The sequence below is a fragment of the Astatotilapia calliptera genome, chromosome 18 (assembly GCF_900246225.1).
Source record: "Astatotilapia calliptera chromosome 18, fAstCal1.2, whole genome shotgun sequence".
NCBI classification, from domain to species: domain Eukaryota; kingdom Metazoa; phylum Chordata; class Actinopteri; order Cichliformes; family Cichlidae; genus Astatotilapia; species Astatotilapia calliptera.
Window position 1 is genome coordinate 35,345,098 of NC_039319.1, and position 130,296 is coordinate 35,475,393.

Here is a 130,296-nt window from a genome sequence, read left to right on the forward strand (position 1 = left end):
TGGAAGCTGCTAACATGTAATAATGTAAAATGTGATGTAACCATGGAGACCATAACTCAGTCATGTTAGCTAGCACTGACTGAGGTGATCGAGCACAGCCTCCACACACAGCACAGGATAAAGACATTTTTTGAATATAGTTTTGAGGTTATGGTGAACAGAAAGTAAATGGATATATATTTGCTTTCTTTGACAGTTTCAGCCTACAAATGTGCACTGTCTAAACATTAAAACAGTCGAAGAATAAAGTTTTGTCTCAGAAATAAGCAGAGCTGTTCATGTTTGCCATTATAGTTTTATTTGTTGAGAGAATTATGAATTTCACACTGTGTATCTAATGACAGAGAGTTTGAATAGTCTATTTCATTCCTTTGCCCTCTGAGAGCAGGAGAAACACTGACAATTATAGTTTAGCAAACTTCAGTTAAATCATGAAACAGTAGATACAGGTAGTGTCAGGGTCCTGGGACTGGGCGACCTAGGATCCCTGGGCAGTCATGGACCTGTGTATTATTATGTGTTTTTGGTGTCGTTTCCCCTTCTCTGTGCGTGTACATATGTGTGTTTCTCTGTGCTGTGTTAGTCTGTGTCCCACTCATATGTTTAGGCGAGGTATGGGTGTGTATGTCTGGAGGATGGAGCTCGGCCACCTGCAGGCCTGAGGGGTGTGGCCCTGCGGAGGGACTGGCCACACCCGAAGCAACACACCTGCCGCTGATCAGGGCTCGTCGGGGGAGCTACTTAGGAGAGTCTTGGAGCTCCCACCGACGCGGGATCATTGCATGAGACTCCACGTTAGTCACCCTGTCTAGGTTTTGTCTTAAAGTGTATGCCTGCCATTCCTAAGTGTCCTGACAGCTGCCGCTATTGTTTCCCACAGGTGGAGCGTGGAAGGCTTGGGAGAGCAGCGAGCACCGGGGGTTGCTGACACGGGAGCAGAGGGCACGAGGGAGACACGACACGGGAGTCTGGGGAATACACTGGGGTTTATTGTTACTTTCCATCACTGTAAATAAACGCACTGTTTATACACAGAGTACCGCGCCTGGGTCCTCCTTTTCCCCACATCCCCACGGTCTGCCAGCCAGACCGTGACAGGTAGAAACTGGGTCAGATTTTTGCTTAGTCAAAAGCAGATACATTCTGAGTTCAGTCTGTCAAATTAAAAAAGAAACTACAGCATGCTGCATGTACTGTTTGCATACACGGTCTCATAAATAGGCATCGATGTCTCGAATGTAGACATGTACCGCAGTAAGCATTAAAAGATCACAAATGAAACAGCAACATTCATGTAAAACTAATTTATATGACAATGATCAGACACTGAAAACAACATGTTTTAAAACAGTATTGTGGGGTGTAGGTGGGCATCAAAGTAGAAAACAGAACAGGACAATGTTCAATAACAAACACTTGCATGCACGGATATAACACATCTCCAAACAAAAATAAATATTTCAGTTTTTGATCAGTGTATTGATTGTTGTATGACCACATGCAGTGTGTTACCATGATTGGCACACTGTGGATTGAGACTATGAACGTCACTTCTTTGAAGGATTCTCCTTCTTCTTGGCATCAGCATGGAAGCAGAAACAGCAAAGAGTTGCTTTCATCCACCAAAAGGAAAAAGCAGAATATCTGAGTTGAAACCAGTCACATCATGTCACTTTGCTGTTAGGGTTAGTGAGTTTCTCCAAGGTGTTTAACTGGCAGTGAATGTGAGCAGGGCTTCTAGCTTGGAAGCACATCAGTGGCTTACCCCCTAGTGATGGGTCGTTCGCGAACGAAATGGCTCTTAGAGCCGACTCTTTGACGTGAACGACGCGAGCCGGCTCGTGACGTGGTTTGTTTGTTTTTTCTCTCACCCTCTCTCTCTCTCTCTCGCACTTTTTTCCCCGCTTCACTCTGCACGCGAGCCTTGTGCTTTACGCTGGGCAGAGGGGGGAGGGGCGGTAGTTACACTGAGTAGCACAGGAACAGAGCCAGAGAGAGAGAAAGAGAGGCAGGGACAACAACGTCACATTAGAAAGGTATAGTGATCATCCACAACTATTTTCGGTTGCAGATAATAAAGGATTCAGAAAGTTTATTCATGCAGGTCCATATGACAGAGAATATGCATGTTCTTTTTGTTTTCATATTATAATTTATATTTAATTGTGTTGTGGTTTGCAGTGTTTTGTGTTCTTTCACTTTAAATTTGTAAAAGGAAAAAGCTGAAAATTTAAATAGTTAAAAGTTGAAATGTGAATAGTTGATTTTTGTATTATATGATTTATTTATTACATTTTATGTGGAGTGAATAAATAAAAGTATATTTACGGTGGCCCCTAGAGACAAAGCACATACAAACTTCAAATCACGTACAAACTCCAAAACACGTAAAAACACGTACGAACTCCGAAGCACGTAAAAACTCAGAAGCATATAAAAGCTCAAAACACGTATAAAACACAACAGAAGTGCTCCAGGATGCTGGGCGCAGTGTTGAGCTTTTGTTACCTCGTGGCTACACAAGCCAACAAGTACCAACGACCAGATTTGGTGTGTGGTAGTAACAGGTAAATGAACTTTTTTTTAAATTATTTGAATTTATATGAGTGCCTGTGTATAAATACACAAACAACACACATATGCTTTCAATTGTGTAATTTAAGTGATCTAGTAGCTCTGCTTTGGAAGTTCAGTTAATGCTAGAAATGTGTTTTGGAGTTTGTACGTGTTTTGTCTCTAGGGGCCACCGCATATATTTATATATAAACATATATAAATAAAACCACTTGTTTTTACGTTAGTAATTCCTTTTGTGCATAATTTTATATTATTGTTAATAATAAATTAATTAAAGCAACAAAACAACCTGAAGAGCCGGTTCGGAGCCGAAAGAACCGGCTCTTTTTAGTGAGCCGAACCGAAAGAGCCAGATCTCTAAAAAGAGCTGGAAATCCCATCACTATTACCCCCACTGGTTATCTTTGGTTGCAGTTAACTTGGGAGGTAGGTGTGGTCTCCCATGACAATATGAAAAACAATTATCTAGGGTACATTTCATAATGCATGCATATATCAATTCAATCTGGCTTGAAGTCTGCTATATTTTAAATTCAGTCTCGTAGAAACTTGGGATCTGTATTGCAAACATGTTACAGTTAACCTGTCGCTGGTTAGTGCAAATGGCTCATTGGGACATAGAAACCTAATATCTATGTCAAAGAATATCCAACCTGTAAAAGCTGTTTACAGTCAGAATCTTTTCCACCTGTATGCCATAAAAATAATACAAAAACCAATAGTTACATATGTTAATGAATTTTGTATTTATAAGGATGTCTTACTAAAATAGCACCTCTCTCAGCATGTTTATATTGTTTTCCTTTCAGAAATGTAGCATAAAGCAGACTTATAAACATTTATTATCAAGTAGCAGCTAAATGTTGTAAAATGTAAGCATGATGCTAAAGTGTAAAAATAAATGTTTCACCAGGTATATTTACTTTAATTCAAAAAATATTTGTTTGTTCATCTTTACGTGCATGTATGTGACAAGCATTTTCTCTGCTAGTCATTCTTTTAAGAAAATATCGCATGGCAGTAATTTCCTTGTTTTGTTTTTAACATACAATTTTCCAGCATTAAATTTTATAAAACGGTTATAAAAGTATTATGACATTATTACATTCACTTGGGTTCTATTTACATTTTATGACACAGTTGAATGCAATACACCAAAATAATGTTTAGTGTAATGTAAAGATGGCACGATACCACTTTTTTATGTCCAATACCGATATCATAAATTTGGATATCGGCCGATACCGATATGAATCCGATATAGTGTGTTTTTTAATTAAGACTGTTTTTTTAATATCTTGCTGCATTTTGTATAAGTTCAACTTTAAAAAAAACAAACAAACACTAAAGCTATTCTGTTATACCTGTATGCAAAAAATACACTGCAGCCAAAATATTTCATAGTTCAGCAACACTGATCAATCTAATAAACTTAACCCTTTAAGACCTACCATAGAACCAAGTCCGTCAGAGCTTATATTATATTTTTACATGCTGTGTGCCACGGAGGAGCAGGGAGGACTCGGCGCAGACTGAAATCTCAGAAAAACAGGTTTATTTACACACTCCAGGTGCACTATATACAGGTGAAGGAGAGGGGGGCCAGGGTTCCCAGGGGTGCGGAGAGGGGTCGGGAAAAGCGTCCAGAGTCACCAAACCAAGCATGAGAAATCTGCAGAGAACAAGAGTTAGCACGGAACTTTCACGGACAGAGCTCAAAACTGGCTGAGGCTAAAGTAGCACTGACGAGCGTTACTCAATAGTCCAGCGGCGAGGTGCTCTCAGTCACTGCCTTAAGTAGCGGGAGCAAACAAGGTGAGGAGCAACAGGTGATTGCCTACAGGTGGTGGAGGCCGGGAGCTCCCAATGAGCTCCGCCCAGGCAGCGAGCAGAGAGAGAGGAGAGAGAGAAAAGACAAAACATAACATGTAGCCACACAGGGCCAGCCGAGTAGGCACGGGGACCATGACACTGTGGTGCCATTTCTGGGAGCATTTCAAGTTGATATACATCAATACAACCATTATAGCCCAAATTTTAATAATATGTATGCATTAAGTGCATAGTAATTACATAAATTGCAAAAAAGTGCAATAAACTACAAAAAAATTGAAAATCTTTTTTGTTTTTTTAACATATATTTCTAGTTAGAGAAATTTAAGAGGCTTATCCCTCAAAACTGTAAATACAAAACAGTTGCACAAAATAGTTTCCACAGGAAATTTATTTTGAGTGTCTTCATAGTTTTAGTTTTGAAATACACCAACTTTTATTCACTGCAGGAAAAACGAAAATAAACATTATAATACAAATTAGTGATGGTAAATTTGATTCTTTTTACTGAATCGATTTTTAATGAGTCACTCACCAAAGTGAATCTGTTTTTTTGAGTCATTTGATTCACTGAGTCAGTGGACCAGAGAGTGCAAAAAATGTACATTTTCACTCGAACTTAATTTGTTTCTCTTTTCATGTAAATCCTACTGCTAAGGTGAATGATTCTAAAAGAAAAACAACTATTTTATAGAGCAAAAAAGAGCAAAAACATTTCTAAAATTAAGCAATTTCCTATCAAAATTGCTTAATAAACATTTATTTTGTTTATTTTTATTTTATTAGTATTTTCCTTAAATGTGTTAAATACACTCAACAAAAATATAAACGCAACACCTTTGTTACTGCTCCCATTCCCCATGGGATGGACGTAGAGACCTAAAATTCATTCCAGATACACAATATAACCATCCCTCCCAAACAGTGGTCACAAATCAGTCCAAATGTGTGGTAGTGGGCACATCTGCTATATTGAGATAATCCATCCCACCTCACAGGTGTGCCACATCAGGATGCTGATCTGACTTCATGAGTAGTGCACAGGTGTACCTCAGACTGCCCACAACAAAAGGCCACCCTGGAATGTGCAGTTTTTTGCGCTATTGGGGGTCTGGGGACCCAGAACCGGTCAGTATCTGGTGTGACCACCATTTGCCTCATGCAGTGCAACACATCGTCGCACGGAGTCTATCAGATTGTCAATTGTGGCCTGTGGAATGTTGGTCCACTCCACTTCAATGGCTGTGCGAGGTTGTTGGATATTCGTGGGAACTGGTACACGCTGTCGTATACGCCGGTCAAGCACATCCCGAACATGCTCAATGGGTGACATTTCCGGTGAGTATGCTGGCCATGCAAGAACTGGGACATTCTCAGCTGCCATCTGCCCTGAACAATGTGAACCATGATTCATCCGTGAAGCGCACACCTCTCCAACGTGCCAGACGCCATCGAATGTGAGCATTTGCCCACACAAGTCTGTTACGGCGACGAGCTGGAGTCAGGTCAAGACCCCGATGAGGACGACGGGCATGCAGTTGAGCGTCCCTGAGACGGTTTCTGACAGTTTGTGCAGAAATTGTTTGGTTGTGCAAACCAATTGTTCCAGCAGCTGTCTGGGTGGCTGGTCTCAGACGATCTTGGAGGTGAACCTGCTGGATGTGGAGGTCCTGGGCTGGTGTGGTTACACGAGGTCTGCGGTTGTGAGGCCGGTTGGATGTGCTGCCATATTCTCTGAAACGCCTGTGGAGACGGCTTATGGTTGAGAAATGAACATTCAATGCACGGGCGACAGATCTGGTTGACATTCCTGCTGTCAGCATGCCAATTGCACGCTCCCTCATTGCTTGTGGCATCTGTGGCATTTTGCTGTGAGACAAAACTGCACATTCCAGGGTGGCCTTTTGTTGTGGGCAGTCTGAGGTACACCTGTGCACTACTCATGATGTCAGATCAGCATCCTGATGTGGCACACCTGTGAGGTGGGATGGATTATCTCAATATAGCAGATGTGCCCATTACCACACATTTGGACTGATTTGTGACCACTGTTTGGGAGGGATGGTTATATTGTGTATCTGGAATGAATTTTAGGTCTCTACGTCCATCCCATGGGGAATGGGAGCAAAAACAAAAGTGTTGCGTTTATATTTTTGTTGAGTGTATATATTTTCTCATCTAAATGTCCACTGAGCTGTGAGCCAGGGGGCGGTAATGCGCCTTAACATTGGCTGCCAACCAAGAAGAAGAAGCTGTGAGCCAGGAGGGAGGGGGTGAGTGAGTGAGAGAGTAAGTGAGTGAGTGAGTGAGTGAGTGATTAGTTTGCTCTATGATTCAGCACAGGAGGGAGGGGGTGAGTAGCTCAAATGTGCTGTTAGCATGTTAGCAGAGGGATGCTACTGTGAACCGAGGAGCTATTGTCTTGATGTGAGCTTCTACTCAGGGTTTTTTCTTCCAGTTCAGAGCAGAATTTTTTTTGTTAAGATACTGGATGTTGTGTTTTTCTCCACAATTTTAATTATAAGCTAGATACATTGCTGCTAACAGCAACAGGGATGAGTCAGTGAGTCAGTTGGGTTTGTGAATCATGATTCATGAGTCAGTAAAGTGATTCTCGAGTATTGAATGATTCGTTCATGATTTGCGCATCACTAATGCAAATTTGCAAAAAAGCAGCATATGCATCAAAATAAACTATATCCAGCAATGCAATATGAGTCCTAAGCATCCCAGAAACGACACAGAAAGTCATAAAGTCAAAGATAACTTATAAAAACACCAGTATAGGCTCATGAAGCCCTGATGGTAAAAAACTACATTTTCGCGAAAATGTCACTTCCGGTTTCGGGCAGGTAATGGTGGACATGCGAAAGTTCGCGCTGACGTGTATTCCTGATGGCATAAGATGTAAGTACAACTCCTCCGGTTTCATATGCAAAAAAAATTATCGCGCTAGCTTACGTGGTTGCAGTGCTACTGGGATTTAAAAATAGTTATGCAAAACAGAGCGTGCCGCTCCGACCGGCTTTAAAGGGTTAAACCTACTCCATCCTCCCTATTCTGGTATTTTAAAGAGTAAGTGTTAGGGAAAATATTCTAAAACACTTCTTCAGTAAAGACTCAGAGAAGAGAAACACACAGAACTTCTTGCTAGCAAGGGCAGCCTCCAGACTGAGACTCGCACTAAGAAACTGCCCCAATCTTTATTTATACTTCAGTAGGTGTGTGTGTGTGTGTGTGTGTGTGTGTGTGTGTGTGTGTGTGTGTGTGTGTGTGTGTGTGTGTGTGTGTCCTGCTGATCAAAGGGTCATGAGAGCACAAAAGGTACATCCTTGGTCAGGAAAGGGGGTAGTCTCCCCCACCCTATAACATGGTGAGGAAGTCCAGCAGTTCATCTATATGTAAAGAAGCACTTAAACTAAAACAGACATAGCTACGTTAATCCTGCCGTAAAACAATAAAACAAGGTATGAGCTCTCATGCTCCCAGACGTGGGGGTGCATTCCTGGGATGCACCCCAAGCCTGCAGCCTGTTAGAGATCACACACAATTAATTATATGCCTCTAAGTATACATGGTTGAATATTTTCTAATACAAATAACTACATGCAGTATTCTACCATATGCAAACTTCTATCACTAAAAGATTATACTGACTACTAAATACAATTTTCCATTGACAGTAAGCAACCTAATTAATAGGGTTGCAAGCTCCCAGCAAAAAAAAATAAATAAATAGGGAACCACCCTCCACCTCATGATGCTTAATCGACGTAATCAACTTTAATTTGATGCAGTGTGAAAAAAAATGCAAAGAAATCCATTATTTTTCAAGAATAATTAAATATAGTCAACATCTTTCTTCAACAGAACTGCAGACTGCACAGATGGTACCTTCCCAAAGGAAAAAGTTCTATAGCTTACTAGGGTATATTAGACTTTATCTTCTTCTTCTTCTTCCTAGCAGTTAATATCCCGCGACGCAGGGTCCGCTATCTTGCATGCCTTCCTCCACTTCTTCCTATCAAGGGCGTCTTCTGGTGTAACATTCACAGCCTTCATATCATCCTTGATTCGGTCCATCCAGAGTTTTTTTGGTCTTCCTTGTGGCCTGTTTCCATCCAGATCTAATTGCTGGGGTGTCTTTGCGATGGAATTTTTATCGCTACGGACAACATGGCCGTACCATCGGAGTCTCGCCTCTCGCATCTTGTCTGTGATCGGTGTCACTCCCCATTGTTTCCTGACATCTTCGTTCCTCGCTCGGTCAAGTCGTGTGAGACCCAGAGGCCACCTCAGCATCTTCACCTCCATGGTGTGAAGAGCTTGTTCGTGTTTGGTCGTCGCTGGCCAGCACTCTGACCCGTAGAGTGCCACTGGGCGCACAATTGAATGGTAAATGGTAAATGGCCTGCATTTGTATAGCGCTTTTCTAGTCCATAGGACCCCAAAGCGCTTTACACTACATTCAGTCATCCACCCATTCACACACACATTCACACACTGGCGATAGCAAGCTACATTGTAGCCACAGCTGCCCTGGGGCGCACTGACAGAGGCAAGGCTGCCGGACACAGGCGCCACCGGGCCCTCTGACCACCACCAGTAGGCAAACACGGGGTTAGTATCTTGCCCAAGGATATTTGGCATGCAGCCAGGATGCAGCCTGGGATCGAACCACCGACCTTCTGATTAGTGGCTGACCTGCTCTGCCACCTGAGCTACAGCCACCCATTGACTTATAGACTTTTGCCTTAAGATAGATTGGCATTCTCTTGTCACATAAGACTCCACTCACCTGATGCCACTTCCTCCACAATGTGTTGACACGGAGTCTGGCGTCTGGTAGAGTTTTGCAGTCCGAGGTGACAAGGGACCCGAGGTACTTGAATTGGGCAACTTTAGTCAGCGGCTCGCCGTCGATAGTGATGGTACTGTTGATCTGGGGGCCGCATTCAAGGTACTCAGTCTTCTTGATGTTCAGGTGCATGCCGTTTTCGAAGAGCCGGTCTTTCCATGCTTGTAGGCACACATCATCTGCATACAGGAGGAGCAGCAGGAGAGGGGGAGAGAGAGAGGCAGTCGTCCATATATCGGTTGTTAAACTTAACGCTGGAATGCTTTACAAACATTCAGAGATGAACTTTGTAACAGTTGCTATCGTAATGCAGTGTATCACCACATGGCGGCGCCTCCTGTCTCACGACTGGTGTCACCCCCTTTTTTGTTCTTCTTCGCACTCCTCCTGTAATGGATGCTCCCGTGTGTACGCGGACTAGTGTGCTCTTCAGTAATGTGGGGTAGAGGTAGCACTTATTTTTGATATTGTAAATAAATGAGTACTTTTTGGAAAGTCAGAAGCTGTTGCTCATTCGCTATCCACCTGCACACCTCCGCGGCTGGCTTCATCTCCACCGCACGTTACAACTTACACATTTGCTTTACTTCTCTCTGGGATCACTTTCTGGTAGATGAAATGCCAGTTTGGTAGCGAGCCTCCAAATGCTCAACCAGACAACAGGTCTCATGCCACAGCCGCTCTATCACGTGATGCATACTGCTCCGCCGCGCTACGGTCATGAGCCGAGTTACGCCATGTCGCAAGTTTTGTGAGGTGCTTTTTTGATATTTAATGGATCGGATTACATTTTTTTATTTCTCTCCGATATCTGATCCAGTAATTTAGGTCAATATCAGACCGATACTTAATATCAGATCGGTACATCTCTAGTGTAATGGACTTTCACTTGTGCACCTATTCTGTGAAGTACACTTGTGCCGTCTGGACAGACAGCACGATTATTGAATACATTATTGCATGCATTAACTGCTGTTATGTAAAGCAGTGACAATGGATTGAAACAGAAAAAAGCAAAAAAGAAATTGCAAGCATAAAAGGAAAAACACTGTAAATGTAAAAATTCAGTGTCAGTGTTTGCTTTTTCAGTTCACGTTTTTTTTTTTATCTTTCAATTACATTTTGTTTTCAGTATCAAAACCAGATGCTGTTCTGGCTTCATGTTACCCACCCAGGATACCAAGGTTGCCTGAAAATTCCTCTATCGGCAGGCTCTAATAAAAAACCTTGCAACACTCCATTCCTGATCAAAACTTAAATCAGTGTTCATGTGTTTAATGGGACAGTTTACAATGAAATTGTTCAGCCAGTTTTGGGGTGCTGCTGCAAGAAATGCTAAACCCGCTTCTTATTCTAGCTGTTAGCACATGCATGTGGGCCACCCAGCTGTCAAAAATAAGATTCGCACTGGCCCTTTAATGACTGGACCGCTCCATTCATTCCACAGGGGAGAACTCACCAACAAAGAACTAGATATGCCAACGTCTAACATAAATACAAAGAGTCACGGGGGGAAAGTGAAGGACACCACGTAGAAAATCGAGATAAAAGACTGTCTATGCTAAGAGTGGATTTAAAATTAAGTAAAGAAGCAGACAGTCCAAGGCTGCTTTCCCGTTCAGCCGCATCTATCTACTTTATTGCAGGGGCTGAGCCCCCGTCAAGGTAGCCGCAGTAGTGGATCACTAAGCGGAAAACAAGGGTTTTTCCTTTCAAAATAAAAGTAAAAGTAGGCCCAGCTACAGTACATCAAAGGTATCTGTATATTAATTCATTCACTCATCACTCAATTATATTATGCTACAATATTTATTACGACTAGTCTTTTTGATTTTTTTATGCTTTTACATTCATTGTAGTTCATTTTAACTGTTGTTTTTACGATTGGATGCATCTTATGATGCATCTTATGATTGGACTTTATAAAATGCCAGTACGCCAACATAAACAAGTTATCAGAGGTTCACTAAAATCTGTTAGGGTATAATGAATATCTTCTTTGTCCTTTATAAATAGTCAACTATATAAACGTTAACGAGAGTCAAAGTCGACCATAATGCTTGAAGTTGTGACCGGAAGCGGCCTTCGTGCTGCCGCGCAGCCTCACAGCGGTGCTGCTGACTGGAAACAGGATGCTGTCAGGCCGAAGAGACGCTCTGACCTAACGGAGAGAAACCGCAGCATCATCCTTTGTTTTCTGGAGCTGGATATCCAGGTAAGGACAACTAACTAGCTTAGTTGTGATGTTAACCTGTCTGCATTTCATAGCTGCAATGGCTGAAACGGCACTGACACTTCTGATGAAACGCAGGACCTGTCTTTTTTTCTTCATTAGCAGTCTTGTCGTAACTAAGGCTATTGTTCGGGATAATGCGATCCAGTCAGGCGCTGAGGACAAATCATATAACGTAGCACTTATCCGTTGTTCTGACGAAGCCCTATGAGAGGTGCTGATGTGATTTCGTGTGAGGTTAGGGGTGGTGGTGCAGCGCTAGCTTCCAGCGCAGGAGCACACAGGCATTCCGAGGTGTAACATCCATGGCTGTGCTGCTGTGACGGGGGGGGTCGCATTGCATTGCATTGCACTGCACCACCCCCACCACCAGCAGCAGCAGTAGCAACGCGGGGACGCGCGCGCATGCAGGTGTAGTTGGTGTTGTAAACAGCTCGTGACACATGGTGTCACAGATAGGGACACCTCTGAATGCTTTGGGGACGTTTGTCTTCCTCCTCCATGTCACAGTGGCTGTAGATATATCTGCAGTATATGATGCTCATGCTAGCTTTGAGGGAGGAAAATATTGTCTTTTGGTGTGCGCACACTCACTTCTCTCTCTCTCTCTCTCCCCCCCCCCCCCCCCCCTCTCTCTCTCTCTCTCACACACACACACACACACACACCTTTTCACTTACTTGTAGGCTGTTGATTATGCCTGACCATTTTGTGCTTGTTCCACCCTTTAACCATAAGAAACACTGTCCACTTTCATGCTGTCTTTAGCAGTAGGTGGTTCTTTGGCTAGCTGCAGTTACACGGGAAATTCCACCTGTTAGCTGTAATGTCGTGAAGGACTCTCTAAATGACAACAGTGTGGAGCAGAGTCCGTTTGAATCACCAGACCAAAAAGCCGGACCAGTGTAATCAATGTAACCCAGGGATCATACTGACAGTAGATGGCCCTAAACTTTAAGCACTTGTTCTTAAATTCAGCCAAACAGCCAGTGTTACATCTATGTCAGTGTTTGGGAGCATGGTGTAAATGAGCCTTTATACATTTAGTGCTTCGTGTCCACTTTACTGAAAGGAAACGGGGAGAAAAGGCTGCTGTGGCAACAAGTCGCTGTCAGTATCAGTCCAGTTCAACGGGGTAGAAAAGTGCTATATAAGAACCAGTCCATTGACCAGTTTTAGTGTTGAATCCAAATTTACAATGTGTGCTTCATCATCAGTAAGTATGGAGGAGGTCAGGAAAGTGAGTGGCAAACACGTTGGAGGTTCTGCCATGGTTTAGGGTTGTATTTAACCCAGTAGTGTTAAAATTCATGGAATTACGAAAACTGCAAAGTACCATCAGATTTTAGCTACCGTCTGAAAACTGATTTGTTACAGCTTCATTTTTCAGCCTGTGACCCCAATGATCCCAAACACGCTGCCACTGTGGTAAAAGCATTCATGGATTTAAAAACAAAATCAAACACAAGAAACTCAGTGGAACATCAGTCATGGTGTTATTAGTAGTAATACCAAGTGTTAGCTTTCAAGCTTGTTAACATTGTACAAACTCTGTTATGCAGCGTATATAGAACAGAATAATCCTTTAATTGTCCCACAAGGGGAAATTTGGTTGTAACAGCAACAGAAGAAAAGCACTTATACAAACAGAAACACACAATTTTTACAGAACAAATATTTACATCATGGAATCGATTCAGTAAATCACTGTTACACATTTACCTAGTGAAATATAAAGAAATGAGGAAGGGCTGAAGAGGTTTGAACAGAAATGAAATCACTACTGTTACAATATATACTCTAGAACAGCGGTCCCCAACCCCCGGGCCTCGGACCGGTACCGGTCCGTGAGTCGTTTGGTACCGGGCCGCGAGAGTTGAGGCTCAGGTGTGAAATGTCTGGTTTTCAGGGTTTTTATCGGTTTTCAGCGTTATTTTGTTATCGTTTTTATCGTTAACTCGGTTTTCCTGGGTCTTTTCACCTGTGTTATGAATAAATTTTCTGTTTTTTGGTACCGGTACTAGTTTTATTTTTTTGTATTTATCCGCGACACATTAAAGGCCGGTCCATGAAAAAAAAGTCGGTCCGTAGCGCAAAAAAGGTTGGAGACCGCTGGTCTAGTACATGTGCTCAGCTTAAAAATCACAGCCAACAGTACAACAGTGCTTTTTACATTATGGGTAAGTTTACATTCATTAAGCTTGTCACAGAGCAGCAGCTCACCGTCTGCTCTCTGGGCATCATTCCTGCATCTTATAGTCATTTAGGGCAGCAAATAAGTCTTGATCACATAGAGTTTTGTGTGAAACTGTACACAGAATACAGTTTAGTATATAAGATACAGACCAAAAACAATGTCTCTGTATTTTCAGACTGAATAGTACAGTTCATAGTGCAGTGTTTCCCACACAGACATTACTGGGCAGGAACCCCAGGTATGCTTTATGATTTCATTTTTTCATCCTTCTGAGAAAACGGCACCATCAGTTTCCTTATAGGCCAAATTTTTAAGCCCCGTCACTGCTGGACAGGCTCTCATCTTGCAGTCAGATGGACTCTGCTGCCATGGACTGATTCTGGCAGCAGTAGTCAGTGCTTGTACTTGGAAGGTCACTGTCCACAAGCTGCAGGTGGGAGACTGGTTCATGCATTGCTAAGCTGTAGTTCAGTGAGGCTAAAGAAAGTTGCTGCTAACTCCAGGTCAGGATGTTGAAGATTGAGTTTTTGTCATTCAGATTAGACAAAGTTTAATCTGTGAAAATCTCAGGCTCTTTAATCTCCAGCACTTTTCTGCTCTTAGTAACCAAAGTGTGAAAACTGCAGGGGTCAGCAATAACCAGCACGAGTGCGCATCACAGAACTGTTCGTGTTTTGAAGGTTCAAAGTATCTTTACATGAAATGTGAAACACTTTACTTCCAAAATGTCTGAATGTGAAGGACACGTGTCTCACCTTTGTAAATGATGCTGTTCCTGTAAGGACTGCCAGCTCTTCAGTCGTGTACGTTATTAACACCAGAGGAAATTACAGTGGTGTGAAAACGTGTTTGCAAGCTTCCTGAATTCCTGTTTTTTGTATGTTTGTCACACTTCAGTGTTTCAGAGTATCAAGCAAATGTAAACGTTAGACAAAGACAATATAAGTTCCATGTTTTCGCCATTTGTGGATAAATGGCTCGTACTGTGTTTGGCTGAAGTTACACAGCTTTAGCCTTTTCAGACTCAGACCTGAGGGTTGTTTCTCATTTGTTCCTGAATTTTCTTGGATCACCTTATTCTTGATCGAGAACAGGTGTGGCAGTAATCAGCAGCAGCAATGGCCTTTATACATCTAGTGTTTCATGTCCACTTTAAGAAGCCACACTTCCACTGAGTCCATTTCTGATCAGGCTTGAGTGAACACTGTGGTGCAGCTGAAGTACATCTTCATGTCATCTGTTGCTGGGTATTTTAGTCAGGACCACTATAACCAATAGAAAAGGCAGACGTTTTCCATCTGCACCTTCCCAACTTTCCATGTGTATGTACATAGAAAACCAGTTAAAGGGAGAGCAACTATCCTAAAACAGCTATAAGAGACAAGCAGCTTCATACACAGAAGGCTTAAGGTAGCAGTGAAACCACTGGACAACTATTCCAGGAAAACCTTCTGCCCTTCCGTGTGAACGGGAAACCTTGAGGGAGGCCAAGCAGCAGAAAACATGGCCACAGGGAAGCCACTAACTCCTCTGTTTATCCCCAACCAGGAGGTCTGAGTCAGAAGTGAACAATGTTGAATTTGACCAGCGGTTATTGAATCAAATTCTTGCTTTCTTACAGAGTCTAGTTTTTCTTCTCAATGAGCTAAAGTCTGCCTAAAAAAGCAAAAACATGTGTGAAGTGTGTTTGCGTGAAGGCGATGCTTTTTCCGCTTTAAAAGTCAACATCAACATGACTGAAGCTGTTTTTTACAGTGCTGTCATTAACAGTCCTGCACCAGTATTAAGTTAGTTTTCTCACTGTGTGCTCAGCAGTTAACAAGTAGTGTAACTTCCACTCTTCATTCAGATCACTGCTACATTGAGCCAGCATCAAAGAAGCAAGAAGAAAGATGGAAGAGCCCTTTATAAAACCTGACCTTTGCTTTGGTAACACTGCAGAGCTCTCACCTTGCGCTCCCTCTTCATCCTGTGCACACTTAAGTGATGCAATAACCTTTTAAATTTGTCTGGGCAGTCAGTTGCACAGTCTTTGCTTTGTTGTAGAAACAAGCCTAGAGTTTAGTGCTTCCAGCTTCGACTGAGATGTAGATTGAGGAAGTTTTACCTGAGAGCCACAGGTGTCCTTGCTCATAGTGCACAGCTTCTGTCTGTAGCCTTTATGAATTCTGCTGTGAATGATTTAGTCAGGCTGTTTCTCTGCTCTAGCTGGAGCTTTAGATTGCAGTTACCAGGAACAGCTGACAGGGATTTAATCAAATGCATGAGATGATGGGTTCCCAGGTATCTGTGAAGTTACAGACGTCATGTATTAGCAGTTATTGAAAAGTGTTTTCTTTTTTCCAAAGACAGTGCTGCTGCTTCTTCTTCTTTAGAATCAGTTCAGACAATCAGGCTAAACCTACTGCAGCAATGACTTGACCCCTTTAGAAGGAGCACATTCAAATGATGGAGGTAAATGAAGCAAACTGCAGCGACCGCAGTGAAGGCAGGGCTTACTCAGGATGTGACACTACCCAACACTGGAGCGTGCATTGCTGTGCTAAGGGACATTTCCAATAAAGTTTACTGTACAACCAGCTCTGCTGTCAGTGGTGACATACAGAGAGCTGTGCAGAGTAACTGTGAAACAGCACCGACTCTGAATTTGTACTCACCCATGTAAATGATCACCAGTGTCCAGTATTTTTACATTTGGGGCGGTCGTTGTGTCCTTGGGCGAGAGACTTCACCCGTTGCCTACTGGTGGTGGTCAGAGGGCCCGGTGGTGCCAGTGTCCGGCAGCCTCGCCTCTGTCAGTGTGCCCCAGGGTGGCTGTGGCTACGATGTAGCTGCCATCACCAGTGTGTGAATGGGTGGATGACTGGTTGTGTAAAGCGCTTTGGGGTCCTTAGGGACTAGTTTTTACCATTTCCAGTGACTCTCAGATTAAACAATAAAAAGCAGAGTGTGCTACTTTGAGCCTCTCCTCTGTTACAGCTCGGCGTCTGTCTGCATTGTGTGTGTTCTGCAGTTTGAACTGAACATTATTAAGGTGTCTGACAGTGAATGAAGAGCTAATCATGGTCTCTTCCTTTTCTTTGCACTGACACATTTTTGGCAGCGCAGTTGTTAGTAGTAGAGCAGGGCGATATGACCCAAAATATTTATCACGATATAGATTTGAAAATTTGCGATAACGATATAACTGACGATATAATTGACACTAGAAAAAATACTTTACAACTCCTCAACTTTATTAGTGCAAAAAAACCCATCAATGTATTTTCTCTTAAACAAGCAGCTGTTTTTTTTATGTGCATTACAGTTATATAAACTTTAACAATGCAAATGTAAATTCTTTGCTGACAGTTTAACCAAAAGGCATTTCCAGTGGAAATTGGCCAACATATCCTCAGCATAACCATGTATAATATCCTCAAAACTGAAAAAGAGGTTATACACACGCAATACGGTAATATTATGTTGAAGCCTACGATAGCCGTAATGCTCCGACAAGCCATCAAGTGGTGCGGGTTCGTAGCTTAGCAAAGTCGTACTAAACATTTGACAGATTTTCGAGCGCCACATAAAATCGTTTCGAGGTCGGTAAACAAAACCAGGATTAATATATAAGGCACACGGGATTATAAGGGGCTCTGCCGATTTTCAGAAAAATCAAAGGATTGGAAAATATGGCACACTTAAAATCAAACAACACGGTAATAACGACGGCCCGCTAGCATGCTCTACCAAAAATAGTGCTTTGTTGTGTATCTGACGGACGAAAGCCAAACCAGTTCCACACCACTGAAGTTGCAGCATTTTTACAAACCAGTTCTGGTTCATCCGTTTCATTTAACGATCCGCTTTCGCCCTTGTCATTCTCCGTCACCGCCGTGCCTTTTCCGCCATGTGCGTATGAAAACAAAGGCACTGCGCATGCGCGTTTTACCCATATTCTATCGCGATATTTTATTTTAAAATAAAACAATGTTGTTTTTGTGCATAACAAAAAGCTCACAATTGTGCAGTCAAAATGTAAACTAAAAGACGCTGAGCATAATATGAAAGACAGATTTCACAGCTGCTCTGTTCCCAACTTCTACTGTGTGACTGACAGCCTGGAGTTTGAAATCCTCTTTGTAACCACGTCTCTGAACAGTTGCCATTTGTGTCAATAATTAATTAAATGTGTCAAAAATATTTATTTAATTAATTATTTCCCATTTGTATTTAATTATTGCCACATTTAATTAATTATTTAATGGTGTATTTAATTAATTCATTATGGCAGTCCTGGCGTTCCATAGTAAAGCAGCAACACTGATCCTTTTATTAAAGATGAAAGAATTTAGACAGTTTTTAACTCTCAGTAAACCCACAGTGTTCGTTTGACTTTGGACCCAGAATCTCGTCTGTAAGTCTGACGTCACTGACTTACAGACCGGATAAGATAAAGAAGACATTTAAGCATCTGCACGTTTATTTTCTAGAAATGAAAGCAAGACGAACATAGCAGTGTAAAGGCAGTATCCAATGAAACTGAAGTTTATATTCAGCATTTGTACAGAGGAAAAATAAGGCTTTTTTGCATGTTTTTAGGCCACCAGCTTTTTAGCAGGACAAGCACAGAGATGAGTCCACTGTCAGAGGCCATAAGAAGATCATTTGTAACCTTCACTAAAGCTGTTTCTGTGCTGTGATGAGCTCTGAAACCTGACTGAAACTCTTCAAATAAACCTCTGCAGATGATCTGTTAGCTGTTTGACAACTACTCTTTCAAGGATGTTTGATATAAAGGAAGGTTGGAGATTGGCCTATAATTAGCTAAGACTGCTGGGTCTAGAGATGCTTTTTGAGTAAAGGTTTAACTACAGCCAGCTTGAAGGCCTGTGGTACATAGCCGATTAATTTTTAAAACACCTGATGGCTTAGCATTTAGCGTCACAGTGAGACATTTATATATAACCTAACTGTAATCCTGACACTAAAACCACATTTTGAGCCTCAAACATGCCTTCAAACTTGTGGGGACGGCATTTCGTCCCCATTACTGACTGTTAGTCCCGACAAGTATAGTAGCATGTAGGGCTGCCACAAACGATTATTTTGATAGTCGACTAGTCACCGATTATTTTTGCGATTAGTCGACTAATCAGATCATCATCCATTAGACGTAAAACTACAGATGATAGTTTATTAAATTTTAATGAAATTTGCAGATTGTTTCGGTGAAGTTTAATAAACTCCTTGCTATCTAAAATATAACAGGACACTGGAGTATATTCTGGAGCATCTCACACTTCTGATAATCAGCTGTCTGCTTGACGTTTATTCAGCTGTGTAAAAACTATAACTTTAATCTCAGACAAACTGATTTACTCAGGAACAAATAAAATACTAAAAAAAAGCCAAACAATAACATTTTAAGTTATCTAAGTGACTCATATATATTTAACCTGAGTAGTGAAAGACGGCGGTGGGTTTGAAAACGATTTGCGGGGAGTCCAGTGTTCTCACGGCGCTAGTGACCTAGCCCCCGGCTCGCTAACGAGCTAGTGGGTAACAGATGTCTCCGAAAACGTCGGAGCGCTTTTGAAAATATGCGGTGTCCTGATAAACTGAGCAGATATTTGAGGTTTACACAGCTACATTCTCGCCTGAAAATATGTTAAACGTTTATTTTGTGACCCAGAAAGAATAATAAGAGTAATATTAGAACTAACCAGCTGCCGCCATTGTTGGCAGCCCTAGTAGCATGTCAATTTTCTGTCCTCACAAAGATGTCTAAATATGTGTACACACACACACACACACACACACACACACACACACACACACACACACACACACACACACACACACACAGGACCCAGTCTCTGTAACTATTTTATTACTTTTTTATGACAAACAAATGACAAAGTAACATAATCAGTTGCTTGTCCATTCGCGATGTGGAGTCTTAACTGTTGATCTGATCTGCAGCTTCTGTCAACTTGGCAAAGTGGTTGATTAATGACTTTATGCATGCTGCAGGTTTAGATGAAGTATGTCTGTGAAGGTTCTCAGTCATCCAGGTCATTGTAGTCTAAGGAGCTTGGAAAGAAAAGCGTCTGGACTTCTTTGAGTTGCTTGAAGACGTTTCACCTCTCATCCGAGAAGCTTCTTCAGTTCTAGGGTCACATGTTGGAGAGTCCCAGATTTAAGCCGTGTAGGAGCAACCCACTGAGAGGGACAATGGACCCCCTAATGATCCTCTACCTAATCACATGAGCCAAGGTGTGAAAATGGGTGTAGGTCGTCACAATGGGTTAACGCCCACTCACATCCTGGGCCATCTGACCTCAGAAAATCACATGGTGGGGTGGGGCTAGGTTTCACAATGAGCTCACCCGAAACCTTGGCTGATTGTGCCCTACACCCATATTTGGTTGTAAAGGTGTTGTCGTTGTGCTGTTGTCCACCTCAGTGTGTAAACAAAACAAAAAAACAACGATTGGGAATAATACTTTCTGAAGGGATTTGGATAACAGAATTTAAAACACAGCGATTGTAGACTTTCATTTCTTTCTTTTTATGATTTTCTTTTATTGTTTATGATGTTTTTTTATATCTTTATTTTAATGGTTTCACCTTGTCCTTTAGTCACAGTGTAATAATATTAGAGACAGCGTTTTACTTTGCAGTTATTTTTGTGTGTATCCATGGAAATAAATCCTCCATGAGCCATCTGTCACATGCTCTCCATGTTGCAGAGACTATGTATGTGCATGAGGCGCACTACCTGTCAAATGTGTGAGCTGATTTTACCTAGGAAGTAGGATCCACACACAGCCTCACTCTCTCTTTGTCTCACACACACACTTGCAGTTGAAGAATACATTAACTCAGCTTCCTTCTTGTACTTGCTGGACTCTTTCAGGTAATTTAAGATTAGAATCTGATGGGTCACATCAGGGCGTCTGGGTGAAAATGAATCCAGGGATGTGTGAGCATCAGGCAGATGAAGTGGGGGAGGGGCTTTTACATGTCTACTCCAATCAGATTAGAGATGTTAAATCTTTCTGCTTTGCCATCCTTGGAAAACATGGCAAGCACTGTCATCAGTCTGTGCTTCAGTTCAGACTGCAATTCATGAATGGATGCTGCAAGTATTCCCTGGTTCAGGGCAACAACAAGTACCACTCCTAGGGATGGGAATCGAGAACTGGTTCTCTACAAGAACGAGTAGTTCAATTTAAGGTTGGGCGACTGGACGAATATATTGAAGATAGGCTGAGCCTTCCGCTGATCGTTTTTACAAGAGTGATTTATTTATTTGCCCATGAGTAAGTTTGCTAAAAATGTTGGTTGAAGCTAAGAGAAGCAGTCAACCGTAAAAATAATAGCGCTGTTTTAACAGCATCCTCTTCCAGCTGCGAACAAATGCAGCAATTCATTTACTCGGGTGGGGCGATCGTGGCTCAAGAGTTGGGAGGTCGCCTTGTAATTGGAAGGTTGCCGGTTCGAGCCCCGGCTTTGACAGTTTCGGTTGTTGTGTCCTTGGGCAAGACACTTCACCCGTTGCCTACTGGTGGCTGTGGCTACAATGTAGCTGCCATCACCAGTGTGTGAATGTGTGTGTGAATGGGTGGATGACTGGATATGTAAAGCGCTTTGGGGTCCTTAGGGACTAGTAAAGCACTATACAAATACAGGCCATTTACCATTTACTCAGACTCATAACAGAAAGAAAGAAAGGAGTTCAGAAAACATATTATTACAAAAAAACCCAAAACACAATGGTGGGGAGGGAAACAAAGAAGAAATGGCTTCTTTTTTCCACTATAACTGTGTTTACAGGCCGTTCCAGTGTTTATGTGTTTTACACACTCGACCAAACAACAAATACAAAATTAAACACAAAGTAAGTTAAAAATGTCTCTGCCAGCGAACATAAAAAGAATCTCTGACGTAAAGTTAAGTCTTTTGTGCGATTTGGTGCATCTCAAATAAATAAATGAGTAATCCAAAAAGTATCTATGTTAATACTGAAACAAGCAAGATAAGAAGGTGAAATATTCCCTCCAAACAAAACGTACAAATTTGAAACGCGCAAATCAGTCCATACATGATTACATTGCTCTGCCCATCAAAAAGTCTGCATGAATATATCGCCTATCATCGGTTATTGGACTGTCAGTTGGAAACTTTTTACATATCGCCCAAGAACCCAAAGTGAAAGCTGAATGAATGTTAACCCCAACCCAGCAACCAGACACCGAAACTGGGTCTACATATACATGTATATATGTGCGTGTGTGTGTGTGTATACCAGCCAAGGTGTACTCTCAGTGGCAGAGGAACAATATGAAATCGGCACCACCAAGGCAGGAGACGGCGCAATATTGGAAGAGCATATGGGAGAAGGACGCAACTCATAATGGCAATGCTCAGTGGCTAGTGGATCTAAGAGCAGACCACAGCAACCTCCCTGAACAGGGTCCAGTAACCATGCTGGTTGACGAGAGACACCCAGAATGGCTAACCAAAGGCCGGATGGTCCTGATCCTCAAGGACCCCCCAGAAGGGACCGGTCCCCTCCAACTACCGACCAATAACCTGCCTCAGCACCACGTGGAAGCTCCTGTCAGGCATCATAGCTGCTAAGATGAACAGGCACATGGGTCAATACATGAGTACGGCACAGAAAGGGATGGGCAAGAATACCAAAGGCGCAAAACACCAGCTACTGATAGACCAAGCAGTCAGCCTAGACTGCAAGACTAGGCTGACCAGCCTGTGCACTGCCTGGATTGATTGCAAGAAGGCCTATGACTCAATGCCCCACACCTGGATCCTGGAATGCCTAGAACTATATAAGATCAACAGGACCCTAAGAGCCTTCATCAGGAACTTAATGGGGATGTGGCGGACAACACTAGAGGCCAACTTCAAGCCCATAGCACCAGTCATTATCACGTGCAGGATCTACCAAGGAGATGCTCTGTCCCCACTGCTGTTCTGCATAGGCCTGAACCCCCTCAGTGAGATCATTGACAAGACTGGCTACGGATACCGACTACGGAACGGAGCAGTTGTCAGACACCTCCTGTACATGGATGACATCAAGCTGTATGCCAAGAGTGAACGAGACATCGATTCACTGATCCACACCATCAGTATATACAGCAATGAGATCGGAATGTCTTTCGGACTGGAGAAGTGTAGTCGGATGATAATAAAGAGATGGAAGGTAGTCAGAACTGAGGGGATCGAACTACCAGAAGGTAACATTGCAGACATAGAGGACAGTTACAAGTACCTGGGGATCCCACAGGCAAATGGGAACGATGAAGAGGCCGCTAGAAAGGCTGCAACCACCAAGTACCTGCAGAGGGTCAGGCAAGTCCTGAGGAGTCAGCTGAACGGTAAGAACAAGAAGTCCTGAGGTCAAAATGGGAGACGCCCCCAAGGGTGATGGAGAATGTCCGAGCTAAGGTCCTGTGGGACTTCCAGTTACAGATGGACAAAATGGTGGTGGCTAACCAACCGGATATAGTGGTGGTAGACAAACAGAAGAAGACAGCCGTAGTGATCGATGTAGCGGTTCCCAATGACAGCAACATCAGGAAGAAGGAACACGAGAAATAAAGGGCTCAGAGAAGAACTCGAAAAAATGTGGACAGAGGTGTAACAGCGATCCCAGTGGTAATCGGAGTACTCGGTGCGGTGACTCCCAAACTAGTCGAGTGGCTCCAGCAGATTCCAGGAACAACAATCGGAGATCTCTGTCCAGAAGAGCGCAGTCCTGGGAACAGCTAAGATACTGCGCAGGACCCTCAAGCTCCCAGGCCTCTGGTAGAGGACCAGAGCTTGAAGAGTAGACCGCCCGCATAGGCAAGTGGGGAATTTTTAATTTTTTTAAAATATTCTCATTCAGCAGTCAGCGTACAAGTTATTGAACCTTGCATTGGCCTCTATGCTTATATAGTGACCATTGCAGGGAGAATTCCTCGGCATAGTGGAGGTGGAGCATCCCCACACTGACTCCTGAAATCTGACATGCATGTGTTCATCACGGTGTGTTAGTGCCATTCATTTGGTGAGTTAATAACATTACATAACAGCTTTTTTCAGCAGTGTCTGCAGTACTGTGAGGGAACTGAGGCTGGAGAGTTCATCTGTGTTCTCAGTTAGAGGCCTGTCACAGTATCTGTATAGGACCCACAGCATCTTAGCACATGTGTGCAGGAGATTTGAAATGTACTGTTTACCCTTTATCTACCTCATACCTTTATCTAATAAACTTAAACTAGTGCTAACACTGGTGAATATTGTGAGGATTGTTTTGTTCCAGCTAATGTCTAAATTGCAGAGGAAGATATGCAGATTATTACTATTTATCTTTTTTAGAGGAATCTTGTTTGCTTGTCTTATGTTTAGTTTGCAGTAGGGCTGCATTTTTACTCGTAAAGTGGACTGGTACTTATTGCAGATTAAGGGATTTTTTTGTGTCCAAATTACAGTCCCTAGGGTTTCTCTGTGTCCGTTTCAATGTATATGTGTAGCAGCTGGATTGAGGCCATCAAAACCACAAGTTTTTCACAAGGCTGTCAGTTTATTTGTGGCACAAACCCTGCCTGGATTAACACGTGCTGCTTTGACTTGGCTCTCAGCACTCTAATGTCTCTGATCCCAGTCAGTCTGTATGTACAGAATAGAATAGAAATAGAAATATCCTTGAATTTCCCCAGTGAGGGACGATAAAGTGTTCCAGTAGAAGAGTGACCAGCATGGAGCAAAAATAAGGAATAAGAGACTGTATGGTCTCTTAAGTGAAATTTAAAACATAAGAAAGAAAAATACTTTACTGTTATTAAAAATAGCATACTTGGATTCAAAGAAATGTGCAACGGAGTAGGGTAATTGTTTTTAAAAAGAATGTACAAAATGTGCTGTATATTTGTGCTTAAAAATCCGAGACTTTTTACAGACAATGGAAAAACGAGGGGGCATCCTAGGACAGAGCTGGCCTTCTTGATTAGCTTATCCAGCCACTTCCTCTCAGCTGTAGATATGCTGCTGTTCCAACACACAACACCACAGAAGATGGCTGACGCTACCACAGAGTCAGAAAAGGTCTTCAGCAGCATCCCTTACACTCCAAAAGATCTCAGTCTCCTCAGTAGGTAGTCTGCTCTGACCCTTTCTGTAAAGTGTGCATATATGTTTGGAAGTGTGGCAAAACACGTTCTTGTGAACGTTGTGGCGACTGTGGGTGAATAGTGCAACACAATAGTGACATAACCTGCAAGATACAGTGATAAAACTTTACAGGTGTGTAGAACAAGTTTAAAGAAGAAAGAAGTGCTACAAAATGAGATTACGGGATTAGAAACTTATGTTGAACATAACCTGCTCCCACTCAAGTTATATTCAGACATTTGGTTTAATGTGCCATCTTTTCAGTTGATTCTTTTGTTTCACGTCCAGTATACACTCACCAGCCTGTTTAACTGCTCATTAACACACATATCTAATCAGCCAATCACATGGCAGCAATGTAAATTTGTAGACATGGTCAAACATGGTCATGATGCTGAAGTTCAAACTGAGCGTCATAATGAGGAAGAAATGAGATTTTAAAAAATATCCAAGTTTTTAAAAAAAGGCAGCATAAAAAGTACACACTGTGGGTGCTGTGGGTACTTTAAGTGTTTTTAACACTCAGTTTCACTTTATCTCTTTGTTTGTTAAAACCTCACTGTTCTCTACAGCTGCTGATGGACCAGCAGCAGCACAAGCAACAGTGTCCCATAGATCGGTTGAACCACATTTGGACACTGCCTACAAATGGCAACAGATACCCTCTTCTCATAGATGGGCTGTCCATGGCCCCCTATAGTCTGCCAGCGGAGAACCATGCTGAGCTCTGAACTCTTATGAATGCATCAGGACCAACTCAGGGTTCAGTGTCTTGCCCAAGAATACTTTAGCATGCAGACTGGAACAGCCAGAGATTGAACCAGCAACCTTCTGAATAATAGATGCTATAGTCTGCTACTCTTCAGTCTCCTCCTAGAAATATCCTGAAAGAAAGAACAAAGAAGAAGGAATCTTTTTATAGCAGTTTCCAAGTTGTTTACTGAGCCACTTAATCTCTGAACAGTAATTTCCGTTGACACGAGTCCAATAAGTTGAGGTGGTGAAGAAAAAGCTGTTCTGTAGAAGTGCTGTGATTAAAGCAGTAGGGTAAGTCTGCTTGTAAGATGTGATCTGTGTCTTTGGTAAACCCATTAGCTCCAGCACACAGCTTATCTTGTCTCCCTTATCTGACCCAGGGCTTCTTCAGCCTTCTATTGCCACTCTTTTTGCTTACTTTCTGCAGGTTTCTTCATGAACCTTGTTAAATTTGCCTGAAAATTGTAGTTTGCTCAAAGAGATGATGCCAGTTTTTGCCTGACTCGGGCAACAATGTGTACAGTAATCGTGTGCTTCATAATTCGCCAAGTCATCAAATGTGTGGAATTTAGCAGACTTATGGTAAGTCTGCAAATTAAATGTTGCAGAATATTAGTCTTACTATACAGTTAGTTCCACAATTTGTTGGTCAGCAACACAGTTTTTGTCACGTTGCCTCTGTCCACCACCACAGTGGATTTTAAAGTGCAGACTTACAGCTTTAATTTGAGATGTTCAACAAAAGATTTGGCTTAACTGTTTATAAATTGCAGCCATTTTTTTCACGGTCCCCCATATTTGGAGCATCAATGGGACTTGGACAGTTGAGTGGCAAGCATGTCCAGTGCCCTTTGTTATTATCTGAAGTTAAAGAGATATTGGTGCAAATGAGCAAAGCACTCATTGGTCTGAAACAAAAACTGTGTGTGTGAGAGAGAGAGAGCAAAAAATCTGTTAGATTTTACAAAAGAATGGATGAACTGTTCAGCTACAACACAAGGCCTGAAAGAGCACTGCAGAAACTGAGGTGTACAATCACAGATTCATTTCCTTGGTTAAGACAACCAACTTCACAATATCTAACCATGATAAGAAGCCTCTCGAGAAGGCAGGAATGAATGGAAATACAAAGTTTAGGTGAAACAAGCTGAAAACGTCTGGTGTGTAGACTTCATAGGAATCATGTAAAACCTTCACAGTTCTGAGAGGTGAAAAACAGTCTTTGGACAAATTAATCCAAGATGAACTTGTACTAATGTTGGAAAGACAAAAGCACAGAGAAGGAGAGGAACGGTCCATGATCCAAATATCTGTCAAACATAGTGGAGGTAATGTTGTAGTGTTGCCAGTGGAACTCAGCATAGTGTTGATTCATGATGTGAATGCTGATAGAAGCAGAAGCATGAATTGTGATTTGTACAGGGTTTTACTCTTTGCTCGGGTTCAGACTGATGCTTTCCAGGGCTTCTCAGAACAGATGGATACTGACCCCAAATATGCTACAAAAGCAACCCAACAGAGCAGCTTCAGCTACTGAGGACAAAACTAAAGACGAGGACCCGCAAATGGGCAGCAACTGAAGATGGCTGCAGTAAAAGTGTGACAGAACATCGCAAGGAAAGCAGCATTTGGTGATGTCCATGGGTTCAAGACTTCAGGCAGTCAATTTTCACCTAAGTATGGAAAACAATCCTTATATTTGAAATGGTCCTAGTTTGTCCACATAGTTGTCAGCAGTGTTGGTCAAGTTACTTGAAAAAAGTAATCAGTAACTAATTACTGATTACTTCTCCAAAAAAGTAATCCCGTTACTTTACTGATTACTTATTTTCTAAAGTAATTGATTACTTAGTTACTTAGTTACTTTTTAAAAACACGATTTACAACCTGAATAGGTGATAAAGCTTTATGCATCAAGCAAAAATTTAATTATCTGCAACATTCTCTGACTGGAAGAAATTAGTTTAACATTTAAACCTATTTTCTGCACATTCCAGCACATAAAATAAAATATTTTTTGTGTTTACACTCAGTCTTTCAAATAGATGCAAGTAAAACACAGCAGAAAATAAATAAAATCAAAGACTCAGCGCTCCTGTTGCTCTATTTTCACCTGTAAAGCAGGAGTGGGGCAGGCGGAGGTTTACCCTGGTGCAGGTGTGCCGCGGTCAGTGGAAGAATCCGCGAGTTTCTCTGTGAGTTTCCCATTACGTCGTTGTGCACTCGGAGCTTGTTTGGGGGGGGGTTCGGTGTAAAAAGAAGTTTTCTTCCCACGCACAGCGGACACTAAAGTTTTGGTCACTTTTTATGGAGTCAAACTCAAAGTAAGGTCAGTACTTCCACGCTTTAAACGCTGCACGCTCATACTCTCTCCCGCACTCGATATATGATCCATTGTTGATCTGCACACAGCTGTTGTCACTAACGTCACACTCGCTTACGTCACTGTCATGAGACATTCTCACAAAAAAATCACGGTTTTAGTAACGCAGTAACGCAGCGTTCCTACGGGAAAGTAACGGTAATCTAATTACCGTTTTTGCAATAGTAATCCCTTACTTTACTCGTTACTTGAAAAAAGTAATCAGATTACACATCTCTGGTTGTCAGCCTCTAACAAGTGGAGAAAATCACTGAAAGACCTAAAAGATGAACCTAACATTTTTGTAAAACCCCTTGAATTAGGCTGCTCGTATTGTTTATTTGATTTCCGATCCATTGTGGTGGCGTTCAGAGGCGAAACTACAACAGCTGGATTTGTGCTGCCTGACCTCAACCCTTCCAGTGCCCCTAGTTTGGGCCCTTGTTGTGGGAATGAGTATCTAAATAGTCTGAAGTTTCAGTATGACGTTTAAACAATTTTTGTACTGTGGTCACATTTCCAGAAGAAATAAATTATTCCGATTTGTTTTTCGTGTAGTGTAGCCTATACATTCTCCTTCCAGCCTCTCTCTCTATTATTAAAAGACGATGTTGCTGCACGTTGCCTCGACAGAGATCTTAGTTATATGAAAATGTAAGAATGCTAACACACACATACTCACGCTCTGCTTGGAAGAGCCGTAATAGGATTAGAGAGAACTGGAAGTGCAACTGGAACAGAGACAGAGAAACGGGGAGGTGACAGAGTGGGTCATCCACAGTGGAGCATATAGTGAGACATGTTATGTTTAGGCTCCAGTCTGGGCAAAGTTGGGTTTCTGGTTAATGTAAACACAAACAGAATCCAATGATTTGCAAATCTCATAAATCTTTATTTTGTTTTATCAAATCTTCGCTGAGAAAATATATAATTGTAAACAGGATGTTTGGAATTTAGCAGCAACACGTGCCAAAAAAGTTGGGATGGGGCAGCAAAATGTTATTTTGTATTAGTAGAGCTCCAAAACTGTGGAACAATTTCAGTGGAATGCAAATAGTGTGAATATCTCATCCTCCAAAGTCATACGTTCAGGAGAAATCTCTGTGCATGAGGGGCAAGGCTGAAAATCAGCATTAGATCCCGAATGGTCTTCAAGTCCTCAGGCAGTATTGCATTAAACACAGATGTGATTCTGTGATTAAATCAGTACATGGGCTCAGGAACAGACAGAAATCACTGTCTGTGAACACAGAAGCCATCATCTCTGGACCAAAGCCGGACCGCCAGACCAAAATGGATCGAAACATGGACACTACGTCCTCTAGACTAAAGAGGAGAAGGACCATCCAGCTTGCCATCAGCACTCACTTCAAGAACACCTGTATCTTTGGTGGTGTGGGGGTGCGTTAGTGCCTCTGGAGTTGGCAGTTTTAGAGCAGCATATACTCCCACCCAGATAGATGTGTTTCAGAAAGCACCTTGCTGAGCTGGCCTGTCTGCAGTGCAGGCCTTTAACCACCTGAGAACATTTGGAGCATCATAAAGTGAAAAATATGACAAAGACACAGGACTGCTGAGCAGCTATAATCCTCTATCAGACACGAATGGGACAACATTCCTCTGTCCCAAAAGTCCAGCAGCTGCTCTCCTCGGTTCCCACAAGTTTGTGGAGTGATGTTAAAGAAGAGGAGATGCTACAGAGTGGGAAGCATGACCCTGCCCCAACTGTCTGAGATGTGCTGCTGCCATCAAATTCAAATATTACATATTTTTCTTGAAATTATTTGTTTTCTCAGTTTAAACGTTTGATATGTTTCCTATGTTGAATAGATTGAAAGATTTGTAAATCAGATTTACAGCAAACAGCACTCAAACCTTTTTGGAATTGGAGTTGGCTTACCTCTGTTTTCTCTCCTTTCTGTTGTGTGTCCTGGTCCACTTTCCCCCATCAGCTCACATCACTGTGTGCTTTGCTAATTTGAGCCTCTTTTCCTTTTCCTCCCACACACTCAGCAGGCACTGAGGTGGACAGGCTGCCACAGAGCAGGAGCCCACAGCATTCTTCTTCACATGTGACAGACCCCGATCCTCTTTCAAATTCTATGTTCTCAACATACAGTTAAATCTTCAGGAGCGTTTCCACCAGATGACCTCTGTGTGGGGGTGGGCTCTAAGGCCCCCCTACTGGACAAGAGGGAGCTGCTAAATATAAGGCTGGGGGTGGGGGGTGGGCAAGCAGCTGACTCAAAACACAACTTGGATTTGAGAATTTTAACAGATTTGTTGGTAGTTTGCTAACTAATTTTACAGTACTCTGTTTTCCTTTTGGTCAGCTTCAGTAACTTAGATGAGGAAAAACATCTTTGGGGAAAACAGACTCTGTGGCATGTTGTGGAGAATTTAAAGTCCAAGAGCTGATGAATTAATCATGATATAAATTGTTAAGACGTTCACATCATTCACAGCATCATTACTGCTGCTGTTGTGTTATAAGTCTTTAAAAAAAAACAAAAAAATGGGGTTGGTGTGGGCTTAATATTGTTATAAGTTTTATTCACTTTATATTGTAAGGCAAAAACTCCATAATAAAGAGAAAACCCCAACCAGATGACCCCCTATGAGCAAGCACTTGACGACTGTGGGAAGGAAAAACTCCCTTTTAACAGGAAGAAACCTCCAGCAAAACCAAGGGAGGGACAATTATCTGCCGTGAGCAGTTAGGGGTAAGGGGAGGGGGACGGGACAAAGCTGTTGAAGAGAGCCAGATATTAATAATAACCAATGATTAAATGCAGAGCGGTGTATAAACACAAAGAAACAGCATCATGGGAAGCCCCCAGCAGGCTTAGACCTGTTGAAGTTCATGGTCAGCTAATGCAGCCCTAACTATAAGCTTATTTCTCTGTGTATATCTATCGCTTTGAAGCAGCCTTGGTATCTTTGGGTGGATAGTATGCGTATCAAAAGTTCAGCGGTTTAATCCCCTGTTCCTCCAGCCTGTGTATCAACATGTCTTTGAGTAAGAACCTAAACCCCAAACCGCCCCTCATGCATTGCATGCAATGCAGCATGCTTATATATCAATATGCTGCACAAACAACCTGCCAGAAAACCTGCTACTGCAGTCCACTGCAGAGTTAACAATGTTTTTGACAAACGTTTTTGAGTGTTGCTGACTTTAACGGTGTAGGTGTTCTGTTGTTTTTTCTCCTTCTGAATGTACAGAAGCACTACTGCTGTGTAGTTTTAGTATAGCTAGCAGGTTATTTGGTGGGACTCCAGCTCCCACTGAGTGACCATCTGGACCTCTGAGCTGGTGCATGTACGCCACATACCACTCACACACTCACCACTGTGAGTCACTGATGTAGAACCAATCAGCACAGGCCCAGATGATGTCAGCTAGTAAATGAGGTAGGCTGGGACCAGGAAGAACTAAACTAAGATGACAGCTGGAAGTCAATACTTACAGTAAGTGTAAACTGTAACGTTTTTACACAAACACAATACCTGTGTGTCACCTCCTTTAGCCATGTTTAATTTGTTGTAATTAGGGCTGCCACAAATGATTGTTTTGATAGTCGACTAGTCACCGATTATTTTTGCGATTAGTCGACTAATCAGATCATCATCCATTGGACGTAAAACTACAGCTTATTGCACCAGCAGCATCTGCTCGTATATAACTATCATTATCTTACAGCTTGAAGTGTTTAAGGTATGTGCTAACTAAAAATAAAGACAAGATGATAGTTTATTAAATTTTAAAGAAATTTGCAGATTGTTTGAGTGAAGTTTAATAAACTCAGCCGTCTGCTCCTTGCTGTCTAAAATATAACAGGACACCGGAGTATATTCTCGAGCATCTCACACTCTAATGAGCCTTGAACCCCGGCTAGCTATCGAGCTGGTGGGTAACAGACGTCTCTGAAAACGTCGGAGCGCTTTTGAAAATATGTGGTGTCTTGATAAACTGAGCAGATATTTATTTGAAGTTTACACAGCTACATTCTCGCCTGAAAATATGTTAAACGTCGGCGAAGTTATGTGACATTAGTGACGTTTGTACTAACTTACAGCCTTTACTTTAAAATATACGCCGTTCAATAGCTGAGCTTAATCTTACAGAGAATGATCAAAGCTCATGTAGAAACAAACAAACAAATGAACAAAAGATTGTCTCCTTCATTTCTGTCAAACAAAGCTGTATGACACGTTTCCAGCTGTTAGTATCATGGTTGCTAGGCAACTTGGGCAGCGCAACGGAGGCTAGACCGTCCCATTTTACGAGCCTTAGCGGTCTTCGAGTACGCGGCCCTTGAGGATCGTTGAGGCTGCGTACTTTAAGGCTGCAGACCCTGAATTGGGATACAGCCCTAGTTTGGCACGATACCGGACACAGCTTCTTCTTCTTCGGAGTTTAACGGCAGCTGGCATAATAATAATAATAATAATGGATACTTTATTGATCCCCATGGGGAAATTACTTGTTTTTCTCTGCATTTGACCCATTCACTCAGTGAAGCAGTGGGCAGCCCACTAAGCAGGCGCCCGGGGAGCAGTGTGTAGGGACGGTACCTTGCTCAGGGGTACCTCAGGGTAGCCGTTAAGTGGATTCGAACCGCCGACCTTCCGATCACGGGGCGACCACTTTACCTACTGAGCTATCCCTGCCCCTGCATCCTTGTACATGCAGTGCTGCCATCTTCTGTTTCAGTCCGTTATTACTCTCTTAAATCCTACTACTTATTCCTGCATCTTTTGGGATCTTACAAAGCTTCAAATGACGTGTCGACTATTAAATTAGTCGTCGACGATTTTGATAGTTGACGTAATCGTGGCAGCCCTAGTTGTAATTAACAATACAAATATGAAGTCATACTGTAAGGACTGTTTGGCCTAGTATGACCTCATTGTGAGCTGTGGGTAGACTATCACAGCCATTAGTATGACGCACTGCACGAACTCCTTTCACGTACTTGCATGGAGGCAGTGATGCGTTCCAGTCGAAGCTGAGTCGGGCTGAGGAAAAGCTGCAGTACTCCTTTGCAGCTTTGCAGTTTTTCTTCACACTGAAGAGCCTCACAGAGATGTGATGATGTGAAGAAGCGACATTTTTTCAGTGTGTTGTCAGTCAGGCGTCAGTGTTGACCTGAACTGATATCCAACATTCAGCCAGTGGCTTCTCTACAAGTCTCTGCTTCACAGCTATGTCTCCACTTTGAATTAATTTTAATATTCCTGTCAACTTTGTCACTGTAAAACTCTGCATGTGTCTACCAGGTTGTGCTTTTCCACTGAGAGGAGCCTGAGAGTGTCCATGTGGACTGGAGAGACAAATATGTCTTAATCCAGGAGAAAACATTTAAAATTGCTGATACAAAATGGCCAGCAGAGACAGACTCAAATGGAAAAGCGTGATGAATCTGGTCTCACTCAGACTGTGGATGGTGGGCACCTACTGTGCATATTTTGTGGGTATTTGTTGCAGTGTGGAGCTTTAACGCCATCTGCAGAGCAGAAGGATCATCTCTACTGCGCTGTCTGTGTCCACACAGAAAGCCTTGAACTACAGCTTCAGGTCACCCATAGTTTGGCCTCAGAGTTCAACATACAGTCACAGTAAAATGCAAGAAAACAGAAATGTAAAAATACATGTCGGCTTGTGTTTTTAGGTATAGACGGTGAGTAAAATGGTTTCCCTGGGTTTTTTCCCATGTTGTAGTTGTGTGTCTTATTCTGAAAGAAATATTTACGCACTACCATAGCAACCAGAGAGCATTAATAGACCCCGTGCACGAGAAAATGCTAACTTCCTGTTTTAAGACCGGATGTAGGGTTGCACATTTCTGGTAGCTTTATTTTGCAGTCAATTGCTACTGCGAAGGTGGACTCAAAAATCATGTCCAAAATACGAAAACGGAAAGATTACGTTAAGTTAAAAAGAGCAGAGGGTGGAACACTCACCATTGCTGTCATAAAAAAAATCAAATGATATATTTTGATGTTTGAAGAGCGTAGAGCGATTGTTTGTTTACATCAGTGATGGTAAATTCGATTATTTTTACTGAATCGAGTTTGGATGAGTCACTCACCAAAGTGAATCGGGTTCTTGGAGTCATTTGAGTCACTGAGTCAGTTGACCAGAGAGTGACAAAAATTTACATTTTCACGCAAACTTAATTTGTTTCTCCTTTCATGTAAATCCTACTGCTAAGATGAGTGATTGAAACAGAAAAACAACTATTTTTATTTTTTGTACGGTGCGTACTAGGAAGTACGAGTGCAGAAGTGAGAGGCTTTTAAATGGGACGGTCTAGCCTTCGTCGCGCTGCTCAGGTTGCCTAGCAACCATGGATCTAACCGCGAGAAACGTTTCATACAGCTTTGTGTGACAGAAATGGAGAAAAACTTTTTTTTTTGTTCATTTTTTCATGACATCACTTTGATTAGTTGAGTATCTGAGGCTGAGACCACGGGACTGTAAACATGATTGTTGGGCTTCATGTCTGTGCTGAACAGTCATTTAAGATTAGTTAGTAAATAACAATTAGTTAATGTTGCTCATGAGACTAAAGTCATCTCACTTTGGAAATGTAAATATAATATGGCCAATATCGAAGTTATTATCATATTAATCATTATTAGTTATTACAGCAGTGAACTTGAACTCTGTCAAACTCTGAGCTTCAGTAAAGATTCAAGTTGCAGTTATTTATATTTCCTATCACCTTAAATCTTCACTCAAAGACACTCAAGTATCTTTGACAGTGTATATAGATGTATTATATATAATATTCTTCGTTTAATTTGTTGGCATTACTAAATTTGGCTCAATGCTTACATATATGTGTGAAATGAAAATGTACGAGCTGTGAAAACTGTTTCTAATAGAATGAAGAGTAGACTGATATATGAAATATTCCTTTATTGGGTGAGAAAATCAGACCATGTCATAACTGCTGTAAGTCACACAGAATAGATATCAGAGCCTTAAACAGGCTGACGTCTGCTAAATGGGTCAAACTGGGCAGAAAGTCTACAAACACATAACATCCTTATAGAATATGATGTAACACTATAGATCAACTTACCTCAGAATATATAAAGCATATAAACAATTACAGCAATATGATGCAACAAACACAGCAGCTACTGATCCAAAATCCTCAAAGCTTCATAGAACTGAAACAAACATTTATTTTAGCTCCATTCTGCTGCTGATACAGACTTTAGGTTTCTGAACATTAAACTTGTTGCTGCCTTTCATAGTGTGTAACTTGAAGGCCCTGAGTACTCTGAGTACTTTCTCCCACACTGAAAACACTGGGATGATAAAATGATTTGAACATTACCTAATAAGACTGATTCAGCACAGACAGTTATGTTAAACTTTTCTAGCAGTCCTTCACAAACAGGGAACAGAAAGGGGTCGGCAACCTTTCTGGTGATGAGTGCATCTAAAATTTCCTCAGAGGTCAGTGTGCCATATGACTGTATTAGCAATAAATTTAATAATACTCTAAATTAACAGTTACTCACTATATAGAAAAACTTTATAGAATTATATTTGTTCACAGATGTTGGCAGCTATCAGCGAATAGTTATCAGCTATTTTGAAACAAAAAAAGACTTTTTATCCACAACAGCAAATGAACTGAACAACAGAAAATGCAAATGCTATTTACGGTCTCCTCACAACAATGATAAGAAAAATAAACTGGGCCAATATGGCATGTTTGTTAATACAGAGACACACATGTTAATGTGACCTCTGGTCTCCCACTCAGACACACAGGTCTCCGAGTGTCCAGCATTCACACGGCTACCTGAGGACTCGTGTGAGAGAAAATCTGCTCACACAGACATGTAGAGCCAAACACTGTCAATAAGGCCTCTGCAATGTTCTGAAGACAGTTAAACTTGTCAGGTAGTGACGTCCAGCAGGTGAACATGCAGCTCCATGAACACACGCACAGCTGTGGATTCCAGCTGCGTCCGTAGTTCTACAAACTTTGACCCCACAGAGTCGAGCTTTTCAGTTCAATCAGCTGCATTTCGATGTCCTCTGTGTCCAACCAGTTAATGCGAGACAAATCCAGCTGCTCATTAAAGCTTTTTGATTTGATTAGAAAAGAAAACATTGGTCCAAACACCTGAAAGCCCCGAAAACCCATTGTGAATTCTGTCTCGAGTCTACGGATGTATCCGTGTATTTCTGCGGTGCTGATGCTGCGCTGAGCAGACAGCTCCTGAAGCATTTGAAGTGTCGGAATGAAGAAATTTCAACATTGCCTGAAAAAAAACTGCCAGCTAGCAACGTCCCTCTCACCGGTAGGCGAAGTGATTTTTAGCCAATTATAAGATGAATCTGGTAGTTGGGGTTGCTAAGATACCGTCATTAAGAAGCGGCACAACTAATGTGTCTATGCGAGCTGATTTGCGATGTGCACCGCTGGCCCGGCCATTAATTTTTTTAATGCATCTTCTCGGATTAACTCACTGCGTGTCGTGTCCAGGGCTGGACTGGGACAAAAAATCGGCCCGGGCATTTTGACGAGAGACCAGCCCCCCAGGTATTAAAGCCATAAAGCCTTTGAATGAAAACAAACGCTGTTGTGACAGTGATGTACAGTCTTGTTGGTTTCTATACATTTTACGTCAGATAAAAACTTTGGTTGTAAGCTTCAGATCATTAATTAATAAAAGCGAGACATTTTAAATGAGAATAACAAAGTGTTTCTTTGTGCCCCCCTCTCCCTGTTAATGCCCTACCTGCCCCCCTGGCAGAACTAGACCCGCCCCTGCACAGTTACCAGCTGTCAGCTGCTTAGAAAAGGATCCTGGTGTTATTTGTCTCTCAGAAACAGTTCATAACTTCCCTTCAACTCATCCATGTCACCTAAAAGGTAAACCTGTTTCTCCATCACAGCTCTGATGGTTCAGTAAGGACATCTCCTGGTTTCATCTTCATGTTTCCCTCTCACTACATATCCAAACCATATCATGACCAGCAGCTTTACAGCTGTGGCTCCAGCAAACATCAGCTGATACTAGAAAGTAATATTAAATAAATTCTAACAACAGCTGATCAAGCTTAAACGTGCTGCTGTTGTTTAGCGCGACATCCACTGGTTTCCTGTTTCTGGCGCAAAGTGGGCGATAAATAAACAAGAGAGAAAAGCCGATCAGCTGATCATTGATCAGTTTCATGATCGAAGTAGCAACAGGAGAGAGAGGGAGAGAGAATGAGAGAAGAAGAGGCAGCTGTGCAGCGTAAACACAGAGTAACTCCAGCTTTGTGTCTTTTTCCATTCTAGCTGAAGTCCGGGACAAACTGTTCTTTTTCAGCTCAACATGAAACGCGTAATATTTTCTCTGAATACGAGACGATAACGTCTTTTTACAGAACATTTGGCAACTCTACTAACTAACCTTATGAATAAAATAAAGTTCACCATCAGTAACATCATAGCACCCACCCAGCTGTATAGAAACTCCGTCATGCTAGCTAGCACGCAGCACGAGTTATTGTAACTGACTGTGAAAAGTCAGCACAACGAAAATAAACTCCACCTAAACTTGGTTTATATCTGACCCAGATAGACTGCAGGTCATAACTTCTTACCTGAAGTTCAGTTCACCTGACACTCGGACCTGCAGCTGCCTCGGGGCTCTCCTCCTCCTGCCTCCCCTTTCTCTCATCCACCTGCTGCCTCTGTGGAAGCTCCGCCATAGCCACCACCAAACAACTGAGTTATTTTTACACATCTGCCAGCATCTGGCCAATCCACCACCTTTCATTGTTTATACCGTTACAAAAAATCATCGGCCTATAAAAACCGTCAGCTCGTTCAAACACACTTTAAAGTCCGTTTGGCTCGACACCACCGAACAGAGGCAGCAATATAACATAGCTAACATTAACAGTGCAGTGGATCCTGCTTGTGCAAACTGAGCAGCATCACTGACTTTCAGCTTGTTGTGTTTGTGGATATATGACTGACTTTAATTATCCACAAAATCATCACAATCTCTGTAAGATTAAGGTCGACTATTGAACGGGGTATATTTAAAAGTAAAGGCTTTAAAACCAAGTCAGTACTAACATCACTAATGTCACATAACTTTGCCGACATGTGGCCAACAGTAATGCTTTAATGTTCTTCTTTATTAAACATTCGCACATAAATAAGTGACATAATATTCAGTACTTACTTTTTAAAGTTTACTCTTTGGCCGCCCCGTTTCCGCCGGTTTTTTTGGCAAAATTATCCACACCCACCGCTGCGCTATGCATTCTGGGATATGTTGGGCCACGAAGGATAGACCGACCCATCCTTAAAATTCAGGGAAATGAAGGACGCATTTGAGGCTGCATTTCGAGCAGCCTTTGAATTGGGACAGCCTTCGTCGCGTCGCTGTGACGTAATCGGCCTTAAAATGCGGCCTTTAAGGCTGCAGACCCTGAATTGGGATACAGCCATAGACTATAGGCAGAGAGGAGGATGTTACTCTCAGTGTTGTTGCCGCATTTCAGGAGTACGCTGCTAATAAAGTTACACAGTTGCACAGTGACTTCGCTTTAATTACTTCATTTACAAAATACCACAGTTTTTGTCTTGGTCGTATCATTTTACTTTGTTGTATTTATCTGCGACACCTTAAAGGCCGGTCCGTGAAAATATTGTCTGACATTAAACCGGTCCGTGGCCCAAAAAATGGTTAGGGACCGCTGAACTACAGTGTGTGAGAGCTGAGGAGAGTGGTTGATAGCAAATGTCTGAAATGTTTGAAGAAAGAAAACCACTTCAAAAGGGCCTTAAATTCTCATATTTCATCCTGATTAGAAGCAAAGATAAATAAGCTTTTGTTAATTTATTCAACTACTGAAAGTCATTCCAGCAGCACGCATTATGTGTACAGTTCAGTTATCATCACATCAATCAGCTGAAGCATCAGTAGCACTGAAAGGTCAAGGAGAAAAGGCCGTACCTGCATCTGGTTCAAATGGAGGCAGCTTGTTCTAGCTGTGGTGGTCAAACTCCTTTTAGATCACAGTTTTCTGTTTCTGGGACATTTGGCTGACCTGGCTGCGATGGATGGATGGATATGTGTAACATATCAGTAGTCCAAATCCTGGGACAAACAACAGGACTGGTTCCATTAAGCACTGGCCTCCCACTCTTACTGTCTGTTTTTATAATGTTTTATAATAATGACACCGCTATAATAGTAATAATAATAATAATAATGACTTTCTGTGATACTAACATGCATCAAGGAATCCTTTTCTCTGATATTTATCTCTCTGGATTGTTTTGCAACATGTGCTTAAATGGCTTCATTTCTAGATCTTGGAATATAGCGAGCTTCTCGATTTGCTTATATTGCTCGCTGCTTATGTTTGGAGTAAAAGCAGCACCAGTGATGTAAGATGCTCTATTTTGATGTCAGTAATGTCACTCATCATGATCAAATCTTTTATTTTCTAATGTGTTTTCTTTTCTTTAGGCACTGTGACACCGACTGATAATCTGGAGCAACTGGCAGAGAAGGAGGAGGAGTCCAGCTCTGACAGCCAATAGCGAAAGCTTAAAGCGTCCAGGGAGGCCGACTGCTCTAAACAAGTAAAAAAACTTAGTTTATGTAATGACATTTTTTTTAAAGATATTATTAGTTTAAAAAAAAACCTGAGACATGCAGCTTGAAGATCCAACAGCTTACCAAAATTATTTTATGAATAAACAAAACCCAAGAGAGCAGAATTCCTGGTCTGTGTTGTATTAGTGTAGAAATTGTAATTCATTAAGTTGCAATATCATCATATCATATAAAATGCTATTTTGGAATTTGAATAGCAGCTCCCCAGGCTGTAGTATCACTGATGTTATAACCAAATGGCCGCGTGCAGATGAGGGTAAAATTATTTTCCCTCCTATAAAAATAAAATGAAAAGTGCATTTTTAAACATACTAGTTATTTTTTTCAGAAAGCACAAATTATCTTTATTTTATTGAGCCAAGGCACAAAGCTTGCAAAATTCAATTCAATTCAATTCAATTTTATTTATATAGCGCCAAATCACAACAAAAGTCGCCTCAAGTTCAAACTGAGGGTTAGCTCCAAATTTCTACAGAGTAACTGTAGAAAGACTCTAATGGATGAGTTTGTCAAGTCGGCCATCGTAGTCTCAAAGAAGGAAAGCACCAAAACCCTGGACAAGAATGGACTGCCTCCACTTTTGCAGAGACACAGTGCACACTGTGAGTGAAACATGGTGTTTGGAGTAATATGCTGCGGGGAAGCTTCAGTGAGTCTGGAACTGGGAATCTCATCTAGGTGGAAGTGATCATAAAGAAACAAGGATATGTACATATGCAAGAAACATCTCCTAGGATGCGCTGGTGTGCATCATCATTGATATTGTGTTGTTGTGTAAAGCACTTTGAGTGCTCAGAGTAGAGAGCACTATATAAGCACTAGTACATTTACCATTTATGAACAGTCCCGTTGCCTGGGGTCATGGGGCGTTTTGGGTCTTAGCTGACTCACCCAAGTGACCCGGTTGGGGTTGATCAGGCCTCGACTTATGTCCCAGGAGCAGTCCACTGATCAGCCCCCTTAATCTAAAGCCACCTTGTCTGTGTGGCTTGAATGGGCTTCTCCTTGGCGATTCCTTTAATGCCCAACCGTGTGTCTGCCTGCATTCAGTTTGGTAATCCTAAACTGGAGTGTACCCACCTTGACCATGCTCCTTGCTGCTCACTCTTTCACATCCATGTAGGCTCTTAGGTGGGGCTGCCTATCTTGAGACTTGGACAGGGGTCTTCTGCACACAACCTCAGCTGACGCAGCTATAGAGATGGTACAACCTGTTATTTTTCCTTCTCTAGGCAATGCCATTCTGATTTTTCTGACTCGCATCCTGAAATTGTTATAGTAATCCAGGATTAGGTCTTTAATCTTCTTGGGAACAGGGTTGTGGTGAAGTGCAAGTTCAATCAGTTTGTGCGGTATCGATCCGTAGGCATTAGCCAGATCCAACCACAGCACGACTAGATCACCTGTGTTCTCTGGGGTTCTCTGATCAGCTGTGTAACTACCTCAATGTGTTCCAAGCTGCCAGAGGTGCCTGATATTCCAAGTGTCACATGTCTAGCTGTTGAGTTTGAAGATGAGTTGAAGATTTTGGAGGCTGTCCTCCATTATTCAGTGTACTTTGTGTGATGTACCACTGTCAGCAAAACAGCCCCAGAGCATCATGCTGCCACCACCATGCTTGACATCTGGAACAGTGTTCTTAGGATTGAAGGCTTTTGGCTTGCTCATGTGGGCAGCTGAAAATGTCAGTCAAACTTGAAGGTGTCAATCTTAGAGCAGGGCCTTCTTTCTTGGTTGGTACCCTCTCAGTGTATAGTGTAGAGAGAGCGCAGAGGTTCAGAAACAATCATATAAAAAGAAAATGTTGCATCTGAATGTTGACGTGAGATAGCTGATGGGTGTCAGCTTGCTTTATTCCTCACTACCTGTCTGTTGGTAAAAATACAGCTTGGAGGTCATGTAAATCAATATTTCTGCTCATCCAGGTTATTGTGAACCAAAAGCTAATTTCTGAAAGAGACGCTGAAGTATGATGAATACTGGTGGGAATGTGGAGTGTACTGCCTCTGCTCACCATGCTGCTAACTCAGGAAATAGAAAGAGCTAGAGGCTATGTGAGCATGTGTGTGTTTGCTTGTGTTCCTTGGCTCTATGCCTAGAAGTAACAGAGAGAGAGAGAAATGAGAAAAAAGAGAGGAGGTGGAGTTGAGTCATCACACACGGTTTCTTGATGCCGACTCAGTGAGAAGACCCTTCATTTCCCAACCTGCTGGTGTGAACCATGCTAACACTGAGATCCCAACATGGTCAAAGTGCTACAGGCGTCTGTTTTACTTTTGCCTAAATGTAGGAGACAAGAACAAATAAATAAAGAAGACCCAGGCTGTGCCCATACAGTTTTAGATTACTAAAAAGTAGAGCTGGGCGATATGAGATTTTTTCATATCACGATATGTTTTTTTCATTTCAGGCGATAACGATATCTATCACGATATAAGCCAAATAACTATATTTGTAAGATTTAAATGTGCCGTTGCTCACAAGTAAAATGTGAAATAATCAGCAGCTTGTTTTTAAATATTTATTTCCCATAATAAGTTCAACAGGGTAGATGTACTTAAGGAACATGAGACTTTTTCAGATAAATAAAGGCAAATATTGCAAACTACACAAAAGGCAGCCGCTAAAGCGTTTAAGTTTCAAAATAGAACAAATGAAACAGACTAAATTGTCAATTCCACTTAGAAACAAAGTATTAATTCTAAAAATAAATCTTAGTTTGTTTTACAGAAGAACAGACAAAACTGACTAACTTTTGTCAATATCAAATAAACTGAGAACTAAAAGGAAATTCTCAATCTCTCCTTGTTGTATAGCTTAGCTTTTCAAACAGTTTTAACAGTTACTTTAGTCTGACAAAAGCCGAATGACGAATTAGCACTTCCAGTCAGAGACTGAGGCTACGTCCACACGTACACGGGTATTTTTGAAAACGGAGATTTTCCGTTTTCGTTTTAAAAAATAATCCTGTCCGCACATAAAGGGAGAAATGAAGGAAAACGCTGCTATGAACATGCCAAAGCAGCAGGTGGCGCTAGATTCCTAACCGTGCAGAAATGTTGGCCAATCAGAAGTCTAGAAGCCTCGGTGGGAAAAAGTAAACAAAGCTGCGGCATAGAAGCAGAACCGAGTCGTATGTGTGGACAGACAGTAACTGTGTGTATATGTAAGCATTTAAACACTGCAGAGAGTAGAATTAACAGTAACAGTATTGTAGAAATTCATTTCACCGAAACAATAACGTGGCGCAGTGTGACGCATGCACCAGTTTATTGTATTTCCAGACTTGCTTTCGGCACAATTTACAGTGCACGCTACTCTGTTTTTGTCAGACTTGAAATAGCCGAAATACCTTCAAACTACGGAACTTCTATGGCTCTTCCGTTCGACAATCTCTCCGGCATTGGAACCATCATCTGTTTTCTCTTCGGTCACGCTCGGTTGATTTTTCTAGTCGGCACACTCATTTCCTCCATTATGCGCTGGCTCCATTACCCGCTGGCTGCTTCCCAAACAAACACACGTGCGGCTTGGCACTTGTGCTGTACGTAACAAGTGACGCGACGTGACACTGCGGCTGTGATTGGTTCGGCTCTGCGCTACTTTATTTGGATTGGCTGACCTTTTTTTTTTTTTTATTTTTTTTTAAAAGAGGACAAGAGCGGCGAGGTCTATCGCGATAGCTTAATTTCTCTATCGAGTAAAAGTTATATCGCGATACATATCGTTATCGTTCTATCGCCCAGCTCTACTAAAAAGCCAATAAATCTTCCAAAGTGAATTCCAGTTGACTTCCTGATTGAGTGGCTGTAGCTCAAGAGGTAGAGCAGCTCATGTACTAATCAGAAGGCTGTTTTTTCAGTCTGGCTGCTCCAGTTTGCATGCCCAAATATATTTTTGCAAAATACTATCCCCAAGTTCTGATGCATCCATCATCATGAGGCATGTTGTATAAAACTTGTGAGTGCTCAGGAAGAGTAGAAAAGCACTATATAAGAACCAGTTCATTTCCATTTACCATCAGTCCTGTCCCCCTGTAAACTCCCCATCGGGCTCTAAAACAACAAAATAACCAACACATTTTTATCTGTTATATGACTGGTTCTCTGAGAAATGTTTAAAGCGGGGACTGTTATCATTTTAGCACAGCTTTAGTATTTGACCATGTTGTTATGTTTTTGTTGCAGAGGGGTTTTTTTTTTTAATTTTTATTTCACCTTTATTTATACAGATTGTAGAGGCTAAGCCTACGCTTGAAGCCACTGAGGTGGTCGTTAACGGGGGTGACGCGATGTCACTGGTATGCATGAATTAAGTTCACAGTCCAATAAATCCAGCAGTATGTATCTTGTCCTTTTTGGTCTTTATTCCGTATCGACTTAGCATAACAGCGCAACGGTCACAAACTGTTTGCCTTCTTAATGACACACCTGACGCCGATTACGTGCGTCTACCTTAAATACCTTTACATTACATAATCAAAACAGAAAAAGGTGACCTCTAGTGACCACATAAGGTATTAACCCAAGAATGGCTCCTACACCCCGGCCCCTAATTGATATGGCTATCAGACATGGCAATTCTAATCACAAAGAAAATAAGGAGCCACTAATACAGTCTACTTTAGACCTATACATTCACATAAATAAACATAAATAACACACTTTTAGATTACAGTCTCATGTAACAAGCAAAGTTTAGTTACAGGTCTTTCCAGAATATTAGTCTTTGTTTTTAAACGTGCAGATCGCACAAGTCCTTTTTGTCACGAATGGCTTCCAGAACTCTTCCAAGTGGCCAGGAACCACGTGGTGCAGAAGAATCCATTATAATGACTATATCTCCAGGTTTTAGATTCTTCTTCTTTTGGTTCCATTTTTGTCTCTCCTGTAACAAAGGCAGGTATTCGCGTATCCATCGTTTCCAAAAAAGATCTGAGATGTACTGAGCCTGTTTCCATCTTCTCTTCAGATACATATCCTGAGGGTCAAATAGTCCGGGTGGTAAAGATGGTTTTCCTTTCATCAGGAGGATGTGATTTGGTGTAAGTGGCTCTAGGTCTTTTGGATCATCAGAAAGCTTTGTGATGGGTCTGTCATTTAAAATTGCTTCAATTTCACATAGAACCATATTTAATCCATCGTCGTCCAACTGTTGTTGCTGAAGAACGGATCTCAGAATCTTTCTGATCATACGAATTATCCGTTCCCAAATTCCACCATGATGTGACGCTCCAGGCAGATTAAAACTCCATCTTATTCCAATGTGTCGCAAAGCATCCGCTATTTGGGTACGTTTCAGCAATTCAAGAGCCTCCCTTAACTCTCTGTCTGCTCCGACAAAGTTGGTTCCATTTTCCGATTGGATGTGAGCAACTTGACCTCTTCGACTCACAAAACGGCGCAAAGCATTAATGCAGGCATCTGTGCTTAGAGAGCTAGCCACTTCCAAGTGCACTGCTCGGCTGGCTAAACAGGTGAAAATGACTCCATAGCGTTTAGCTGTACCTCGTCCTCTTTTCACTTCAATAGGTCCGAAGTAATCAACTCCGACGTTGGTGAATGGTGGGTTATCTGGCAAAATTCTTTCCTTGGGTAAATCTGCCATCTTTTTCTCCAAGGCTTTTCCATGATATTTTCTGCAAAAATTACATTCTGCGATAACCTTCCTTACAGCTGAGTTGGCCTTTGTGATCCAGTATTTTCTCCTTAGTGTGGATAAGGTGTGGTTACGACCGCTATGACCAAGCTGTTGATGAATGTGCTTTAGGATGAGACTTGCTACATGTTGATCCTTTGCAAGAACAAAGGGATGCTTTATTTCTTCTGATAAGGAGCCCTTTGTCAGTCGTCCCCCAACTCTTAAGAGGCCTTCATCGTCAAGATAAGGATCTAATCTATAAATTGAGCTGTGTCTGCTCACAGAACCTTTCCCACTTGACAACGTAGCAATCTCCTCTCCAAATCTTTGTTGCTGGCAAAATCTAATAATGGCAAGCTCAGCTTGTCACTAAGACACGTGACCTGTTTTAAATATCCGTACAACGCTACAATATAACCAAATAACTGGGAAAATAATGAAAAATAAAATAAAAAACAGTAGCAATAACACTTTTTTTTTTTTAAATTATGAATTTATTTTATTTTCAGTTGCTACAAACGGGACAGACATGACTGGGGGATAGGACAGGGAGAAAGAATGAAAGAAAGAGAGGGAGAGAAAGAAAACCAGAGGGGAGAAGAGACGGTGAGAAGGGGGGGAAGAAAGAAAAAAAAGAAAAACAAACAAAACACCTGGATCACCTGTATGGAGAAAAAAAACAGAAGAGAAAGCAAACAACAAAGAGCAACATAATAAAAAAAAAAAACAGCACCATCACAATAAACTAGCTAGCAGTAGATATCAGTAGATATTAAATAATAAACGATATTGTGCAGCACACAAGATAGACAGCGCACAATGTGCTTTGAGGCAGCAGCCAAGAAAGCTGTAGTCCGCGTCTGTGAATACCCGTGCGTACACCTGTGTGCATACCTGTGTGGATCAGCATGCTTGAATTCCAAAGGTTTCTCCATGTAACAATCTGCTAGGGTGTGGGGGGGCCACAGCCCCGTCCTCCAGGGCATGAAGCAGGTATGGAGGAGATCCAGGCCCCAGATATCCAGAGGCCCCAGAGTACAAGGACCCGAGGAGGACCACCAAAGGGGGGGGGGGGCGTGCCACGATCCTGGGAAGAGCTGAGTAGAGCCCCAAACGAGAGGTCACCCCGCAGCTACGGAGCAGAGGCCAGAGGGGGTTGCAGTGGCGTGCCCGCGGGCTCTGCCGGCAGCCAGCTGTGCCAGAGAGGACCGGGCTATAACACATTAAGAGCAGGAACAGCCATCCGATGATGCTTTCTCCATTGCCCTTAGAATTTAAAACCTTCAGTTCAATATGCTGCACCGTTTCAAATCCTGTTGTAATTTTACTGTTCAATCGAATTAGTTTGAACTTTTTTGAACTTAAAAAATCTGCAAACTCGTTGCCTTAAAAAGAATTTTTTACATTTATTTGATGGACAATTTAAACCTTACAATGAAAGAAAGATTTAATTATTCTGAAATTAGTCTGAAGGTTAGACTTTCCATAACTTTGTATTGGAAGGTACATTACTGATATAATCAATATAAAATGTATTTATTGTTCAGTCACAAGTGCAGTCTCTAGGTCAAACAACACATTTGTTTTGCATTCAGTCACAGAAGCTGGTATGTTGTAATATTTTAGAGATGTTTGTTTCCAGTCCAGGCATGACTGCCTGAACGACTGTCATGGATTTGGGTGATCCAAATGTATGTGCAGAAGAACTTCCCTTAGGTACAGTGGGAGTGGATGTGGGTTGGAGATGCAATGACCTTGAACCTGCAGGTGACCATCCTCACTGACCACACCATCTGTGACGGAGGACTCGTCTCTCCTGGTGTTCTGCAAGCAAACGATCATATTCTTTTGAACACCAACTTATTTGCTTTCTTAAAACATGTTTTTCTGCATTTGCTATTGTACAGACCCCAATTTAGACAATCTCAGGCTCCCTCCCCACCAGAGAGGTGGAATTCAATGTCCCACTTGTCAGTCTGGATAGCCCTGACCACCACCTGACGCACATTCATGTCACAAAAGCATAATTTTAAAAAGGGCAATGCAAACGTGTCGACTAACTTTTCATTGTGATGATCTCCAGAATCATTTGGGAACAAAACAAATTTTACTGTTACTTTACTGTAATTTTATACAGTTAATTAATAATTAATAATTTGGACAAAGAGACATTTGTTTCCAAATGGAGGACTTTGAAAAAGAAAAGGACATAGAATCCCTCTCCTCATAGATAAGGTCATTAATAACCGGGCCCATCTAATCTTAAAGACTTCATAGTACCGTGTCACCCTTATAGAGCACTTCTATAAGGGTCAGGGTTAGGGGGGGTCTGACCAAAGTTGAGATTATAGAAGGCTATTTGGAATAGCATGGAGAGCAGCTCTGCTGCTTACCTTTCAAATATAGAACACATTTAATATTGATCTAATCTGGTTTGATAGCATTGCTTAAATGATACTGTGCACAATATGTATTCATACTGATCACTGTTAGAACTACATGACTACATTTGGGGCTACATCCTCACAATAAAGGGCTATGACTACGGAGGTGAGCAAAGGTGCCAGGGCCTGCTGATTGGTGCTTGCAGCTTAATTCAAATTGAAAGAAAAAAAAAAAAGAAAATCAGGGTTTGTTTGTTTTGTTTTTTTACTTCAGTTTTAAATAAGAGAACCACATTAACTACAATAATTACTTCCTCCAAACCATCAACGTGTCTTTTAGACCCCATTCCTACAAAACTGCTCAAAGAAGTCCTGCCATTAAGTAATGCTTCGATCTTAAATATGATCAACCTATCTCTAATAATCAGTTATGTACCACAGGCCTTCAAGCTGGCTGTAGTTAAACCTTTACTCAAAAAGCATCTCTAGACCCAGCAGTCTTAGCTAATTATAGGCCAATCTCCAACCTTCCTTCCATATCAAACATCCTTGAAAGAGTAGTTGTCAAACAGCTAACAGATCATCTGCAGAGGTTTATTTGAAGAGTTTCAGTCAGGTTTCAGAGCTCAGCACAGCACAGAAACAGCTTTAGTGAAGGTTACAAATGATCTTCTTATGGCCTCTGACAGTGGACTCATCTCTGTGCTTCCCTTAGGCAGCATCATCAGAAGACATAGCATACATTTACACTGCTATGCAGATGACACCCAGCTCTATCTGTCCATGAAGCCAGATAACACACACCAATGAGTTAAACTGCAGGAATGTCTTAAAGACATAAAGACCTGGATGGCCGCTAACTTTCTGCTTCTTAATTCAGATAAAACTGAGGTTATTGTACTCGGCCCTGAAAATCTTAGAAATATGGTATCTAACCAGATTCTTACTCTGGATGGCATTACCTTGGCCTCCAGTAACGCTGTGAGGAACCTTGGAGTCATTTTTGACCAGGACATGTCCTTCAATGCACATATTAAACAAATATGTAAGACTGCGTTCTTCCATTTGTGCAACATCTCTAAAGTTAGAAATATCCTGTCTCAGAGTGACGCTGAAAAACTAGTTCATGCATTTATTACTTCCAGGCTGGACGACTGTAATTCATTATTATCAGGATGTCCTAAAAACTCCCTGAAAAGCCTTCAGCTAATCCAAAGTGCTGCAGCAAGAGTCCTGACAGGGACTAGAAAGAGAGAGCATATTTCTCCTGTTTTGGCTTCCCTTCATTGGCTTCCTGTTAAATCCAGGATTGAATTCAAAATCCTGCTCCTCACATACAAAGTCTTAAATAATCAGGCCCCATCTTATCTTAATGACCTTGTAGTACCATATCACCCCATTAGAGCACTTCGCTCTCGCTCTGCAGGCCTACTTGTTGTTCCTAGAGTATTTAAAAGTACCAATTGTTAAGTTTAGAAACTGCTGTAGATGGCACCTGTTTGATAGGATTCCACATCGTCTTCATCAGCATACTACAGTTAACTGGTAGCTGTGGTTTCACCTGAGTGTCATAGGGCGTGTCCAAATTCATGGGCTGCATCCTCCTGAGGCATTTGTAGGCCGATTACATCACAGCGATGCGACGGAAAGCTGTCCAAATTCGTAGACTCCTCTGAACACAGCCGACAAATGTGTCCTCTTTTTCTCCGAATTTGAAGGATGGGTCGAGTGTGTCCTTCGTGGCCCACCTTATCCTAGAATTCATAGCACAGCTCAGCCAATTCCAGTTTTCAACAATGGCGGACGCTACTAAGTTTTTAATATTACTCTTATTACTCTTTCTGGGTCACAAAATAAACTTTTATAAATAAACATTTTCAGGCGAGAATGTAGCTGTTGGTTGTCAGTTTATCAAGATATCACATATTTTCAAAAGTGCTCCGACGTTTTCGGAGACGTCTGCTACCCACCAGCTCGATAGATAGCTGGAAGCTCGAGGGTCACTGGAGCCGCCGAGAACAGCAAACTCCCGGCACATCATTTTCAGATCACCGCGGTCTTTCGCTACTCAGGTTAAACGTAATATATAATTCACTTAGATAATCTAAAAATGTTAATGTTTGGCTTTTTTCAGTGTTTTATTTGTTCGTGAGTAAATCGGTTTGGCTGAGATTAAAGTTATTAGATTCGATTAGATAAAATAAAACTTTATTAATCCCCCGGGTGGTTTTTACACAGCTGAATAAACATCAAACAGAAAACTGATTAAACAGAAGTGTGAGATGGTCGAGAATTTACACCAGTGTCCTGTTATATTTTAGATATCAAGGAGCAGACGCTGAGACAGCGGTGACGCTAATCAGAAGGCTAGACCGTCCAATTTCACAGCCGTTTACTTCCGGCCAACCCGACCTTCTGAGGACCCAGCCCACGTAGACCGCGAAGGCCGGGTCCTCAGGAGGATGCAGCCCATGAATTTGGACACGACTATAGAAGTGTCTGCAGATTCTGGAATAAGTCTTTATTCTCTATTTTAAATTATTTGTTTCTTTTACTTTTTCCAATAACTTAAAGGTATTTCCATCAGCCACGCTGCCTGTTGCTGTTATGCCTCTGTCGGTCCACTTGTAAAAGTCTGGTCAGTCTCTCCTGGTGTGTGAAGGCCACAGCAGCAGATGGCACTCTCCCTCCAGTTCATATCTCTTTACTATCTCTGTCCATACTGCCAGTGTTTCTGTTACAAGTATGTTATCCTCTTCCTGGGGTCTGATATATTTCTCTCATATTCTGGCCTGAGGTGGAACTCTGGAAGTGGAAGTCTGAAGAGCATCAACACACTATTTATCTCATTTGGGTGGACTACAAACTGTCATGCGCCGTGGTGTGCGGGCACGAAAGGATCCAGGCGCAGACTCCGAGCTAACAAAAAGACACTTTAATAAAACAACGAAAGGCGACCCGGGGAAAGTAGAGAGCAAAACAGAAACTAAAAATCCGGGGAAACAATGACACGAGGAAGCCGGGATCGGGACGGCGGGGGGCTGCAATAGAAAGGGGAGATGATTACTAGGGAGCCAGGAAGCGGGGAGAACATATCAGGACTGAGTTAGAGTAGGGGCTTACGATAGAACGGAACCGTGGGAGCTCGGGAGGGAAGTGTGGCAGTCCGTGGGGGCAGGAAGTCCGTGGAATGGCGAGTGGGCCAGGTGAGCACCGCGAGATCCAGTTGAGCCGGAGGACAGGCAGGTAGCAGACGCCGAGTAGAAACCTGGACAGAAGTAGGCAGGTTAAACAAAGTTCCAAGCAGAAGAGAATGCACACTTTTCGTGGAAGTCTGGTTACCACTGTGGGGATGACTACGAACTGGCGTGGAGCATCCGTCAGCGCCGGATTAAGTGGATCTCCGTGTAACCACCGGGATGGAGAGCAGGTGTGCTGGTGATGGCCCAGCCCGGGGGTGTGGCTACCCGAGCATCACGCATTCCACAGACACAGGACCACGGACCATGACACAAACGTTATCTTAAATTCGGTAAAGAGAGTCCTCCGTGCTCCTTCTCTAACTGCAAAGTTTTGAATTAAACCCTTGGCCTCCTGCCTGCCTGATATTTATATAATATATAATATGCGCAGCCGCTGCAGCCGCGTGTGTAAGTTGAAAGTGCGAACATGTGGCTGGGTGTCTCGTGCCCCAATCCTGGGTTTCGGCATCACTGTAAACGATGTATGACAGACCCGACCACATGTTCACACTTTTCAGTACACTTCTTATTGCGGCTGTCGACACACACATGGCTGCAGCTTTTCAGCGGCTGCAGCTTTTCAGCGGCTGCAGCAGATGCACATATTATTAAATAGTATATTAAATTTCTTTGTTGCGCCATAAAAGTGATTCTGATGTTCAACATTAGTTCTGCATGACTTTTCTGCGAGGTTCACAAGTGTGTGGTGGGGTGCGCCACACACTTGTGAACCACTGCTCTAATGTCACTGTTTTGCCTGATTTCTTGGGCCAAGGGTTCAGTGAACAAGACAAACAACGAGGGGCTTAAACAGCAAGTGTAGCGGCTCTATAGAGTGTCAATCTGTCTGGAAGGGTGCCATTGGTTCAATGTAAAGGGCTTGTATATTCCTACTAAAACCCATCCTCTCTATAACAGAGAACAGTAGTCTCACAGTAGTCTTTGTTTCTGCCTTCTTTTGGGATTACTGGGATGACAGCGTCCCTGAGGGCTGGATAGTAGCCTTAAGTGTCCAGTTAAAGGAAAAGCTCCGTCACTCCCGGGGCTTTTGTTTGCCTTCAGTTTGCTAACGTTGTCTAATTCCTTCATAGATGTTAATGCTTCGCTCAGGTTTGTGTCTGTTGTTGGAAGGTCCAATTTGAACAAGTAGTTTTGGATTTCAGTCACATTTGAATCAGTAGGTGTGGAGCACAGCATCTCATAGGCACTTTTAAAGATTGTTTGAATCATCTCTGGGTCGAATTCATTAGTAGATAGGTCTCTAATTTTAGGTATTGAGTGTTTAGTTCTTTGTGTTCTAAGGCGCCTCGCTAGAATTTGTGTTGCTTTTGATCCCAATTCATAAAATGTTTGTTTAGCATTTTCTTTCCCCGTTCTTCACATGTGTTTTTTGTCCAGGGTGTGTTTTATTATTCTTATTTCTTTTGATAATTCCTCACTCCGGTCAGTTTGGTGTTGCCTAGTTCCTAGTTCCCTTTTTTTAAATTGTCATATTCAACTCAAGAAATCAGTTTACCTCTTGTAATGGAAATTCCTTTATTTAATATATTGATCACTTTGGTAATAGTAATATCACTTTCTCACTTACAGTGGCTTGCAAAAGTATTGGGCCCCCTTGAACTTTCCCACATTTTGTCACATTACAGCCACAAACATGAATCAATGTTATTGGAATTCCAGGTTAAAGACCAACACAAAGTGGTGCACACGTGAGAAGTGGAACGAAAATCATACATGATTCCACAATTTGTTACAAATAAATAACTGCAAAGTGGGGTGTGCGTAATTATTCAGCCCCCTTTGGTCTGAGTGCAGTCAGTTGCCCATAGACGTTGCCTGATGAGTGCTAATGACTAAACAGAGTGCACCTGTGTGTAATCTAATGTCAGTACAAATACAGCTGCTCTGTGACGGCCTCAGAGGTTGTCTGAGAGAATATTGGGAGCAACAACACCATGAAGTCCAAAGAACACACCAGACAGGTCAGGAATAAAGTTACTGAGAAATTTAAAGCAGGCTTAGGCTACAAAAAGATTTCCCAAGCCTTGAACATCCACGGAGCACTGTTCAAGCCATCATTCAGAAAGGGAAGGAGTATGGCACAACTGTAAACCTACCAAGACAAGGCCGTCCACCTAAACTCACAGGCCGAACCAGGAGAGCGCTGATCAGAAATGCAGCCAAGAGGCCCATGGTGACTCTGGACGAGCTGCAGAGATCTACAGCTCAGGTGGGGGAATCTGTCCACAGGACAACTATTAGTCGTGCACTGCACAAAGTTGGCCTTTATGGAAGAGTGGCAAGAAGAAAGCCATTGTTAACAGAAAACCATAAGAAGTCCCGTTTGCAGTTTGCCACAAGCCATGTGGGGGACACAGCAAACATGTGGAAGAAGCTGCTCTGGTCAGATGAGACCAACATGCAAAACGCTGTGTGTGAAAACTAACACTGCACATGACTCTGAACACACCATCCCCACTGTCAGATATGGTGGTGGCAGCATCATGCTCTGGGGGGGCTTCTCTTCAGCAGGGACAGGGAAGCTGGTCAGAGTTGATGGGAAGATGGATGGAGCCAAATACAGGGCAATCTTGGAAGAAAACCTCTTGGAGTCTGCAAAAGACTTGAGACTGGGGCGGAGGTTCACCTTCCAGCAGGACAACGACCCTAAACATAAAGCCAGGGCAACAATGGAACGGTTTAAAACAAAACATATCCATGTGTTAGAACGGCCCAGTCAAAGTCCAGATCTAAATCCAATCCAGAATCTGTGGCAAGATCTGAAAACTGCTGTTGACAAACGCTGTCCATCTAATCTGTTTTGCAAAGAAGAATGGGCAAGGATTTCAGTCTCTAGATGTGCAAAGCTGGTAGAGACAGACCCTAAAAGACTGGCAGCAAAAGGTGGTTCTACAAAGTATTGACTCAGGGGGCTGAATAATTACACACACCCCACTTTGCAGTTATTTATTTGTAAAAAATGTTTGGAATCATGTATGATTTTTGTTCCACTTCTCATGTGTACACCACTTTGTATTCAAAGGAGCTTGCGAAGCTTCTTCAGTTCAGAACTGAAGAAGCTTCTTGGATGAGAGGTGAAACGTCTTCAGGCAACTTAAAGAAGTCCAGACGCTTTTCTTTGCAAGCTCCTTTGGCTATGATGACCTGGATGACTGAGAACCTTCACAGACACCACTTTGTGTTGGTCTTTCACGTGGAATTCCAATAAAATTGATTCATGTTTGTGGCTGTAATGAGACAAAATGTGGAAAAGTTCAAGGGGGCCGAATACTTTTGCAAGCCACTGTAGTTATATACATGTAGGATAGCATCGCATGTGTTCTACACACACACAGTGGGGCATTGTGAGTTCATGGGAGACATTAAACAGATGGTGAGGCTCCTTCCCTTATCAGGGAGGATTCGAGAGGTAAATCTCTGGGTGACGGCTAAGTGAAAAACAAGGGTGCATCTCTCTGTTTAAAGGAAAGGTTTGAAGGAGGGAGCTGAGGGTATAGGCTCATGCGATGGGACAATATGTAAGAGGTGTGTTTTTGTTCACCCCTGTATTTAAAGAAACGCTTTGTTTTTCATTGTTAGAGACCACTTTGGTGTTTGACAATGTGATTAAACCAGATGCTCATCAGTGTTTGCAGTTTACACCCTTAACCGTATCCCAGACTGTTGTGGGTTCCACTTCATTATCTTTGTTTAAATTATTACAATCTCGAGTTTCTTTCTTTATTTCCTGCACTATTGTTTTTTTGTTCAAAATTCCAATGTTTAGTCTCTGTTGGGTCCTTCGTTTTAAGTCTTCCAGGTTAACTGTCAGGTGAATGGTGTTATGATCTGATGTGTCAGCTGTCCCAATTGTACAATCTGAGACCCTCTGTCTCTCTGTAGTGTTCATCAGGAAATAGTTCTGGAATAGACCTTGTGAGTTGCAGAGTAATGTGTAATGTCTTTTTCTTCTGGATGGAAATCCCTCAGCACCTCAAATAGTTCACTTTCCTTAATTTTTTAAAACATTTCCACATTTTTAGACACAGTATGTTGTGTGAATGCTGTCCAGTGCTCGTTGTAGTTTGATATAATATTCCTTCTTCTTATAAATACCTTCACTCAGGGAGACTACTTGATCAAAAACAAGCCTGAGACATGTCAGGTCACTCTCTGGAGGTGCGTCTATATTGACACAGTGCTGTTGATTCTGCCTTTAACAATGACATCTCTACCATCTTTATTGGCTTCCACTTTCATCACTTCAAAATTGACGCGGTTAGATATTAGTGTAATAACCCCCCTCCTTCTGCTGTTCTTACATGAACTGCAGAAAGAGTTTATATAGCCTAGCTTTTCATCTTCTCATGTTCGTTTTCATGTGTGTTTCTGGGAGAAGCTGCTCTTGCCTTTTTCATTTTTGCAGTGACTTTACTCCTTTTTATAGGATTGCCAAGACCATTAACATTCCAACAGTCAGCCCTATAAACAAAAATGATACTCTATAAGAGTCCAGAACTGTAATGGAACATCTAACATGGAAGAAGACCAAATAATACTGTGAACTCCAATGGTGGGGCAGATAACTGTCCTGCTCCATAACCCTGCTGGTGGGTCATGGGAAAGGCCTGTCGTAAAGACAAGGCCCTACGCTGGGGGCTAGTGATGAAACAAGCACCATCCTATTTGTCCAGCGCTCTTAATTTCGAAAGCTGCTCCCAGCTATAAGCATCTGAAGCAAATTTACATCTGACCCGTTGTTGTTCCCACACCACACCATCGTAGTCATTCCGGGGTGCTCCTTTTGAATATCCAGAGTTTTTCTTTGGCTCTCCCTGCAGCTGTAGATCAGCCTTCCTTCTGGCTCTTTTCCAGGCGTTGCCATTTTAGTTGCTCCTTCCGTCTGGTTGCAGCTGAGGCATCCTCCTCTCTCAGAGCGGATACCACTACGCTGAAGCTGCGTCTCTTTAGTTCCAGCGCTGCTTCGTGTGCGTTGCTGTAGGTTCGGATTCCGTTGTCACAGTCGATTCTCTTATTAGTGTCTGTAAACGAATGCCTTTCTCCTTTAGTGCCTTCTTTATCCCGTTGCAGTCTCTACGTTTTGAATAATCTCTGCTGCATAATCATGGTCGAAGAACAGCGTTTGGTTTCAGGATATTAGCTAAACAGAAAGGCACAACTAGCAATTCAATGAAAATAAAAAGAGAAGAAATTCTGAAAACAGAAAGCTCTTTGGAAGGCAAAGGTTTTCCCATCGGTGCTTGATAGAGGATTTCAGCTGCTCAGTCATCCAGGACTGTTGTTGTGTTACAGTGGTCCCAGTGTTTTCAGTGGGTGACAGGTAAACCAGCAGTCTGTGATATGGAGCCATGCTGCTGTACATCAGGAGTGTGGTCTGATACTGAATTTCTGAAGTAATCAAGACTTTTCCAGAAGAAGACATCTGGGTACCAACATGTGTTGCTTTAACACCCCCAAAGATCTTCTAAGCTACTCGTGCTGTGCAAAATGCTAGCTTTGAACTGTGCGTGGACAGTGGGCCCACTGTGGCTCACAGCATGACAAGGTGTCCTTGACCAAGATATTGAATCCTAAACTGTCCCTGGTGCAGCCATCAGTTTGTGTGACTGATGAAATGCCCAAAATAAGCGCCTTGTGTTTGAACAAATGTATTTTCCAGATTGGATGAAGGCAACAACGTTTTAAGATGTTTATATAACTGTTGTCACTTTTTAATGTTGTGTAGCTTGTTGTTGGTGTGATGACAAACCATCCATGACACCTTGCAGGGACTTCCTCTGTGGTCCTGGCTATTCCTGCTATTGTTGCTAGGTGCATGTCAGTGTGTTACCCTAATCTGATTGGCTTTTGTCTTTCTTTCTGTTTTTTTAACCTCTTTCAGATCGTGTGGTGAACTGAAAAGAACGCTGAAGCAAAGGTGGAGAGCAGCAGGACTTTGGTCTCCTGCTGTCCCGTGTTTTTGCTGGAAACTCCACTTCTCTCACTGCCCAGTACACTCCTACTGTTCTTCCTGTTCGTTCACTCTCCTATCATCTATCTGCCCATCTTGCTCGACAAATAGGTCAACAGAATCCAAGCGCCAAAGACTAGGAGACCATCTCAGCTGTTTCTGTAGAAGCACTGCTAATAGAAAGAACACAAGTGGATGTAACTGCCCCCACCCACAGAGTTCGGTTCAGTCCCACGGGCGATGAGACGAGCCAGGAGCTTCATCTTTCTCTAGACACTTTCTTCTACACCTTCTGTCTTCATGCTTTGGGGGTCCTCAGGTGCCCCCACCCCGTGTCGACCCCCCCACACCCGTTGCCACCACGGCAGACCACCCCAATCGCCTTGTTGCCATGCCGACAGAGACACTGACTCCAGCCCTGCCAGATAGCAAGGCTGCTGGCCCTGCAACGCCCTTCAGTTCCACTGTACCCCTCCGCATCCTCAACAAGGGCCCCGAGTACTTCAGGAGACAGGTACTGTGTGTGTTAGGATGTACAGAGATCTGTTCAGGTAAATGTGGGATTGAACTGAAGCATCAGAGGTCATAACTTTAAGTGTTTTGGCCACAAAATTCCAGGGTCGAGCTCATTTGTATAACCAATATAATTCCATAATAATTGGTCATTTGTGAGTCGTATAATACCGTGTTTTAATAAGCGCTGATCAAAATGCCTGCACCATTTGTGACTGTATTGTACAGTGAAACTTGTCTTAAAAAGAACTAGTTAGCGCTTTACAATGCAATTAATATCCTGTTGTAGTAACACCCACTGTACCACTGTCAGAAAAAGGTGTCCATCCATTTGGAACTAACACTGGTCTTAATCTGTCTGTGAAGGTTCTCAGTCATCCAGGTCATTGTAGTCAAAGGAGCTTGCAGAGAAAAGCGTCTGGACTTCTTTAAGTTGCTTGAAGACGTTTCACCTCTCATCCGAGAAGCTTCTTCAGTTCTAAGGTCAAGACTCAGCTGTCCATCTGCATCTAAAGGTCAAAGGTCACTCTTTCGGGGATGCCAATGTTCACATTTTGGACAGAGAGGACAGATGGTTTGAAAGAGGAGTGAAAGAAGCCATCTATGTCCACTGTGAGCGACCATCTTTGAACAGAGGCGGGGTTTACGACACCAACTCTCTGCCATCTATAATCCAGTTTTGAGATCCCTTCCCAGACGCCTTAATGCCCACTCACATCCTGGGCCATCTGACCTCAGGAATTCGCATGATAAGGTGGGGCCAGGTTTCACAATGAACACACCCGAAACTCTGGCTGATTGGGACCCACACCCAGTTACACACCTTGGCTCAGGCAATTAGAGGATCATCAGGGGTCCTTTTGTCCCTCTGTGGGGGGAAACTCCCACTAGGTTTATATCTGGGACTCTCCACCATTTGATCTTAGAACTGAAGAAGCTTCTCGGATGAGAGGTGAAACGTCTTCAAGCAACTTAAAGAAGTCCAGACGCTTTTCTTTGCAAGCTCCTTTGACTGGTCTTAATCCACGTCACAGTTAGAGTTGTATGAAGTATTGCTGTGCTCTGCTGACGGGGCTCCATCGTCTGTTGCTGATCATGTAGGCTGTCACTGTTGCCGTCAAGTTGCTCGTAGACACAATTGCAACAACTTTTACATGACCTTGTAGATATGCACTTAGCTGTAAATGTTTAAAGTGTGGAAGCTTGTTGCAAATTTAGGGCTGTGAGAAACTCAGAAAGTCCTAAATATAAATAAGCATAGAATAGAATTGTGTAATGGCAAAGATGGCAGTTAACCTGCCCCGATCACCACAGAGCCATTATCTTGTTTCAGTTCCAAATGCACATCAGAGGTGGAGCTGCGTGCTGTCGTTTTTCTTGTTCCTGTAATGCTCATCACCTCTGCACTCTTCCTTTAAAACGCTGAGGCGAGCCAGAGAATTCGTACAGATGCGAAGCTGTGCCTGTATAGTACAAATATAACGTGCTGGGGAAAAAGTGTTTTAAAGCTTTTTCTAAGGCAAAGCTGCCAAATTTTAAAGCATTTTTAATAACATTTGCTGATTCTGTACATCAGTGCTGCATAGGTGAGACGTGCTTGTAGAAAGACTTTGGTAAAAATCAGGATGTATCAGTGTCTGTTTCTATAGTGTCCAAACGTTATGTGATGCAAAAGGGAAAAAAGATGAGTGGATAAATTTCCAATGCTCACTCGTTGTATCCCAACATTAGGCAGTGTAACACTTCCTGACTTTATGAACTCGTGAATCTCTTCCGAGATGATCTGCAGCTGCATCACCAAATGAACGGGGTTGTATCATGTTTGTCTCCTATCGCTTGTTTCAGACAAGGAGTGAGAAGAACACAATAACAGATTTTTAAAAAACACACAGAAATAACCCAAAACAACTCGATTCCTACCCCTGCTGCACGCATATAGAATAAGGTAAGGGACTGATTCAATGCCATCTCTCTTTTTTAACCTGTGTCTCAGGTGGAACCAAACCCTAAGCGCCTCAGTGCTGTTGAAAGACTAGAAGCTGATAAGGCCAAGTATGTCAAGAGCCAGGAAGTCATCAATGCCAAGCAGGAGCCAATCAAACCACCTGTGCTCGTTAAACCACCTGCTGGCCATCCCCTGCTATCCAAGAGAGGTCCTGGCATCGGTGGAGGAGGCAGTGGAGGCGGGTTACCTTTCAAAGCATCCAATAACAATGCCAAGTCAGACACGTGCGCAACAAGCTGTGGCAGCATCAAACGGGAGAATTTAAACCTAGAGATCCTAAAAAATCTGCTAAACTCATCGTCTTCTTCAGCAGCAGGATCTGGAGGTGGAGCTAAGAGTGCTGTGCATATGAGGTCAACAGGTGGAATGCCCAGGAGTTGGACACCATCGGGGTAAAATAATATACTTTTATCTTGTGTACATATGTAATCAATAATTATGTGGCGCTCAAATATCTCCATTCAGAAAGTTTCTCTAAACGTGTTACTTTGAGTGTAACTTGGTAATGTATGTTATATTTGGTACAGTCCTGTGAAAAGCTATATACAACCTCACTGCTGTCCAGTTAATCAAAAGCATTTGATTAACTGATCATCAAGTGTGACCGCAGCTGTAAAATCAGAGGTTTTGGCAGTTTGCTAGTCTGCAGCAGTCAGGTGTGTTAACACAATGCCACAGTCTTCCCAGGAGTGCACGTTCCAGCAAATTCCCCCCAGCTCAGACCATGCAGCCTTCAGAGAAACTGCAAAAAGCCCACGAGCTACACGCCAGACTCTGCAGGCCTCAGTTAGCAGGCCTGCAGAGTCTGAAAGGGGGTCTAGCCTAGGGACCCTTACTGGATACAGATGCCCTGGTCAGGAATCAAACCCCTGACATGAAGTTCCAAAGACGTGTAGTGTTTACCTCCAGGTGAAGCAGAGAAAGTGCTGATAGGGATAGATCTACCATCTTTCTGATTGGTAGATGGCGTGCTCTACCACCTGAGACACGACCGCCTCCAGCAAAACTGGAGAAGCTCTGACTGAAAGAAGTAAAAGTTGTGTCCAAAGAGGAAGCCTGAAAAGGCACAGCTTCCCAAAATGTTTCCACTGTTGTGAGGACAGTTTTAAAAAATATTAATAATGAAAAATCAAAGCTCCAGCTCGGAAAAGCTTCTGAAAATAGTTTCTGCTAAGATGCTCACTGTGACTAAGTTAAACAAAAAGTCTGGAGGTCAATGTTGATATGCAAAAGACAAAAATATGACAAGCAAAATAAGAAAGCAGGAAGTGAAGTGTCAGCCTGAGATGAGCTGCAGTGAAGACAAATGTGGCTTCTGGTGTATTCGAAACCTATAGATAATGACCAAAAGACAGCCGGGCCGTCATAACTTGTTTGTTTGCACTTTAAATATGTGTTCATGAAGCGCAAACAAAGTCAGCTAGATGATAAATAACCAACATTTGTACGTGTAACGTTTGTATACACAATTTACGTACAGATTTTTGTGTACTCGCGATTCAATTAGGTTTAATGTCCTATGAACAGACGAGACCAAAGTGGAGACAGCAGCATCTCTACTTTAAGAGAAAAACCAAACGGCACAAACCTCTCACACCAACTGTCAGCATGGCGGCGGTGGGATGATGATCTGAGCGCCTCACACTCACTGAGACCCACAGATGAAGACGATGAAGTACGATTTAGACCAGGCTGTCATAGACAAGCCTTGACACTGAAAACTGCTTTTGCTATTACTGATGATAATAAGAATGAAATGATTTCCGTTGTTGCTGAATGTCTTACAGTTTCATTTCCCAGAGATGCTGGAGAATCTCAATTTTGTGAGTTTTTTTGTTCTGATAGAAATGTACCTGGTTTCTGTTTTTATTAGCTCGAGCTTTGCTGCTTTCTTGGTGAATTACTTTTGTTTCCTGTCTCGTCACTGCAGTCATCACTACAACTTTCTGGCTTCCTCCTCTGATAGTTTCAGGTTCAGTCAAACTTTGTCCTTCTTTTTCCCTCAGCGGTGCAGGCTTCTGTCTTACAGCATCATTACCTCTTTCTCCACTTTGGCTGTTGGTTTAGTTTAGTTGTAAGAACAAAATAGGTTGGTGGGCACGTTTCAAGAATCCTGATATTTCTTGGGACGTATTAGTGATAAGGCCCAGTTATCCCAATCACAGAAACAACTCTATCAGAATGACTGGGCCACTGCAGAGGCTTGATTCTTTTCCTCAACCTGACTGAAAAGCTGTGGACAGACCTTAAGCTAGCCGAGCACAAACAAAGATCCAAAAACCTCGATGACTTGTAAAGAAGAGGGAGACAGAAGTTCTCCACAGCAATGTGAGAGTCTGATAAAACCATAAAGAAAACGACTCCTCCAGCTATGGCTGCTCAGGGTGGTTCAGTTTAGTTTTCACAGGACTGCTGCTGAAAAAGGAAGTTTACTCAACTGACTACAAAAAATATTTTTCCTTTTTATTGCTCCTTGATATGACGATTGTTTGTTTTGTTTTTTTAAAGGTATGTTATATTGTACACCAGAATAATGGTTTCAAGACTTTAAAATCTTCTGGTTTGAAGTGTTTCTTCAGTATTTAAGTGATCTAGTGACAGTCGTCAGCATTTCTACTGCTACACAGTAAACAATAGTTGCTGATAATAACTTATTTTCCAAATTGTAAACAAATCCGATGTAAAACGGTGCTCGTGTTGCTGCCATGATGCAACTCACAAACTTTACATTGTCACATCAGGGCGTCTCTTTCTTTGGCCTCCAAACTGTGAAAAGTAATTTGGCGAGCAGGATTTGGCTTTGAGCGCGTTCAGCGGCATGCGTGTGCTAAACGGCAGAAGCATGCACACAGCACGCACTTTGAAATTACGTGACAGGACTTTAGATAATGTTTTTTCTCACTCTGAACTTTTGAAATAAATATAGTTCCATACTCCGCTGTGAATGCTAATCCACGTGGTGACATCAGCCCAGACTGACTCAGCTGTCCACAGATGGTACCTATTTAACGTAGCCAAATACTGTAAGAGCTGTGGGCGGTGCTAACATTCAGCTGTGCGGTCACGGATTCTCTTTAGTACCAGGAGGTTCCAACATCAAAATCGGGGCTTGCTCTGGTGCACATCAAAAGTAAATCTAGCTCTGTGCTTATAGCAACCGCTCAGTTGGCTGGTGTTCATTAACTTGGCTGCTGATGGTGGTGGTTTATAAAGGCAAGTTTTCAAAAGCTAAGCTACCATCCAAATACTTGTGTCTGTGTCTTTATTTAGTTTGTGCTGGACTCCTTGGATTTTAGCTTTCTGTTTTCTGCTCCTAGGATGCCGTTAACCTATCGGTCTACCATGACTCTTAACGAACAACCACCCGACTCGACTCCCAGTCCCAGCACCTCACACTCCCTCCGATCCTTCTCCCATTCACTGAAGGTTCCCCCGATCAACAGCGGGGGGCGTCGCAGTCCGCAACAGGGAGGAAACCTGAATCTCAGCAGACGAGTCCAAGATGAGAGAAGCGGCGAAGGAGGCGTTATGGATCGTTCTCGGTCCCCGCTGCCACCTCTGCTTACTTCCCACTCATCCTCCGACCTCCTGCGACTGTGCAATGGCAAGCCGCTCCGTACTGCACGATCCAGTAGCTCCTCAGCTCCGCCCCTCCCTCCAAAACCCAAACCTGCTTCCCTCCCTCCTCCTGCACTTTCTTTGTCACTGCCTCCCCCTCGTCCTGCCCCATCCCCCTCACCTTGTGACAACACCACCCCTCAGTCGCTACCTTGTGATCTTGGAGATCCTTCAAAAATGTTAGCTGATCCTAACCTCGAGCTAGAACCTGGTTCGTCAGTGGCACGTCGCTCCTCGCTGCACAGATCTAAATCAGACCTGTCAGACCGTTACGCCCGGGCCGGAGCTGATGTGGAACGCTTTTTTAACTACTGCGGACTCGACCCTGAGGAGCTGGAGGCGGTTGGTCCGGAGAACTTTGCACGGGCCAACTCGGATATCGTCAGTTTGAATTTCCGATCAGCTTCTATGATTTCCTCTGACTGCGACCGTTCTCGGCGATCTTCCAATGATGGTCTGTCAGATGGGGATGAGGGTGAGGACGAAGAGGAGGAGGCTGGGGAGCGTGTGCCATATGGCATTTCGGCTGTGGAGCGAAATGCAAGGGTCATTAAATGGCTATATAGCATTAAGCAGGCGAGAGAGTCACACAAAGTGTCCCATGTTTAGGAGTGGAGGTTCTTTAGGCTAAAGACAAACTGTCCTAATCTCTGAAGGAATCACTGCAGCGGCATTTCTCACAGATAAAGAGGCTGTTGTCTTATTGCTGAACGAAAACTTTTTCAACTGTGTGTAGCTGAATGAAAGAGGGAGGAGTGCACAGGTATAACCCAAGCCAGGTAAGGAAAGAGACAAAATAGTGTCTGAAGATTATAGAAAAGACAAAGACTGCAGTCCTCCAAAGTTTAGAACAAGAAAAACACCAAGAACAGGAAGAGGAAAAGCAAATTCAGTGCTTACTCTAGAGTGGCCGTTAACTGCTTCTCTGTGGACACTGTATGAACTGTTGTGTAAGCAACAGGAACAAAAGTGAAATGCACTACATTTGTCCAAGGATCCATAATGTGGCCATCGCAGTAGAAAGGATTGAAGACGTTTCTCACAGAGGACATTTGGACTTGTCAGACATCAGTACGACTGACACTCTGTTGAATGTAGCCTTTGACACCTGCACTCATCGTCTTTGAAATGTTCCTCAGTCCACTTTTGTGCTCTTTCATGGTCACATCCTCAGTAGGAAACAGTCGGCCAGTTGTAAGTGGTTGAACATCATCTTACCTCACAAATGCTGTCTGTTAGAAAAATAAAGCTACAGGTTAACTGTCTTTAGCTAGCACAGAAATATTTTATACAGGCCTCAGTCTTGCTTACATTTATCGCTCATTACAGATACTTTGGATATGTTCTCCCTTTGGGACACTAAGAAACAAAAAAAACCTAACCTCTGACCCTGTGACTAAGTTTGCATAGTAAATGTATACATGTGATAAACTGAAAGCTTAAACAACAAAGACCCGTTAAATCAGCACATTTCTTGGACGGAGGCAGCTGTCTTTCACACAATCTGCCTAAATTTGCACTCAATGCAGCGCATGTAGCTTATTGCTAAACCATTGGTGAATGACGTCACACTCGTTGTGGTTTGTCTAGCACCTCACAGAAGTTCTTCCTCACAGTACTTTTCTGATTGTTTGAGGTGATCAGCTCCCCAGTTTCCAGCTTTTTGCCTTATCAGAAACATCAGTAGCATCATTCACTTACAGTAATAGGGTTGCCAACTTTTTAGCTAACAAATACGGGACACTCTGGCATGCCAGAAGCACAATACACAACCAGCTGGGTGTAGTGCACATATGTACTGTATGTGACATTGCAGGTAATGGTCAATAAATGGGACATTTAAAGTGGACTAAGGGGCAAACCAGTGTTTGCTAATTATACAGCTAAAACGGGGCAGTTGGCAACCCCAGACAGCAACACTGTGAGGTTTGGGTAACAGTGCAGTTAACAAATGGCCCCAATAAAATGCCTGTTGCTATAACCCACGGTTAAACAGCACATGAATTTTAAATAAAAAGTGAAAATCCTTATCAAGTAGCACCTGTTTCCATAACTTGTCACTGTTCATAAGTTGGTGGAACGGAGTCATCGTCTGTGCTTTCCTACAGTAACAAGTCCAAATGTCCACTGTGAGAACAGCCCGCACGCAGTGCTGATGAGGCTGCTAAACACACCTTGTGAAAGACGCCGCTGCAAACACGACTGAACTGTCAGAGCAAACTCGGTAAAATCACTTGATATTTGCGTAAAGTGACTGTTAAAGGATGGATTGATGACTTCGTCACTTGCCTCAATGAAGCTGCTGCAAATTGTTGAAAAACTCTGAAATACAGACGGTGTTAGAGTTGCGAAATAAAGACATCGGAGCGGGTGGTGAGTGAGACAAGAAGGAAAGCAAGGAACATGAAACAAAAACTAATGTCACAAACTCTGAGCATATTTATGTGGTTACACCATCAAATCATTGCACTCTTTGGCCTTTATCGCCAAATGTCTCATTACGCTGCCGTGTCAGCCAACAGAACATTTCAGCGGAGAGTTTAGGTGTCCTGTGGTGGGATATCTGTAGACGACATATTCAATTCAGGTGTATTTATTTAGCACCAGATCACAACAGCAGTCACCTCAAAGCACTTTACACTGTAAAGTGAAGAGTCTACAGTATTCTAGAGAAAACCATGACCTCTAGTTTCAATTTGAAAGCTTTTGATATTAGAGCCGTGGTTTTAATGGGAATTTCCCAACTACTTCTCCATCTTAAGGTCACAGAGGGTTGGAGCCTTTCCCCATTCAGACAGCCATTGTACCACTCAAGTCAAAATTAACTGTGGTAATGAACAGATTTCTTCCGTGAGGCTGCTTTCATGACGTAGGGTGACATCAACAGAAGTGTTAAAGTACCAAACCTTGACTTCATGCCGCCGATGTCAGTGGGACTATTAAACAGACCACAACTACTGACTTTTCTTTGGTGGCAGCCAAATAAACCAAACGCCCGGTGTTGAAGAAGCTGAAACAATCAGACCTGTAGATGTATCCACAGACGGTCCAAACCTTTATTGAGAACGTGAGTGAAGCTGCAGGACACCAAGACTCTCCTGTCGAAACAGTGTTGGTACAAATCATCATGTGTCACCACGTGCAAACACCTACACTGAAAGCAATATTATGCATACCGTATTGCAGTGCAGAACAGTGTATGAAGGTGTCAGACTGAAGTGTTGCTCACGCTGATTGCACGCTGCAGCCACACACAGCTCCAGCAGTGCGTCTGCCACCCTGCGCTGACTCCATCTCTCTACTGTATCCAAACCCTCAGTCAGTCCATCACAGGAGCAAAGTCTTTCGTTCTGCCTTTGTTTGCTCCTAATAATGACGGTGGCCAGATTACTGAGTTCCACACCACCCTTCACATCTGTCTGCAAGCCGCTGACATGTCTGAAGGCCTGAAGCCATATGGGTGTGAATGCAGTGCCTCAGCCAGCAGTTCCATCTACCCCACCACCACCTCCTTTTAGCTCACTTACAGGTCTGCAAAGGTCCAAGCACCCTGCTGGCTTCACTTCACTGCCCCTCATCCTGCACTGCAGATAGTGTTGGTGCTGTGGAAGCATAAACGTCTGAAACAGCTGGAGTCTGCTCTGCCACGTTAAACTGAATTTGGGTTGGGGGTAAGATGACTCACATGTTAGTTAAGCTCCCTATAAAGCCGTCCACTTTCAAATGCAACCAAAAACAAGGTGCTTGCTCAAAGCACCTTCGTGCTTACAATCAGTGTCAGAATGGAAAAGCTTCACCTAATGGACACAGCTGCTGCCAGATGTCTTACAGCTTTGAATGTTTCATACTTGCAGAACTCCAGGTGCAGCGTAGATGCAGTCATAAGTGAATGTAACATATGAAACATTTCTAAATGTACATCACTGGTTAGCTGTTCACATAGTGCTCTCAGGTACAGGAACAAGTTCTTGTTTCCTGAAATGATGCACAGGGACGTGTCTTTGCTGAGCTGGAGCAGTTAGGGTCACAGTATAATGCTTGTTCTTCTGAGTAATTATGAACAAAGTGTACAGCTGTAATAATCTCAAAAACCCTCCAAACATCAAATTCTTGAAAATAACACGTGCCTCGTGAAACACAAAAACTCAGTTCAGCTGCAAGGAAACAAGTACCAGGAAAGCAGTGGTTTTCTCTGAGGACTCATCATTCTCCCAGCAGCCTCTGCACCTTAGAGGAGACGCAATGAGTTGTGTCTTGAGTCCAAGTGTCAGTATAAAAGGCTCTCGTCAGATCCCGAACCAGCGCTTGATTCTTCAGTCAGCGAGCACACACTGCCAGCACAAGTGAAAATGGTAGTAAACATGAAAGCAACTGAAGATACCCACTTAACATTGGAGAGGATATAATTAGATGATGCTGAACAGTGATACTGTCAGCATACTGAATATAAATATGACCTCTAAAAATGTCAAACTAGTGCTCTGAAAACATTTAAAAAAAGTCATGAAATTCATTGTTAAACTCTGATTCTTATATCGCGCTTTTCTACTCTGTTTGGTTAGGAACATGCAGCGACAACACCCGATTATCAGCTGCAGGTTATGTGGTTTGGGTTAAAATGTTTAATAAGTCAAAGCATTGTTTTTAATGACAAGCAGGGGGAGCCCTCCAACTGCATGTATGCAAATGTGTGACACAATTAGCCCACTTCTCCTAAACCCTTTTTTTACTATGTTTTTGGTCTTAGTCACTAGTTTGATGTTTTAGTGAACACAATGCGATGCTTCCTGTGTAAAAGATAATTAACAGTAAAGCAGGACACTCGTTACCATAGTCGTGCAGTGTCCGAGGGGCTTCTGATGATTTAGGTTAACATACACCCATTCACAATAGCAACAACCCCACCCCTAGCTCAGAGTTATTAGACAAAACACCAACCAAGTGATCCTAAAGTGTGTGGACACAGTTGTCATGAGTTGCGGGATGTTTAATGTTCCTAAGACAGTGGATGTGAAGTGAAGCCAGCTGGAGGACTGGCCCTGTCCTGAGGCTGAGCATGTTCCTGACCCTTCATTTGTCTCACGTCTTCCCAGCATCCTTTGTGGAATCAAGCAAACCCTGCTGCTTCTCCCTGACAGCATGGTACGGCAGCAGCGACATTGTGTGCCATTTTCACTTTTGTCGACATGATGTGCTTTTCCTTTGACTCCGGGACAGAAGGATGTAGAGTGGTAATTGTTTTACTTTTCATTCAAAGTGTAAATATTGTAAGAAAATGTATATTTGATTTTCAAAGGACGGTGTGTTGTGTTTCAGTTTTTTCTGTGTTATAAAAGACCGGGAACAAAGCTCTGCTGTTTTGCTGTTGCCCTCAAACAGAACTGTCGGATTGAGCCGGGCATGACTGTTTCAGTGTTGATCATGTTTTTTGATGTGGAAACTGTTACATTTTGCTTGATTGGGAGAAAAAAATTACAAAAATGTCTTCGTGTTTAGTTTCTTTTGCATTATTTCAATAAATGTCTTCTTTTCCCATGTCTTGCCGCTCATGTTTGTAAGTGTTGACCTGTTAAACTAAGATGGTGGAACCTGAGCAGCGGCTGCTCTCTTCAGTCCAAACGTGAAGCTGGGCTGGCACAGACGACTGCTGTGAACTCGTTCAAGGTGAAGGTTGTTAACTTCAAGTATTACAATGATCGGTTCAATACTAGCAACTCTAAATGATAGAGCTGGGCTTTTAAATAAATATAAATGGGAGTGACTATAAGAGATGAAATGATTTATTGTAAGTACAAAAATATGTCTCGAGATCTGATTGGATACTCGTGAGATCAAAGGTGTGCTTAATGTTACTGCAGAGGAGCTGCACGAAGGTTGAGCTCTATAACACGCATGAACCAAGCTTAAAAGAACAGCTTGTTAATGCTTAAGAATCTGGGTTTGTGTAGCAGACAATGGAATAGTTCAACAAAACGGGAAAGAATTGATAATAGTCACATAAAATCTAATGTGAAAGTAAAAAGCTGCGGGATTATTCACAACTCTGCCCTGAGATACAAGCCGAGCCTTCTGGAGTGGATCTTAGACGCTCCTGACTAAGACATCGTTAGCATGCTGTGTCTGCAAGACTACTTAGGTTATGTGCAATATCAGGCCTTGAAACCACAACACAGCAGGTCAGATTATTTGTCAGATTATTCCATTAAATTGCTCTAAAGCCTGGAACAGCAGCACACAGCGACCTGTGCTGCTACGTTTGTCTACTGCTTGCTGACGAGCACTTAATGAGACATGAGTGAGAGGTTCCTTTGCTTCCAGTATGAATGTTATGTTTGATAAACTTCTATCACTGTTTATCACTTCACTTGTTATGGTTTTTAAAAAAGTGTTATAGATTTTATTTTGAACATTTACAAAGGATCACACTAATATAACCCACATGTTGTCACGGAAACACTGTTTTTTTAAGAACTTTAATATCAAATCTGAGCAACGTTTTTTTGTTTTTGTAGGAACATCGCAGGCCAGTGGAGCGACAAAGAGAGGCCACAGTTTAGCCAAGCAGAATATCATCCAGTCTTTGCTGCAGTTCTTCTGAGAGCATGTGTTTGTGTTTCAAATCCTCCAGCAAGCTTTTTACTGTCTTTTTGTGCCTTCTTTCCCGATCCTTAGCATTTCTTAAGTCCCGACGCAATTCTTCCAACTTCTCCCGGGCCTCATTTAACCGCTTTTTTACTTGCACTGGGTCTAGCGCATACTGATGATCCTGAAAAATATTACGACTGAATGAAAAGTGGCTTTCTAACTGATGACGGTCCAGAATGTGTAAACGGCAGCTGTCACTCACAGATGCTGTTTGCTCCACATCCTGCACCTGTGGGGGTTCTTCTGCAGCTTTCTGAGAGGTCCTGCTTGTTCTGGTTGCAGTATGTGCCTGGGAAGGTTCAGAGTGCAAAAGGTTTTCCTCACAGTTATCACTCGGTTCAACACAGCCTGTGATATGTGATACTCACCTTGCCAAGATGTCTTGTAAATAAAAAAACTGATGGGATCACTCCTTCTCTTATACGAGTTGTCTGTCCAGTCCTGTCAAAGTCTTCTGCTTTAAAATGACAGCTGCAGACAACCGAGCGGTCATTTGGCTCAAAGTCTCTTCTCTTCAGGGCCATTTTCCATAACTGCCTTTTAACTTTGTCCTTCGGGAACCTACAGAGATAAGAGCCTTATGAGGAGAACAGCATGTAGTCCTGTTGTCTGTAGCAACAAGGTACACAGTACACTACTGTGGTCCCTCAGAACTCAGAGGTTTCCCCCCTCTGAGCTTCAAAGTCAACGCTGTATACACACAACCACATGTTGATGCACCCTGTCCTCCTTTTAATGAACTATTCTCAGCTTTTCTCATTTCATGTTAGCACTGCTGATTCAACACAGCTGCCTGTTTTTGTGTTCACCATATCCCATTATGGAGCCTTAAGCCGTTTTTCCCTTGACCGTGTGGAAGTGCTGGTTCTGACTGAGAAACAAAGGACACTGTGCACTGATTGGCTGCAAGTCATTACCCAGTGGGCATACCCAGGAGAATTCTCTTTTCTGGCTCCTAGAATGACCATAATGTGGAAAATGAGCTTCATGTTCACTTTGATATCTGAAAGATAAGATCTGAAATTCAGCACATTCTCGTGATGAACTGTCTCTTGTTTTCCCCCATTGAATCTGAACCTGTGGCTGTGAGTCACATCAACATCCAAGAGGCTACAAACCACTGCAAGGACAGGCGTGCTCTACTGAACCACGACTCATAAACCCCCAGCCTCTTTCATGCTTCAGCAGGGGAACACAAAGCATGGCAGGGGCAGTCACAGGCCCCCCCGTCTGCACCACGTAACTAGCCCCCGGCCCAAGCTTGCTTGTGCTGTTGTTGGTGCTTCAGTCAATGAGAAGAGTAAAGTTCTAACATACAAAGCACTAAAGTTAGATTTTTTTTATCTCAAGTATTCAAGGAAGAGTGGTGACAAAAATATAATAATCTCTCTAATAATTACAGTTAACATCTGAAGAAACTGAAATGATCAAAAACTATTCCAGCAGCTGAGACTCTCCAAAGATCTGGGTGTGCTGGATTGCCTGAAACAAACGAGCAGCATTTTCCTCTTGTTTAGGCGCATTGGGACAAAGTGGGCACTGCTGTTTGAATGGGGAAATATCTCCATACAGGTACATGAAGACATCTGTTACCTGAACTTACTGGATTCAAAAATCAGCTATTATTTTTTTTCCAATATCACTTTTAGAAGGCCATGCAATTCATTGTTCTTGTTGTCTGAACAATAACTGGAGTCCCACTTTACAACGTAAACGTTAGAGGCGGGTGGATCGGTCCAACTTCGCTTTCATCCTTCAAATTCAGTATGTAGCCCGCTGAACTGTATTAATTATTTCTTTGAAAAAATAAACCTCAAACATGCACTACAAAAAATTTCCAAACCTTTTTGTGTGCTTTAGAGACAGAAACATTTACATTCCAGGTCCCCAAAAACCCAGTTTCAAAACACATGACAAGCTGAAAGGTGTGTTTTGTTGTGTTAACTAATTATTCTGCAAAGTAACAATGACAGTGATATAGTGGTGAACAAAATGTGCTCAGAATTTGCAAATTGAGACTTAATCTGGTAAGTGATGGCACACCACTCTCCCCCAATCAGCTGCCTGAATAACTTACAATTATTGGTACGGATATCGGCAATAGTGGCCCTGTGTTTACTTGGTATTGGATTGATACCAAAATTTGTAGTGTGGCGCTGCACTACCGTGGATGAGGGAAAGTGTGAATAGAGTATTTTTGTTGAAATGTCCAGGCAAGTACATACATGTTAAATGACACGATATACGTGTTCACATAACGTCAGTTAACGCACAACTTCAGGCTTTTATTTCTACATGATAATCCTTCATAATTAAACAACAAGGACAAGTTGTCTGATGTCCTGTGATCGTTATGAAGCTAGAAGTTTAAATCACACATGAAGTTTCTGTACAAAGGATCGGAAAGGAAATCAGTGGTGTCGCACATCACTGTGGCATAAATAATAAATACGTTTGCTGCAACGTCACTCGGTGCCATGACAGAAAGCGGTAGGAACTGTCGTAAAACGGATGTGGCAGTTTCGTACGGGACCCGTCGCGCAGTGCTGTGCTTGGTGAGTGCAGATGAAATAAACTGGAGCCGTTTTCTACCCGCACACAGGAGCAACATTACCACAGACAACGCATCCGTCGCGTGCCGTGGGTCAGTACTACAGCACCCAGCTGACTCACAGCTTCCATGTTCAGCCTCACTGACGCTTTAATGGTTTGGCAGCTTAAAGTTAAATAACTGTGTTAAAGCTGTTGACACTCTGCTGTGTGAAGAAACGCTAATAGTCGTAAACTAGATGCTATGCTCGTACAGCAGTAGTATTGTAGCGGCTCACCTGTGGAAAGTTATTCCCTGCTGCTTGGTGTTGGCGTTCCTTTGATTAGAGCACCCGAGAGCGGCACAGAAGTCTGGCATGTTCTGTTATTTTGGGCTGACCCGAGGAACCCCGTTGCAATATGGCGGCGGTATAAACACGTCTCAGGAGCCGGATGAGGAACCCACGTATGAATCATGAACGCAGTGGTCACGTGATCCGGAAAACAAACTGTTTTTTTATTGAGCAATTGCAAAATACAAACTCTCAAAGAGGAACACGGATAATAATGCAAATGAAAATTAGAAACAGTACAAGAAATACAGAATTAGGGGAATAATAAAAAAGTAAATGAATAAAAAAGTACAATTAAAAAAACAAAAGATACATGGCAGGCATTTAAATTGTGCATAAAAGGGAGCAGTGAAACAAAAAACATAAAATAAGTCAAAATTTAGAATAGCAGGAGATGGGCAATACCCTGGTAAAAATGTTTGGCATATTTGCTCTTTGTCTTTTTAAGCGAAGAAAAAAAACTTAAAATCATTAATAAAACCAGGGAAATAAGGCTTAGAGTTCCCCCATCTAGCACAATGGATATGATATTTACTCAATACCATGTTGGGTAAATATCTCTGACAGAGACATCCAAAGCTAGATGATCCATATAAAAAAACATGATATAGTTCAAATGGTGGCACATCATTCATTTTTAGAGAAATCCAATTTTTTATGTCACACCAAAAGCATTGTGTGATAGGGCATGGAAGAAATGTTTTAGGGTTTCATTTTCGTCAGTACAAAAAGAACACTGATCCACCTCAAAGCTAAATCTCTTTTTTAGAAATTCGGCCCTGGAATCAAAACCGACTGGACCTGCACACTCTCTGATTAGAGCCGGGCTACGTTAGTCTCGGCACAGTTTAGTTCTCGCTCACTTTTCAACAAAACGGATGATTTGAGGCTCTAGTTTGTCAGTGACAGGTGTGGAACAATAATTTCCGAGACATGGCTGTATTAAGAACATGCCAGATGCAGCTGTGGAAACACAGGGACACAGTGTCTACAGAGTGGACTGCACACCAGAGGCTGAGAAGAACAAAGGAAGAGGTGTGTGCATTTGTTGAAAGACAACTTCTGGACTGATGTTGCTGTTGGAGAAAAACATTTTCCATAGACTCGGAGTTCACATTGCTAAAATGGACACCTTTTCATCTCAGCATTGAACGTAGCACACTGTTTGTCTTTGCTGTGTACAGTCATCTATGGACCAGTGCAAAATTAGCTGTGAGTAGACCGCATAATGCCATCAGTAAACAACAAGACTTCCGGCTAGTTCCTTTATTATGGCGGGGGACTTTAACCACACAAACCTGAAGTCTGTGTTACCAAAGTGCCACAAAAACGTTCCCATTGGAACATGGAATGGAAAACCACTGGATCAGGTTTACACCAACATCAGAGGATCCTCCAAGACCTGCACAGCCGTCCACCTTGGACAGTCGGACCCTTTGGCTCTGTTTTTAACCTCTTATCATCAGGACAGGTCACGGTCTGAGGAGACTGATTGTGTCCCATCACGTGTCGCGCCCGCAGTCTTTGTGGCGCTTTGGCTGGTTGTGCACTAAGGGTACTTTCAAGCTCTTACAATGCTGTGGTTGCATTGAAGAGCTTGCATTACGTTTCTCCCACCAAAAACGCTGCATCCAGATGAAAAGAATCAACTTTCTGGGATGTACTTACCCAGTTGTTTGAGCATGCATAAAGATATGTAGCACGTAACTTTGCTTTAACTATGAACAATTTGTGGTTCTTCACCTCCCATGTGGAATCCCTGACAATAAGGGATAATATCAATTAAGACTATGCTTTACGTTACTGTAAGTGTAACAAAAGTGTCCCAACAACTGTTACATCAACCATAATGAGCAAGAGGGAGTGAAGAAGCAGAAGAGCATCTCTAGCGTGAGCGCATTTAGGTTTGGTAACTCACAGTTAGCAGTCAACTTAAACACTTATGCAAACGTAGGAAAAACGCTGTCACAGCAAGGGTGAAATACACGAGTCATCTTGCCTTTAAGCAATATTCCATCTAAATATGAGGTCAGTGCATCTGTACGTAAAATGAGCTCAAAGACAATCAGGTCCATATATATTTGAACACTGACACAAGTTTAGTTTTTTAACCTGTTTACTGAAACATATTCCAGTTATAGTTCTATAATGGACGTGGACATGATGTGTAGACTATCCACGTTCAAATTGGATGAAGAGTTTAGAAATTTCAGCTCCTTAACATGTGCCACCCTGTTTTTAAAGGGACCAATGTAATTGGACAGTTGACTCAAAGGCTGTTTCACAGGCAGGTGTGGGCAGTTCCTTCCTTGTGCCTGGAGCTGATTTGAGGTGCGGTGCTTGCATTTGGAGATTTTGCTGTGAACAGACAACATGTGGTCAAAGGAGCTGTCCATGCAGGGGAAACAAGCCATCCTGAAGCTGCAAAAACAAACCCATCTGAGAAATGTCTTCACAATATGGAAAATCTACAGTTTGGTACATCCTGAGAAAGAAAGCAAGCACTGGTGAAGTCAGAAACACAAAAAGACCTGGATGTCTACAGATGACTGCAGAATCATTACCATGGTGATGAGAAAAGACTTCACAACAGCCAATCACGTGAACAACACTCTCCATGAGTAAGGCGTGTCCATATCCAGTGTTCCATGAAGAACGCTGGACAGCTTGCACTGCAAGAGTTTATTAAAGCAAAGAAGTGGAATATCCTTGAATGACCAAGTCAGTCACCTGATCTTAACCCAACTGAGCATTTCACATGTAGAAGACAGACAGGCCACAAACAAACAGCAACTGAAAGCTGCTGCAGTAAAGGCCTGGGAGAGTCAGGAGGACATCTAGTGATGTCCATGAGTTCAAGACTTCAGACTGTCATCGCCGGCAAAGGATTTTCAACCAAGTATTAGAAATGAACATTTTATTTTCAGTTATTTGATTTGTCCAATTACTTTTGAGCCCCTGAAATGATGGGATTGTGTTAACTAAATGCTTTAGTTACTTATATTTTTATGCAAACTTTTAGTTCAACTTGCTGAATGAAAGCTGAAAGGCTGCACTTCACCTGCATCTGAGTTGTCTTGGTCCTGATATTTATGCACCCAACTTATATCGGCACACGTGCATCCACAGTCTGACTATACATGAAATACTGTTTTGTTTTTGTGTGTCCTCTGCATAGATGAGTGGGTGTGCGCTGAATGAAAAGGAGTTCTTTTCCTGCTGTCAGCTCCTCCTGCAGCAGTCTGAGCATCTGAGAGATGGCTGGAGCTGGGAGGCAGTCCAGGTGAGGAGGCCTCTCAATCTTGATCTTGATGAGCAGCCTGGAGCTGTGCTTTAAAGGCAGTCTGATTTTGGTACAGGGTTCAGAAGAGGGCTACCTCAGGAAGACTGTTCTCAGGTCAGTCGTAGCTGACTGCTGTGATGCACAGAAACAGAAGGAAGCTGCTTCAGTTTCCCCTATTTTCGCTCACCCCATCCAAGAACTGCAGCAGCAGGAAAGGACGCAGGTGAAACTTGAACAGCGCTTCATTTTCCAGCTGTCTCTCCAGTAAATATCACTAAATGTGTCTCTTCCTCCACAGCCTGTTGTTGCTACCCGTTTTCATTCTGATGGCATCACAGGCGACGGCGGTGATGAGGACGATGCAGTCTGCGTGCTGTCTGAAGGCAGCAGCCACGTGCTTCAGTACGAGTATCACATCCTGTACTCTTGCAGCTACAGCGCTCCTGTGCTGTATTTCAGAGCTTTCACCCTGGGTTAGTCACACATACGGCAGCCACGGCACACACACACCTACCCCCGTGTCCTCCTGTTTGAGCAGGATACCGCAGCGTTTGCCTTTGCTGCCACTCGCCACCAACATGATGTTAGCTGTGTTTCACCGCAGCAGCTTTCTCCACAACTGCTGTGTAGCTCTTTCAAGGGACTCGGTATTTTGTGTAAATCAAGTACACAGGTGGAAGTGATGATGTTTGGTTAAACTCGAGTAACACAACCACGAAACATAAACAGCAGAACAAAGGGCAGAAGAATGAAAACTAAACTCATCAGTATGAAGGCGACTCAGACTTAATGTTGGTGATGATGCACTAACCTGTGGCAGGAGGTCGTCCCTCAGCAGGTCCCTGTGGTATAAACTCACCCGTTTTGCACTGCTCTTTGTCAGAGGGTCGGAGTCTGATGTTAGAGGACGTGTGGAGCTCTGTTCATCCAAACTTCAGACACTGCCTTCAGAACAGTCCTTTGACTGCAATCACTCAACAGGTAAAGGAAGTCTCGGCATCATTATCTCTACTTTTCTCCTGACAGTCCACTTACTCTTGTGTCTGTGTGCCAGGAGCATCCTCTGCTGGGTCAGCCTTTCTTTATGCTCCACCCCTGTAGAACGGAGGAGTTCATGAGGCCTGTGCTGCAGGAGGCTCAGGAACAGCCCAGGTAGGGTCGCCGAACCACAGCGCTGTTGATGTAAAACTCTGAGGTAGCTCAGTGTTGCTCTGTTGATCAGGCAGCTCGGGAACATTGACTCCTGTATTAAAATATTTCTCAGGCTTTTGTGGCATGTTTCTGATTTTGTATTTTTAGCCTGGTTGGATTTGGATTGCATTTCAAAAAACAAACTTATTTTTAGGTCCACATTAGTGAAAACTGGACGCTTTTTCAAGACCAACTCTGCTGCTGCAAAATCAGATCACATCAACACACATGGTGTCACACTGACGCATACACCGTGTTGTTGCTTTCACTAACTGAATGTCAGTTTGGTTCAAAGTATTAACTCGGGAACCGTAGGACTCTGCAGCTGTCCACTCGTAGCTCTGGTTGTTACTCTGTGACTGTGGGTGTAAACTTAAACAGGATTGAACGTGCAGCTTTCAGGAGATCTAGTCTACACCCTCTGTCACCTCTGATGGTGACATATGAAGATGCTGTTTAAGAAAATCAGCTGATCCTAAAAAGTTTCTAAAATGATTTAAATACAAAGTCAGATCAACAACAAGACATATTGGAACTAACAAAACGAAGCAGAAATACAGGTGTGTGTGTGTGTGTGTGTGTGTGTGTGTGTGTGTGTACAAGTACTTTGATTTTGTACTTAAGTAGAATTTTCAGGTACTTTTTTCTTTATTTTTCTAACATCTTCCTTCATTTTTATACGAATATCTGTGATTTCAACTCGTTACATTTTCAGTCTCGTTGCTTTTCAGAGTCATTTGCAACACGAGTTTAACATCACTACGATCGTGCGTTGAAACATCAAACCAGTCTGAGAACAGTAACATGAAATACAGTCCTGCTGTCGACATCTCTGCTTCTGCGTTTTGGATTAGTTTTTGTTCAATAAGTAACAGCGTGGTATAATACCTCATGTTCTGTTGTTTATCCGAGTCTGTATTTAAATCATTTTAAAACCTGGTAAAGATCTGGTTCCTTTGTTGTCCCAGTATATAAAAGTTTGAGCTGACAGAGGGTGTCGACTCTGTACATCGTGACTCTTTGCAGTTTTCTTTTTGATGCAGTTGTGGCTTCCTCTGTTTTTTTGAAAAGCTGGATTCATACATATGTGTGTGTGTGTCTGTGTGTGTGTGGGCAGGCCAGTGAACTATGTGTTGTTGTGGCTCAGTGTGGTGGGTCCTGTGGTGGGTCTGGACGTCCCTCTGAAGTACTGCACCCAGCTCCATCCGTCCTCTCCCAGCAGCAGTGAGCCTGACTAGAGCTACAGCGCTCTGCTTCAGATTTGATGAGCAGCACCGTGGAGACGGGAGGCGGCTCTGTGCGACATTTTGCAAGGAAGACTTGCAAATGAGTGACATCTCCCCCGTCCGGGGAGAGTTTGGACCAGTGTTAGATAACGCTCTCCACTTTCATCATCAAAACATGGAATATCTTACAGAAGAATCACGGCCCATCTCTCCACTACAGATCCATAGACATGGAGAATCAGTGGCACATGGCGGCTTGAACTCGTAGTGAGATGCTCTTTTTCCTTTAATTTGACCACTGTCAAAATCAGCGTTTTGATTAGATACCAACTCCGTGCTTTGGAGAGATGCCCTGTGCTATTAATACATTTAATATTTGTGTTGATGTAATGTATACAATACATATTGTGCTAGAATTTAGACTCAACTGTGCAAAATGTAATAAAAATATAATCCTGGGATTTGCAGACCTCATTGAAATGATACAAAAACAAAACGAAACCAATCACGACCTTTTTGAAATGCATTTGTACATTTTATACCAGCAAAACATTTCAAAAGAAGTTGGAGGAGAGTTAAGAGAAGTTGTATAATGCTGAAAGAAACACCTGGTGGGAAATCTCCAACAACTGTGCGTGGCCGAGTATTCCACAGAATCTTTCTGAGTGGGAAAACAGTTCAACATTTGATTCTTTTAAATATAGTCAATACAGTAATATGGTCAGCTGATGGTGGTGAGTTTTCAACGGAGCCACATCAGTGTAGCCTGTGAGATATTTTTATTATAGATGTACATTAGCGTTTCACGGGAAATGTTCAATCCATCGGTGCAAGTGCAGAACACCTTTCTGAATAAATAGTTTGTATTTTAATGATAATTATGTAACTATTCAAGTTCTATTTAATTTAAGGTTTTTTGTTTGCTGCTTAGTGTTCCGGAAAGTAAGAATACTATCAAGCCATCATCACGGTTTTCTCAGATGCACAGTCAACGTGGACCGTATACAGTAAATCTTGCTGATGACGTAGGTGGTAGGCAGTAGTTCTGCTTACGGTCTTGACTTGAAGGATGACTGGAACACTGCCAATGATAATGCTGCATTTTTTTTTTACTGTAAAGCAAACTCAAGTACTTTGAGTGACAGGCAGGTTAAAATGGTGTACACTGAAGTGTAAAGCATAAAAAGCATTTTTAAAATGTGTCGGACTTTGAAGCGAGTAGCATACACTGATTTGCTGACTCGATATTAAAGTAAAACCTGCAATCTCCTGCTTTCTTTGAGCCAGTTCATGACATAAGAAACAGATAATGATGAATAAATAAGGTGTCATAATTAGATGTCAGGCCACTGTGAAAGGACAGACGACCACAAATGGGATCTCACTGGACATTTCCATCTCATTGTGCACTAAACAGTGCCGCTTTCAGGTCTCTGGATGGCATAGTATATAAATTTGTATTGATAATTATCAAAATTTGAATATATTTAGAACAGTTCTTATATAGTGCTTTTCTACTCTGAGCACTCAAAGCGCTTCACCAGAACAGCCTGTGATTGATCCATTAACCTGCCGATCAGTAGATGCTCAGCCTCCTGAGCTACAGCCTTACCCTGTCTGTCACAGACCATTCAGCATTGCTTTGGAAAGCAGCCAGTTCAGGTGCTCCACGTCTGAAACCAAAGGTAAGTGTCGTCATAAAGTCACAATCGCACGCGTGCAGGCTGAGATGTCCATCAGCCTGTATTGACTGAGTCTGTGGATATTGCACCTCTGGAAGTAGGTAGGCTAGGTCACTTAAGATATTAAACTAAGATATCCAGCTTCAGTTGAATAAAGCTTTTAAATAATGCTATCAGTTAACTGCATTGTGTGTATGGTGCATGTCTGACAGGGAAGTTGAACAGAAGGACACCTTAGGTAAGATGGCGCCACCGGGAGTTTGGCGAGGGTGACTTAAGTGTTTAGGAAAGTAACACTACACACTGTATAGGTGGATGTCATTTGAACATGAAGGAATTGGAATCCTTATTTTAAAAAACAAACAAAAACCCCTAAGATTTATACTTGAGCTTAAGGTATTTTTAGACAGTGTACTAATACTCAACAATCACTTCATTAGGCATACCCGTTTATTACTGTGCGGTTATACTAATTGGATAGTTAAATTGCAGGAAGTGTATTTAGGCATCCAGATGTATTCAAGATGACCTGCTCAGAGTACTCTCAGAACTGAAGAGTCCTCTTGCATGAGAAGTGAAACTTCTCCACGAAACTTAAACAAGTCCAGCTGCGTTCTTTCCAAGCTTCTTATTCTACAATGACTTGGATGGCTAAGAACCGACACGGATCAAAGAGAATGGACTTTTCTTGAATGTATTGAAGGGTTTAAATGGCTGTGTCTGAACCCAGTTCTAAATATTTTCCAAAGCCGAATGATGTAGTTCTGGTACCTAAACTCAAACAAATCAAAATGGACCTCATACTGAAGACTAAATGTAAAAATCCTGGTCAGATGTCATCTGTGTTTTCATTATTATGGGCTGGGAGGTCAGTTAAAGGAAATGACCTCCCAGTCCATTGCTCCTTCAGTGGGCTGGTTTCAGTCATTATGCAAATATATTGTTATAAGATTGAAACCTGCAGTCAGCTGAGACTGAAGACGTCACTGGATGAGTGACGAAGCGTTTCTCCCACAAAACGCTGCGTCCAGATGAACTGAATCAACCTTTGGGGAAGGTTTAAAGCTCATTTTAAATTCTTTTATATTCTGTTTAATCTACGGGTAATGCACATATCCCAGTTAATTCATCCAAAGGTTAGATGCTGCAATGTTCACAAATACAAACTGTGACTGTGGATGTAAACTTAGACAGGACTGAGCGTGCAGCTTTCAGGAGATCTAGTCTACACCCCTTGATGACACCCAACCACCTTTAATGGTTTGCATATGAGGATGCTATTTAAAAGAATCAGCTGGTCCGAAACAGTTTCTAAAATGATTTAAATGCAAAGTCAGATCAACAACAAGACATATTAAACCAGGTCATTGTTTAGTTAAAAAAAACTAAGTGGAAATACAAAAATACAGAAAACTATTATATCATGAGGTGTAGCTTAACTTAAAATTATTTTTGAAGCTAATGGAAAGAAATATCAGGATGGCTATTTTTCTGAAGAGTCTTTGCACTATCACGGCTGAGCGGTGGATATCACCACCTCAGACCGGAATAAGAGCATGTATGACATGCTGTGCAGGCTTGATGTGGAGGCAGGCTTCTACTGTGTCTACTATGAGTCCAAAGCCCATATCCACTGGTCTGTGAAAGCAGGTAGGTGAATGATATCAAACACAAGGCAAGCTGATTTAACACATGAACTACAAAAACGAACTAGAAGAAAGCCTGGACAATTAAGTGACAACCGTAACCTTTAAGTCCTTTAAGTTGTAAGTTGAGAAACTGCAATGCACTGTGTATTCTAACATCTTTCTATCAGAACCAACATGAACCTTTTTCCCAGTCTGAGCTACAGTAGCTCATCTATTGGATTGGACCACGTGGGCTTAAGTGGTGCTTGGCCCTACATGACCCCGTCTCTGGTTCACCACCCTTCCATCCTTGGACTACTTTTGTTAGACAGACCACTGCAGACCAGGAAAACCCCACGAGAGTTGCAGTTTTGGAGATACTCTGATCCAGTCATCTGGGCTTTGTTTTCTTAAACCCCTCTACTTGCACATTTTCTTGCTTCCAACACATCATTTGAGGACTAAATGTTCACTACTCGCTAATATATTCCACCCACTCACAGCTGCCATGATGAAGAGATAATCACTGTTATTCAATTTACCTGTCAGTAGGCAGAATGTTATGCTGGATTTGGACGACACCACAATCACTTATGTGTTTAGTGTAATGAATGAGATTGTAGATACAAGCAGCTGAAAAAAAGCTTTCTTCCAAGGGTAGCTGGGCTCTGCCTTAGAAATAGGGTGAGGCGTTCAGCAACCTGAGAGAGGAGGTGGTTTGGGCATCTGACTAAGATGCCTCCTGAGTGAGGTGTTTCAGGCATTACCTACCAGAAGAAGGCCCCAGCTCTCGACTGGCCTCGATATGCCTCGTGCTCCCTCAGATAAGTTTAGGTTGCTGCCCCTGCGACCCAGCCACAGACAAAGAAAAGAAAATGGATGGATGGATAGAAAAAAATGGATTGTATAGTTTTAGATTGTATAGGTGAGATTTTTTTTTCAAACTTTTGAGGCGGTTGGAAATTACCTGGAAAATCAAGAGGCTGCAGAGGTACCAGAGACCGGCTCCATGTAGTTTGCTAGGATACCCAGCAGAGGGGGCTGTTTACTGGCCTCAGAAGTTGTGTGCTAATACTTCTCTGACTCTCATGTCAGTGCAGACAGATAATGCTACATAGTTTAGGTGCCATGGCCAACAAAAACAGAAAAATAAAATTACCGCATTTTTATGCTTTTAAGTTTACCAACACACTGTATGTGCACGTAATTCACATACACACCTGACACAGTAACAAAATTTTATCTTTAAAGAATATTTAAAGTACATAAAGTCATCCTAGCTCATTTCATGTGGAAGGAGGAGGATATGGAAGAGAGGTCTGCAACATCTGAGGAGTAGCCATTGGACTGATTTTATTTTTAATCACATGAATGTGATTTTAAAGTGCAAACTACGCACAAGACAGAAAAACCTTGGCTGACAATGAACACCTGAAGTGCACGCATCGTCATTTTCAGCTATGCTGTTAGCTTGTGTTAAAAACATAAACACTCAAAGGGAGCGTGTCCTCATTAGATAGGGATTTAGGTAAGTGTGTGAGACTGTAGGCATGTTATACATGATCCAGTATATGAGAGTAATGCATAGTAATGAGAAATGAATGAATTTGTCGTGGGGTGTGGTTGGTGGCTCAACTGCAGAGGACGGGTGGAGCAGTGGGTTTAGGGCATGGTGTCAGGGGGAGGCTGATTGTCACAGATGGTGAACGTCATCTAATCATGCCTTCCACATTTTAGTAGCCACTGGGAAGAGGAGAGAGTGCGAAGAAGCTGATGGAGCAACGACTGGAACGGAGCACCAAGCAGGCACTCCACCTCTGGGTGCGAGGTCTTGGGAAAAGCAGGCATGTGTGAAAGAAGCACAAAGAACACAGGCTTAGTACTGAGTTGTGCCGGCCCTTTTAAATGGTGCCAAAACCCGGCCGGCATGTCGGAGCCTCGTCCCGCGCAGCCGTCTGAGTCACTGGCGCAAATGGTGATTTGAGTTGCGGTAATGTAACAGTCATCGTAAATGACTGAAGGCAGTGCAGGGCCAAGCCGAGCGACAGACAGAGGTATTGGAAAACTCCCTGTGATGTTTCACCGGATGGTGGAGGGAGATGACGCCTAGGAGAAGGAGATCTCTGCGCCCATGGTGGAGGTGTGCTGGTGGCCGGAGGAGGAGTGGGCCCTACCGCTTGGTGCCGCTCCTGTGGGGAGAGGCCCGACTACACCATGAGCCTCCCTGTCATGGAGAGGACCTTCAGGGATGTGGAACGAGTGGCTTCGGGCTGAAACGGTGGAGTGGGTCCACTTTCATCGGCTGGTTATCCTGGAAATTGCTGTAAAATTGGCCGAGGACCACCTGTCAGTGTGGCTGGAAGGCTCACAGCTGAGGCTGGCGATCGCATCAGTGTCTGATGGAGGTGGGACTAGTGTTCTGCGTTGCTGGCCCTCTGACACCCTCCCCCAGAGAGACGTATTGGGTTCTACACTCAACAAAAATATAAACGCAACACCTTTGTTACTGCTCCCATTCCCCATGGGATGGACGTAGAGACCTAAAATTCATTCCAGATACACAATATAACCATCCCTCCCAAACAGTGGTCACAAATCAGTCCAAATGTGTGGTAGTGGGCACATCTGCTATATTGAGATAATCCATCCCACCTCACAGGTGTGCCACATCAGGATGCTGATCTGACATCATGAGTAGTGCACAGGTGTACCTCAGACTGCCCACAACAAAAGGCCACCCTGGAATGTGCAGTTTTGTCTCACAGCAAAATGCCACAGATGCCACAAGCAATGAGGGAGCGTGCAACTGGCATGCTGACAGCAGGAATGTCAACCAGATCTGTCGCCCGTGCATTGAATGTTCATTTCTCAACCATAAGCCGTCTCCACAGGCGTTTCAGAGAATATGGCAGCACATCCAACCGGCCTCACAACCGCAGACCTCGTGTAACCACACCAGCCCAGGACCTCCACATCCAGCAGGTTCACCTCCAAGATCGTCTGAGACCAGCCACCCAGACAGCTGCTGGAACAATTGGTTTGCACAACCAAACAATTTCTGCACAAACTGTCAGAAACCGTCTCAGGGACGCTCAACTGCATGCCCGTCGTCCTCATCGGGGTCTTGACCTGACTCCAGCTCGTCGCCGTAACAGACTTGTGTGGGCAAATGCTCACATTCGATGGCGTCTGGCACGTTGGAGAGGTGTGCGCTTCACGGATGAATCATGGTTCACATTGTTCAGGGCAGATGGCAGCTGAGAATGTCCCAGTTCTTGCATGGCCAGCATACTCACCGGACATGTCACCCATTGAGCATGTTCGGGATGTGCTTGACCGGCGTATACGACAGCGTGTACCAGTTCCCACGAATATCCAACAACCTCGCACAGCCATTGAAGTGGAGTGGACCAACATTCCACAGGCCACAATTGACAATCTGATAGACTCCATGCGACGATGTGTTGCACTGCATGAGGCAAATGGTGGTCACACCAGATACTGACCGGTTCTGGGTCCTCAGACCCCCAATAGTGCAAAAAACTGCACATTCCAGGGTGGCCTTTTGTTGTGGGCAGTCTGAGGTACACCTGTGCACTACTCATGATGTCAGATCAGCATCCTGATGTGGCACACCTGTGAGGTGGGATGGATTATCTCAATATAGCAGATGTGCCCACTACCACACATTTGGACTGATTTGTGACCACTGTTTGGGAGGGATGGTTATATTGTGTATCTGGAATGAATTTTAGGTCTCTACGTCCATCCCATGGGGAATGGGAGCAGTAACAAAGGTGTTGCGTTTATATTTTTGTTGAGTGTAATAAGGTGCCAAAGGGTATATACAGGGTTTGTGCTGAGCTCAGCAGCGAAGCAGTCGTCCGACACTGAGGGGGGCGTGAAGGCACCGCCGGTCCCGGTAACTCACTTCATGGAACATTTTCCACTAGAACAGACTTGTGACGACACCCTATGCTCAGCTCAGCCTAGTTAACTAGTTGGTAATTCCAAAAGCGCATTTGTGCCCGTTACCATTAATGGAAGTCCCATTTGAGCACATTAGCATGGACCTTGTCGAGCCAAGTGTAGCACAGGCGCTGTTTCAGGTCATCTCCCTACTTGGCATCCTGAAAGAGATATCGACTGACCAGTGCACAATATTCATGTCTCACAAAGTAAAAGAACTGTATGAATTACTGGACATTAAATCTGTTTGGACCAGCATCTACCAACCTCTGACATGTCCATGATTCATAAATTCACTCACGAAGATGAACGCAACTGGGATCGCTGGTTAGACCCTTTGTTGTTTGCAGTGCTGGAGGTGCCCCAGGCCTCCACAGGATTTTCTCCCTTTGAATTAGTGTTTGGCAGAAAGCTGTGGGGGATGCTGGACCTGATGAAAGGATGCATGAAGGATGCCATCACCTGGATCACACGGTGATATCTGTCTCTGCAGCCTTTTAAGTTCATGGTGGTCCATAGACCACGATGAACAGAGGGAAGCCACATGCGAACTTCACAGACCAAGGTCCTGCTGACCAGCAGATTTGAACTGGGGATCTTCTTGCTGCAAGGCCACATAATAATAATAATAATATAGAAAGATGCTTTTCAGAATCATATACATGACATTAATGAACTGGTTTGGGTCCTTAAGGGTCCGCTGGAATATACTAATAAACAGCAATGCCAAGTCCTGTTTCTCCTCGGCATACCTCATCAGGTACACGTACACCAGCTTCTTGAGTTCAATATTTTCACTCGCAACATTCTTTACCACAGCAGAAAACAACTTGGAGACCCTCCTTGGCAGTGAGACCGAGAATTCTCTTCAGTGTAAATGGTTCCTTGTTGCTCTCCAATATCTCTTAATTTCTTCATTCTTTTTAAAGTTGGCGCTGAACAGCTGAAGGCAGCTCCGGTGCTCGAGGAGGTCGGTGTCATGGTCTGGGTGTGTGGCTGTAAAATTCCACTGAAGGTCTGGCCCTCCCTGGTATCCACCCATGGGCAGGGCCTACTGCCTCCCTCACCTGAAGCTGATTGAGGCAATCAGGTTGGAGATTTAAGCTGCTTGCTGACGCTGCTTCCTCGCCAGTTCGTCAACTACCCTATGTTGGTAACCAGGCCTCATGCTTCATGTCCATGAATCTCAAGTGCTCTACTTAGCTTGCATCTTGTGTTCTAGTTACTCCTGGAAATTCCATCACACTGAACCTCTCGTCTTGGAAATCTGGTTAACCCGCCTGCTTTCAGAATCATCTCCTTGCCTCACCTGCCTGCCCTCCTGCCCTTACACCACCTCTGGACCTTCACCGCTCAGGACAGCTGCCACACACCACCAAACCCACCTGAACCGCACCACCTCTCCTTCGACACTTCCATCTCCCACCTGCACAGTAAGACGAAGATTTTCATAGCTTCCACCCTCTCCAGAACTCCTCATTGGCTACCGCTCTAACACTGCTCTCCTCTCTTCCAGTACGTACCTAATCACCAGCAGCTCCCGATGCTTTCTTGGACCTGTCCCCTTGCTTATCCCTCTCCCCTGGCCAAGACCCTCACGCCCCATGTGTCAAGCTTTAAATCAAGGACTATCGTAAACGTCATTTCTGTGCTAGTTAATAAACCTTTGCTAAACCCTTTCTTCAGCCTCCGCTTTGGGTTTTCTGCACGTGGGTTTGATTTTTGGTGCTCGGCCTCCGGCCGTTTTGTGACAGTCGGGGTGCTCTCGTGACCCGCTTCCACTGCAGCCTCCTCTCCTCCTTGGTCGTTGTATGAGTACAAAGTCAAATATTGCATCCAAAATATGAGGTTGAAGTAGAAAGTACCAAAATGCAGAAACAGAAATACACTAAAACTCTGCTTCAGTAAAGTTCTTAAATATAAATGTACTGAGTGAATGTACACAGTTACATACCACTTCTAGACTTATCCATGCTTTCATGCCATTAGTGGTTTCCTTTTTGACAGAACATATAGTTAGGACTATATGAATCCTTGGTGTAGACTGCTGGAGGCCTCTCATGATTCTTTTCCACACCTTTTTCACTTAATAGGTGTTTACACACCACCCTGCATTTAATCACGAGTTATTATTAATCTTTGGCTCTGTTCCACAGTAAGTCTTTGTCCTGTCTCCCTCACTTCACCCCGAAATGGTTGCAGCAAATGACTGCCCCTCCCTGAGCCTGGTTCTGCTTTTTCCTGTTAAAAGGGAACTTTTTTGTGCTTGCTCATAGACTGTGTTTTCTGTGTTATTGCAGGGTTTTTACCTTACAATATAACGTGATTTGAGGCAGCTGTTGTTGTGATTTGGTGCTGTATGAGTAAAACTGAATTAAATGAATTGAATTGTGGTGGTGGGATCCCATCTTTACAGTAGAGAGCCTTAAGAGCCCTGTGTTAACTCTGGATATTGTCAGCCATCAGGGCTCCTCGCAGTCTTTAACAGACTCTGACACAGCCTGCAAGAAACATATGGAGGAGACTGACCCAGCTGAGAGGATCTTCCAGCCATCAGCAGGTTTCTCTCTACAGGAAACTGACAGATGATGGAAAAAGCCCTTCAGCTGACATGGAATAGCGCAGTGTCCAGATCCCATCTCAGCACTCTTCACTCTCCCTTATGGCCCCAGATCATCACCTTCGCTGACTTTCTTCTTCTACTTCCTCAGCTGTTTGGCTCTGTTCCCTGTCATGAACAGCAGTGCAGAGGTGAATATAAGGTGAATAAGGAGATTAGCGGCTAGAGAAAAGAAACAAACAACTAATTATACTCAAGTGTTCAGTATAACACTTAATTGGACTGAAATGATTTTTTTGGTCAGCAGTCTATGCCCTATGATCATGGCACAGTGCATTAAGCCAGCTCCCACAATAAAGGCCTTTTTCAGGGCATGAGCAGAAGGATACAGCCTCATTTTTGTTGGTATTCCATAAAAGTCTCACTGTCATTCATTCCCACTGTAACCTCTCCCAGCACAGCACCCATAAGCTGCAATAGTCTGGGAAGGTGGTTTCACATGATCACATGAGCTGTTTAGTCTCCAGACCATTTGAAAAGCTCATCCTTGGACTGGGGGAGAAAGCATGTATGTATACGAGATGCAGAACTGCTGACAGACCTCTGGAACCAAGGCCAGATATAGGTCTCCTTTTGTTCCCTGAACACATATGTTTCAAAGCTATGAACAGTTTTAAAACCGCAAATATTTTATCTGATTAATTTATGATGCATTCAGGACCAGTGATAGCGATCAACAGAAAAAAGCTGTAAATGAGCTTGAGTAATGCTTAGACATTAGGTTAAAAGTGACTGTAGTGACTGTAGTGGCGTGGCAAACAAGTATTACAAAACTTAAACATAAAATCAGTAAAATAGACAAAAGGAAATGACATTTTCCTGATGATGGATGATCTAATCACAGAATACACAGAGTGCTTTTCATTCCCACTTCTGCTGGTTAGATCTCATTAGCTAAGGCACTCTGTGGCTGAAGCACCACACTGAGCTTAAATGTGTGCGTGTGTGCTCGGTGTATGTCTGTAACCTCGATGAGCTGCATATGGCCTGATATTTTTATATGGTAAGCCCTCAGTACACAGGCTTAATGAGCAACCTGCAGATGCCCCCCTCCCCCCCCCCCACATATGTAGATTACAGATATGGCTACCAAAGAAAAGCACTCTGTGGACCACTCACTCTGTGCTAGGCTCCTGACAGCAACAGAGCTTGATGGAAACTGGCAGCCTTAGAAAGCTCGCCACTGGGGCTGACAGTGCCCACTACCTCAATGTTAAAAAGGTCACCCAGCAAAGTGGGAAGAGACTGGTAACTAGCTCTTGTGAGACAGACTCCACACTACAAGCAGAGCTGGACTGGTAATATGACAGGTTATGAGCTACTGTGCACCCACCCTAAAGTGTGTGGAAGAAGTGGTTGATAAAGTTGGGCAGGCAAATGTAAAAAGGTGGACTGGTTGGAATGGACTGGTTCTTATATAGCGCCTTTCTACTCTTCTGAGCACTCAAAGCGCTGAAAAGCACTTTGAGGTGGAGCTGAAAAGCTAAGAGAGAGATAATAAAAAGAAACTAGAAATAGGTTTAATAAGGAAATAGATGAATGGACATCATTAGGAAAGGATAAATAAAATGAATGGATACATGCACATCTTTGCTCTGAAAAACAAATGGCATTTGGAAGGTTACTGCATTTGGAAATTCACTGCATGTATATCTTATATCCTCTAGTTTGTATTTCTCACCTAACCACATTCTGTTCTTGTGCTTTTCACATATTCTTAGGATATTCAAAAGTCATGCTGTCTCCTGAAGGTCCACCCACTGGGAGCCTTGTCCTCCGTTTTGTCTCATTGGAAGCTTCAGTTATATACATATACTCCTAGGACCTGGCGTCCACATGTGGACATCGCATTTTGGGTTATTTAGACCAAAATACTCAATTTTGCTCTATAAGGGCCAGATATCTACTTACGAGGACATTATCCTGCTACTGTTCTATCGAAAGTTTAAACGAATATCCTCATATGTGGCTCTGATGTTTCTTAGAAACAAAAATTAGGTAAAATTTTTTTTTAAAAAACAAAAAAAAAGTGGTAATTCTTTGTTTTTAAATTCATCGAGTCCCAATATGCCCAAATATCAAAGAGAAATTAAAAATGCCGTGAAAGAGTTCGGGTCTTAGCGCGGATTGACGCGAGGTTAGCTCGTTAACGCGCCGTCCAGACTGTGTCTGCTTCTGCAGACTGTGACACAACCAACTAGCTAATATTGTAGTACTGTCTTATATGTACCTGAGATGACGGAAGATAAAGCCAGTGGGGATGCGTGTTAAATCTCCCTTCTTTCATAGTTTTATGTCTTATTAACTAATGAGACTGAAAATAGTCTTATTCTAAGACATGTCTCATTAACATCACTAAGTGATGTCCACTTAGTAAATTATGTTCCACATTAGAGGAAAAACAGGATACTGAAGGACTACCTGCTGACTGATAAGCATGTGTTGTCCTTGAGTTCAGCGGTGAGGCCTGAGTTATGAAAGAGTTGAAAAGGTGATGGCGAGAACACCTCAAGCCTTTGTAAACCTGTGATGATGTCACAGTGACATCTTTATCTTTTATAAACTATGGTCCTTCTTCTTTATTTATGTATTGTTGAGCAATGTTCTAGACAAATGCACAGCACGTAATATCCTATGTAATATTAATATTATGTTTTCCTTGTTGTCTAACAGACGGCCCAGCAGCAGCAGAAACCATATTATGAAAAATAAAGCATACCAACTCAATGCCCACACAGTTTTATTCAGTGATGTCTGCAGTGTTTCCACGTTGTCTCCTCAAATGTAGCAAATGGAAACATACATTTGTTCTACCCTCAGTGGCATACTTCACTCCCCAAACCTGCCTCTGTGCTCACTCTCATCATCTAAAGCTCAGTTCTGTTCTGTTCACACAAAGATGTAGTTATGAATACACACACACACACACACACACACACACACACACACACACACACACACACACACACACACACATCTCTACAGATTTTTGCTGTGGCAAAGCTGTTCATGAAAAGATTAGCAGGAGTTTTGAGCACCTGCAGGATTGAAAGCATGCTGATGACCGTGACAGGATACTGTCCATATGCCACAAGCTGCGCACACTATACTCACTCATACACACATCCACACGCACACATGTGTGCAGGCTTCAGTGAAAGGTGAAGGAGTGTATCAGATTATTGCGACAGGCAGTGAATGAAGATGTTGGGCTGTTCAGCCATGGTGAACTTTCACACACACACACACACACACACACACACACACACACACACACACACACACACACACACACACACACACACACACACACACACACACACACACACACACACACACACACACACACACACACACACACAGTCAGCAGATTGCAGTGATCTGACTGCTAAGTCTGGAACAGTTTACAGAACGTGGAGAATGTGGGACATGTAGTGTTAAATACTCCATGAGGGAGATTATTTCCCTTTGAGCCTATAGTTGGTTAGAAGCTCAGAGATGCAGATGGTGAGACTATCATGACCTGCTGTGCTCTCAGGGATCCAATGCCAGAGCAACAACACAGAAACCCAGAAATGTGATTATTGACTCAAACACAGTGCTTGCAGTCGACTCCAGTATCTCCAGCCAACAGACAGATGTCTCTTTAACATGTCTAAGACTGGATAATAGTATTGTGATAACCATACTCAGATTAATGCCAGATAAGGCTGAAAGTAACTGTGATTGTTTGAGTGGTCAGATCAGTTGATCATAGAGAAGTTGTGGCTGTTTTTTCACCCGATCAATGAAAGCACAGAGAATATTAGCATTTCATCATAATCTGGTTGATGTACTGCATGGTTGATTATCAAAAGGAGAAGCCCAATGCAAATGGTCTAATAAAAGGTTAGTTTTAACTAAACTTGTTCAAACTTACAAGAACACAAATGTCCAAAAGTCTATGCAAACAAAACAGGAACCAAAGAAAAACACAAGTGGAAATGGGACATGGGAAAGAATAAAGGCAGGGAGACGAGTAAAAAACATAAGAAACGATTTGCTTAGCACTTTTCTAGTCCTACTGAAAAGTGAGCACCAAGGCCACATTTAACCGTGCAAACATACAGTGTTTTGTTTTATACTTTCTAGGTATTTTTTCTACCTCACATCCATAGCCAATTTAGAATGGCCTAACTTGTCTTTGGACTATGGGAAATAGCCAGAGAATGCAGAGGTCATCCACAGAGCCACAGGGAGAACTTGCAAACTCCACATAGGTGCACTATTGTGCTGGTTACACAAGCCACTTATAAAATAAGACTGGAAGTAACAACAAAGAGAGGGACATAGGTAAAGACAGGGAAGATAACAGGACTTGGAAAAAAAAAGAATAAGAAACACCAGCAATTAGCCAAGGAGAAAACATGCCACAGAGAAGCCAACATGCATGAAACTGTGGAGCACGTTTTTACAACGCTGTGATTGCAGCCATTCCCCAGCTCTCTGTGAATGGGACTCATGGCCATTGATCAGTGGTTGTTGATCAATGGTCATGAGAATTTGCATAATTATGATTAAGGAACTGACCTCCCAGCCCATTGTTCCTTCACTGAGCTGGTTTCAGTCATTATGCAGATGTCCTGTTTATAAGATTGAAACCTGCAGTCAGCTGAGACTGAAGACGTCACCTGATGATGACGAAACGTTTCTCCCACAAAACGCTACGTCCAGATGAACAGAATCAACTTTTGGAGATGTAGAGCACATTGCATAAACAAGTAGTGTTGTGAAGCCTGCTTTAAAAATGTAACAGGTCATAGTATACCACCCCATAAAAATATTTAAATTAACTTTTAATATTTGATTACTTTTGAATTTTGAATGTAAGACTTGAAAGTGAACAGTAAAGCAGATGTGTCCTCTAAATTCAGGACATATTTACCAATGTAAACAAGCTGTATTGTCTACACATCGTCATGCTAGGTCAGCTTTCTGAATTCACAGGGATACTGACTTTATATAGCACAGTACCTGAGAACTGATCCATGAAATTTGGTGGCAATTCTTGAAATTTTTATATTTTTCCATTTTCAAAATAGTGCAGGGAGTTAGTCCGCAAATGTGAAGGCTTTGGAAACAGCATTTAACCCCTTAATGGAATCTAACAGTGGCATCAACATGATTCATGAGAAGAACATACTGATTAAATGTTTGCATTCAGGGCTGGAGTCCAGTATGTTACATTCCTATCAGAAGAAATGAAACCAGCTGCATATCAATGGTGCATATTTGAAATGTTATGCTGTAAAATCTGCCAACAGCAGCCGGGCCAAGTCATCTGCTATGTAATCCTCTATACACACAGTACACATAGGATTATTTCGCAGAGTTAATTGGTATTTTGCAGAAAACAAACACTTATAGCATCACTGAGCACACACTGTAGACAGGAGAATAAGTTCTTGTTAAACCCAACTACTACATGCATAGTCTGCAGTGAATAACAATTAACACAGAACGGTGGGTGCCGCATTAGTGTGAATACGCTGAGGTGGAAGAGCAACTGTCCTCTGTTTAAAAGGCAGCTTTAAGTAAGGTGCCAGGTGTTTTATAATTAGAGAGTCAATAGAACCAATCTCTCAAAATGCAAAGATAACTGCCTTCATCCTTACTGATATATGTGAATTGACGAGCATTTAAATATAAAAAGACACTGCTCAAAGACAATAGTTTCACACTTTCTAATAAAGCTAATAATATTAGCTATAATAATAATGCCCATACATTTACTCATTTCTTCCACAGCTATAAAGTTATCAGTCATTTCAAATAAACCTACAAACAAAGCTCCCACATGGAAATAACAGCAAACCAAGCTTTAGTCTTTTAAACTGAAAAACAGCAGACATGTCCTCTCTGGGTCTCAAGTTATTTTTCCTTTATTCTACATCAGTTTTTACCGTTCTTAAATCTAGCAAAGGAGGAGGGCGAGGAGGCCTTGCTGGTGTTAACACACAGTTATGCTTCCTAACTAGCTGGTGTTATCGTGGCATTATCAAGCCCACAGCCCATTTTGTCTGTTTCACGAATGATTGTGCCACAATGTTTGACTTTTTTTTATTATCTTTGTCACATCATTAGAACGACACTGAACTGCCAAAGTGTACCCCGCCTCTTGCTCAGTGATAGTTGGGATAGGCGCTCTGCCCATTGATCACAATTCATCTAAAAACAGAGAACTTTGAGAACCTTTCTTGGTGCAGTATTCCAGGGCACTGGATTAATGCAGTGCTTCAACCAGCAGTAAAAGCTAAAGCCTGGTTCTATGTTAGAACATTTCTTAACATCAAAGAAACACTGTTAATGAATTAAATGTTGTCTTAAATAACTCTCAAGCACTTCATGGTAGATCAAACCCTAACGCCATTCCCTCCTCGAGCAAATGGAGTAAAAAAGCTGGCACTGGATCAAAATTGACAGGCAGTCTTCTCTAATGCTGCGAATCATAAATTACAGCCCTGCTACTGAACGTCAAGGTTAATTCCCTCACCCAGTGTGATGAAATGATTCCACATGACACCTTCAATTGATGCTTTTGGAGGCCTGCCCACCAGAGGAGATCCCTGTCACACAGGCTTTTAATAAAGGACATAAAGGAAAACGAAAGTGGCATGACAATAGTAACCATGAAAATGACTTCATTCTTGTATAATTCACTGCAGCACTGCCTTCTTTTGTTAATAATTATTCTTTTTGGTGGTGACTGAGAAATAGACATTGAACAAAGTAAAAATGATAAAACTCTTCTTTCTGTCTCTCAGAACATTCAAAATTCTTCATCGAGACAATGAAAATATGTATAGAGTTTGCACAGCCAAGCTATGATTTTTGCTGCAGATACATAATAAGTCTGGTACATAGCCATCTGTCAAGATTAAGTACCAATCAGCACCACTGGTTCAAATGCCCTTCTTAACACTCACCATCCTCACACTACCATCCCTCCTCTTACCTACCCTTTCTTCTCTCACCTCCCTCCTACTACCCAGTGTGTTTTGTTTCTGTGCCCAAATGTTTGGAACACATAAAAAACAACAATAGCAAGTCTACAAGAGTGGTGTGGTTTTTTAACTCCCAAATATGAATATGAACTTTAAATTCATACCATCACTGAATGTTTTGTGGCAAACAAGTAGCACAAAATCTCCTTTTCTCCTCTAGAATTGGGCATGGTGGACAAGGTCCATGGCATGGCTGGATCATTCTGTCATGGTAGTCAGACATAACTCAAATGCAGGACTCAAAGGTTTACAATCAGACGTGTGTTTATTTACAACGTGGTCACCAGGTGCTATATACAACAGTGGGAGGAAAGGGCTCCAGGGAATACAGAGGAAGGCACACAAGTCCAGACTTCACACTCTTCACTTGACAGTCATTTACAGAAATACACGCTCATCACAGTCCAAGGCCACAGGGAATAATCCAGGTAGGTCTGTGCCAGGAGAAGGAAGTACACGTTAGAACACGTGAACATGAGAAAGATAAATAGAGATGGTACGAGAGCCAAGGGTACACTGAGTAGATTAAGCACAATGATCCAGAGACAATTAAGCAATGGCTTTGAAGATGATGATGATTTGCAGGTGTCTGAATGTCAGCAGGTGAGTTGGCCAAGGGCAGGGAACCAGCAGGGAGGACCACAGGTAAACAAAAGAGGTGAGAGAAGGAGACAGAGGGGGAGAGAGAGAGACAACAACAAACTCTGGTAGGAAGTCAGGGAGGACTGGGGTACGATGACGTGGCAATTTTCTTTTATTGTTTTGTTTTTGTTTGTTTTTTTCAAATTGTGTATGAGTGTGTGTGTGTGTGTGTGTGTGTGTGTGTGTGTGTGTGTGTGTGTGTGTGTGTGTGTGTGTGTGAGAGAGAGAGAGAGAGAGAGAGAGAGAGAGATTGAGAAAGAGAGACATTGTTAACATTGTATGTATGCCTGGAATACATTTTAGTAATTTTTGCTAATGTATGACTGTAAGCAACTAGCCTGGTACCAAGTATAACATTAACATTCTTGTTGTTTTGCTTATTTTATTGGCTGAGAATAAGCCAGTAGCTGTGGAATCTGGATGGTGGTGGGTTCTTTTCCCCACTCCCTTTGTTGTACAACAACCTGAGTGTAAAGTTGTTTTTAATTGCTTTATATTGTAAGGTAAAGACAAAGAAAACCCCAACAGTCATATGAACTCCCTATGAGTAAGCGCTTTGGCGACAGTGGGAAGGAAAAAGAAAAAAATGGGTTTTAACAAAAAGGGCTTCTCACTCTTACTAAACTTGTCACGGTCGGACGGTCCTCCCTGGACGACCTGCTTGTTGTGTGTGTGTGTGTGTGTGTGTGTGTGTGTGTGTGTGTGTGTGTGTGTGTGTGTGTGTGTGTGTCTCCTTTTTTCCTTCGCCCCTCCCTCCGGGTCCGTCTATGTTTAGGAGCCGTGCTTTCGGGAGAGTGAGAGTGTGGCGACCCCTGACCCGGAAGTGTCTCCGCTCAGCTGCTGACACACCTGCACCTAATCTTCCACCCAGCTGCCACTAATCATCCCCGTTTGGGCTGAGGTAGTTAACGGTGTGTCCAGACGGCAGTCGACGCTGGATTGTACTCGAAGCTCGGTAGTAAAGTGTGCTCGTTATTGGTGACGTAGCTTTAGCCGGCTAGCCTTCTCATCTATTGTTGTCACCCGTCCATTAGGAGCAAGAAGTACGGAGCGGAGGGTTGGAGAGAAGGGCTCCCTAGGATTATCACTCGGGAGGAGAAGCACATTCGGATTACTACTGGGGAGACTCACCTGCACCACTACTGGGAACTTGGAGAAAACCACTGTTGGACTATTACACTTCTTTCATGTTTGAGACTGTTTTTGAGCACTGTAAATAAAAGCACTGTCTGCTTTGCATCCAGAGCTCCGCGACTGAGTCCATATTTCCCCATTACTCGTGACAAAACTGCTGCAGTGCTCAATATATACTGTGAATAAGAAATTACAAGAAACATTTACAACAACTATTTACAAATACTCTTAGCTCAAAACAACATATATTAATTACAAATGGCTCACGTGTTACGAAAAAGACCATCGCTCAGGATTCTCACAGAAATGATCAGAACTACAAACAACTAGCTGCTTTGTTGGTTGTAGAGGAGACAAGGAGAGAGGCAAGGTGGCTGTCAGCTGGAGGTTAAGAAGCTGCTGTCCATTCAATCATCCAATCCGGACTTCAAGAGCTTTCTTGAGTCAGCCAATCACAGCCACACCCATACACCCAGCCTGGAGGGAGGAGATAAAAAATACACACACCCACACACACTCCAATGGGAGGAGCCACACATCAAAACAGCCAGCGTGTGATCACAAACCACAACATTTCATCGAATCATAACATTTCCCCCCCCCACCCAAAAATTGAACATTTCGCCCTTAACGAAATGCTGGATTCATCACCTAGATAGAGCATCAGCCATGACACTTTCTAAGCCTTTCTTGTAACGGCAGAGGTCTTACACTGTGAAAATCTGGGGGTGAAGCTGGTTGTGTTTTCTAAGGAGCTGTCTTATAGTCATTTTCTGATGGTTTCCACTGCCTCAATTGTAGGTATGCAAATGAAGAGAGAAACCACATCAAAGAACGCTATGGTTTCACCTGGATAAAGTGTAGGTTTCTGGACATTTTTTGTGAAGTCGGTGGAGTTTTTGATGTGACTGGGGGTCTTCCCCACAAGGGGTGCTAGGATAGTGACAAGGTGTTTGGAAATGTTCTAGGTGGCTGAGTTTATACTGCTAACAATGGGTCTGAGTGGGATTCCTTCTTTGTGGATCTTTGGAAGTCTGTAAATACAGGGTATAGCATCCCCGTTTTAAGGCTTCATTGGTATTGTTGTCACTGAGCAGTGAAGTAATTTTTGTGTCATAGTCCATTGTGTTTAGAACAACAGTGTACCTTCCCTTGGTAATATGGTGATGTTTTGGTGTTTGCTCGGGGATGTGAGGGCCTTGTTTTCGTTTTTGTGTTTAAGCTCCTTAGATGACGATGACCTAGATGACTGTGAACATTCACAGACAACACCTTCAACACACCACGCTCCTCCTTGCCATAGCATTTGTGTTGTGCCTCATCAATCTTGAGTTGTTTAAGTTGTTTATGTTCAAGAAAGGACTTTATAAAAGATGGACGATGTGGCCCCACTTCCTTCCATTGTACAAAAATAAAGCTTAAAGGTTTCATAGAAGTGTAATTTGTTCTATTTAGTTGTATTTTTACTCAGTTGTGTCACAGTCTGGCGAGAGCAGACTGTATGAATTGAGAAAAGGACCCAAAACGCAGACTCCAAGGAACAGGGAACAGAACTTGAAATGTTAACAAAAGGCGAGCCGTTTAATATGGCTGGTAGAAAAGGTACAAACAAAGGGCAAGGCAAACTGAAGCAAAATTAACACAAACCTAAACTGGGGAATCTAAACAAACAATAAGAAAAACCTAGACAAGAAACTTTGAAGCATGGCATGAACAACAGACGACCTGACAATCACACACTGAAAATAGAGGACTTAAATACACAGCACGTGATTAGGGGAAGTGGGAACACATGGAGGAACAGCTGACTGACATGAGCCTAATGACAGGACAAGGGAACTGAAACTAAATACAATGAACAAAGAACACACGACTCCTTCAAAATAAAACAGGAAACATGAGACAGACATGATAATACAAACTTGATAACATAAGACACGCAGCATGAAACACGAAGGTTGAGGGGAAACTTAAATACAGGGGAAGAAAACACAAGGAGTCTAATAACCAAATGAACTTAGATAACCTAATGAACAAAATAAACTCAAACTTAAAACGCTGGGTCAAAAGACCCAGGATCATGACAGAGCCCCCCTTCAAGGGCAGATTCCAGACGCCCAAAACCATGAACAAAGAAAAGAAGCAGCAAGAAAACAAACATGAAACAAAATCAACAACCCACCCAGGGCGGGCGGTGGGGGTCCAGGATGGAGGGCCAGAAACAAAACAAAGAAACCGAAGCACTCAGTCCAAACACAAGGGCTTAAGAGTCCGAGACCCTGTTTCAGGAGGGCGACCATGATCTCGGCAGAAAAGGAGTTCATGGCACAGTAGTTCAGGTGGCCGACCTGGAGGCCGATGGCACAGTAGTCCATAGTTCAAGGGTTCAGGGGGCCGGCCATGTGGAAGGTGGCAGTGGCGAAGCAAGCATGGCTGGCCACACTGGGGGGCTTGGCTCGTGGCCGGCGGCAACATGGACGAGACCTGTCGGGTGGCTTGGCTCGTGGCCGGCGGTGACGTGGACGAGACCTGTCGGGCGGCTTGGCGGGTGGTCGACGGCGTGGACGATAATCCTTGGATGGTTTGGTTGGTTTCCGTCGACAGGCTGTCCTGACAGGCTCCGGAAACAGCCGTGCTGGACCTGGACGTGGCTTGGCAGGTGGAAGGAGACAAGGCTGAGGCGTGGCAGGCACAGATAATGGCGCTGCAGGCGACGGCGTGGAAGCCGCAGGTGGCGGCGCTGCAGGCGATGGCGTGGAAGGATGCTGGGCGCGCTTGGCTGAACCTCCAGCTGGCACAACAGGACCAGGCGAGGCAGGGCCAGCAGGTGCGGAGACCTCTGGCTGAGGCGAGGCAGGGCCAGACGCAGCAGAGGCAGGACCAGGCAAGGCTGAAGACTCTGACGAGGCCGGACCAGGCGAGGCTGAAGACTCTGACGAAGCCGGACCAGGCGAGGCTGAAGACTCTGATGAAGCTGGACCAGGCGACGACGTGGACGGAGACACGGAGGCCGCAGCTAGTGTGGATGAAGACACATCAGCTGCAAACGTGGATGAGGCTGCTGGTGGAGCAGCTGGTGACTGAACGGGCCCCTCGGACCCTCCAACGGAGACAGGAAGCTGAACGGGCTCCTCGGACCCTCCAGCTGACGTGGCGTGAAGCTGGTGCGGTTCTCCTGAACCCCCAGCTGACGTGGCATGAGGCTGGACGGGCTCCTCGGGCCCTCCAGCTGACGTGGCATGAGGCTGGTGCGGTTCTCCTGAACCCCCAGCTGACGTGGCATGAGACTGGACGGGCTCCTCGGGCCCTCCAGCTGACGTGGCATGAGACTGGACGGGCAAAGCAGAAGCTGAAGCAGAAGCTGGACCAGGCGACAGCGAGGCAGCCGCAGGTGGTGGCTGGACGGGCTCCTCGGGCCCCCCAGCAGACACAGGAAAAGGCTGCACAAACTCCAACTCAGCCCCTGGCCCCAACCTGGCCTGGATCTCGGTCCCACAGTAGCTTAGCTGAGCCTCATGGCTAGCACTTCCAGTGCAAACAGTCTTATAATTTGGCTTCTTGGAAGCAAAGTTCATAGCATGATCAATACACTGGGATGCTAGATAATTTTGCAGAGGGATAAGATATTCCGTGGAAGACTTGGCTGGTGATTTTTCAGTCTTAGTCATTTCATAAACATGCCCATGAACCTTTAAGGCAGTGTTTGTTCCAATATTGTCCTTAGAAAAAACGCGTGGATTCAGAATACAATCACCCACCTCATGTTGCTGTGAGCCGTGGTGACGACCTGGACGCCGCCTCCTCCTGGAAGCCGTGGTCGTGGAGGCCGGCGCCGCTACGGCTGAGATGAATGTAGCGCTGGAAGCAGCCACCGGTTGAGGTGAGGAAAACGCAGCACTTGTCTGCTGCAGTGGCGACATGGACATGGAGACAGGTGGGAGACTCAACACGCCAACTTTAGCTCCTATAGCTGGCATAGGGAGGGCTGCGTCACAGAGGGGCTGGAGTAATTCAGTCTGCATGCTGGGGGGCTGCTTTGGCAACACGGTGCGGATGAAGCCGTGCAAATCCTCCGACAATCCCTCCATGTAAGCCGGGTATGCAGACAGAATCCGGTGCAGCTGAACTCTAACTGACTCCTTCTCACTCTCCTGTCTGCACGCAGAATAGATTTTCCACTGTCCATGGAGAATGGTCACACGAGTGCTGAACTCCCAAAAATCCTCAAAGATGTCTGCTGGGTCCATTCTGGTCAGGTCGTTCTGTCACAGTCTGGCGAGAGCAGACTGTATGAATTGAGAAAAGGACCCAAAACGCAGACTCCAAGGAACAGGGAACAGAACTTGAAATGTTAACAAAAGGCGAGCCGTTTAATATGGCTGGTAGAAAAGGTACAAACAAAGGGCAAGGCAAACTGAAGCAAAATTAACACAAACCTAAACTGGGGAATCTAAACAAACAATAAGAAAAACCTAGACAAGAAACTTGGAAGCATGGCATGAACAACAGACGACCTGACAATCACACACTGAAAATAGAGGACTTAAATACACAGCACGTGATTAGGGGAAGTGGGAACACATGGAGGAACAGCTGACTGACATGAGCCTAATGACAGGACAAGGGAAGTGAAACTAAATACAATGAACAAAGAACACACGACTCCTTCAAAATAAAACAGGAAACATGAGACAGACATGATAATACAAACTTGATAACATAAGACACGCAGCATGAAACACGAAGGTTGAGGGGAAACTTAAATACAGGGGAAGAAAACACAAGGAGTCTAATAACCAAATGAACTTAGATAACCTAATGAACAAAATAAACTCAAACTTAAAACGCTGGGTCAAAAGACCCAGGATCATGACAAGTTGTATATAGTATTTGTATTTGTATTCTATTTTTATCTTATTGTATATTTATTTTATTTTATTCTACTGTATATAGTATTTTATTCTATTCTGTACAGTTGTGTACTGTATTTATTCTTATTGTATTCTAATTTTTGCCTCATAACTTTTGCACTGTCCACTTCCTGCTGTGACAAAACAAATTTCCCACGTGTGGGACTAATAAAGGTTATCTTATCTTATCTTAATAAGGCGCGTGCACACGCAGCGGCTTCTCTCTCTCCCAAACAAACTACTTTTTCGTGTTTTTCGTCCTGCAAGTTGCAGTGTTTTTGTAAGTCTTTGTCGCGTCTATCTGTGTGCAAGCGAGGATATGCCCGAACACTTCTTCTCGACATCGGCAGAAACAAACTTTTTAAGTTAAACTCTGTGGACATCGAGAAGCTGAAAGATCTGGGTCTGCTCCGAAGGCCTACTCAATCACCGATCCCCACTCCTGCACTTCGCCCACAATGGATGCGCCTCAAGCGGTGTGAGAGGAAGCAGAAGAGGGATAAGCGTGGTGGCATCTGAGCTAGGCTAGCGGCTAGCCCACACAAACCCGCCATCCCCTCTATCGTTCTGGCCAACGTACGCTCGCTAGAAAATAAACTGGACGACATCTGACTGCTACGTTCATCTCAAAGGAACGTAAAGGACTGCTGTGCTTTTGTGTTCACGGAAACATGGCTTAGCGACAGTGTCCCGGACCGCGCCATTCAGCTCGACCAGCTAACATGCTACCGTGCTGACAGAGTCATCGTCGCGGGAGGTAAGACCCGCGGGGGAGGACTTGTGTTTACATCAATGATGCCTGGTGTTGCGATGCTGCTGCGGTCTGCAAACACTGCTCACCAGTGCTGGAGTGTATGGTTATTAAGTGCCGGCCATTCTATCTACCGAGGGAATATACAGCCATACTACTGTGCGCTGTGTACATCCCTCCCTCCTCCAATGTCAACAACAGGAGTGAGGCACTGAATGAACTGTACCAGCACATCAGTGAGCAGCAGACAGCCCATCCTGATGCTTTTCTCATCCTGGCTGGGGATTTCAATCATGCAGACTTAAAGTGCGTGTTTCCAAAAATACAACAACACATAGACTTTCCAACAAGGGGAAATAACACACTGGACTTTGTTTACACCACCCAGAGAGGAGCCTACAAAGCTTTTCCCCTCCCCCACCTCGGCGCCTCAGACCATATCACTGTCATGCTAATGCCTGCTTACAGACCGCTCGTTAAAACCACCAAACCGGTTCGTAAGCGGATACAAGTGTGGCCAGAAGGGTCTTCAGAGGCTTTACAGGACTGCTTTAATACTACAGACTGGAACATGTTTAAGCAGGCTGCCACCTATAACAACACCACTGACCTCCAGGAGTACGCAGAGACTGTTACTGCCTACATCAACAAGTGTATTGAGGATGTAACAGTCACGAAAACCATAACTGTCCGGGCAAATCAAAAACCATGGATGACAGGAGAGGTCTACAGGCTGCTGAAAGCTCGGAATGTTGCCTTCAGAGATGGAGACGAGGCGAGCCTGAGGACAGCTAGGGCCAACCTTTCCCGTGGCATCAGAGAGGCTAAGAGACAGTACTCCAGGAAAATATCTCATCACTTCAAAGACAGCAGAGACTCACGGAGCCTGTGGCGAGGCATTCAGACCATCACAGATTACAAGCCCCCACCACAGACCTGTGACAGCACTATCCCCCTGCTGAACGAGCTGAATACTTTCTTTGCTCGCTTTGAAGTCCAAAACAGCACCACTGCACAGAAGACCCCACCCCCTCCTGGTGACCAGGTGATGACTCTGTCCCCGGACAGCGTGAGGAGATCCCTCAGCAGGATCAATGCACGTAAAGCTCCGGGTCCTGACAACATTCCTGGTCGTGCTCTGAGAGACTGTGCAGTGGAACTCACTGATGTCTTCACAGACATCTTCAACATATCACTCATCCAGGCTGTCGTCCCCACATGTTTTAAAGCCACCACAATCATTCCGGTTCCAAAAAAGTCATCTCCCTCCTGCTTTAATGACTACCGTCCTGTTGCACTTACTCCCATCCTGATGAAGTGCTTCGAACGACTAGTCATGCAACACATCAAGTCTGTCCTGCCCCCCTCCCTGGATCCCTTCCAGTTTGCGTATCGGCCCAACCGCTCAACCGATGATGCCATCTCCACTGCACTCCACTCAGCACTCACACACCTGGACAAAAAAGACTCATATGTTCGAATGCTGTTCATAGATTTCAGTTCAGCATTCAACACTATAATCCCCCAACAGCTCACTCAAAAACTGGTCCAGCTGGGGCTCAACACCTCACTGTGCAACTGGCTGTTGGATTTCCTCACCGGAAGACCTCAAGCAGTACGGGTCGGCAGTAATACATCCAGCACCATCATTTTAAACACGGGGGCCCCGCAGGGATGTGTGCTGAGCCCCCTCCTCTTCACTCTGCTGACCCATGACTGCACTCCATCATATAGCTCCAACCTCTTCATCAAGTTTGCGGACAACACAACGGTGGTGGGTCTCATTAGCAACAGGGATGAGACCGACTACAGAAGTGAGGTGAGACGCCTGGCCACGTGGTGTGTTGACAACAATCTCTCTCTGAATGTGGAGAAGACGAAGGAGATTGTTGTGGACTTCAGGAGAATGCACACCCAACATGCTCCTCTGACCATTGACGGAGCGTCTGTGGAGAGAGTGAGCAGCACCAAGTTCTTGGGTGTGCACATCACAGAGGATCTCTCCTGGACGTACAACACCACAGCACTGGCCAAGAAATCACAGCAGCGTCTCTTCTTTCTCCGCAAACTAAGAAGAGCAGGAGCACCAGCCCCCATCATGTACACTTTCTACAGAGGCACCATCGAGAGCATCCTGTCGAGCTGCATCACTGTGTGGTTTGGAGCCTGCAATGCGTCCTGTCATGGAACCCTCCAACGCATGGTGAGAGCTGCAGAGAGGATCATTGGTGTCTCTCTCCCCTCCCTCCAGGACATTTACAGCACCCGTCTCACTAAAAAAGCCCTTTGCATAGCGGCTGATCCCACGCACCCAATGCAAAGCTTCTTCAAGCTGCTGCCGTCGGGGAGGAGACTGCGGAGTCTCCAGGCCAGGACCAGCAGACTGAAGGACAGCTTCATCCATCAGGCTGTCAGGAAGCTTAATTCCCTCCCGATTCTGCCCCCTCTCCCCTCCTCTCCTCCATGGTGTCACTGAACTCTGTCACACACACACACACACACACACACACACACACACACACACACACACACACACACACACACACACACACTCTCTGACTCACTCACTGGCCTGCACCAGTTACCAGTCACTTTGTGGAGCATTGGACTGCCATTACCTCATACGACTTTGTTGTTATACTATCTCTTACCGTACATTACTAAATCTCCATTTGCACTATTTGCCTATTTGCACTACTCTGCCTGGTTTACACTCAATGTCATTTACCCTTACCTGAATATTGTATATTGTATATTGTATATTGCATAGCTTTCTTGTTAATTTGTATTGTATTTATTTATTTAAATTTTTACTTTTTAATTATTTTATTTGCATTTTTTAATCACTCTCTTTATTTAAATGTTCATTTGCTATTTCATCTAGGGTTTGAGAGTAACGAAATTTCTATTCTCTGTATGTCCTGTACATGTGGCAGAATTGACAAATAAAGTTGACTTTGACTTTGACTTTGATAACATGATCCAACATCCAGATTATTATCAACAGCTACATTAATCCTGGGGGAAAACAAGTGAGGGAAACAATCAGGACCAAGCTGGCTTTCATCACTACTGCCTGTGCCAGATGTTCTGCTGACTCACGGATAGAGAGACCCACTGAGGCCTGTCCCAGAAGATGGAGAAACCCAGCACTTTATGAACACCTTGATTTTGACCTTTGCTTTGTGTAATGGATTTTTACATAATGATGTAACTCAGCCCTGTTGAAAGTCCATCCATTCATCTTCTTCCACCTATCTGAGGCAGTAACCTAAGCAGAGAAGCATGGACCTGCCTGTAGCTCAGGAGGTAGAGCTGGTGACCTGCTCTACCTGGTGGTTTGATCCCTGGCTGCCCCATTCTGCATGCCAAGTATCTTTGGGCATGCTCTACGGCATGCTCAAACACATTCATCAGAGTATGAATGTGTTTGAATGCTTAGATAGAAAGCACTTAAAGCATAGAAGAAAGTTCTTGTCACGGATTGCCGGGGCAAGCCGTGTGGAATTGTAGAAAGGGACCAAAAGGCGGCAGCTCTGGTGCAGGTGAGTGTTTATTCACAGAGGTGGGTAAGTACAAACAACGGTGGCGACAAAACATGAAACTGGAAACCTAAACTGGGTAAACTAATAAGACAAACCAGAAACGAGGATGCAGGGAGGTCCGGAGAAATACATACGGGAAGACGCAGGGAGACCGAGGGGAAACAACACAGATGAACCAGCAATTACTATGACAGAAGACACAACTTAAATACACTCAGAGAACACAGGGAGATTACATACAGGTGGGAACACAGCTGGGAGTGATCACGTGACGAGAGTAGGGAGACAAACTGAAACACTCACATAAGACGCAGACCTTCACAATAAAACAGGAAACACATACACGCAATGACATAACACACCAACTTAACACAGACTGGGGGACACAGAACATAGGAACATGAACCATGAAACAGAAGAGTATAAACACCCAAGGTAACCAAAACCACAGAATACTAATAAACTAAACAAACACGGAGTCGCAGACTCCGGATCATGACAGGACCCCCCCCTCAAAGGCTGGCTCCAAACAAAACACGAGACCCAACCCAAGAAAACCAATGAAACGAAACACACCACAGCCCAAGAAAAACGGAGTCCAAAACAGAAAAGTTCAGGGGGCCGACAGCACAGGAGTCCAAACAGTTCAGGGGGCCGACCGTGCGGACGGCAACGGCGGCGATGTGGACACAGTTCGGGGGGCCGGCCGTGCAGACGGCAACGGCGGCGACGTGGACACAGTTCGGGGGGCCGACCGTGCGGACGGCAACGGCGGCCACTCAGGCGATGGCGGTCCGGGGGCCGGCCGTGCGGAAGGCAACGGCGGCCACTCAGGCGAAGAGGGTCCGGGGGCCGGCCGTGCGGAAGGCAACGGCGGCGACGAGGGAGACGACGGAGCAGTTCAGGGGGCCAACCGCGCGGAAGGCAACGGCGGCGACGAGGGAGACGACGGAGCAGTTCAGGGGGCCGACCGCGCGGAAGGCAACGGCGGCGACTCAGGCGATGACGATCCGGACCAGGCGAAGCACAGGCAGAGGCTGGACCAGGCGAAGCACAGGCAGAGGCCGGACCAGGCGAAGCACAGGCCGGGGCCGGACCAGGCGAGGACGAAGACTCGGATGAAGCCGGACCAGACGAGGACAAAGACTCGGATGAAGCCGGACCAGACGAGGACGAAGGCTTGGATGAAGCCGGACCAGACGAGGACGAAGGCTCTGAGGCTGGACCAGACGAGGCTGATGATGATGATGCTGCAGCAGGCGAGGATGATGATGATGTTGCAGCAGGTGGCTGAACGGGCCCCTCGGACCCTCCAGCCGACGAGGAAGGCTGCTGGACGGGCTCCTCGGGCCCTCCAGCGGACGAGGCATGAGGCTGGACGGGCTCCTCGGGCCCTCCAGCGGACGAGGCATGAGGCTGGACGGGCTCCTCGGGCCCTCCAGCGGAGGCAGGAGGCTGAACGGGCCCCTCGGACCCTCCAGCGGAGGCAGGGGGCTGAACGGGCCCCTCGGACCCTCCAGCGGAGGCAGGAGACGAAGGCCGGAGCGGTCCCTCGGACCCTCCAGCGGAGACTAGAGACGAAGGCCGGAGCGGTCCCTCGGACCCTCCAGCGGAGACAGGAGATGAAGGCCGGAGCGGTCCCTCGGACCCTCCAGCGGAGACTAGAGACGAAGACCGGAGCGGTCCTACGGACCCTCCAGCAGAAGTCATCACTAAGCCAGCAGTCATGGAGGCCACTAGCTGACACAACGGCGACTGGCAATGCACTGAGCACTGGCTCTGCCCAGGCAACACTGACATGGTGCAGTTCTCAGGTGGCTGCTTAAACTTCAGGGGTCCAGAATTAGCTGGGGACTGAGACCTAGCCTCTGGGGGAGCCCCGGAGCGGCAAACTGTGCCAATGGCGGCTAAACTATGAAAAGCACCTTGAGTTGAAATTAGACTTTCTCCCTGCATGGAGTGAATGAGTGAAACTGGTAATACTGGAGCCAGAGCTACGGGTAGCGGGGGCACTGGAGCTACTGGGGCCTGCGCTACAGGCGGCAGTGGAGCTACCGGAGACTGAACTGAGGGGGACACCGGAGACTGAACTGAGGGGGGCACCGGAGACTGAACTGAAGGGGGCACCGGAGACTGAACTGAAGGGGGCACCGGAGACTGAACTGAAGGAGGCACAGGAGACTGAACTGAAGGAGGCACAGGAGACTGAGCTGAGAGGAGCACTGGCTGCGGGGATGCTAACTGAGCTGAGAATGGCTGCGGGGGAGCTAACTGAGCTGCCAGTAGCTGCACAGGCGATAAGCAGCTCGCGTTGACATCCGCCACACAAAACGCAGCCCCTGAATGAACAGTCATGCAGTCCGAAAATGAAAAAGAGTCCTCACTCACCACAGCCGGCGATTTAGAAGCCCGAACGTCCGGCTGTGGGGTGGCGCGCTTGCGGCGCGATCTGCGTTTCCTCCCCGCAGACGGCTCCGACGGGCCGGGCAAGATCACATCCGGCGAGTCGGGCAGCGAGGCAGGAGTGGCTGAGAGAAGGTGGGGTGTGTGCCGGAGAAAAGCCTGCACGGTCGGAGGAAGCGAAGTTAGAAGCCATGGCAGGCCGGAAAAGAGCCGTTGTAGCCGACTTTCCACGGCGCGGCGAAGCTCCTCTGGAGGGTCCTCAAGCCACAGCCCGAGGAGAATCTCCACGTTATATGTAACGTCGTCCCGGAGCTCCTCGGACGGATTTACTGCCGCTGGGTCCATGGTGGCTGGTTCGTACTGTCACGGATTGCCGGGGCAAGCCGTGTGGAATTGTAGAAAGGGACCAAAAGGCGGCAGCTCTGGTGCAGGTGAGTGTTTATTCACAGAGGTGGGTAAGTACAAACAACGGTGGCGACAAAACATGAAACTGGAAACCTAAACTGGGTAAACTAATAAGACAAACCAGAAACGAGGATGCAGGGAGGTCCGGAGAAATACATACGGGAAGACGCAGGGAGACCGAGGGGAAACAACACAGACGAACCAGCAATTACTATGACAGAAGACACAACTTAAATACACTCAGAGAACACAGGGAGATTACATACAGGTGGAAACACAGCTGGGAGTGATCACGTGACGAGAGTAGGGAGACAAACTGAAACACAATGTTGAAACAAACTGAAACACACCTTTCAAGGTTGTGGAGTAGCGGCTCTACTCTGAGCCCCTCCTGAATAGCTGAACACCTCACCTTAAGGGAGAAGCCAGCCACCCTTCGGAGAAGGCTTATTTCCACTGCTTGTACTTATACTCTCATTCTTTCGGTCACTCCCCAAAGCTCATGACCATAGGTGAGGGTGAGTACATAGATCTACTGGTAAATCGAGAACTTCGCTCTTATGCTCAGCTCTCTCTGCACCACGGTGAAGATGAAGCCAACAGAACCACATCATCTACAAAAAGCAGAGACAGGATTCTGGAACTGGAAGCCTTCCACCACTTGGTTATAGCTAGAAATTCTGTTCATAAAAATTATGAACAGAATCGGTGACAAAGGGCAGCCCTGGTGGAGTCCACTGCACACCGGGAACAGGTCTGACTTATTGCTGTCTATGTGAAAAAGACTCTTGCAATGGTTGCATAAGGATTGAATGGCCAGTAGCAATGGGCCAGAAACCACATACTCCCTCCCAAGTATGTGGAATGCCTTCTCCAAATCCACAAAACACATGTAGACTGGTTGGTCAAATTCCCATGACCCCTAAGTATCCTTGAGAGGGTAAAGAGCTTGTCCAGTGTTCCACGACCGGGACGAAAACCACATTGTTCTTCCTATATCAGGCATGGCAGGCACCAACCTGGTGGCTGCAACTCAGCAGCTTCAGCAATGCAGATGCTGAACATGGTCCATTTGAACTCAATGTCCCCATTCTCCTTCAGGATACTGCTGAAACTCTGCCAGAGGAGAAGTTGAAAATTTTGTGGACCGGGGTCTCTGCCAAATGTTCCCAGCACACCCCAATTATACATTTAGGCACCCCAGGTCTGTCCAGCATCCTCCCTAGCCACCTGATCCAACTCACCACCAGGTGGTGATCATTTGACAGCTTAGCACCTCTCTTCACTTCCAGAGTGTCCAGAACATATGGCCACTCCAAGACTCCAAGAAAGCTGGGTGCTGTGGTTCAGCACATTGGCACAGATAACAGTCTGGACCCAACAGTGTTATTTGAGTGATGTTAGATAAAAGATTAGCACTGTTGACTCAGACCTCATAGTTGGGAAAACAGTGATAATGGATGGGTGCTGAAAGGTGGAAGACGTGGTGCAGGCCGGGTGCTGGTGGTTGGACGAGCAGTGATGTTGGCTGATGGAGGAGAAGCAGTGTTGACTGAAGCTGGCTGGGAGCTGAAACATTTAAATGAGTCCAAATGATTCCATTGCTACAGCTAATGGACTTTTTTCTCTTTCTAAAAAATTGCTTGTTACTGTCACATTAGAGGGCACCGTGAAATTCTGTCAATAATTACACATTTAACCTAGCAATCTGTCCATTTTGCAATTGTCAGTTTGAGGAAAACAAACAAAACTTTGAGGGAGAATTATTCTGTAATTTTCACTAATCAGCATATTTTTTGTGTTTTATATATATTAAAACATCACACAAAAGCTGAAGGTAATAACTTTGATTTGAATCAGTTTTTCGCGAGCAAGCTAAAGCCATATGGTAGAAAGGTTGAAATATTTATAAAGAGGCCAGTTGGGTGTTATTATCTCACTAGTCCTGGGGTTGAGCCCCAGAGTATGAGAAGTATTTTTGCTGCTAGGCATATTAAGGTATTAATATTTTTTTGTTTATTTGTTGGCTGAACAGTTTGTGTTGAGCCATACATCAACAGTCAACCCAAGGAAGTATGGCGTCTATGGTCTGTTGTCTGCCAAAATTGATCTCACAGACTTTGTACCCCTGGCAATCCAGGGGTATACATTTATTTATTACTGATTAATTAATTAATTAATTGTTTTTTTTATTTTAGATTTTTGTATGTATTATTTTCATGTCATCCTCCCACCGTCTCCTCCCACCGTCCAAAGACATGCAGCTTGTGGGGATAGGTTAATTGGATAATCCAAATTGCCACTAGGTGTGAATGTGCGAGTGAATGTGAATGGTTGTCTGTCCCTATGTGTTAGCCCTGCGACAGACTGGCGACCTGTCCAGGGCGTACCCCGCCTTTCGCCCTATGACAGCTGGGATAGGCTCCAGCGCCCCCCGCGACCCTGAAAAGGATAAGCGGAAGCGAATGGATGGATGGATCATCCCCATGTGAATGAAATGTTGAATTCTCCTTTTGTGTTTGTTTCACATGCCATATTCAATGTACATTGCCTGAACGTAACTTAACTGGGGATTTAAGCTTCAGCAGAAAATCTACATTGTAACCTGTGGTGTAACTTTGAACCTCTATGATCCCTACGCTGTCATCTATTCACCTCCCTGAAAATGTGAGTCGGGTTAACGCAGCACACAACTCCTGTAATTGGTCTGTTAAGCAACATTGATTCCTGTTTTGCATTTGAGGCTTTTTTGCCGCAAAAAGCTGATGGTGTATTGTCATCCATTGTACATCTACTAAAAATCTCCTGGTGACCTTGACCCACAAGGTCAGAGGTCACGTTTTCTGAAAATCATGTGGATTCAATAACTCTGAGTGACTCTGAGCAAGCACAGAGTGACCTTACTTCCTACAGGGAGTGCAGAATTATTAGGCAAGTTGTATTTTTGAGGAATAATTTTATTATTGAACAACAACCATGTTCTCAATGAACCCAAAAAACTCATTAATATCAAAGCTGAATGTTTTTGGAAGTAGTTTTTAGTTTGTTTTTAGTTTTAGCTATTTTAGGGGGATATCTGTGTGTGCAGGTGACTATTACTGTGCATAATTATTAGGCAACTTAACAAAAAACAAATATATACCCATTTCAATTATTTATTTTTACCAGTGACACCAATATAACATCTCCACATTCACAAATATACATTTCTGACATTCAAAAACAAAACAAAAACAAATCAGCGACCAATATAGCCACCTTTCTTTGCAAGGACACTCAAAAGCCTGCCATCCATGGATTCTGTCAGTGTTTTGATCTGTTCACCATCAACATTGCGTGCAGCAGCAACCACAGCCTCCCAGACACTGTTCAGAGAGGTGTACTGTTTTCCCTCCTTGTAAATCTCACATTTGATGATGGACCACAGGTTCTCAATGGGATTCAGATCAGGTGAACAAGGTGGCCATGTCATTAGTTTTTCTTCTTTTATACCCTTTCTTGCCAGCCACGCTGTGGAGTACTTGGACGTGTGTGATGGAGCATTGTCCTGCATGAAAATCATGTTTTTCTTGAAGGATGCAGACTTCTTCCTGTACCACTGCTTGAAGAAGGTGTCTTCCAGAAACTGGCAGTAGGACTGGGAGTTGGGCTTGACTCCATCCTACTGCCCGAAAAGGCCCCACAAGCTCATCTTTGATGATACCAGCCCAAACCAGTACTCCACCTCCACCTTGCTGGCGTCTGAGTCGGACTGGAGCTCTCTGCCCTTTACCAATCCAGCCACGGGCCCATCCATCTGGCCCATCAAGACTCACTCTCATTTCATCAGTCCATAAAACCTTAGAAAAACCAGTCTTGAGATATTTCTTGGCCCAGTCTTGACGTTTCAGCTTGTGTGTCTTGTTCAGTGGTGGTCGTCTTTCAGCTTTTCTTACCTTGGCCATGTCTCTGAGTATTGCACACCTTGTGCTTTTGGGCACTCCAGTGATGTTGCAGCTCTGAAATATGGCCAAACTGGTGGCAAGTGGCATCTTGGCAGCTGCACGCTTGACTTTTCTCAGTTCATGGGCAGTTATTTTGCGCCTTGGTTTTTCCACACGCTTCTTGCGACCCTGTTGACTATTTTGAATGAAACACTTGATTGTTCAATGATCACGCTTCAGAAGCTTTGCAATTTTGAGACTGCTGCATCCCTCTGCAAGATATCTCACTATTTTTGACTTTTCTGAGCCTGTCAAGTCCTTCTTTTGACCCATTTTGCCAAGGGAAAGGACGTTGCCTAATAATTATGCACACCTGATATAGGGTGTTGACGTCATTAGACCACACCCCTTCTCATTACAGAGATGCACATCACCTAATATGCGTAATTGGTAGTAGGCTTTCGAGCCTATACAGCTTGGAGTAAGACAACATGCATTAAGAGGATGATGTGGACAAAATACTCATTTGCCTAATAATTCTGCACTCCCTGTAATCTGGGGCTACCATCAATCTAGTGATCTAAACAAGTACACAATCCTGTTATTCAGTAGTGATCTCTCCAGAATTAAACAATCATGGCTTTCAATGTCTTTTTATTAATTCCAAAGTAGTGTAATCTGGGGAAGTAATGACGTAGAATTCAGTTTCTGGGTCAAAACTCTCCTGATTCAATATGCCGCAATGCTGTGTTCCTCATTGCCTTAACAGGGATCTGAATTTTTTTTAAAAACACACTAATTAGTCATTTTACTGTTTTGACGAAATGGCTCCATCTGATAAGGTTACATGCAATTAGCATAATTTTTTACTTCCTCTCCGTGAATCGCTACCTTATCGTGGTGGAGGGGTTTGTGTATCCCAGGGATCCCAGGGGCTATGTTGTCTGGGGGCTTTTGCCCCCTGGTAGGGTCTCCCATGGCAAATTTGTCCTGGGTGGGGGACCAGACAAAGAGCGATTCAGAAGACCCTTATGAAGAGAACATCGAGGGAACAGTTTACCCTGCCCGGGATAGGGTTACCGGGGCCCCGCCCTGGAGCCAGGCCCGGGGAGGGTGCCCGAGGGCGAGCGTCTGGTGGCCGGGCCTTAGTCCATGGGGCCCGGCCGGGCACAGCCTGAAGAGGAGACATGGGCCCATCCTCCCGCAGGCCCACCACCCGCAGGAGGCACCATAGGGGTCGGGTGCATTATGTGCCGGGTGGCGGCCAGGAGCCGAGGCCCTGGCGGACTGATCCCCAGCTGCCAAGACTGGCAATAGGGACATGGAATGTCACCTCTCTGGTGGGGAAGGAGCCTGAGTTAGTGCGTGAGGTTGAGAGGTACCGGCTAGATATAGTCGGGCTTGCCTCTACGCATGGCTTGGGCTCTGGAACCAGTCTCCTGGAGAGGGGCTGGACTCTGTCTCAGTCTGGAGTTGCCCTTGGTGGGCGGCGGGCTGGGGTGGGTATTCTAATATCCCCTCGGCTTGCTGCCGGTACGTTGGGGTTTTTCCCAGTGGATGAGAGGGTTTGTTACCTGCGCCTTAGGGTCGGGGAATGGGTCCTGACTGTCATCTGCGCTTATGCACCGAGTGGCAGTTCAGAGTACCCAGCCTTCTTAGAGTCCCTGAGGGGGGGGGGGGGGGGGGTGCTGGAAGGTGCTCCACCTGGAGACTCTGTTGTCCTCCTGGGAGACTTCAATGCTCACGTGGGTAACGACAGCGAGACCTGGAGGGGCGTGATTGGGAGGAACGGCCTCCCTGATCTGAACCCGAGGGGCGTTTTGTTATTGGACTTCTGTGCAAATCACAGTTTGGCCATAACGAACACCTTGTTCGAACATAAGAGTGTCCATAAGTGCACGTGGCACCAGAACGCTCTAGGCCGTAGGTCGATGATTGATTTTGTAATCGTATCACCAGACCTGCGACCATATGTTCTGGACACTCGGGTAAAGAGAGGGGCTGAGCTGTCAACTGATCACCACCTGGTGGTGAGTTGGATCAGGTGGCGGGGGAGGACGCTGGACAGACCCGGTGCACCTAAACGCGTAGTGAGGGTGTGCTGGGAACGTCTAGCAGAGGCCCCAGTCTGCGAGATCTTCAACGCACACCTCCGGCAGAGCTTCAACAGCATTCCGAGGGAGACTGGGGACATTGAGTCCGAATGGACCATGTTCAGCGTCTCCATTGCCGAAGCTGCTGCATTGAGCTGCGGCCGCAAGGTGGTTGGTGCCTGCCGTGGTGGTGATCCCTGAACCAAATGGTGGACACCAGAGGTGAAGGGAGCCACCAGGCTGAAGAAGGAGTCCTATCGGGCTTGGTTAGCCTGTGGGACTCTGGAGGCAGCCGACAGGTATCGACAGGCCAAGCGGAATGCGGCTCGGGCAGTGGCTGAAGCAAAAACTCGGGTGTGGGAGGAGTTCGGAGAGGCCATGGAAAAAGACTTTCGGACTGCCTCGAAGAGATTCTGGCAAAACGTCAGGCGTCTCAGGAGGGGAAAGCGGTGCTCAACAATGATGAGACAAACTATAGGACAGAGGTGCAACAACTAGAGTCATGGTGCCACGACAATAACTTGGTCTTAAACACCAAAAAGACCAAGGAGATCATTGTAGATTTCCGGAAGAGGGGTCATAACAACCATTTGCCTCTCTTCATTGGCAGTGAGGCGGTGGAGAGGGTGAGCAGTTTTAAATTCTTGGGGGTAACTGTGACCGAGGACCTGTCCTGGGGCAACCATATCACCTCAGTTGTACGGAAGGCCCAACAGCGCCTCTACTACCTGAGGAGACTGCGGAGCGCACACATTCCCAGATCTCTGATGTTGAACTTCTACAACTGTGCCATCAGCAGCGTTCTGACGTATGGATTTCTAGTGTGGTTCCCCAGCTGCACCAAGGCCGATCAGCAAGCACTCCAGCGGGTGGTGAAAGAAGCTGGCAGAATTATTGGAACAAGTCTGCCAGAGATCAGTAATATCTTCCCCACTCGCTGTCTGAGGAGGGTGCACAGTATCCTGCGGGACCAACATCACCCTGCGCGCCACCTTTTCCATCTGCTGCCCTCAGGGAGAAGGTACAGGTCTATACAGGCCAGAACATCCAGACTGACCAACAGCCTGTATCCACAGGCTGTGAGGCTCCTGAACTCTCTGCCCCCCTCTCACGGACAATAACCATATCCAACTTCTTAATAGCAATGAACTGGTCTGCATTGGTGCATCATATCTTTATTCTCTTCCCCCTCCTGCCCCCCCCCCTCTTTCTTAAATAGATAACTATCATATCTGATATCATATCTCACAGTACAATAATATTGAATGGGTTGCATTGTTGTATTTTGTCATGTTTCTCAGGTCTTTGTCTGAATTTCTACGAACATTATTGCTAAGGATTGTCTTATTGCATTGGAGTCACACTGGGTTAAATATGTACACTTGGGTTTTAAGGGGTATTTTTTTTTTTTTTTTTGGGTTGTATGGAAGCCCCAAACGCAATTTCATTGTTCTTGACAATGACAATAAATAAATAAATACTAAATACTAAATACTGTGTATAGTGTTGGCGGAGCGCTGCTGACGTCGACTGAGAAAATTGTCAGGCGGTGGAAGGAATACTTCGAGGACCTCCTTAATCCCACTGACACGTCTTCCGAGGAGGAAGCAGAGTCTGGGGATGAGGGGAATGACCCACCAATTTCTGGGGGCGAGGTCACTGAGGCAGTTAAACAACTCCTTGGTGGCAGAGCCCCTGGTGTTGATGAGGTCCACCCCGAGTTCCTGAAGGCTCTGGATGTTGTAGGGCTGTCCTGGTTGACACGCCTCTACAATGTTGCATGGAGATCAGGGGCAGTACCCCTGGACTGGCAGACCGGGGTGGTGGTCCCCATCTTTAAGAGGGGGGACCGGAGGGTGTGTTCCAACTACAGGGGGATCACACTCCTCAGCCTCCCTGGGAAAGTCTATGCCAGGGTGCTGGAAAGGAGAGTTCGTCCGCTAGTCGAACCTCGGATACACTGCGGTTGGAACAATGCGGTTTTCGTCCTGGTCGCGGAACACTGGACCAGCTCTTTATCCTCTCGAGGATACTTGAAGGTGCATGGGAGTTGGACTTGGAGAAGGCATTCGACCGTGTCCCTCGGGGTGTCCTGTGGGAGGTGTTGCGGGAGTATGGGGTGTCTGGCCCATTGCTACGGGCCAGTTGATCCCTATACAACCGTTGCACGAGCTTGGTTCGCATTGCCGGCAATAAGTCGGACTCGTTCCCGGTGGGTGATGAGCTCCACCAGGGCTGCCCTTTGTCACCGGTTCTGTTCATAATTTTTATGGACAGGATTTCTAGGCGCAGCCAAGTGGCGGAGGGCTTTCACTTTGGTGGCCTCAGAATCTCATCTCTGCTTTTTGCGGATGATGTGGTTCTGTTGGCTTCATCGGGTGGGGGCCTCCAGCTCGCACTGGAACGATTCGCAGCCGAGTGTGAAGCAGAGGGAATGAGGATCAGCACCTCCAAATCTGAGGCCATGGTTCTCAGCCGGAAAAGGGTGGAGTGCCCACTCCAGGTTGGGGATGAGTTCCTGCCCCAAGTGGAGGAGTTCAAGTATCTCGGGGTCTTGTTCGCGAGTGATGGGAGAAGGGAGCCGGAAATCGACAGACGGATTGGGGCTGCAGCTGCAGTAATGCGGACGCTGCACCGGTCCGTCGTGGTGAAGAGGGAGCTGAGTGTAAAAGCGAAGCTCTCAATTTACCGGTCGATCTACGTCCCACCCTCACCTATGGCCACGAGCTGTGGGTAGTGACCGAAAGAACGAGATCGCGGATACAAGCAGCAGAAATGAGCTTCCTCCGAAGGGTGGCTGGACTCTCTCTTAGAGATAGGGTGAGAAGTTCGGCCATCCGGGAGGGGCTCAGAGTACAGCCACTGATGCTCCACATCGAAAGGAGCCAGCTGAGGTGGTTCGGGCATCTGACAAGGATGCCTCCTGGGCGCCTCCTGGGTGAGGTGTTCCGGGCATGTCCCACCGGGAGGAGGCATCGGGGCAGACCCAGGACACGCTGGAGAGATTATATCTCTCGGCTGGCCTGGGAACGCCTTGGTGTTCCCCCGGATAAACTGGAGGAGGTGGCTGGGGAGAGGGAGGTCTGGGCCTCTCTGCTTAGGCCCCCGCGACCCGGCCTCGGATAAAGCGGGTGAAGATGGATGGATGGTTAGGCATTTGTTTTGTAGTTTTTGGTTTTGTGCGGAGTAAATAAATGTTTTCCTTTTTTACATTTGCCTCATTTTTTTCCTACCGAAAGGCATACAAGTGATCCAAGAAAAGCACGAGTCAGAGACTTTACGTCCTACAGAAGCGGCAAAGAAGGACCGAAGATTGCCGCTAGCTCCCCTTTGACCCGTCTTCATGCCATGGAATAGATGAACAATATTCTGGAGGAAGGAGATGGCCTTTTCATACTACTACATTTTGAGCTTGCTCAGGGCTGTAATTTGGATGATGAGATGACATGAGAACAAACCAATGATCTATCTACTCTACAAACCATGCAGTAGTAATATAGCAGAGAGGGCAGTTTTCTTGCTGCATTTTTGAGCTATTGGTTTTTGTAGATATTTTTTGGTCACAGAAAATTTTGTTTTCTTTAGAGCTCTATTTTCTTTCCTTGTTTTCCTTAGCCTTTGCGTTTTGGATAGTTTGTTCTTGTCTCTTAATTATTTTATTTTATTTTCAGGATAATTGACTGTCCAAAGGGTCCCTGGCATACTGTCTGTGTCCTGCCTCACTGGTATACTGGCAGACTGCTGGCTGACTGGGAGGTGTAAGCTCTTCCTGTCTCTGATCTCTAGCCTCTTCTCTGTCACCCTCACTTTTTCTTCCCTCAGTCTTTATAGCTGATATAAAGGATCAGAGGAAACATTAGTTGAACTACTGCTGATTTTGTAAGTTTGCCCACTAACAAAGAAATGATCAGTCTATAATTTCTATGGTAGGTTTATTTGGACAAACAGAAACATAAAAAAAAATCCAGAAAAATGCATTTCAAAAAAGTTATAAATTAATTTGCATTTTCATGATGGAAATCAGTATTTCCTCCCCTGCAATCACCAAGATTTCTTTCTCCCAGGTGTATTTTATACAGGAGCCTTCTCAACTCATTACATGTATAAAAGACAGGTGTCCATAGATGCAACCACTCCATCTAGATTCCAAACTCTGCACCATGGCCAAGACCAAAGAGCTTTCCAAGGATATCAGGGACAAGAGTGTGGATCTAAACAAGGCTAGAATGGGCTACAAGACCATCTCCAAGCAGCTGGGTGAGAAGGCGAGACGAGTTGGTCTGATTATTCGCAAATGGAGGAACCATAAAATAACTGCTAATCTCCCACGGTCTGGAGCGCCACACAAGATCTCACCTCGTGGAGTTTCAATGATAATGAGAACGGTGTGGAACCAGCCCAGAAGTACTCAGGAGGAACTTGTCAGTGATCTCAAGGCAGCTGGGACAATAGTCACCAAGAAAACAGTTGGTAACACATTACGTGAAGGACTGGAATCCTGCACTGCCCGCAAGATCCCCCTGCACAGAAAGCACATGTACAGGTCCATTTGAAGTTTGCCACGGAACATCTCAATGATTCAGAGGAGGACGGGGTGAAAGTGTTGTAGTCAGATGATACCAAAATCGAGCTCTTTGGCATCAACTTGTAGTTTTTGGAGGAGGAATGCTGCCAAGAACATCATGCCCACCGGCAAACATAGAGGTGGAAACATTACTGTGGCAGGCCGTGGTCTGCGGTACGGCAATGGGGGAAGCGGACGCACCTGAGCGGCATCCGCAATCATGACCCGCCAGCTTGAAACAGATGTAGCGGATGTCGGGGTGTGCAAGGGACCTGCCAAGCCCGAGGTCAGCGTGCTGTCTAGACCAGCCTTGCTTCCACCAGAGGCCGGTGCGTTGTGTGGTCTTGCACACCGGCTTGGGGGTAAGTTCAGCTGGATGGCTCCGTGGCCTCAGTCGGGCGATCAGGGCAAATTATGTATTTATGTATACTTTATCATGGGGTTAGTCATCGTACACACAGTTATTTAAATCAAGTGTTTTTGATTTACAAAAAACATAACTGTGCTGTTGTACTCTGTTTAATGAAACTATAATTACGTCAAGAAACTTGTAACTGAAATATGAATTCTTAAGCTTTCAGTCCCTTTCACTTCTCCATAATCTATAAATATGATAAAAGATGTGACTGAGCTTGACTGGCATACAAGTTTAGAAACTGTATTAAAAAGATGAGTGCAATAAACAATGTTAACTTACTCTTTAGCTGGCAGCCAAAACTGCCGAAAGGCTGATTCTGAAAACAGTTTTAACCAACAACCAAAACCATTGAGCTAACAGCCCAAACTGTTAACCCTGTCAGTAACAGTAACTGTTCAGACTAATCCTTGAAGATGTTACTGTTAGAATACATATATATTGATTGAACCACATACACAATTGTATGTTTTATGTAAATATTGTAAATCAGTGCATTTATAGATAATTAATTACCAAAAATTGACAGTCTGTCTCCCTGGAAGTTGATTTAAATTTGCTGGTAAGCTAATTATTTGTAGTCGCCGTGTATCATGTGACAACCCAAATTCTGGACCCCTGCTGACACAACTCTGACTTACTCAACGACTCTGGTCGGAGTATGTCCACAGAGTAACTTGTGTAATGTACAGTGGGGTAAAAAAGTATTTAGTCAGCCACCGATTGTGCAAGTTCCCCCACTTAAAATGATGACAGAGGTCAGTAATTTGCACCAGAGGTACACTTCAACTGTGAGAGACAGAATGTGAAAAAAAAATCCATGAATCCACATGGTAGGATTTGTAAAGAATTTATTCGTAAATCAGGGTGGAAAATAAGTATTTGGTCACCTCAAACAAGGAAAATCTCTGGCTCTCACAGACCTGTAACGTCTTCTGTAAGAAGCTTTTCTGTCCCCCACTCGTTACCTGTATGAATGACACCTGTTTGAACTCATCATCTGTATAAAAGACACCTGTCCACAGCCTCAAACAGTCAGACTCCAAACTCCGCCATGGCCAAGACCAAAGAGCTTTCGAAGGACACCAGAAAAAGTATTGTAGACCTGCACCAGACTGGGAAGAGTGAATCTACAATAGGCAAGCAGCTTGGTGTGAAAAAATCAACTGTGGGAGCAATCATCAGAAAATGGAAGACATACAAGACCACTGATAATCTCCCTCGATCTGGGGCTCCACGCAAGATCTCATCCCGTGGGGTCAAAATGATCATGAGAACGGTGAGCAAAGATCCCAGAACCACACGGGGGGACCTGGTGAATGACCTGCAGAGAGCTGGGACCAAAGTAACAAAGGTCACCATCAGTAACACACTACAACGGCAGGGAATCAAATCCCGCAGTGCCAGACGTGTTCCGCTGCTGAAGCCAGTGCATGTCCAGGCCCGTCTGAAGTTTGCCAGAGAGCACATGGATGATACAGCAGAGGATTGGGAGAATGTCATGTGGTCAGATGAAACCAAAGTAGAACTTTTTGGTATAAACTCAACTCGTCGTGTTTGGAGGAAGAAGAATACTGAGTTGCATCCCAAGAACACCATACCTACTGTGAAGCATGGGGGTGGAAACATCATGCTATGGGGCTGTTTTTCTGCCAAGGGGACAGGACGACTGATCCGTGTTAAGGACAGAATGAATGGGGCCATGTATCGTGAGATTTTGAGCCAAAACCTCCTTCCATCAGTGAGAACTTTGAAGATGAAACGAGGCTGGGTCTTCCAACATGACAATGATCCAAAACACACCGCCCGGGAAACAAAGGAGTGGCTCCGTAAGAAGCATTTGAAAGTCCTGGAGTGGCCTAGCCAGTCTCCAGACCTCAACCCCATAGAAAATCTGTGGCAGGAGTTGAAAGTCCGTGTTGCTCGGCGACACCCCCAAAATCACTGCTCTCGAGAAGATCTGCATGGAGGAATGGGCCAAAATACCAGCTACTGTGTGTGCAAACCTGGTAAAGACCTATAGTAAACGTTTGACCTCTGTTATTGCCAACAAAGGTTATGTTACAAAGTATTGAGTTGTATTTTTGTTATTGACCAAATACTTATTTTCCACCCTGATTTACGAATAAATTCTTTACAAATCCTACCATGTGGATTCATGGATTTTTTTTTCACATTCTGTCTCTCACAGTTGAAGTGTACCTCTGGTGCAAATTACTGACCTCTGTCATCATCTTAGGTGGGGGAACTTGCACAATCGGTGGCTGACTAAATACTTTTTTGCCCCACTGTAATTATATTATTTTACACATATAATATATAATTGAACTGAATCTATACTTCACCACCTCTTGACTTACCCTTCATGACAAAAACATCACAAATCTCTTATGCACAGTTACTCTGAAGCTGCATTTGATTTAATTTAATTAAAAAAAAGAGCTCTTTTTCATCTGCAATGGATTCACTGCCCTGCCTATAATCACAAATCACAAAAGAGTGGCAAAACAATTATTATGTCACTCTATCATCTGATTATGCATAATGTGGAGGTCAATAATCCTTTCAGTAAATCAGAGTTTATCAGGGTAAGCCATAAACTTTAGATTGTGCCTTCCACTGCCTTGGAAGTGGCTCAGCTCCTCACTGAGCATGTTTTCTGTCTTCGTGCTATTCCATATTTTGGACTGAGGTCTGCAATTCACGTTTAGAGTCTGGAAGAAATTCTGCGCTCAGGTCAGCCTGTCATAAGGTTTTCATCCTCATAGTAATGACCAGACAAGGAGGCTCAACCAGGAGCTAGAGGCAGCTCTGCATTGTGTAGCGTCCTCCAAGGGAACCACCTAAGCTCCCACCTAGTGTGGACCACAACACCCTAACGTCTGCTGCCACAGAGCTGTCTCCCTTTGAGGTGAGCTTGGGATACCAACCTTTCCTCTTTCCGTCTAAGGAGGCCAAGTTAAATGTCCCATCCATCCACCATCACCTCTGTTGCTGCCAGAGAGTCTGGAGAGCCACTTGGCCACTTTGCTAAAGAATCGCAGAATAAACAGCGTGCAGACTGACATTGCTTTCCAGCGCATAGAAACATCCCTAGTCAGAAAGTCTTGTTGTCAGCAAAAAATATCCAACTTTACAGTGAATCCAAAAACCGATCTCCAAGTTTTGGTGGCTTGTTTGAGATCCTGTATGTGTCTGCACATATACTTGGCCAATAAACACGATTCTGATTCTGATTCTGTCAATAAATAATTCTGTCATTCCATCTCAGATTACCTCAGTATATGAAAATTCACAACAAAACCAAATTAACTGCTAAACCTTTCCTCACTGTCTTACGAGTAGGTTCATTATTCTGTTGGTTCACAACAATGACAGGTGTTTAAATTCTTTTTTTCTTTTAAGAAGAATTTATTTAGCATAAGAGCACGAAAACACTCTCAAAACACCTCACAACACATAAAACTGTTTTAGTGGCAAAGTGCAAACCCCAAAATAATTATGCTGCAGAAAAATAAAACTACACTAAAACACACACACCAACTATTTAACAGGTTTAATATCTGACTTTATAAAGGCATGGTGCAGACATGAAAAAAATAATTTTCTGCAATATGAGAGTAATGAGCTCCACTCTATCCGGTCGTTAAGTGATGACGTGACGAATCCTACTGCGTTTAGTCCTTAGTGGAGCAACAGAGTCAAGGATGTTGGAGCATATTGAGTTAAAAAGGTTAGCTAGTTCAACTGATAGTTCCGCACTAGGGTTGGCATCATAGAGGAGCGAGTTAGTAAAAGTGGGGGGAAAGTGAGCAGTGGTCACTGAATTGTTCGCATCTGACGCACAGGTCGCTCGCTGTCCAACTCCACATTACACACTGCAACATTAAACATAACTGGGAAATGATCTGATATCCCACAATCCTTGATTTCCGTAATCCGATCGTTAAGTGATGACGTGACGAATCCTACTTCCGGGCCTAAAGTAGTCTGCGTTTAATATGGCTTTTGTGTTGTTAACATGTTTAATGTTTTGTATTTTCTTCTATTTAATCTCAAAAAGCTCCTAAAACAGTCAGTGATCACTGTTGACCTCCCTCGGCTTTTATTACCGCTAATCATTTATTTAAGCTCAGTTTTTAAAACCTTAGGATGTAACTACAGCCCAGCCCATGCAGCAGTATATAAATGACTAACCTCGTATTGTGGATGGATTATCTCAGTTGTTCTCCTGGCTGAAGTTTGGTCCTTTTACAGCATCCTGCCATGCGATTACATTTGTTCCTGACCACCGAGAACACTCACATTAACTTTTATCCAGTGGAAAAAAGTTAGCTTGTTTATATTATGCTAACATAGCTGTGTCGCTAGCGGTCACGTAGCACATCATTATATACCAGCTAGCCAAACTTCAGTAACCCTACAAACGTCACTGCTGTTTAGTTTTCTGTCTTCATTTATGCTGGAAGTGATAACAGAGCTGTACGTTTGAATTTGTTTCCAAAACCCTGCAGTCAGGACATGCTATATTGTATTTAGATAGAAGCTAGCGAGCTAACTTCCTGCTAACTTCTCTGTTAAATGTCATAAATTCCGTTTTCATGGATGCCTGGATGTTAAACTCAATTGTTACACCTGGTAGAGCAGAACGCTGATCATTTTATTAAAGATGAAAGACTTTAGACAGTTTTTCAACTCTCAGTAATGCCACAGTGATCGTTTGATATATGGACCTGCAGCGGAGTTTAGACCCAGACACGGCTAGTCACGTCAGACTTAACGACCGGATTGAAAGGTGATAACACCAGAGCACATTTTACATACAGGTGTACAAACATGTGTGTGTGTGTGTGTGCGCGCGCATGTGTGTTAACCACGCCTTTTGCTCCATTTCTGAATCTCAGCTTATCTGTTTGTTCTTCTCTGTGCAGAAAACCTGGAACCACTGAGAGTGATTTTCTAAGAGACAAAGAGAACTGTGGGTCTGTCTGCACTGATTGCAAATCTTTTTTAAAGCACTTGCTGAAATAACTCTTGCTAGGGTGTTTTTTTAACAGAAGCCCAGTGAATCATCATCAGAGTAATAGCTGCAAATGTTAACAATCCTATCCCAATACTTAATTATGACGCTGATAAAATAATGAAAAATAAATTTTCACTCGATCCAGCTGGACTGCACTGATAATTGATAATTAAGGTTGCTCTCGACTAGCTGCGTGCACTTGATTTGTAGAAACAAATATTCGATGTACATATGTATCTATCCTCTGACTTTTTTGTTTAGCACTGAAAACAAGAAAACATAGCTGGGGCAGTGAATGAACTGAGGCTGAACAAATTGACAGCACAAACTTTGTTATGCAGTGAAATGCACTCCCTGTAGGAGATAATGAAGGTAGTCCCTTGTAATGGTCCTGCTTCCCCTCACCATTCCCTCCTCTGGGACAAAGCCATACACCATGAACTGATAGATATGCAAAAGAGAAGACTGAGTGTAAATTAACTCAGTAATTTAGGTGTTACAGAGGCATAACGTGCCTGGTTGTTGTTGTTTTTTTGTTTTGTTTTGGGGTTTTTTTCCCTTGGGCGGGGGGGGGGGGGGGGGGGGGGGGTATTCTTTCTTTCTTTTCCTTCATTTTATTATCTGCTGCTATATGTGGTGTGGTGTAAATGCCACTAGAAACACTATGGAGGCATCAACAATTTATATTTTGACGCCAGCCGTAGATCTGGCTCCTGTTATACCGTAATCATTACTACATCTGAGGCCAACGGGAGCATTTTACTCACTTCCCCAGATAAGTGTGTCCACCTTCAAGCCAAGCTAATGATCACTAGTCTTTGAAACTGTGGTGGAGCCACAGTGTGATGCACTGTGCACAAATTTCTTTGCTGGTTAGAAAACAATTATACCGTAAATCATTGTGTTTGAATCTGTTTATTGCTCTCAGCACAACCACACAGCAAAGTTGGGCAGAAAGAAAACAGGGTTCAAACAGGATGACAAGGAAATAACAGAGCACAATAAGGTGGTACAGTGATTAGCAGTAGTTTTATCAGATGGTAAGAATGGGTTTCCTCTAGATACAAACCAACTGCCTTAAGGACAAGAAGTGTGGAACCTCTTAAGCTGCTGAGGTATCTCAAGCTTTGCCAGCCTCCATCCATCCTTTGTCTTCTACTCATCCAGTCCAGGGTTGCAGGTGGGATGGAGCCTATCCCAGCTGCCATAGCGATAGGCTCCCCATTTACACCCTGGACAGGTTGCTAGTCTGTCGCTGGGCTAACACACACAGACAGACAACCATTCACACCTATGGGCAATTTGGAATTACCAATTAACCTATCCCCACAAACAAGACATGTGGGAGGAAATTGGACTAGCTAGAGAGAACCAAACAGAAAGACCCCACCCAAATGGTGAAACCCAGAGCCTCCTTGCTGTGAGGCAACAGTGTTAACCACTACACCGCCATGCTGACCCCTTACACCTCTGCCAGCTTGTTCAATCACATTATCAGTGATGCATCTTGGGTTTGGATGTCCAGGACTACAAGACCTGGAGTGTACAAATTATCAGCCAATCAGCTTCTGTGTTACCCCACAATGATCTTCAAATGAGCCACCATCTCTCCCAATCAATGCCGATTTGGCAAAAGGTGTAGGATGACTGACAGCATCCATAGAGCCCAGCTGCATTTGGAAAGACCCCGGCAGGAAAAACAAGCCCGTTCTTATAGAATTTCTGGTAAATGAAAAAGTCTCACCAGGCTCATCTGGCATGCTTTTGGGACACATGACATGTCCAATGTGTCTAATTGCTCTGCCAGAATGTAACTAGACTGTACAATGCCCAGCAGTAACTTTGCTGCTTTTCAATGTCAGTGTTGGGATCAAACCTACCAAAGCTCTTTTTCCTCTATATAGACAAAGCAACAGCCGATTTTTAGCTTCCCTGGAACCTGCTGTATACCTGTTATGGCCCTGGCCATATTCATTACAGTTTAGTATTTCTTCTGTGTGCTGTTTTGTGCATTAGTATGACCCTTCTTCTTTATCTCTGAGTCTCTCTCTCCAGGTCTCCTAATAATTGGTCAAATCCATGGCTTTAAATCCAGCCTTCAACATCACACACATTAGTGGAAGGATTGGCTGGATGTGATGCCATGCAGCTAAATTTAAAGACATGCAGCGGGAGCCACAGGCAGATGGGGCAATGGTTGTCAATGGTTTAACCCTGAATAAGTGTTCAAATACTTGGCTCCATCATTTCCAGTGATGGCCAGAGGTGGCAAATGTACAGCATATCTGTACTTAAGTAGAAGTACAGATACTAGTGTTAAAAATACTCCAGTAAAAAGTACAGTACTGATTCAACTTCTTTACTTGAGTAAAAGTAAAAAATAACTCTTTGGAAAATGTTTCTACCAGCAAAGCTAACTGAACTTCTTCCTATATTAAGGTAATAATAAAATAATGTTAGTAGATGGAAATACAAACTTTATTTCAGTCTCTCAACTTGAATCTGTAAAGTAGACCATGAGCAGAGAAAAAGAAGGAAAATTAAAAAAACAAACAAAAGCAAAACAGTAGCTCTATTTTGCCTACACTGCACTAAAGAGGAAAATGAGTAGGGGAGAGGTTAGAGTGGGTTTCAGCAGGTGGAGGATCCCTAAAATCACCTGTAATGGCTCAGTGTAGAGAAAAGAATCACAACTCACAATAATTTCTATTGTAGATTTTCCTAGTATACAGGCTGTGATTCAGCTACTTTAAGATGGCGATTTTAAGATGACGCGGCCACATCCAGACGCCTTCCTGACCGCTCCGTTCCGATTGTGCACCTTTTTAGTTTTTGCACAAGTTGAGGAGCGTGTCAGGTTACATTTCACTGTGTGTTATACTTGTATAACTATGCATGTGACGAATAAAGAACCTTGAACCTTGAGCTAACCTGCTGCTCTTTTTGGATATACACAACCGAAGTCAACAACTGGATTCAACCAAATGTCAGCTGATGTTTGATGAGTTGTCCTTTTTTTTCTATAAAGTTGTTATGAAGGTGGAATTCAGTAAATGAATCTCAGTACCATCAGCTTAACTTTAAATTAATCTCTGCAACACTTCATTTAAGCTAACTCTGACCATGAAACCACAGCTGCTGAAACCAGTCACACACACTTTAAATCCAACACAGTACAGCAAATTATCCTGTTTATCAGAGTATTTTCATGCAACCTTTAAAATGAATTAATGTTGCATGAAATAAATAAATAACACAGTAAGTCTACCTCAGTTCTTACCTTTAAATCTAACCTCTGTTGTCCGTCTCCTGTCCTGTTTTTCTGATCTTTCTCCATCTCTGAGTGAAGTTAATTCTCTTTCTTTTCTCTCCCTGTGAAATACAGCAACTGGACCTTTAGCCAGCAACACACTGTGAGACCGACTGCACACAAACACTTTGTTTGTTTGCTGATGTTTGTTGAGTATGTTGTTTGTATGTTGCATTTAAAATTGCCTGCCACAACATGTTATTGCCTTTATCCTCGCTCATCTTCTGTACTGCTAGGTAGATGTGGAAGTAACGCAAACGTAACTTATGGACACCTGCAGTCATTCTGGTGTCTAAAGGCTCGCAGTTGCAGATAAGATGCAAGAATCATGACTTCAATGGTGTGTATTGAAGACCTGTTGGACAGCTTCAAATACCTCGGAGTTCACATCACGCAGGACCTGTCAGGACCTGTCATGGTCCTGTCACATCAACACCGTGGTGAAAAAGGCCCGACAGCGTCTCTACCACCTCAGACGCTTGAGAGACTTCCAACTGCCCTCCAAGGTGCTCAGGAACCTTTACTCGTGCACCATAGAGAGCATCCTGGCGGGAAACATCTTAACCTGGTTCGGGAACAGCACCATGCAGGACAGACGAGCTCTACAGAGGGTTGTGCGGTCAGCTGAGCGCACCATCCGCTCCGAGCTCCCTGACCTGCACTCAATCTACAGCAGGCGGTGCTGGACCAAGGCCAGGAAGATCGTGAAGGACCTCAGCCATCCCAACAACAGACTGTTCTCTCTGCTGAGGTCAGGAAAGCGATTCCGCTCCCTGAAGACCAACACAGAGAGACTGAGGAGGAGCTTCTTCCCGCAGGCGATACGGTCTCTCAATCACACCACCACACAGTACTGACCCACACATATAGTTCTTACACACACACTGGACTTTCTGGACTTTGGTTTTGCACAACACTGGTCACTATATTCTTCATTTCCAGTTAATACTTGTACAGCTGCTGTTATTGTGTATATATTTATTTATATTTATATTTCTTCATACATTCTTATATAGTTCTATATTGTGTATTTTGTTGTACAGTTATTTTATTTTCAACTTTAATTTATATATTTTATCTTATTCTTCCCAGTTAAATTTACCCTTCATTCTAATTTGTGTTGTACAGTTATTTCATTTTTAACCTTAATTTATATTTTATTCCTTCCTAGTTAAATTTACCCTTTTTAATTTTTCATATTTATTTCCTATCTTATTCATAGCCTTTTCCTTTTTTGTTTTCTTTAGGTCACGAGCGGTTGTCCAAGCATTTCACTACATATCGTACTGTGTATGACTGTGTACGTGACAAATAAAATTTGAATTTGAATTTTGAATTTGAAAAAACACCTTATGTCTCAAGCTCAATGACCTCAAGAGAGACTGAAGAAGAGAAGGCATGACCATCTTTAAGGGGACATACGGGGAGTGTGAACTTCATGCCAGAGGATTACTTCAACTTTTTCATATGGAATGCAGCTAAGCCTGTGCTTGCATGAGAAAAATCACTTATTGTATACAATTTTATAAACTATTGTTATAGTTATAGAGAAATTATCGTTGAAACACACACACACACGCAGCAGCCAAAACATGTAAATAACATGTTGCCAGGTAACTAGAGTGTTGTTTTACACGTTCTGTGGTGTCATAATAACTCCTTTGGAGATTCAAGGTGTAAAGGTTTGTATATCTTTCTCTTTATGCCACAAACCCCAAAGGTCACTATTGATAAACTTATTTTAGGAAAAGTAATGGAATTTAAAGTTATGGCATTTCCATTTCACAGTTAGATACTTTAAAATGCAATGATGGACAAGAAAGGCAAGCAGCGCTTGCCTTGAAAACACACAAAAAAAACCCAATTAATTAAAATGTACTAAAAAGCGATCTTTGTCCTTTCCTCTTAAACAGTGCTGTTGTTTCTCCTTGCCTATATGTAAAAGTTACTGCTTGCTAATGTTAAAATGCCAAAGGAGTCAAAATGA

General features: G+C 43.8%; 3 protein-coding genes and 2 long non-coding RNA genes across 7 annotated transcripts; 2 read left to right on the forward strand and 3 right to left on the reverse strand.

Annotated features, from left to right (window-relative positions):
• Positions 1 to 11,337: 11,337 nt before the first annotated feature.
• fam110b (family with sequence similarity 110 member B) lies at positions 11,338 to 68,555 on the forward strand. The gene is made up of 5 exons (XM_026148438.1): positions 11,338 to 11,483; positions 39,500 to 39,615; positions 56,818 to 57,400; positions 59,393 to 59,796; positions 62,722 to 68,555. Exons 3-5 carry the CDS (start codon positions 57,278 to 57,280, stop codon positions 63,629 to 63,631), a joined length of 1,437 nt encoding a protein of 478 aa, XP_026004223.1. The 5' UTR covers positions 11,338 to 11,483; positions 39,500 to 39,615; positions 56,818 to 57,277; the 3' UTR covers positions 63,632 to 68,555.
• Positions 50,594 to 52,539, reverse strand: LOC113009874 (uncharacterized). Its single transcript, XR_003270255.1, has 3 exons — positions 51,016 to 52,539; positions 50,797 to 50,941; positions 50,594 to 50,714 (listed from the first exon to the last, which is right to left on the reverse strand). It is a non-coding gene; the product is annotated as an uncharacterized LOC113009874 (long non-coding RNA).
• Positions 68,556 to 68,637: 82 nt separating the features above from the next.
• Positions 68,638 to 72,953, reverse strand: LOC113009873 (THAP domain-containing protein 6-like). The gene is made up of 4 exons (XM_026148442.1): positions 72,496 to 72,953; positions 70,036 to 70,228; positions 69,870 to 69,956; positions 68,638 to 69,788 (listed from the first exon to the last, which is right to left on the reverse strand). The coding sequence occupies exons 1-4, from the start codon at positions 72,573 to 72,575 to the stop codon at positions 69,576 to 69,578; spliced, it is 573 nt and encodes a 190-aa protein (XP_026004227.1). The 5' UTR covers positions 72,576 to 72,953; the 3' UTR covers positions 68,638 to 69,575.
• atg10 (ATG10 autophagy related 10 homolog (S. cerevisiae)) lies at positions 72,091 to 79,518 on the forward strand. 3 transcript variants are annotated; one of them, XM_026148440.1, is made up of 7 exons: positions 72,091 to 72,222; positions 75,728 to 75,832; positions 75,909 to 76,055; positions 76,131 to 76,305; positions 76,716 to 76,813; positions 76,887 to 76,984; positions 78,171 to 79,518. In XM_026148440.1, exons 1-7 carry the CDS (start codon positions 72,145 to 72,147, stop codon positions 78,259 to 78,261), a joined length of 792 nt encoding a protein of 263 aa, XP_026004225.1. In that variant the 5' UTR covers positions 72,091 to 72,144; the 3' UTR covers positions 78,262 to 79,518. The 3 variants fall into 3 exon arrangements, with proteins under 3 accessions (XP_026004225.1, XP_026004224.1, XP_026004226.1); XM_026148439.1 differs by having other exon boundaries at positions 72,104 to 72,222; positions 78,141 to 79,518; XM_026148441.1 differs by having other exon boundaries at positions 72,155 to 72,311; positions 78,141 to 79,518.
• A 15,940-nt stretch (positions 79,519 to 95,458) lies between these two features.
• On the reverse strand, positions 95,459 to 98,374 carry LOC113010845 (uncharacterized). Its single transcript, XR_003270390.1, has 3 exons — positions 97,235 to 98,374; positions 96,965 to 97,143; positions 95,459 to 95,625 (listed from the first exon to the last, which is right to left on the reverse strand). It is a non-coding gene; the product is annotated as an uncharacterized LOC113010845 (long non-coding RNA).
• Positions 98,375 to 130,296: the final 31,922 nt, after the last annotated feature.

Excerpts from the sequence above, each read along its gene's own strand:
- atg10 (XM_026148439.1), top strand. The coding sequence starts at position 72,145 with ATGACAGAAAGCGGTAGGAACTGTCGTAAAACGGATGTGGCAGTTTCG. Across the intron at positions 75,833-75,908 it reads GGAGCTGGGAGGCAGTCCAG|GGTTCAGAAGAGGGCTACCT; the intron begins GTGAGGAGGCCT and ends ATTTTGGTACAG. Across the intron at positions 76,056-76,130 it reads AGCAGCAGGAAAGGACGCAG|CCTGTTGTTGCTACCCGTTT; the intron begins GTGAAACTTGAA and ends CTTCCTCCACAG.
- LOC113009873 (XM_026148442.1), bottom strand. The coding sequence starts at position 72,575 with ATGCCAGACTTCTGTGCCGCTCTCGGGTGCTCTAATCAAAGGAACGCC. Across the intron at positions 70,229-72,495 it reads CAGGGAATAACTTTCCACAG|GTTCCCGAAGGACAAAGTTA; the intron begins GTGAGCCGCTAC and ends TTATCTCTGTAG. Across the intron at positions 69,789-69,869 it reads ATGTGGAGCAAACAGCATCT|GATCATCAGTATGCGCTAGA; the intron begins GTGAGTGACAGC and ends AATATTTTTCAG.
- fam110b (XM_026148438.1), top strand. The coding sequence starts at position 57,278 with ATGCCGACAGAGACACTGACTCCAGCCCTGCCAGATAGCAAGGCTGCT. Across the intron at positions 57,401-59,392 it reads CCGAGTACTTCAGGAGACAG|GTGGAACCAAACCCTAAGCG; the intron begins GTACTGTGTGTG and ends CCTGTGTCTCAG. Across the intron at positions 59,797-62,721 it reads AGGAGTTGGACACCATCGGG|GATGCCGTTAACCTATCGGT; the intron begins GTAAAATAATAT and ends TTCTGCTCCTAG.